Here is a 112,369-nt window from a genome sequence, read left to right as displayed (position 1 = left end):
TGCACATGTATGTAATTTTAATTTGTATTGTTAATCCTAGTAATTTTGATTATTTTTATATATTGGCATTGTGTGAATATTAACAATTCAGACTGTGACTGCCAATCATGTATTTTGCAATGAACCTGAATTGAAATAAATTCATCATGAAGGAGAAAGTCACTCCTTCAATTCTATTATGTTTATCATAAAGGAGAAAGTCACTCCTTCAATTCTATTATGTTTATCATAAAGGAGAAAGTTACTCCTTCAATTCTATTATGTTTATCATAAAGGAGAAAGTCACTCTTTCAATTCTACTATGTTTATCATAAAGGAGAAAGTTACTCCTTCAATTCTATTATGTTTATCATAAAGGAGAAAGTCACTCTTTCAATTCTACTATGTTTATCATAAAGGAGAAAGTTACTCCTTCAATTCTATTATGTTTATCATAAAGGAGAAAGTCACTCCTTTAATTCTATTATGTTTATCATAAAGGAGAAAGTCACTCCTTCAATTCTATTATGTTTATCATAAAGGAGAAAGTCACTCTTTCAATTCTACTATGTTTATCATAAAGGAGAAAGTTACTCCTTCAATTCTATTATGTTTATCATAAAGGAGAAAGTCACTCCTTTAATTCTATTATGTTTATCATAAAGGAGAAAGTCACTCCTTCAATTCTATTATGTTTATCATAAAGGAGAAAGTCACTCCTTCAATTCTACTATGTTTATCATAAAGGAGAAAGTTACTCCTTCAATTCTATTATGTTTATCATAAAGGAGAAAGTTACTCCTTCAATTCTATTATGTTTATCATAAAGGAGAAAGTCACTCCTTTAATTCTATTATGTTTATCATAAAGGAGAAAGTCACTCCTTCAATTCTATTATGTTTATCATAAAGGAGAAAGTTACTCCTTCAATTCTATTATGTTTATCATAAAGGAGAAAGTCACTCCTTCAATTCTATTATATTTATAAAGGAGAAAGTCACTCCTTCAATTCTATTATGTTTATCATAGAGGAGAAAGTCACTCCTTCAATTCTATTATGTTTATCATAAAGGAGAAAGTCACTCTTTCAATTCTACTATGTTTATCATAAAGGAGAAAGTTACTCCTTCAATTCTATTATGTTTATCATAAAGGAGAAAGTCACTCCTTTAATTCTATTATGTTTATCATAAAGGAGAAAGTCACTCCTTCAATTCTATTATGTTTATCATAAAGGAGAAAGTTACTCCTTCAATTCTATTATGTTTATCATAAAGGAGAAAGTTACTCCTTCATTATACGATGTTTATCATAAAGGAGAAAGTTACTCCTTCAATTCTATTATGTTTATCATAAAGGAGAAAGTCACTCCTTCAATTCTATTATATTTATAAAGGAGAAAGTCACTCCTTCAATTCTATTATGTTTATCATAAAGGAGAAAGTCACTCCTTCAATTCTATTATGTTTATCATAAAGGAGAAAGTTACTCCTTCAATTCTATTATGTTTATCATGAAGGAGAAAGTCACTCCTTCAATTCTATTATGTTCATCATAAAGGAGAAAGTTACTCCTTCAATTCTATTATGTTTATCATAAAGGAGAAAGTCACTCCTTCAATTCTATTATATTTATAAAGGAGAAAGTCACTCTTTCAATTCTATTATGTTTATCATAAAGGAGAAAGTCGCTCCTTCAATTCTATTATGTTCATCATAAAGAAGAAAGTCACTCCTTCAATTCTATTATGTTTATCATAAAAGAGAAAGTCACTCCTTTAATTCTTTAATGTTTAACATAAAGGAGAAAGTTACTCCTTCAATTCTATTATGTTTATCATAAAGGAGAAAGGCACTCCTTCAATTCTATTATATTTATAAAGGAGAAAGTCACTCTTTCAATTCTACTATGTTTATCATAAAGGAGAAAGTTACTCCTTCAATTCTATTATGTTTATCATAAAGGAGAAAGTCACTCCTTTAATTCTATTATGTTTATCATAAAGGAGAAAGTCACTCCTTTAATTCTATTATGTTTATCATAAAGGAGAAAGTCACTCCTTCAATTCTATTATGTTCATCATAAAGGAGAAAGTCACTCCTTCAATTCTACTATGTTTATCATAAAGGAGAAAGTTACTCCTTCAATTCTATTATGTTTATCATAAAGGAGAAAGTTACTCCTTCAATTCTATTATGTTTATCATAAAGGAGAAAGTCACTCCTTTAATTCTATTATGTTTATCATAAAGGAGAAAGTCACTCCTTCAATTCTATTATGTTTATCATAAAGGAGAAAGTTACTCCTTCAATTCTATTATGTTTATCATAAAGGAGAAAGTCACTCCTTCAATTCTATTATGTTTATCATAAAGGAGAAAGTCACTCCTTCAATTCTATTATGTTTATCATAAAGGAGAAAGTCACTCTTTCAATTCTACTATGTTTATCATAAAGGAGAAAGTTACTCCTTCAATTCTATTATGTTTATCATAAAGGAGAAAGTCACTCCTTTAATTCTATTATGTTTATCATAAAGGAGAAAGTCACTCCTTCAATTCTATTATGTTTATCATAAAGGAGAAAGTTACTCCTTCAATTCTATTATGTTTATCATAAAGGAGAAAGTTACTCCTTCATTATATGATGTTTATCATAAAGGAGAAAGTTACTCCTTCAATTCTATTATGTTTATCATAAAGGAGAAAGTCACTCCTTCAATTCTATTATATTTATAAAGGAGAAAGTCACTCCTTCAATTCTATTATGTTTATCATAAAGGAGAAAGTCACTCCTTCAATTCTATTATGTTTATCATAAAGGAGAAAGTTACTCCTTCAATTCTATTATGTTTATCATGAAGGAGAAAGTCACTCCTTCAATTCTATTATGTTTATCATAAAGGAGAAAGTCACTCCTCAATTCTATTATGTTTATCATAAAGTAGAAAGTCACTCCTTCAATTCTATTATGTTTATCCTAAAGGAGAAAGTCACTCCTTTAATTCTTTAATGTTTAACATAAAGGAGAAGGTCGCTCTTTGAAATAGAGGGAATGATTTGCTATTAGTGTTTGCTTCTAGTTTTTACAAGTCTTGCCCATTCTTTCAAAATTAAAAGTGAAGCCTTCCTTTATGTTATTTTCATGATATTGTATATGTTGTAATGATCATACATGTATATTTTCATGTTGAAACTGAATGAGGAATATTTGGGTTATGATTAATCACGGTTTTCAATTCACTTTTTTGTTTGATGATTTTAGAGACATGAAATCAATTTAATATGAACTTTGAAACCAAGTTGCAATCTTTCAGAATGAAAGGCAGTTCTTTTCACACAAATAAATGACCTACCAATATAATATTTGATTATCTTCATAATAATATGCATATTCAATGACAACATACAATAGATTACTTGTTTTCTGATGCGTACATACACTGAGTTACTCATCCATTCTCAATTCAATGTTTATATCTAACTTGTAATAATGATAAAGCAAAATAAAAAGGTACCATTTGAATAAATGACAAACATAAAAATTCTTCACTTTTTAGAAGTGATTCAAATCAAACTGCTATTTTTTTCTTCAAATTTTACAAGAACAGAGGGGCGGGGCTATTTCAAAATCATACAAAATTGACTATACAATATAGATACACTAGCTCATAATAGATTACATTGAGTATGATTACTCCTTGGATTAAAATAATCTTCATGTAATTTTTCATCTGTAGCCATGGTATCAGAATGATTTATCTTTTAAAAAGAGACCAATAATCATTTTCAAGTGTTTCATCATATTTCATCTTATTCTTTGCATTGTAAGGAAAAGCAAATTGCAATGTGGAATTATTATAAGCTACAAGTACATGTCCACAGTGTATGTGAAGTCCTCCAATTTTAATAACGTATAGAGTCATAAAGGATACATGTTTATATACAATGTAAATTAGTAGTGTAAAGTTTAGAAGACAGTATTGTCTATAATAAACCAATGGTAGCTGAATTTTGGTTATCTTCAGGAATTTTATTGAGTACATTGTTAACTGTTTATATCTAACTATTTTTCCATTCCTGTATGTCATTTGCTTTAAAAGTTAAATGCCTTTTAATGTTCATTTATTATCACATCTCCCATGAATTACTCATTCATCAGATGTATGACGTTTAATTTATTGTATCCATCCATCCTGTATAGGCCAATATGGTTTAGGCGGATTTTAATGGTAATTTGAAATGTTGTGTATCAATATGACTAGTTATTGACTTTTGTCAAATTTGTGAATCAGAAAATCCCCAATATGTTACGTCTTGAATATGAATAAAAATTTAAACTGTTTTGTCTTAGGATAATTGAGTAAAAGGGTGGCTCCTGTCAGAATATTGTGAAGTGGTACACCTGTATTTTGGACACAGTGGTATTACTAATTATGTGTTGTTAATACATGTAGTAGAATTTGTGTATCAAATTAGTAGTAGTGTCAAATTGGTGTATCAAAAATGACCAAATCCCATTTAATTGAGAAGTTGATTAATGAGTAGAAAGGATTGCTTCTGTCAGAATATTGTGAAGTGGTACGTAATGGCGCTCTATGAAGGTATTTGGGCAAGGAAACAAGCTAAAAATGTAAAAGATATTTTAAAAATCAATCTTCCTAGCTAAAGTCTGTGCGTTTTTCACGATTGAAGTCTACGTTTTATTCATATAACTATTTCCAAATCTGCGCAAATCATTTTTCACCAATTTTTCAAAAGTGAGTGGTGCTCACTCAAGCGGAACAATTGTTTGACAGTTACGGAGGCGCGATAGCTCAGTCAGTAGAGCGGGGGTTTCGGATTCCGGTGACCCGGGTTCGATTCCCAAGTGATGCGCTAGTGCCCTTTTGTAAGGCATTTATCCTCATTACCAGGTCCCTCAGAGAGGACCTTAAGCCGTCGGTCCCCTGGTTGCTTGCTCACAGGCATTCATGCTTTCTTAGCAGTCAGGTAAAAACCTCGGTATGTATGTATATCATCATTGGCTTAAAGAGATCTGTACCAATGTTAAAATGTGGAAAAATCTTCAAGATATTACAAATGTATAATTTTACAGGATTTTTTCCGAGTGTAGACTTTTTTTATATGAACTGTATACATGTATGTCATTTGCTTTAAAGCAAAGGCCTTCATGTTAATTTCTTATGACATTTCTCATGAATTACATATTCTCCCGATGTAAGATGTGTGATAATTTATTTTGCATCCACCTGTAGAGGCCATTGTGATGTCACTGGTTTTGAATTGTAATTTCTGCCTGAAATAGTTCTTGACTATTGTCAAATGTGTGTATCACACAATCCACTTCATTATGTATAAGAATTGATGGATAACTTGCTTAGATAGAAGTTGATTACTGAGTTGAAAGGCTGACTTCTGTAAAATTTATTGTGAAGTTGTACACCTGTACTTTTGACACAATGGAGTTACTTATAATGCATTCTAAATGCAAATAGAAGTTTATCGTTTTAATTGCATGAATCATTAAAACATTAAAACATGTAATATGTCATTCATATTGCTAAAGATATAAATTAATATTATACACAGTATCATGGTACAGTAAAACCTGTATATAGACATCAAACAATAGAGAGAAGCAGTCTTTGTAATAGGATAGTCTTTACGAGCATGTTTCAATGATATACAAGGATACACACTTATTATCAGGGATGGTGCCTCAAAGGGTAGCTCCACCATATTTTTTCAAGCACTAGTAAACAAAAATGGAGAAAAGGATGGAGTAAAGAGAATAAAAGAAACAAGTGTAACACCAGCAGAGGTTTCAGCTATGTAGCTCAATAATAAACCCTAAAATACAAATGATAAAAAATATGTCATTTTTCAGTTTTTATGTTCATATTGTTACCTTTTGTGTAAATTTTTTACACGTATTGATTTGATATTTATTATGGATTCAATTTGTAGAAGAAATTCTGCTCAATTTGACACATCCACAAGTATAATCCCTATTTAATGTAAATTATTTTGTATATTTATATATTTTGAAATTGTAGTAATGAAGTTTAATTTCAATCATCTTCTTCTAGAGTCAATAAGATGTAGACAGATGGTCTCTAAAGCAGCTTTGACTGTAAATACAAATGTTCCAATAATAATGACTTGTGAATACTGAATGCAATTGATGTGGAACTTTTATACACATGGGAATGAATTTTAGAATAAATATTACTCTATTTTTTCATGTATATTGTGTCTGCTCTGAGTTTGTCATGGGATAAGTTTGTGTGGGCACGTCATGGTCTAGTGGTTCTGACTCACCTTTCAAACAGAGGGTCGTGGGTTCGAATCCTAGCCATGGCATGTTTTCCTTCAGCAAGAAATTTATCCACACTGTGCTGCACTCAACCCAGATGAGGAAAATGGGTATCGGCAAGAAGTAATTCCTCAAAAAACTGTGCACACCAGAATCGGTAGACTTGCTTAGCCGGGGTAATATAGGAGTGCCATGAGTACCCAGCAAGGTGTATACGTGCGCTATACAAATCCTATATTTTTATTATAACATTATTGAATACATCTGATTTACAGTCTTGGCTACCTTGTTTTGACAAAATTACAAGATGATTCATAGTGTGGTAAGAAATAAAAAGATATGAAGATGTGGAATGAGGGAGAGGTATGAGGGTGGGGTATGTAATAAGATAGAGATGAAGATGTGGAATGGAGGAGAGGTATGAGGGTAGGGTATGTAATAAGATAGAGATGAAGATGTGGAATGGAGGGAGAGGTATGAGGGTGGGGTATGTAATAAGATAGAGATGAAGATGTGGAATGTAGGAGAGGTATGAGGGTGGGGTATGTAATAAGATAGAGATGAAGATTTGGAATGAAGGAGAGGTGTGAGGGTGGGGTATGTAATAAGATAGAGATGAAGATGTGGAATGAAGGAGAGGTATGAGGGTGGGGTATGTAATAAGATAGAGATGAAGATGTGGAATGAAGGGAGAGGTATGAGGGTGGGGTATGTAATAAGATAGAGATGAAGATGTGAAATGAAGGAGAGGTGTGAGGGTGGGGTATGTAATAAGATAGAGATGAAGATGTGGAATGGAGGAGAGGTATAAGGGTGGGGTATGTAATAAGATAGAGATGAAGATGTGGAGTGGAGGAGAGGTATGAGGGTGGGGTATGTAATAAGATAGAGATGAAGATGTGGAATGGAGGAGAGGTATGAGGGTGGGGTATGTAATAAGATAGAGATGAAGATGTGGAATGAAGGAGAGGTATGAGGGTGGGGTATGTAATAAGATAGAGATGAAGATGTGGAATGGAGGGAGAGGTGTGAGGGTGGGGTATGTAATAAGATAGAGATGAAGATGTGGAATGAAGGAGAGGTGTGAGGGTGGGGTATGTAATAAGATAGAGATGAAGATGTGGAATGGAGGAGAGGTATAAGGGTGGGGTATGTAATAAGATAGAGATGAAGATGTGGAGTGGAGGAGAGGTATGAGGGTGGGGTATGTAATAAGATAGAGATGAAGATGTGGAATGGAGGAGAGGTATGAGGGTGGGGTATGTAATAAGATAGAGATGAAGATGTGGAATGAAGGAGAGGTATGAGGGTGGGGTATGTAATAAGATAGAGATGAAGATGTGGAATGGAGGGAGAGGTGTGAGGGTGGGGTATGTAATAAGATAGAGATGAAGATGTGGAATGAAGGAGAGGTGTGAGGGTGGGGTATGTAATAAGATAGATATGAAGATGTGGAATGGAGGGAGAGGTATGAGGGTGGGGTATGTAGTAAGATAGAGATGAAGATGTGGAATGAAGGAGAGGTGTGAGGGTGGGGTATGTAATAAGATAGAGATGAAGATGTGGAATGGAGGAGAGGTGTGAGGGTGGGGTATGTAATAAGATAGAGATGAAGATGTGGAGTGGAGGAGAGGTATGAGGGTGGGGTATGTAATAAGATAGAGATGAAGATGTGGAGTGGAGGAGAGGTATGAGGGTGGGGTATGTAATAAGATAGAGATGAAGATGTGGAGTGGAGGAGAGGTATGAGGGTGGGGTATGTAATAAGATAGAGATGAAGATGTGGAATGGAGGAAAGGTGTGAGGGTGGGGTATGTAATAAGATAGAGATGAAGATGTGATATGAAGGGAGAGGTATGAGGGTGGGGTATGTAATAAGATAGAGATGAAGATGTGGAATGGAGAGGTGTGAGGGTGGGGTATGTAATAAGATAGAGATGAAGATGTGATATGAAGGGAGAGGTATGAGGGTGGGGTATGTAATAAGATAGAGATGAAGATGTGATATGAAGGGAGAGGTATGAGGGTGGGGTATGTAATAAGATAGAGATGAAGATGTGATATGAAGGGAGAGGTATGAGGGTGGGGTATGTAATAAGATAGAGATGAAGATGTGGAATGGAGAGGTGTGAGGGTGGGGTATGTAATAAGATAGAGATGAAGATGTGGAATGGAGGGAGAGGTATGAGGGTGGGGTATGTAATAAGATAGAGATGAAGATGTGAAATGAAGGGAGAGGTATGAGGGTGGGGTATGTAATAAGATAGAGATGAAGATATGGAATAGAGGGAGAGGTATGAGGGTGGGGTATGTAATAAGATAGAGATGAAGATGTGGAATGGAGAGGTGTGAGGGTGGGGTATGTAATAAGATAGAGATGAAGATGTGGAATAGAGGGAGAGGTATGAGGGTGGGGTATGTAATAAGATAGAGATGAAGATATGGAATAGAGGGAGAGGTATGAGGGTGGGGTATGTAATAAGATAGAGATGAAGATGTGGAATGGAGAGGTGTGAGGGTGGGGTATGTAATAAGATAGAGATGAAGATGTGGAATAGAGGGAGAGGTATGAGGGTGGGGTATGTAATAAGATAGAGATGAAGATGTGGAATGGAGAGGTGTGAGGGTGGGGTATGTAATAAGATAGAGATGAAGATGTGATATGAAGGGAGAGGTATGAGGGTGGGGTATGTAATAAGATAGAGATGAAGATGTGATATGAAGGGAGAGGTATGAGGGTGGGGTATGTAATAAGATAGAGATGAAGATGTGATATGAAGGGAGAGGTATGAGGGTGGGGTATGTAATAAGATAGAGATGAAGATGTGATATGAAGGGAGAGGTATGAGGGTGGGGTATGTAATAAGATAGAGATGAAGATGTGGAATGGAGAGGTATGAGGGTGGGGTATGTAATAAGATAGAGATGAAGATGTGATATGAAGGGAGAGGTATGAGGGTGGGGTATGTAATAAGATAGAGATGAAGATGTGAAATGAAGGGAGAGGTATGAGGGTGGGGTATGTAATAAGATAGAGATGAAGATATGGAATAGAGGGAGAGGTATGAGGGTGGGGTATGTAATAAGATAGAGATGAAGATGTGGAATGGAGAGGTATGAGGGTGGGGTATGTAATAAGATAGAGATGAAGATGTGGAATAGAGGGAGAGGTATGAGGGTGGGGTATGTAATAAGATAGAGATGAAGATGTGGAATGGAGAGGTATGAGGGTGGGGTATGTAATAAGATAGAGATGAAGATGTGGAATAGAGGGAGAGGTATGAGGGTGGGGTATGTAATAAGATAGAGATGAAGATGTGGAATGGAGAGGTGTGAGGGTGGGGTATGTAATAAGATAGAGATGAAGATGTGATATGAAGGGAGAGGTATGAGGGTGGGGTATGTAATAAGATAGAGATGAAGATGTGGAATAGAGGGAGAGGTATGAGGGTGGGGTATGTAATAAGATAGAGATGAAGATGTGGAATGGAGAGGTATGAGGGTGGGGTATGTAATAAGATAGAGATGAAGATGTGGAATAGAGGGAGAGGTATGAGGGTGGGGTATGTAATAAGATAGAGATGAAGATGTGGAATGGAGAGGTGTGAGGGTGGGGTATGTAATAAGATAGAGATGAAGATGTGATATGAAGGGAGAGGTATGAGGGTGGGGTATGTAATAAGATAGAGATGAAGATGTGATATGAAGGGAGAGGTATGAGGGTGGGGTATGTAATAAGATAGAGATGAAGATGTGATATGAAGGGAGAGGTATGAGGGTGGGGTATGTAATAAGATAGAGATGAAGATGTGGAATGGAGAGGTGTGAGGGTGGGGTATGTAATAAGATAGAGATGAAGATGTGGAATGGAGGGAGAGGTATGAGGGTGGGGTATGTAATAAGATAGAGATGAAGATGTGAAATGAAGGGAGAGGTATGAGGGTGGGGTATGTAATAAGATAGAGATGAAGATATGGAATAGAGGGAGAGGTATGAGGGTGGGGTATGTAATAAGATAGAGATGAAGATGTGGAATGAAGGGAGAGGTATGAGGGTGGGGTATGTAATAAGATAGAGATGAAGATGTGAAATGAAGGGAGAGGTATGAGGGTGGGGTATGTAATAAGATAGAGATGAAGATGTATAATGAAGGGAGAGGTATGAGGGTGGGGTATGTAATAAGATAGAGATGAAGATATGGAATAGAGGGAGAGGTATGAGGGTGGGGTATGTAATAAGATAGAGATGAAGATGTGGAATGAAGGGAGAGGTATGAGGGTGGGGTATGTAATAAGATAGAGATGAAGATGTGAAATGAAGGAGAGGTATGAGGGTGGGGTATGTAATAAGATAGAGATGAAGATGTGGAATAGAGGGAGAGGTATGAGGATGGGGTATGTAATAAGATAGAGATGAAGATATGGAATAGAGGGAGAGGTATGAGGGTGGGGTATGTAATAAGATAGAGATGAAGATGTGGAATGAAGGGAGAGGTATGAGGGTGGGGTATGTAATAAGATAGAGATGAAGATGTGGAATGGAGAGGTGTGAGGGTGGGGTATGTAATAAGATAGAGATGAAGATGTGGCATGGAGGGAGAGGTATGAGGGTGGGGTATGTAATAAGATAGAGATGAAGATGTGGAATAGAGGGAGAGGTATGAGGGTGGGGTATGTAATAAGATAGAGATGAAGATGTGAAATGAAGGGAGAGGTATGAGGGTGGGGTATGTAATAAGATAGAGATGAAGATGTGGAATGGAGAGGTGTGAGGGTGGGGTATGTAATAAGATAGAGATGAAGATGTGGAATGGAGGGAGAGGTATGAGGGTGGGGTATGTAATAAGATAGAGATGAAGATGTGAAATGAAGGGAGAGGTATGAGGGTGGGGTATGTAATAAGATAGAGATGAAGATGTGATATGAAGGGAGAGGTATGAGGGTGGGGTATGTAATAAGATAGAGATGAAGATGTGGAATGGAGAGGTGTGAGGGTGGGGTATGTAATAAGATAGAGATGAAGATGTGGAATGGAGGGAGAGGTATGAGGGTGGGGTATGTAATAAGATAGAGATGAAGATGTGAAATGAAGGGAGAGGTATGAGGGTGGGGTATGTAATAAGATAGAGATGAAGATATGGAATAGAGGGAGAGGTATGAGGGTGGGGTATGTAATAAGATAGAGATGAAGATGTGGAATGAAGGGAGAGGTATGAGGGTGGGGTATGTAATAAGATAGAGATGAAGATGTGAAATGAAGGGAGAGGTATGAGGGTGGGGTATGTAATAAGATAGAGATGAAGATGTGAAATGAAGGGAGAGGTATGAGGGTGGGGTATGTAATAAGATAGAGATGAAGATATGGAATAGAGGGAGAGGTATGAGGGTGGGGTATGTAATAAGATAGAGATGAAGATGTGGAATGAAGGGAGAGGTATGAGGGTGGGGTATGTAATAAGATAGAGATGAAGATGTGAAATGAAGGAGAGGTATGAGGGTGGGGTATGTAATAAGATAGAGATGAAGATGTGGAATAGAGGGAGAGGTATGAGGATGGGGTATGTAATAAGATAGAGATGAAGATGTGGCATGGAGGGAGAGGTATGAGGGTGGGGTATGTAATAAGATAGAGATGAAGATATGGAATAGAGGGAGAGGTATGAGGGTGGGGTATGTAATAAGATAGAGATGAAGATGTGGAATGAAGGGAGAGGTATGAGGGTGGGGTATGTAATAAGATAGAGATGAAGATGTGGAATGGAGAGGTGTGAGGGTGGGGTATGTAATAAGATAGAGATGAAGATGTGGCATGGAGGGAGAGGTATGAGGGTGGGGTATGTAATAAGATAGAGATGAAGATGTGGCATGGAGGGAGAGGTATGAGGGTGGGGTATGTAATAAGATAGAGATGAAGATATGGAATAGAGGGAGAGGTATGAGGGTGGGGTATGTAATAAGATAGAGATGAAGATGTGGAATAGAGGGAGAGGTATGAGGGTGGGGTATGTAATAAGATAGAGATGAAGATGTGAAATGAAGGGAGAGGTATGAGGGTGGGGTATGTAATAAGATAGAGATGAAGATGTGGAATGGAGGAGAGGTATGAGGGTGGGGTATGTAATAAGATAGAGATGAAGATGTGGAATGGAGGGAGAGGTATGAGGGTGGGGTATGTAATAAGATAGAGATGAAGATGTGGAACGGAGGGAGAGGTATGAGGGTGGGGTATGTAATAAGATAGAGATGAAGATGTGGAATGAAGGAGAGGTATGAGGGTGGGGTATGTAATAAGATAGAGATGAAGATGTGGAATGAAGGAGAGGTATGAGGGTGGGGTATGTAATAATATAGAGATGAAGATGTGGAATGGAGGGAGAGGTATGAGGGTGGGGTATGTAATAAGATAGAGATGAAGATGTGGAATGAAGGAGAGGTGTGAGGGTGGGGTATGTAATAAGATAGAGATGAAGATGTGATATGAAGGGAGAGGTATGAGGGTGGGGTATGTAATAAGATAGAGATGAAGATGTGGAATGGAGAGGTGTGAGGGTGGGGTATGTAATAAGATAGAGATGAAGATGTGGAATGGAGGGAGAGGTATGAGGGTGGGGTATGTAATAAGATAGAGATGAAGATGTGGAATGAGGGAGAGGTATGAGGGTGGGGTATGTAATAAGATAGAGATGAAGATGTGGCATGGAGGGAGAGGTATGAGGATGGGGTATGTAATAAGATAGAGATGAAGATGTGGCATGGAGGGAGAGGTATGAGGGTGGGGTATGTAATAAGATAGAGATGAAGATATGGAATAGAGGGAGAGGTATGAGGGTGGGGTATGTAATAAGATAGAGATGAAGATGTGGAATGAAGGGAGAGGTATGAGGGTGGGGTATGTAATAAGATAGAGATGAAGATGTGGAATGGAGAGGTGTGAGGGTGGGGTATGTAATAAGATAGAGATGAAGATGTGGCATGGAGGGAGAGGTATGAGGGTGGGGTATGTAATAAGATAGAGATGAAGATGTGGCATGGAGGGAGAGGTATGAGGGTGGGGTATGTAATAAGATAGAGATGAAGATATGGAATAGAGGGAGAGGTATGAGGGTGGGGTATGTAATAAGATAGAGATGAAGATGTGGAATAGAGGGAGAGGTATGAGGGTGGGGTATGTAATAAGATAGAGATGAAGATGTGAAATGAAGGGAGAGGTATGAGGGTGGGGTATGTAATAAGATAGAGATGAAGATGTGGAATGGAGGAGAGGTATGAGGGTGGGGTATGTAATAAGATAGAGATGAAGATGTGGAATGGAGGGAGAGGTATGAGGGTGGGGTATGTAATAAGATAGAGATGAAGATGTGGAACGGAGGGAGAGGTATGAGGGTGGGGTATGTAATAAGATAGAGATGAAGATGTGGAATGAAGGAGAGGTATGAGGGTGGGGTATGTAATAAGATAGAGATGAAGATGTGGAATGAAGGAGAGGTATGAGGGTGGGGTATGTAATAATATAGAGATGAAGATGTGGAATGGAGGGAGAGGTATGAGGGTGGGGTATGTAATAAGATAGAGATGAAGATGTGGAATGAAGGAGAGGTGTGAGGGTGGGGTATGTAATAAGATAGAGATGAAGATGTGGAATGGAGGAGAGGTATGAGGGTTGGGTATGTAGTAAGATAGAGATGAAGATGTGGAATGGAGGAGAGGTATGAGGGTGGGGTATGTAATAAGATAGAGATGAAGATGTGGAATGGAGGGAGAGGTATGAGGGTGGGGTATGTAATAAGATAGAGATGAAGATGTGGAATGAAGGAGAGGTGTGAGGGTGGGGTATGTAATAATATAGAGATGAAGATGTGGAATGGAGGGAGAGGTATGAGGGTGGGGTATGTAATAAGATAGAGATGAAGATGTGGAATGGAGGAGAGGTATGAGGGTGGGGTATGTAATAAGATAGAGATGAAGATGTGGAATGAAGGGAGAGGTATGAGGGTGGGGTATGTAATAAGATAGAGATGAAGATGTGGAATGGAGGGAGAGGTATGAGGGTGGGGTATGGAATAAGATAGAGATGAAGATGTGGAATGAAGGGAGAGGTAAGAGGGTTGGGTATGTAATAAGATAGAGATGAAGATGTGGAATGAAGGATCGAGAGGTGTGAGGATAAGGGCATGTAATAAGATAGAGATTTTTTTCTTCAAAAATGTGGAATGGTTTATAGGAGTAAGGTTAAGGGTAGGGTTAGGTTTAGGTTAGAGTTAGGGGGTAGGGCGGGGGGTAGGGTTTAGGGTTAGGTAAGTAGATGCTTTGAGCTAGTGGGTGATCCCCCACCCATTATGTTTGGGCTTTGTAAACTTATATAATTTATTCTTTTTGGATTTATCTTATTCTTTTGTTTCTTCCGTAGATAGTGTTTGTTTAATTTCCTTTGTGATGACCTTTTTTTACATGTTTACTTAATTTAGGTCACTCTTATCCGGGAATTAGGGGGGGCGGGGCAAATTCTCTTAGTGGCCGAAATTAATAAATGTCCATTGGGTTATGGCGAGGGTAAAGGTTAGGGAAAAGGTTAGTGTTAGGTATAGAGGCACTTCGGGCCCAGGGAAGCGGGAGTGCTGGGGGTGCTTAGGACCCCCAAGCAACCGCGTAGCCAGGATTTCATTTTGGAGGGGGCGGTAAATGCACGCGAAGCGTGCCAACACTTACAGAGCGCGTGAAGCGCGCTCCCTAGGGGGTGGGTGCAGGGAGGGAGAGTTCCCCCTCCCGCGCGAAGCGCGAAGCTTTTGGTGTTTCATAAAATAAAATGAAAAAGAACCGTCTCTCTTGTCTCTAGTACCTATATCAGCTCCAATTCAGTTGACTATATTGTGATTTTGAACCTTGTTTTCAAAAGTGATTGTGAACGCACCAAAAAGGAATACAATAGAACAAATTAAAATAATAATAACGCCGCGCGTAGCGCGGAAGCTAAAGCGTTTTATCTTTTTGCCATGAAAAGGGTCCCGAGAAAAGGGTGCCCTCAAAGATATATTGAATACTTCCCTTGGAAAGATCAGATTTGATTACAAACAATTTAGCGACAGTGCATATCTTTAACTCGCAAAACAGAGGAGAATACGTGTATATGCCGGGAGTAAGATATTCCTCCCCGCGCAGAGCAATGAAACTCTGAAATTTCAAAGGGCGAACGTTTCATCAAATGCAGATATCTCTAATACCCCACCGGCTCTGATTCAATTGATTTTCTAAGATTACTGAACTTCATTACTAGGAAAATAGTGCGCAAAATGTTGAAACTTCTGTGATTTATTGAAATTATATAAAACAGGATGCCTAATATCTTTGACTTATCCTGAAGCGCTTAATTTTGAATTATAAAGAAACTTAAGTGTCATTAAAAATTTCAAACTGAGGGCGCAAAACAGAACAGGAGATGAATGTGCAAAAAAATGACATGAAGTTTAATAGAATTTGATAAAAATGTTGTACTTTTTTATTTAATACGACACAAATTTTTATTCCTTCCTCTTTTTAAATTAGGAACATGTTTGCCCCCAAATTATGGTTGTTTAGTAATAAGCTGAAAAGTGGGAAAAGTTGACTTCATGGAGGTGACGGCAGAAATTGATATAAAGATTTTACCCGCCCGGAGCCGACCCGACCAGAAGTTGTGCAAACAATAAAAAAAAGATAACTTCATATACTTCGGCCTAACCTTACTCTAATTCCATGCCCTAATGTATACATTTGAACGCAAGAAACACATAATATAGCTGAGGTGGAAAAACAGGGTTAGAGAAAGGGTGGGGAAACAATGGAGAACTTCAATATTGTCATTTAACCGCGCGCAGCGCGGAAGCAAAATTTTTAGAGCAAGAGTGAAGGAGTTTCTCTTATGAGAAAAAAAAAAGAAAAAAAAAGAAAAAAACAACACAAAACTACCTTTCTTCCCTTTCTTCCCTTCCCTATTCCTTTTCTCCTCTCTTTTTTCCCTTCTTTTTTTTTCTTTTTGGGGACGTTTTTTTTTTTTTGGGGGGGGGGCGACCGCCCCCACCGCCCCCCCTGGCTACGCGCCTGCCCCCAAGATTTCCCTGTGGGTACTGCGTGTAATATTCATCTTAGGCAACACCCCCTTAAAAAACTTACTTACGTAAAGAATACATACTAAACAAGAATTTCCTTAATTTTGTAGCAAAAAAACTTTTTGTTCGTGCCTGTCACAAATTTCTCTTGATCAAAAGGAGCTGAAATTTTTTTTTTTTTGCATATCAAATGTAAACCAGCACCCCTGTTACAAACTGTTCTCAGCATCCTGTCAAGCACATAATTTTACTTGTTCAAGGAATCAATATCCCATTAACAATAGGATTCATGCATTTAAAAAGCACCATAACATTTGTTTCACATAATAAAAAGATTTGAATAAATTACAAGCTCACCCATTATAGTATGCACATCTCTGAATGCTAAAAGATATTAAAAATACAAAACAATTCAAATACATGAATGCTTTGTAAATGGATTATGAAAGGATAGTTTGAAAATGACGAACAAAGATAATGAAAAGCTTGAGAGGAAGTCTGCTGACTAGCAATATATCCGATCGTCAACGTTTTTTTTTCTGCCATTTGGCGCAAGCCTTTTTCTTTTACATCTGCCAAAATGTTCCGTGTGTATTCAAGCATGAATGAAACTATTTTTATGGCATTTGGAAGATAAGACTTCAGAGCATCTATTGACATCAAAATACACATATCGTAATTTGAAACAAAGTTTTGATAGACTTTTCAAAACTGTCCTTTTTTCATACGCATTGTATAGGCTTGTACACTGTATCGTGCAATTTCGTTGTTTCTTTTTTGTTTTTAGTAGATAATGTAGGCCTATGTGTTCAATATTTTTCATAGTCGTTTTTTAGGGCTAGGGTTACGAAAAGGGTACAAGGGTAAGGATTAGGGAAACGGGGTTTAGGCTCGGTGTAAAAATGGCAGAGATAAAATGGTAAAGGTAAAAATGGCAGATTTAAAAATGGCAAAGGTAAAAATGGCAGAGGTAAAAATGGCAAAAGCAAAAATGGCAGAGGTAAAGATCATGACATGCTATGTACATCGACAAGAAAAAGACAGAGCCTTTCAAGAATATTCATGGCGGTGTGCATATAAACGTTTTCACAAAATATTGATAAAATTTAAAATTCAATAATTTTGTTATCCGATTTTGGTGAAATTTTCAGCATTTTGCTTAGTGAATTTTACTGTATTTATGTTATTTAGATATAAATATTTTTAGGGAATGCTTGTCACTGAAGGGTATCGTTTATTATTTGTTTTTTTTTTTCATACTTGTTAAAAGGGTACGGTTTCACACGTCAATACTTGTTAAGGGGTGCATTTTCAGAACATGGAAAATATATGTTTAGGGTGCTTTTTTAAACCCAATGTTCACGCATGGTATCCACTGGTCAATGGAAGTGCCCCCCCCCCCCCCCGATAAAAAGTTAGCTGAATAACAACAGTAACATGCCCGGAAAAAATTGGATTTTATCTTCCACAGATTTTAAATAGCGCCATCTGTATGTCGATTAGGAAACAGTTTTTCTCGGGGATTCCCCGTGACACGTTGCAGGAAGTGTCTGTCAACATCGGCCATTTTGGTCATTGGCCGCGTACTGACTAACTCTTCTTCCTCATCTATTCCGAACTTTGACAGTTCATTGGTGGTCATTGTTTTCATCATCATGGAGACATCTACTATTAAAGTGCTGGAATGTTGATCAAGTGTTCAGAATCAGTCGTTAAACAACAAGATCTACTGCACTGGCATGACTGGATTAATCGAGTTCTGAATTGGACTTCTTTCGTCAAGTTCACGAATCACGTCAGCATGGTCAGGTTGTTGGCCTAGGACTGGGAAGAATGATCAGATAATACTATAGCTGCAGATCATGATGCAGGTGAGATGATCGACATGTTTTTTTTCAATTAATTGCTATGTAGTAATTGGGCAATTCCGTATGGGAGAGGGTAAAAACAGTAAATTTCAAAATTAATAATATGCATCTGAATGTGAGTGTCCTTTTTACACAAAACCTTATATTTTAAGGAACTGAAAACCAGTAGAGGCGCTGGTCAGAAAATTGGGATCGTCCCAGTTAACAGGGACTGTCTCAGTTTTTAAAGATTTCTTCACACAAGAAATCTAGTAAAGTTCATTCACCTGTCAAGTGCCGACACCAATCAAGTGCGCTAGTCAATGTAAACATATCAGGTTTCATAACAAGATTATTGGAAGAGGTAAGTCATGTAAAATAGACGGTGAACTGGGGGGAATTGAGGTCACTGAATCTATTTTTAGCACTCTCAATTCCCGTAATTGATGTCTTTGTCCCATAGGGGGAAGTGAAAAAAAAAGTCCCCATAAACATGGACAGTCTCAATTTATCAAGACATGATTCGTCTTGGTTTATGAAGATATCCTTGTTTTCTGGGACAATCCCAATTTTTGGACCAGCGCCTCTACTGAAAACCTTTTTCAAATATCTTTAAGGGTTTTTGCTGAACAATCTTTTGAATTTGATGATCATTTTCAATTAGAGAACATATATTTTACATTATTTTGGATAAATTTGATATCTAAAACAATGTTTTACATTTTTGGTTCAAAGTCATCTAATTTTGTGTGTGAAGGTTTAATAATTACCAGTAGCAAATGTCTTTATCATGGGTATTTTCAGATTTCTCAGAGAAAATTTTGTAATCTACTAAAAAACGGATGTAATTACGTTACCATAAAACTGAAAAAGTTTTTCCTATGAACTAAATCCTTACTTGAATTTTATATAATTCTGAATTCTCTGATTTCATGTGACTTTCTAAAGACATTTTTTAAAATATCATTTCTAATTCTGCTGTAACTGTGGTAACGGAATTACATGGTAACGGAATTACCACTATCATATTTTTGAAGGGGTGTGCCCATTTTGTTCCATTAGCATGTAGATATCTTAGAGCTGTAGTTCATAGTTGAACATTAACAACCTTCTGATTAGTAATTACACTCCAAATCAGGATGAGATTATACAATTACTTGACATGAAGCTCCCATTTAGTAAAACATTCAGAATAAAGGCAAGATAATGTACATCGGCATTAATAAAGTAAATAGATGGAGCATACAATGTAGGTGAATGCCTTACAAATGATTAATGAGCATTCAATTCTTGGGGAGGAGTAGAAGAATGATTATGCAGGATGATCTAAACAAAATTGTCATCCAGATTGATTTTGCCAAAAATGTCACTGCCAAAAACCAGTCCTAATGGGATCCAAAATACTTGACGCACAATCATGAAGTGACCATGTTCACTGCGTGTGCCTTGGAAAATAATAGCATTCATTCTTTTGTAAGTGCCTCTGATCAACTAACCCTTGACAGTCTGTAGTGAAGTTTTAAGTAAAAAAAATGAATAAAATTCTGTGATGGCTGGGAGTAGTTCTATGCTTCAAAGTGGCTATATATTTTCAGATGGTACTGCCTAATAATTTAAGCAATATCTTCTGTGTAACTTTCCTTGCATCAGAAAATTTGAAATTCTTTGCAACAAGCCATGGTGAGGGACCAGACTCTGTCATTGGCAAACAGTGTAGCGATCAGTAAAAAGTAACAAGTGGAAAAGGGTGAAGTGAGATCCATAATTTGCAGATGTTGCAAGAGTCACATGCCAAAAACATCATACTAAATCTTGATACAGATGACATTTCCAAAAGTATGGTGGATTTTGACAAAGATAATTCAAGATGTTTTTATTAGCACTAAACCAATACTGTTCTCCACCCCTATGCAATGGATGTTCAGAATCATGCAAAGTCAGCATCATCCAATAATCACTGCTTCAGGGATGGCATCAGTGAGTAACACCAATGACCCCTCAAGTTAGGATGATACACAGAATGAACACTCCTCTAAGGAGAGGATGGTGATAATGTTGAGACCAACAATGTCATCAACAACAAACATCTGAGACCAGCAACATAACAGAAGACAAACTCAATTGGAAATGGGTAGAAATGTACAACATTCTGCTGTGAAAGAAATTCAAAGAGACAGTGATAGTATTCTGAGATACATTTGTCTTAGATAAATTAAATATTTTATCTCTATTAAAATAAGTGTTATACAATAACCTAAAGTTCTTTCCTAAATGTTATTCTAATAACCATTTTATCTTCATTTTATCTTCATTTTATCTTCATTTTATCTCTGTGACACATGCCTAATTATGAAGCAATTACCAATGAGAAAGGGTGTTTTTCATAGCACTCATCTCATTCAACCAATGAAAAGCCTTTCTGCCATGAGGTTCGGCAAATGAGTGAGATTGCATCAATCAAATTCTGTGCTTACAGGAATTTAATTGAAAAAATTAACAATACTTTATTTAAATTAGAAGTCAATTTCACATCATTTCCTACCTCATTTCATTTCATAGACAATATTAGTCATTGAAATTATTTGAAATATTCTTTACTCTACAAGAATAATGTTAGAGTAGTACTCTCATGATGACATAATTTATTATTTTTCCTTTATTTTTATTTTAAAGTTTTGAGCAAATTGAAATTGGATAGAGAATAGCCTCCACCCAATTGAAGTTCATTTTTTTTCTTCAAAGGAACATTGGCGCAAGCACATCATCTATGATGCAATGGTTGGATACACTATGAATATGTCTACAACATTGGCACTGCTTTGTCACATATCTTTAGATATGGAAGATAAAAATTCATCTTGGATAAATTTTCAAATTTTATATGAAAGATAAAGAAATTTTAATACAGATAAAATAAAAAAAATCATGGCCTAAGAAAATCACCTGAGGTCACGAATATGACATATATGATCATCAAATCACTGCAGTTTCTCAGTGTCACATTTGGAAAATACATCTGTCCGGAAGATATTGACTTTATACTCAGATCTGCTATAATTGCAGTCCTCAGTGAGCCACTTATAGACAGAAAAAGAATCCTTACTTTCAAAGAGAATTAGATTAATTGGGGCACTAATTAAGAACCAATTTATTGGTTATTGCTTTCAAAATGTGAATGTCAACACTATTTTCATGTGGTTTCAGCATTGTTTCTCGTTTTCAGTACATTTATTGAACAACCAAATAGAAAGTTTTCAGTTTAACCATTTTAAGATGCCAATTGTATGTAAATATATGTTTCTTTGGAATATTCAAAGACTTTAGAATATCTTAAACTACACACAAATTTTTGACTAAATATGCAGATCTGATCATATACTGTCCTCAGTTTTTTGTAAAATTTCTGATGTGTTCACATATGGCTGTAGTTCATGTAATTCCATTACCATGAGTATTATCAATGTTTTTTGGCCTATGCATAATTCTTTTCATCAGTACAGGAGCCAAAAAGTGTCTAGTAAGTCCTAATACCCCTAAAGTTGAAAATGAACTTAAATTTAATTACCAATGATTCCTAATATTTTGTGAAATTCTGTTTATTCATGGTAGAGCCACTTATTACATACTATATGTAATATTGGGCATTTTCACCACAGATGGACACAGAGGCAAAAAAATCAAGTTGATATTCATGTCAAATGCTTTATGTTTTTTAATAATACAAGATCTGAAGTTTCTGAGACAAAATTTTTTCCGACTCTGGCAGCCATTTTTTATTTAAAAATGGCTGCCAAAGTATGGATAAAAATTAGTGTTGAAAATAGTATATTGATGCATAATTTGTTTTGACAGATTTTTAAAGAACTGGTTTGATCATGATGTTTTCGCCTGTGATTTAGCTTGCTATTATAACACTTTTTAAAATCCCACAGAAAGAAACACCAGTAATTCATTCATCTGATAAAAAAACATTGATGAAATATGTGATATGGTATGTAATGTCAGTTATCGAAAACATGAACTTTTTTTTCTCATTTCCTGGAAAAGAGGATATATTATATGAAACTTGGTAGATTTCCTCTCTAGGTAACACTCCTCCCTTCTACACCAAAATTAAAGATTACCAATTAACAATGAAGCCATAGGGTACCATTGAATATATGTAATGTCAGTTACCAAGTGGAAAATGTAATGTCAGTTACCGATATGTAATGTCAGTTACCATGATAAAACGTTAGTTACCAATATTGAAATGCAAATATGTGGTCAATTTTATGGTGAAGAAATATTGTATACTTGTTATTCAAGTCTTTCACTTTAAAAGTCACACCAGAAGGAGCTTGCTATTGTATTGCCTAAATCTGCAATATTTTTTAAGCTTAACATTGTGATGAAGGGGATTTCCAGGGTCCCTTTTTTAGTTTCTAGGATTCTTTTGAGCATTGCCTCGCTAAAAGTAAATTCCTGGTTTTTATGCCTGTTAGTAGTGTGGATGTGTGATACAATTTTTGTTTTTGGTTTACAAGTATAGATGAAAAGTGAAATTTGACAGTTCTGATCAATGTTGCATGGATCTACTAACTGTTTTTTTTTTTCTAATTTACAAATAATTCAGTTTCAGTTTAGAAGCTGGGGTTTATTTTTTGTTGACAGCTTAAAAAAGAAATTAGCAAAACAAAAAATGATTAAACAAATTATGAAGAGAATAGAAATCCGACAGATATGAACAAGCATTGCTTGCACTGACCAGAATAGAAATCAATAAAACTACATGGCTGCATGAGATTCGGGGGAGGGGTTTGTGTAGCCTAGGGGAGGAGACCCTTATTCATTTGCCTTTTTTTGAGGGGGAGGTTGGAGAAGGAAAAGGTTTAAAAAGTCAATATAAAACTGATGAATATATTATGGGTGTATAGTCATAAAAATCCATGTGTACAGTCAATGCAATATTAAATTACTAAAGGAAAACATGAAGCTGCTATGACCCCCCCCCCCCCGAGTAAGTAAAACATACATTTATCTTTTGATAATTAAAAATGTGAAGTATTATGAAACTTTTATGATTTTAAAAAGCCTCACATATAAGTACCAAGAAAATTATGCCTTTGAAAATCATATAGCACTGGCAAATGTTAATGTGTATTGTCAGTTACCGACAAGTAATGATAAAAATGTTCAAATCAAAGACAGGAATTAAGAAAAAGAAAAAGTGTTTTCATTGAAATGTTCCTAGAAACTCGGGTATACTTCCACACCAAGCTCACTTTCATGTGAAGCCCTGCACAGAAGATACAATGCAATGATTCCACACATTTGACTTCCATGTGTTATCTCTATGGCAAATTAAGTGTAATGTCAGTTACCAGCATGGTTGCAGAAAAATTATCATAGCCCCCAGAAGACAAAAACGAATTGTTTAATATTTTGACACATCTTAACCTAGTGACGGAGGTATATTTACATATTCAAATTATTACTCTATCTACTCAGGGACATGAGATATTTCTCTTTTAATGAACACCCTAAAATTGCATGTCCTTTTTCATAATGTCAGTTACCGACACATTTTTGCTTGCTGATGCATAAAAAAATGTGGTTACATAGAAAAACTTAGTATCAGAGTATACAGCAAGGTTCACTTTATTAACTCTATCAATAGCAAACTCCCATCATTTGTTGTTTTAGAGATACACACAATGAAAGGTGTGAAAACATTTTGCCGTGTAATGTCAGTTACCGTGAAAATGCCCGCTTGTATTTTATTTGATATTTAATATAGACATGAAGTACTGAGTTCGTGTCAAGTATTAGAGAAGAATACATAAACAAGCTTTATTGAGGCATTTCTTCAGTCATAAATGCCTAGAAATAACAATTTCCATCACAAATGTCAGAGGCGTAATTCCGTTACCATTATGTGTAATTCCGTTACCATTATGTGTAATTCCGTTACCATTATGTGTAATTCCGTTACCATTATGTATAATTCTGTTACCATTATGTGTAATTACGTTACCATTATGTGTAATTCTGTTACCATTATGTGTAATTCCGTTACCATTAGGTGTAATTCCGTTACCATGTACTTCACCAAAAGAAAGACCGATCATGAAAATGTGTTGATGATATTTGTGAATAAATTACTTTCAAAATAAAGTTGACATTATAATGAATTGAAGCAGACATTAACTTGGAGCTAGTGTGTTGTAGATTTCAGAGAAACTTTTACTAAACTTTGTGTTGCAAAGAGACTCATTTCTCTGGTAATTCCGTTACCATAGCACATATCCGTCATTCACATCTGAACGTGTGAGGGGTTTTCTAAAAATCTTGGTTCAGAATATAGCACAAGTGGCCATGCATAGTATTAAGTTCAGAAAATGGGAAATATTGAGATATCTGGATGCTGTGAGCAAAAATAACAGCCAAAATTCTCTGATTTGTAATTCCATTATCATGGAATTGCCCAATTGCCAACCTTTGTTTTATAGCCTTAGGGGTCTCCCACGAGCCTGAGGGTCAACAGCCACATGACCAATTTTTCTCAAATCGTATTTATCAGGAGTAACGTTACTAAGAAACAGATAGAAGCGCTGTTCCAAAAATTGGGATTGTTCCAGAAAACAAGCCATAAACCAGGACAAGTCATGTCTTGAGGAACTGAGATTGTCTGTGTTTTTGGGGACAGTTTTTTTTTTCACTTTTGAATACACCTTTTGGCCCTTACGACATAGAGCTAGATGGCAATTACGGGATTCAGAATCTTGTTATGAAACCTGATATGTTTTTTGACTAGCGCACTCAATTGATGTCGGCACTTGACAGGTGAATGAACTTTCATAGATTTCTTCATCATCATCATCATCTGGTACGGGATGAAGGCGCAAGCCTGTAACTCCCGGTCGCTTCTTGTATGTAGGATTGGTCACTGAAAACTACTACTTCATGAGCTTGCGTGAGGAGTCATGGAAGCTCAAAGTGCTTATTTTGCCAAAATATATCAATATTTCTTTTAAATTTGTCTGTTGTTATCATTTGTATTAGGTTTTCAGGAAGACTATTCCAGTCATTGATTACTCTTCTACTGAAAGACTTATTTCTCACATCCAGTTTGCTATGGGATTTCAATAATTTCATGGAGTGACCTCTTGTAGAGTTACTACCAGACTTGGAGAAAAAATGGTCCGGAAAAATGTTGGACTAATCCATGCATAATCTAGTGGTTCATTATCATATCTCCTCTCCTCCTTCTATAATAGAGTGAGTACATGTTAATTTCCCTGAGTCTCCTTTCATATGGTAAGTTTCTCAAATCCTTCACTAGTTTTGTTGCTCGCCTCTGTACTCCCTCAACCTTCTTGGCATGTTCTGTAAATCTACCATTTCAGATGACGCTCCCATATTCCAGATGTGGCCTAATTAATGTCTTGAAGAGAATTGGCAAGGTAGATTTGTTTAGTTGAGTGAAAGTTCTCTTTACAATTCCAAGCAGTTGATATGCCTTATTAACAGCTAGATAGTAGACTTGTTAAGAGGTTGAACGCTGCATTTTTTAGTACAAATGTCCCACTTGGCACAAATTTTCCTTGAGTCAAAAGAAAAAGATTCATCCAAAGAAACACGCTGTATCTATGCAAATAAGCAAGTAATTTGCATAAATTTGCATATTATGTCGATATAGTGAAAACAAGTGTAAGAGTTGAATTTTGCCTTATTTAATATAATTGTTTATTTCACACTTTGCTTTCCATACTTCTCTTCACTACCATTTCTATGCCTCTGTCACACACCTGTTTCTCTCATTCCTTAGCTTCTTCATCACATCATTCCATTGCCATTCCAACTCCATACAGCTTCACATGTTTCTATTGTTATTTTCTCATTTACATTCAGAACATTCTTCTTCATTCATATCATCTTACCTCATCCTCATTGGTTCACCTTTCACCCTTGGTTCCTCCACTTTTCTGGGTTCTCCCATTCTCTGTTTCTCTATTGGTTGAATTTATCATGTGACATTATTTTTGAATATATTTGAATGTATTATTTGTGAAGGCAATGCCTAGTGAGGTCTGCATTGCAGACCAATAAATCAGAGCACTACTAGAAAAAAAAAAAAAAAAAAAAAGAGAAAGTCAATTTAGTGATCTGAGGATTTCATTTCGCATCCGCAAAAGAAAATATTTGTATGAAAAGAATACTTTGTTATTCATTTCTAGTTATTGTACAGATTACTGTATACTGTGCTTTATAGATAACAGGCAAGAAAAAAAAGTTATATTTCTTGCTGTGTATAGAAAAGTGACTAACCAACTTTGCCATGTATATATAAATTTATGTTTAAAAAAAAAATGCATTTTTTGAAATGAAAGAAATACAGATGTAATTCATGTTCTTGTATTTCTATTGCAACTGACAGAAGAACAACATTTATTAATCTTATATTTTGTTCAAATAAACAAGTTAAACGTTTTCATTTGTAAAATAAGAACAAAATGATTAATGTTCTTTCGGGATAATTCCATTTTGGCAAATTTCAAATTATCAAAAAAAAAATTGTTTTACTGACAGTTGCAAAAGTTGCAGATAATGCTTAAAAATATATATATTTATGAATTTCCTTCATCAAAGAAAGTACTCATCCTCATTTTGTGAATCCAAAAGTTTTCGGAAAACTACTTTTGACAAATTAAAAAAAAAAAAATGTATCAATTTGAAACTTATAAAAATGAGGACATTTTTAGTGAAGAAGGAAGTTTATGTAAGAGTTGAATTTTGCCTTATTTAATATAATTGTTTATTTCACACTTTGCTTTCCATACTTCTCTTCACTACCATTTCTATGCCTCTGTCACACACCTGTTTCTCTCATTCCTTAGCTTCTTCATCACATCATTCCATTGCCATTCCAACTCCATACAGCTTCACATGTTTCTATTGTTATTTTCTCATTTACATTCAGAACATTATTCTTCATTCATATCATCTTACCTCATCCTCATTGGTTCACCTTTCACCCTTGGTTCCTCCACTTTTCTGGGTTCTCCCATTCTCTGTTTCTCTATTGGTTGAATTTATCATGTGACATTATTTTTGAATATATTTGAATGTATTATTTGTGAAGGCAATGCCTAGTGAGGTCTGCATTGCAGACCAATAAAGCAGAGCACTACTAGACTTCATTTTGGTCAACATCTTTATTTTTTTTTAATTTGTCAAAAGTAGTTTTCCGAAAACTTTTGGATTCACAAAATGAGGATGAGTACTTTCTTTGATGTAGGAAATTCATAAATATATATATTTTTAAGCATTATCTGCAACTTTTGCAACTGTCAGTAAAACAATTTTTTTTTGATAATTTGAAATTTGCCAAAATGGAATTATCCCGAAAGAACATTAATCATTTTGTTCTTATTTTACAAATGAAAACGTTTAACTTGTTTATTTGAACAAAATATAAGATTAATAAATGTTGTTCTTCTGTCAGTTGCAATAGAAATACAAGAACATGAATTACATCTGTATTTCTTTCATTTCAAAAAATGCATTTTTTTTTAAACATAAATTTATATATACATGGCAAAGTTGGTTAGTCACTTTTCTATACACAGCAAGAAATATAACTTTTTTTTCTTGCCTGTTATCTATAAAGCACAGTATACAGTAATCTGTACAATAACTAGAAATGAATAACAAAGTATTCTTTTCATACAAATACACCACATCTTCATTTTTTAGTTTAGTTCAATATAATATGAGTTTGCTTGTTTCTGACTGATTTGTGAGGTAGACATGTTAGAACACTCGGCCACACTACACAAGTATTTAAGATTATATATTTAACCAGAACTGCCGTAAAATTGGAAATAAAGACTAAGGGTATAAAGAAAGGGAAGAAAATTGTCATAAAGTGATTGGGATATCCTTGTTTATTATTACCTAATTTGCATAAATTATGCAAATTATAATTCAAAACAGAGTATTTTTTCATGAATCCTCAACTGTTTTATAAATAACAGCAATTAATCCACAATGTCAACATTCTACATGAAAGAGAATATATTAGCGAAAACATTGATATGCTTCATGACAGTATTGGTGTCATAATTTGCTTAGAAAGAGGGCAAATATGTCAAAATGTATGACGTGATATTGCGCTAAAACGAGACCAAACAACCTCTATGTCACAGTCACACTCACGAATCCGACAATAAAGCGATCAATGGTATGTCATTCGAGATAACATAATAGCTTCCATCGGCTTCTCGTACGCTTTTGTTGGTGTGTCTGCCACACCGTAATCTATGATATATACAGGAAAAATGCATTTCGGTATCGGTAAAACACCATTTCTTTTATTTGTATCTAATTTGTTTCTCTTGGAAAATTTACAGGAGACATTGCTTTGCAGGTTACTGCTTTAATGAAGCTCTGGGCCATGAATTCATGAATCATGATGAATGTACCCCACCTCAATCCATATTTTAACTTTATTAAAATATACAGGTATATCTGCATTCCCGCTACTTTACAAAACCAGTTGAAATTGTATTATCGACTTGGAAAAGACAGATGTATGACACATCAGTCAGCATGTTTCCTGAGGAAAGTTTTTTGTTTATTTAAGCCTATGCCCATGGGAGCCCTCCAAATTTACCCCATCCCCTCTCCGTATTTCGACACTAAATAAAAAAATATCGTGTTTTAAGCCATCGGCAAGGCAAACTGCGTTTTTTTTGTATTATAAAGCAACTTTTCTATTTATATCTTTAAATCTATATTCATCATTATTGATATTATTATAAACATTATTAAAGGGGAATCCAGCCTTGGCCATAAAAGGTTGTGTTGGGAAGGAAAAAAAAAATTAAACAGAATGGCGAAAGTTTGAAAGAAATCGGACAAGTAATAAGAAAGTTATAGCTGTTTTAAAATTGAGATCACTAATAGTATGTAGATTTAAAATTGGCAACTGAGTAAGTAAATTATGACAAGGGGCAAGGACAACTTTCCCATAGCATAGGCCATGTACTTTATTATCAGGGATTTGTGGTTTTCTCCTAAGTACCCATTCCCCTGGGCCAGTAATCTTAATATACAGTAATCCATGTAGTATATTGTGTTATGTCCTCATGAAAGAAAAATATAATTTGAAATAAAACTTTGGGGAAAGGTGACATTTTAGCCATAATATGTATTGGAGTACATGGAAGAGTAGTCCTTGCCTTACATCACTATGACATCCCATATGCGGCCAATTTGAAGTCTCCATGGGTATAGTGATTACCAATATTTTCAACTTATAAAAATTCATAACTTTCTTGTTGTTTGTCCAATATTGTTCAAACTTTCACCTATCAACTTGTCTGATTTTTCTTTTTCTTATAAAAACACATTTTTATTTGGGTTGGATTCCCCTTTAAAATTATTAAAGTTATTATAATTATTATCATTATCATTATTATTATCATTATTATTATTATAGTAATAAGAATAATAATCATTATTATTATTGTTCTGCAGTTTGTAATAATGCTCTAGCACAGTAAAGGCTATAACCCAACAGAAGCATGCCTAGGATACCCTTTCCCCTTTTGGTTTTATGTATTCAAAGATAGTTTATTGTCTTTAGAACTCTTAAAACATTACTTTTGTTTGTATTGATAACTTGGAATAGATTGAGGAGAAAATACTCTACGATTGACATGTAGAGGAGCTGTGGTACATTGAAGAAAAGCCACACGTAAGCTCTAAACAACTCAAAGCCCTTTATTGATTCCACTCTATGTTGAATTTAAATATTTTTAGAGCTCAATCGGAAGAAAGATGCATTTATACTACACAGTAAAGCAGCTCGGTGTAAAAATGGCAGAGGTAAAAATGGCAGAGGTAATAATGGCAGAGGTAATAATGGCAGAGGTAAAAAAAAGGCAGAGGTAAAATGGCATAGGTAATAACAGCAGAGGTAAAATGACAGCTCTAGGTAAGATATGGCCAGTCTCACCCCCATGCAATGAATTGTCAAAAAGCCCACGCATGTACATATAGATTAGATTAGAAGTGCATGTCATTTCATCATATCATTATGTCTTCATCGGCCTAACAATGCTGTTTACAAATTCGTTGGAGGTGTACCGTGAAAGCTTTTTAAAAAGAAATCAAACGACATATATTTTTTCATTCAATTTATCAGAAGCAAAATGAAACTGCACTATTCTCATTCATCATTTTATAACATTCCCTTTTTGTCTGGCTGTTGTTTTTACTTCTAAAGTTTTGCCAGGTTTACCGATGCAAAAAGGAGGAAGAGTAGACATAAAAGAGTTGGAGAGACAGAGAGGGGAAAAACATAAAGAACATAGCGGGGAAAGCTTAGACTTTGAAATTGTCACGAATGATTGTGGTTAAATATCATGTCCTTATTTGTAATGTCGTCTGTACTATTCTTTTTAAATATTTGAATGACAAAATAAGCATGCGTTCAGGCTTGGCACTGAATATGTAACTGATTAATAATAATCTTGTTTTGATTGGTACCAAGTTGGGGTCGATCGAGGGGGACCGTCTGGTTCAGATTCTTTGCACAAAAGAAGACCCTGAACGTTTACCACTGCATCCAATGTGATATAAACGCCTTGATGGTCATAACCCTTGGAAGCGGAAGTGCTGTTGGGTATTTTGTACACCATAAGCAGCACCCGGGCCTATTGGTAATCAGCTAGGAATACTAAAATGTAGAGATTTGATACAAATCTCTGTTATTGTTCAAACAGAAGAAAAAACATTGTTTATTATCTAGTTGTTATTATTTTTGTTGTACTTCTTTTTCTGACCTACATGTAAAAGAACTTTATTTAGTTGAAATAATTGTGTCATTTCCCCCCTTAACCAAATTCCCTTTCATTTTGGAGTGAAAACTTTTTTTCTCGGCTTTTTAACAAACCAGCACCCCATATCTCTTTCATATTTGCCTCTGCCATCTTTACCTTTGCCGTTTTCAACTCCGACATTTTTTACGTTGTTAGAAAATTTATACTTAAAAATAAAAAAATCCTGCAACAGAGTCTGGAGAACACCTCTAATCTTACTGCACTGTGTAATCTTACATACATTTGTGTAAAATTACCGAAAATTGGTATTTTGTGCGTGTACCCTTACAAATTTATTGTAATAAAACTGTTTCCCCTTTTTAAAAGCATATATCTGTTCTTTAAAATTGTAGAAAAATTTACCTCTTGTCATTTATGCCTCTGCTCTTATTATCTCTGCCATTATTACCTCTGCCTTTTTTACCTCTGACATTTTTACCTCTGCCATTTTTACTTCTGCCATTTTTACCTCTGCCATTTTTACCTCTGCCATTTTTACCTCTGCCATTTTTACCTCTGCCATTAATACCTCTGCCATTTTTACCTGGCACCCAGTAAAGCCGCTTTACGTTCTCCTTTTGAATAAACCCTCCCCCCCCCCAAAAAAAAAAAACATAGAAGGCATTGTTTTATATCGCATAAAATAAGTTCGTGTACATGAGGTGGCCTGTCAAAGTTGCTCAACCCTTTTTTTTGTTTTGACAATATATATTTAGAATATCGTCTACATGAAGCCCTCATCTGGAAAAGGGCAGCACCCCCTGGAATTCCGGCAGTTGTGACAAAAAAAAAAACGTTACCAAAATAACCTTCATTTTGTAGTGCAATCCTTTTTGTTTATTTGCTTGTTAAATTTCCTGGGACCAAAATTTTACATTGAACCTTTTTTTGCATTTCAAATTTACATCAAGAAATTTAAAGGGGAATCCAGCCTTGGCCATAAAGTGTTGTGTTGGGAAGGAGAAAAATAAATTAAACAGAATGGTGAAAGTTTGAAAGAAATCGCACAAGCAATAAGAACATTATAGGAGCGTTGTGGCCCAGTGGATTAGTCTCCGGACTTTGAAACAGAAGGTCGTGGGTTCGAATCCCAACCATGGCGTAATATCCTTCAGCAAGAAATTGATCCACAATGTGCTGCACTCAACCCAGGTGAGGTAAATGGGTACCTGGCAGGAATTTATTCCTTGAAACGCAGCGCGCGTAACAGCTGCACTGCTAAAGCCAGGGTAATTATGCTGCATATACTGTAGAGCGCTTAGAGACTTCTGACAAAGTAAGTATTAAGCGCTATATAAGCAAGTATAATTATTATAATTATTATTATAGCTGCTTTAAAATTGAGATCACTAATACTATGTAGATTTCAAATTGGCAACTGATTAAGTAAATTATGACAAGGGGCAAGGACAACTTTCCCATAGGCCATGTACTTTATTATGAGGGATTTGTGGTTTTCTCCTAAGTACCCATTCCCCTGGGGCAGTAATCTAAATATAATCCATGTAGTATAATTTGTTATGTCCTCATGAAAGAAAAATATAATATGAAATAAAACTTTTGGGAAAAATGACATTTTAGCCATAATATGTATTGGAGTACATGGAAGAGTAGTCCTTGCCTTACATCACTATGACATCCCATATGCGGCCAATTTGAAGTCTCCATGGGTATAGTGATTACCAATATTTTCAACTTTTAAAATTCATAACTTTCTTGTTGTTTGTCCAATATTGTTCAAACTTTCACCTATCAACTTGTCTGATTTTTCTTTTTCTTATAAAAACACATTTTTATTTGGGTTGGATTCCCCTTTAAAATTATTAAAGTTATTATAATTATTATCATTATCATTATTATTATCATTATTATTATTATTATAGTAATAAGAATAATAATCATTATTATTATTGTTCTGCAGTTTGTAATAATGCTCTAGCACAGTAAAGGCTATAACCCAACAGAAGCATGCCTAGGATACCCTTTCCCCTTTTGGTTTTATGTATTCAAAAATAGTTTATTGTCTTTAGAACTCTTAAAACATTACTTTTGTTTGTATTGATATCTTGGAATAGATTGAGGAGAAAATACTCTACAATTGACATGTAGAGGAGCTGTGGTACATTGAAGAAAAGCCACACGTAAGCTCTAAACAACTCAAAGCCCTTTATTGATTCCACTCTATGTTGAATTTAAATATTTGTAGAGCTCAATCGGAAGAAAGATGCATTTATACTACACAGTAAAGCAGCTCGGTGTAAAAATGGCAGAGGTAAAAATGGCAGAGGTAATAATGGCCAGGCGCGGATCCAGGATTTCGTAGGGAGGGGGGCCCAAATTCGACCTGATTTTGGCGCCCCTGTGTACTTTTCTGAAAAAAATGGCGGCCCCTCCCTCCCCAGGCAATCATAAGTGCCTTAAATACATGTTAAATTATCTTATTTCATAGGCACATGAAGAAGAGGCAATTTAATAATGATTTTATAATGATGTGTTCATGAATAAATGTAATATCACTTAAAAAAAAAAGAATCAATGCGAGCGCGAAGCGCGAGCGATTTCTATTTTAATCTTTTGATGCTTTCAATCTCGTTTAACTTCTCATCAGAGTAGGCCCTGCTAGAATTATGTGAGCGGGAGCCAGGCGCGGATCCAGGATTTCTTAGGGGGCCCTAATTTCAATTTAAGTAATAATCGTGCCAAAATATTGACTCCCATTACCGAATGGGTAATGTCTAGTTACTTTACACAGAAACATCTCTTGCATTGTATAGGCATACTCCGTTCTTCTGGGTACTCCCATTTTTTTCTTTTCTACTTTTTGTTTCAGGGCTTGACAAATCTTACGGGGATGACGCCCCTATATCGCCGCGTATGAACACTGGTTGTGCAATAACTAAATTGCATATTCTGCATGAAAGAAAATTAATGTTTTATTTTGGGTAATATATTCTTCAAAAGATATACATGCTTTTTATTATAGAGTTGAGGTAGACTCAGTAGTCAGCACTCAGCATTTACTAATTGGGAGTGCACTGCCTACTTAGATCTGTAAGTGTTTGGATATATTATTTAATTTTTTTTTTATTCGCTTGAAATTTATTCAAAACAGTGAGTTGTCTCGTCAATCCTATTAAACAAACATTGGCTCTTCCGCTCTTGTAACAGTCATATCAAGTATCAAAAGGTTATGTATCTTATAATCTTGCTCAAATTGTATAGGCCTATACTCCAAATAGATTTTTGAAAAGAAACAAAATGCGTGTAAACGGTGTAAATAAAACAAATATAAGATACTAAAGATAAATATGCTGTAAAAATATACTTTATTGGCAATGTCTATATAAATATGAAAACAATGCTCTTACGTTCGCATCATTTTGGACGATAAGTTCTTATCTCTCTCTTTCATACAATACAAGTGAAACATGAATTTCAAGGTCCCATGTATCTTGTATACATCAACCAGTGGCGTACCGTGGGTCACGGCATTGGGGGGGGGGCACCAGCAAAAATTTTGAGTCACTTAGGGAGCGCGCGAAGCGCGCTCAGTTGTCAGGTATACTGACCTAATAGAGATATTTTAAGGACATGCAGTGCCATTAAACGGATATGTACTTCACTGATTAGATAATGCGAAGCGCGAGCTGAACATTTTTGATATTCAGAGCTAAAATGGGACATTATAAGCAAATTTTTTGTAATCATGATACGTAACTGTCTCGCTAAACAACAATGCGAGTGCGAAGCGCGAGCTAAAATTTTTGTATATATTGACCCTAAACTGGGAAATTTTATGGACTATATTTTAGAATCCATTAAGAGTATAAATATCTCACCATAGTCATCTAATGCTAGTGCCATCCTTTGCTGATTTTGTTAGAATTACATCTAAGCACAGTCATGAAGCACCTTTTGTAGCTATTGTAATCATGATTGTCATACGCATCTCACTAATCAAATGCTGCGAGCGCGAAGCGCGAGCTGAAAATTTAGGAAATTCAGACCTGAAGAGGGGCATTCTAAGGCTTGTTTGTAGGAATTCCCTAAGACCGTACGTATTTCACTAACCAAATGATGCGGGCGCGAAACACGAATTTAATTTTTTTTTTATATTGACCCCAAACATGGATATTTTAAGGACTATGTTTTTTAGGAATCCATTAAGAGTATACATATCTCACCATAGTCATCTAATGCGAGTGCCAAGCGCTTGCTGATTTTGTTAGAATTACATCTAAACACGTGACGCAATTTTTGAAGTCATTGTAATCATGATTATCATACGCATCTCACTAATCAAATGCTGCGAGCGCGAAGCGCGAGCTGAAAATTTTTGATATTCAGATCTGAAAAATTGACATTTTAGGGACCGATTTTAGGAGTTCATGAAGAGCAGAAATCCCACCAATCCACTAATGCAAACGTTAGCACGGGCAGGAAATGTTTTATATTAAGACCTTATAATAGAGCAATCACTTTAAGTAGTCATGAAAAAGAAGTATATGTCACTACATAAAACAATAATAACTCGAATTGCGAGGAAATATATTTGTTGTATATTGATTTGAAAACGGGAGGTTTTAGTAAAACATTATTATATATCTCGTTAAACAGTCTATGCGAGCACCAGGGGAGCGTTTCATGAAAGGACTTGTCGGACGTTTTGCCCGACAAGTCCTGTTTAATCCGACAGTTACCATAGTAACACTGCCTCTCAGCCAATCAAAATCAAGGAAAGATGTCAATCTGACAACTTTTCGGACAGACATGTTGATGAAATGCTCCCCAGGAACAATGAAGACACAATGAAGCAAATAATGTTTCATAAAGTTATGAAAAAATGCTTATGTTTTTCTCATTATTTATTTCAATAATTTCTTCTTTCCCCACTACGTTTCTCTTCCTTTTTCCCTCTTTTTCTCCTTTTCCCCGTTTTTTTTTTTTTTTTTGGCCAGCCGATTGGGGAGGGGGGGGGGGCACGTGCCCCCCATGCCCCCCGTAGTTACGCCACTGACATCAACTATTTCAAGATGTAACAATAAATGTAAATGATAGCAATACAGTTTAGGCCTAAATAAATAAACGTAATAGTTTCAGTGGAATTCGTTTTAAAACAATACATGATTTCCCACTGTAGGTTGGTAACGAAAAGGTGTCGTATCATCAACTGTATGTAGCTGTCTCTTTATTACTACATGAAACAAAAATATAGGAACGATATAAACATGTAAACCATAGAGTTATTTCAGTTATTTGAGTATTTGACGATTCGTCCAAAAAAAAAAAAAAAAAACGCATCCGAAACTTTCACCATTACAATGAAAGTTTCATTTATTCCTTTATATATTGCAAGTAAACTTCAACATTTCTGTAAATAATATATATTAATATATCTATACACAATTAAGTTCACATGGTGGTATACTGCACATCCTATTTCAGAATATGATATGCGTTGTGGTATGAATGTCTACCCACCTAGAACATGCAAAACGTTTACTAGTAACTAGTGACTATACTACTAGACCGATTTTTACTCAAACGACTTTCCAATAGAGAAATAACAAGAAAACATTCACCTAAGAATAGAAATCCTCATTTGTTCTGATAAATATCAAGAGTATCAGTACAAAATGTAAACAGTGTCAGTATAAAATGTAACTTGAAATTAACAGAAATGTCAAAGAAAATCGGTTAGGCCTATTCAATCTGCTCAGATTAAAGAATAACATATAATGTTTGCAGGGCCCGCTGGTAACTGAAGTGGCTACCCTGGGTAATAAAACGTTATTATTATTATTATTATTATTATTATTAAGAATAATACTCTCACTACTGCTAAAGTCATATAATTGTTGGCCGTGTACTCCATTCACCGTCCAATTGAAACATAGGACATATATATAATATTATATTCCACTTGTTAACATTATATTTTCCAATCTGTTTGGGATTAGTGGCTTAAGTGTTGCAAGCAATATAAAAACAACAGTTAAAATCACACGCTTCTCATACATTTGTCAAAGTGTAGAGTGCTTCCCTTCATGCAAGAAGAATTCACAACTCTTATTCATATTTTGTTTCTTAGCCTTTAATAAACAAGAGCGACTTTTGTTAGGAATAGAGTTATGGAGTGCTCAGCTCGTGAAGCTCACGAATTACTCATGAAAATATTGACGAATTGTATACGTGCCCCCTACTAAAACATGTTACAAAAGTCGCTAGGACAGAACATAATTTTTGTCTCGCCTACATAGCAGAGCGAGACAATAATTGGCGCCTCTTTTTGACGATGGGGACGGCGTCAACACTGAAATCTTAACCAAATTTAAGAAATGTTATAGTCCATGAAACTTGGAAACAAGGGTAATAAAGTATAGCGGGATATCCTGACTACGTTTGTTTAAGGTAACATGACCAAGGTCAAAGGTAATTTAGGGTCAATGCAGGCCTGGCCGCCTGGGTCAATGAACTTAGAAAATGTTGGGAGAATCAACATCGAAATCTTACCAAAATTAATTTTTTGAAATGTCGACATAAATTAGGTAATGGATCTACTAGTAATTCATGAAATTTAGACATAAAAGCAATCAAATATCCGCTTGTTATACGTTACGCGTTTCACTTGTTATACATCGTTAGGATCATCAATGACACAGGAAAGCCTCATCTTTCGAGGATGGGAAGTGGCGAAATCCTTGACAACTTTGTCATTGTCGACTTCAAGGTCTCTATGTAGCAACATCATTGCCAGTCCATTCAGTCTCACCCATGCGCGGAAATCTGTCCCCAAAGGTAGGGGGGGGGGGACCACAGGGGCGGATCCAGACTTCGCCAATGGGGGGGGTGGGGCAAAAAAAAATTAATCCCCGATCGGCCGCTAGAAGATGATTTTTGTTTGTTTCATTGAAGGGGTAGTCCTCATGGTCACTTCTAAGCTTTATTCTTATAAATCAACATAAATATATAATATCATAATCCTTATTTATATAATGCGAGCGCGAAGCGCGAGCTAAAATTTTTTGGGGAAATTTTATGTATTTTTTCCTAAAATCTGAACAATCTGGGCAATGTTTGTTATCCTGAAAAAGATGTGTATGCAACTTAATAATTACTTTGAACGCGAAGTGCGAGCAAAAATGAACTGATGGAAAAGGTACCTGTTAAAGACTGCTTGCAGTTAGCCATGAAGACGTTACATATTTCAACAATCAAATAATACGAGCGCAAAGCGCGAGCTGAAATTTTTGGAAATTTTTACCTCAAGAATGGAAATTCTAAGCACTTTTTGCAACTTAAACAGAATAGGTATATAACTAAACAATTGATGGAAAATGAAAAATTTTGAGATTTAAACATAAGAACGAGGCACTCTATTCATGTTTTGTAAATCATGAAAAGGATGAGTAATATGGGGTCTTTCTACATTAATGAAGCGAGCACAAAGCGCGAGCAGAATTTTTTGATATTGTGATCTAAAACTGGATGATTTAAATAGAGAACAAGTTGAATATCTGAACAAACATGCGCGCACGTGTTTCAGATTTAGACCTAGAATCTAGGCATTCTACACATCTTTTATCATGAAAAATCAAAGCGAGCGCGAAGTGCGAGCTTAAACTATTTGATATTCCGATCTGAAAAAAAAGTCAATTTCAGCTCTATATTTCAAGCACTTTGTAGGAAAATAGTGAGGTGGATATGGATCGCACTTCATAAGGAGCTGATATTTTTCACTATTATTTGAGTTTTTACATAGGAGCGGGACATCCTTAGGACATGTCATCATATGAAAATTATGACTATCTTCATATTCTTCTTGCTAAGTGCGAGATTAAACAAAAGGGACAATTTAATCATTAAATTAATATCTTATTTATTAATGCCTAATGAGGGCGAGAAAATCTGATGATATTTTGGCCTGAAAACTGGACATTTCAAGCACTATTGTAATTATGAATAGGAAGCATCAGTTAAAATATTTTTTAACCATTAATGCGAGCGCAAATCGCGAGCCAAAATCTTGATAAGCTGAAAATCAATGTTGAGACATACATAACTCGCCAATCAAATCTGATACGTTTTGACAACAAGACTTGAAATGGGATATTTTCAAAACAAAATGGAATACACGAAAATAATAGGTACTTGATAAATCGAAATTTGCGAGCGCGTAGCGCGAGCAGAAAATGATAATATTCAGGCCATAAAGCTGTCATTTTTAGAAAGCACTCTTTAAAAATCAGTTTTTAAATCAAACAAAATAACGAAAGTTCGATTTACGAGGTGAAATGTGTAATGTGAAATGGTGAAATGTGATAATGTGTAATGCCCATCCAGGAGGGCCCCTCGGGCCCTCCTGGATCGGCCTATGGGACCAGGGGCTTGAAAATTTGACAAGTAAAAAAAAAAGAAGGTTTTCACCCATTTAAAATGTAAGGTCATTTTAATAGTTCTAAATACATGTATTATTTCGAATGTGAATGATGTATTTTTCTCCATCATAAAAGACCAAAATAGTAGGGGGGAGATTTGATATTGTGTCTCCCCTACTATTTTTGGTAGGGGGTGCACGTCCCCCCTGTCCCCCTGTGATTTCCGCCCATGGCGCCCCCTAGTTCAAACATCAATGTGGTGCCCCTAGTTCGAACATCAATTCGGCGCCCCCCCCCCCCTAGTTCGAGTATCAATTCGGCGCCCTTACATGTAGGTCCAACATCAATTTGGCGCCCCTAGTTCGAACATCAATTCGGCGCCCCCCCCCCCCAGTTCGAGTATCAATTCGGCGCCCCTACATGTAGGTCCAACATCAATCTGGCGCCCCTAGTTCGAATATCAATTCGGCGCCCCTACATGTAGGTCGATCATCGATTCGCCCCCCCCCCCTATTCGAACATCAATTCGGCCCCCAGTTCGAACATCATTTTGGCATCCCTTCGAACTCAATTTGCCTTCCCTTGTTTGAATATCATTTGGCCCCCCCCCTAGCTCGAGTATCAATTTGGCGCCCCCCCCCCCCTAGTTCGAACATCAATTCGGCGCCCCCCTAGTTTGAGTATCAATTTGGCGCCCCCTAGCTAGAACATTGATTCGCCCCCCCCCCCCCTTCAGTTCGAGTATCAATTTGGCGCCCCCAGTTCGAACATCATTTTAACATCCCTTCGAACATCATTTCGGCGCCCTCCTAGTTCGAATATCAATTCGGCGCCCATGCATGTACATGTAGGTCCAACATCAATTTGGCGCCCCTAGTTCGAATATCAATTCGGCGCCCCTACATGTAGGTCGTTCATCAATTCGGCCCCCAGTTCGAACATCATTTTGTCATCCCTTCGAACTCAATGTGCCTTCCCTAGTTCGAATATCAATTCGGCGCCCATGCATGTAGGTCCAACATCAATTTGGCGCCCCTAGTTCGAATATCAATTCGGCGCCCCTACATGTAGGTCGTTCATCAATTCGGCCCCCAGTTCGAACATCATTTTGGCATCCCTTCGAACTCAATGTGCCTTCCCTAGTTCGAACATCAATTCGGCGCCCCCTAGTTTGAGTATCGATTTGGCGCCCCCCCCCAGCTCTAACATCGATTCGGTCCCCCCCCCCCAGTTCGAGTATCAATTTGGCGCCCCCTAGTTCGAACATCAATTTGGCGCCCCTACGTCGAACATCAATCCCCCCCCCGTTCAAACATCAATTCGGCCCCCAGTTCGAACATCATTTTGACATTCCTTCGAACATCATTTCGGCGCCCTTTTGGTTCGAACATCATTTTCTTTCCTTCTCTTCCTCTTTTTTCTCCTTTTCTTTCCTCTTTTTCCTCTCTCTCTCTTTTTTTCTCCTTTCCCTCTCTTTTCCCTTCTCTTTCTTTCCCCTTTTCCTCTCCCTTTTCCTTCCCTTCCTTCCCCCTCTTCCCTTTTTCTTCTTTTCTTTCCCCTTTTCCTCTCTCTTTTTTCTCCTCTTCTTCCTTCCCCCTTTTCCTCTCTTTTCCCCTCTTCTTTTCCCCTTTCTCTCTCTTCTCTTCTTTCCTCCTTCCTCTTTTTTCCCCCTCCTTTTTCTTTCCTCCTCTCCCCTCTCTCCTTTCCTCTTTTCTCTCCCCCTTTTCCTCTCTCTTTTTTCTTCCCTTCTTCCCCCTCTTCCTTTCTTCTTTTTCTTCTTTTTCTTCTTTTCTCTCCCCTCTTCCCCTCTTTTTCCTCTTTCTTTCCTCTTTTTTTTTTGACGATGGGGGGGGGGGGGGCCAAGGCCCCCTCGGCCCCCCCCCCCATGGATCCGCGCCTGATAATGGCAGAGGTAAAAATGGCAGAGGTAAAAAAAGGCAGAGGTAAAATGGCATAGGTAATAACAGCAGAGGTAAAATGACAGCTCTAGGTAAGATATGGCCAGTCTCACCCCCATGCAATGAATTGTCAAAAAGCCCACGCATGTACATATAGATTAGATTAGAAGTGCATGTCATTTCATTATATCATTATGTCTTCATCGGCCTAACAATGCTGTTTACGAATTCGTTGGAGGTGTACCGTGAAAGCTTTTTAAAAAGAAATCAAACGACATATATTTTTTCATTCAATTTATCAGAAGCAAAATGAAACTGCACTATTCTCATTCATCATTTTATAACATTCCCTTTTTGTCTGGCTGTTGTTTCTATTTCTAAAGTTTTGCCAGGTTTACCGATGCAAAAAGGAGGAAGAGTAGACATAAAAGAGTTGGAGAGACAGAGAGGGGAAAAACATAAAGAACATAGCGGGGAAAGCTTAGACTTTGAAATTGTCACGAATGATTGTGGTTAAATATCATGTCCTTATTTGTAATGTCGTCTGTACTATTCTTTTTAAATATTTGAATGACAAAATAAGCATGCGTTCAGGCTTGGCACTGAATATGTAACTGATTAATAATAATCTTGTTTTGATTGGTACCAAGTTGGGGTCGATCGAGGGGGACCGTCTGGTTCAGATTCTTTGCACAAAAGAAGACCCTGAACGTTTACCACTGCATCCAATGTGATATAAACGCCTTGATGGTCATAACCCTTGGAAGCGGAAGTGCTGTTGGGTATTTTGTACACCATAAGCAGCACCCGGGCCTATTGGTAATCAGCTAGGAATACTAAAATGTAGAGATTTGATACAAATCTCTGTTATTGTTCAAACAGAAGAAAAAACATTGTTTATTATCTAGTTGTTATTATTTTTGTTGTACTTCTTTTTCTGACCTACATGTAAAAGAACTTTATTTAGTTGAAATAATTGTGTCATTTCCCCCCTTAACCAAATTCCCTTTCATTTTGGAGTGAAAACTTTTTTTCTCGGCTTTTTAACAAACCAGCACCCCATATCTCTTTCATATTTGCCTCTGCCATCTTTACCTTTGCCGTTTTCAACTCCGACATTTTTTACGTTGTTAGAAAATTTATACTTAAAAATAAAAAAATCCTGCAACAGAGTCTGGAGAACACCTCTAATCTTACTGCACTGTGTAATCTTACATACATTTGTGTAAAATTACTGAAAATTGGTATTTTGTGCGTGTACCCTTACAAATTTATTGTAATAAAACTGTTTCCCCTTTTTAAAAGCATATATCTGTTCTTTAAAATTGTAGACAAATTTACCTCTTGTCATTTATGCCTCTGCTCTTTTTACCTCTGCCATTATTACCTCTGCCTTTTTTACCTCTGACATTTTTACCTCTGCCATTTTTACTTCTGCCATTTTTACCTCTGCCATTTTTACCTCTGCCATTTTTACCTCTGCCATTAATACCTCTGCCATTTTTACCTGGCACCCAGTAAAGCCGCTTTACGTTCTCCTTTTGAATAAACCCTCCCCCCCCAAAAAAAAAAAAAAAAACATAGAAGGCATTGTTTTATATCGCATAAAATAAGTTCGTGTACATGAGGTGGCCTGTCAAAGTTGCTCAACCCTTTTTTTTGTTTTGACAATATATATTTAGAATATCGTCTACATGAAGCCCTCATCTGGAAAAGGGCAGCACCCCCTGGAATTCCGGCAGTTGTGACAAAACCGAAAAAAAAACGTTACCAAAATAACCTTCATTTTGTAGTGCAATCCTTTTTGTTTATTTGCTTGTTAAATTTCCTGGGACCAAAATTTTACATTGAACCTTTTTTTGCATTTCAAATTTACATCAAGAAATTTAAAGGGGAATCCAGCCTTGGCCATAAAGTGTTGTGTTGGGAAGGAGAAAAATTAATTAAACAGAATGGTGAAAGTTTGAAAGAAATCGCACAAGCAATAAGAAAATTATAGGAGCGTTGTGGCCCAGTGGATTAGTCTCCGGACTTTGAAACAGAAGGTCGTGGGTTCGAATCCCAACCATGGCGTAATTTCCTTCAGCAAGAAATTGATCCACAATGTGCTGCACTCAACCCAGGTGAGGTAAATGGGTACCTGGCAGGAATTTATTCCTTGAAACGCAGCGCGCGTAACAGCTGCACTGCTAAAGCCAGGGTAATTATGCTGCATATACTGTAGAGCGCTTAGAGACTTCTGACAAAGTAAGTATTAAGCGCTATATAAGCAAGTATAATTATTATAATTATTATTATAGCTGCTTTAAAATTGAGATCACTAATACTATGTAGATTTCAAATTGGCAACTGATTAAGTAAATTATGACAAGGGGCAAGGACAACTTTCCCATAGGCCATGTACTTTATTATGAGGGATTTGTGGTTTTCTCCTAAGTACCCATTCCCCTGGGGCAGTAATCTAAATATAATCCATGTAGTATAATTTGTTATGTCCTCATGAAAGAAAAATATAATTTGAAATAAAACTTTTGGGAAAAATGACATTTTAGCCACAATATGTATTGGAGTACATGGAATGGTAGTCCTTGCCTTACATCACTATGACATCCCATATGCGGCCAATTTGAAGTCTCCATGGGTATAGTGATTACCATTATTTACAACTTTTAAAAAGTCATAACTTTCTTGTTGTTTGTCCAATCTTGTTCAAACTTTCACCTATCAACTTGTTTGATTATTCTTTTCCAAATGAAAACAAGTTTTTATTTGGGTTGGATTCCCCTTTAACAAGGAAATAAACTAAAAGGATATTTTGGTAACGTTTCTTTTTTTTCGTTTTGTCACATCTGCCAGGGGGTGATGTATATGGAGAATAATACACGCAGCACACCCCCACCCCCCCCCCCCCGAAAATCTTCCGGGTGCTTCAGCCCCCGCTTCCCAGTGCTTGGGCCTGTAATGTAGATGCTGTCTTTAATAAGTGCCCTTTTCAAGAATGAGGGCTTCATTTAGACGATATTCTAAATATGTATTGTCAAAACAAAATAAAGGGTTGGGCAACTTCGACAGGCCACCGTCATAATGGTCATATACACAAACTTATTTTATGCGATATTAAACAATGCCTTCTATGTTTTTTTTCCAAGAGGAGAATGTAAAGCAGCTTTACTGTGCAGTATATAGAAATGCATCTTTCTTCCGATTGGGCTCTAAAAATATTTAAATTCAACATAGAGTGGAATCAATAAAGGGCTTTGAGTAGTTTAGAGCTTACGTGTGGCCTTTCTTCAATGTATCACAGCTCCTCTACATATCAATTGTAGAGTATTTTCTCCTCAATCTATTCCAAGATATCAATAAAAACAAAAGTAATCTTTTAAGAGTTCTAAAGACAATTAACTATTTTTGAATACATAAAACCAAAAGGGGAAAGGGTATCCTAGGCATGCTTCTGTTGGGTTATAGCCTTTACTGTGCTAGAGCATTATTACAAACTGCAGAACAATAATAATAATTATAATAATAATAATAGTAATAATAGTAATAATAATATTAATAATAATAATAATCATTATAATAATAATAATGATAATAATAATATTGATAAAATATAGACATAAAAAGTTGCTTTATTATACCATTAAACGCAAGTTGCGTTGCCGATGGCTTTAAAACACGATATTTTTTTATTTAGTGTCAAAATAAGGAGAAGGGATGGGGTAAATTCGGAGGGCTCCCGTGGGCGTAGGCTTAAATAAACAGCAAAACTTTCTTCAGGAAACATGTTGACTGGTGTCTCATACATCTGTCTTTTCCAAGTCGATAATGCAAGTCAAACTGGTTTTGTAAAGTAGCGGGAATGCCGGGGGAATGCAGTTTTGCCACTTCGGGGTCTCCAAAAGATATAAATTTTTATAAAGTTAAAATATGGATTGAGGTGGGGTACATTCGTCATGATTCATGTGCCAGAGCTTCATTAAAGCAGTAACATGCAAAGCAATGTCTCCTGTAAATTTTCCAAGAGAAACAAATTAGAAACAGTGACAGTGATGATAATGAGAGCTTCTATCACTAATCAAGAATGAGTTAGGGAAACTCTTCAACTCCTTAAATGCTAACCCGAGACAAAAAATATTGTCATTTCATGTTGAGATACATTACAAGTAATAAGAACACAAACTTGCCATATTGAAATTACAAAAAAGGTATTTTTGACCCATGTATAGCCCACTTCTAATATTAAATGCAGATGATGTATATTCTGTAAATGATTTATTTTGAAATGTACTTTGATAATTTGTGGAGTATATGAATAAATAAATAAAATAAAGTTATAATCTAAATCCAGAATTTGGCAGTTCAATGATCATTTTTATATTGAGCTGACCTTTCTTCAAAATGGGTATATTTGACTCTCTCATTGTAATTTTATCTATATTATGCTGTTGTGATATAGAATAAACTATTATTCCAAGAAGAAAAAAAATAACAATACAAATGATAGAAAATACACTATGAGAAAAATCAGCCGCAGTCTTGCGGACCCTCGGCCTCTTGAACCCTCGCCCCAGTGGACCCGTACAGTTTTACAGTCTATCAGTGTAGATCTTATCCACTCACACGTATTGCAATCATATTATTGGTATATTAGCAAAAATGTGTCTGTAGGTCTACTGCTCGGTCGTGTGTAATATACATAACAGCACAAGTATTTTAATACACTCTCCTCTTATTTCTTTCAGAATTTGTGTGGGTAGACCTATTGAATGAGAATGGAAATGGAAAAGAAAGATAGAAGGTAAGTATGAGTTGAGGTAAAAAGAACACAGAGAGCTGGAGCATAAGAAGAAGGCACATCACCATATTCTTACACTATAATGTAATATTATAATAATACCCATTAATTCCAAACTGCATAGATCCAGGTTTAACTTACCAGATGGACCGTGGTCAGGGACCAACCGAACTCTGGACCTACTTTCAAATCAAAACCCAAAAAGATTCAAATTGAAGAGAAAGAAAAAAAAAAACTCTTTATGAATCCCAAACCCTAAACAATTTTCACCAGAGACAACGTCATGGAACCTTATGAACATCAAGGTCTACATGTGGGACTAGCATTGTAAATGCTATATTCTGGCAAAGGAAAGTACAGTTTTATTATCATAGTCTTTAAAAGAAAATACATTATTTTTCTTAATTGGAGCATCATGGCCCAGTGGATTAATCTCCAGACTTTGAAACAGAGGGTCATGGGTTCAAATCCCAGCCATGGCGTAATGTCCTTCAGCACTCGACCCAGGTGAGGTAAATGGGTACATGCAGGAATTAATTCCTCAAAAAGCTGTGTGCACCTAAATAGGTAGCCTAGCTCAGCCGGGTAATAATAGGTAGCCTAGCTCAGCCGGGTAATAATAAGTGGCCGCTGGGAGAACAGTTTTCAGAACTGAAGTGGCTACCCTGGGTAAATATACCATTATTATTATGTTGTAGTGAACGCCAGTAATTGTTTTTATTGTTGACTATATTTACATGAATGTATTGCTCTGGTGACAAACATGGAGTGTGGATTTAATGGGCTGTTTTTTTTGTCTCATCGACTAGAGGTGAAGGTAAAACTATAAAGGGATCCGAATGGAGTCTGCATGTTGTCTGTCTGTCATTCGTCTCTTGTAACATATTTTTTTTTCAGTTCCGTCACCGAAGAAGAATTTTTGAGATTGGCCCAGCTCATCCCACCGAGGTACTATTCAGATTTAGGGATACATTTGGGAATCTCATCTGCTGAACTTGATCATATCATTGTCCAACATTCATTGGATTACAAGGATGCATTGATGACAATGTTCACACGGTGGAGAGATGAACAGCATCCAGATAAAGACATCAGAGCTCTTCTTGCAGAAGGATTAGAAAAGAGTGACTTAGGGGGATTGTCCAAAGAACTTCTAGCTGGGAATCTAATCCAGAAAACAACAGGTAAGATAATGATAATATCTAATAGACAACATGAATATACATTGGTAAATTATATTTGTTCATGTCTTTAGTTTTAAAAATGAAAACTATTAGAATTATCAGGGATCAGTATGGTAATTGGTTTGCTTGCAAAATGTGCATAAAATGCCTTCTTAAATGAAGGACATTCATAAGGATTTCCAATACTATTACAATTGGTCATTTTCAAACGTGAGTGACACGGCAATCGGAGAGGGTTAAGGGCTTATATCTTTAAACTTAAGGTTATGAATCAATCATGACTACTATATTATATACAATGTAGGACTGGCATGGGCCACTACCAGTTTACTTTGAAATTTACAATTCGTTAAGTAGATATGATTAAAAAATGGTGCGTGAGTGACATGACAAATTTTGGACATGGGTTTCTGACTATTATCACTTATGATTGGATTCGTGCCCAAGTAGCTGTCCAGGAATACTGTGAGTATCAGAACATGTACGTAAATAGTGTACCTATATAACACATTTAGCCAAAATCAATCAAACCTTTGCTATGGAAAATGGTGCCCTCCTATATACTGTGAGTGACACGACATCCAAAATGTGAGTGACATGACAAGTGCAAAAATACAACATTTATCTCAACAATGAAAGTATTTTCGCCATGATGTTCAAGAGTAAATACCATCAAGGCATCAACCAAAAAACAAGATTAATTTCATAACAACTGTCCTTTTCAAAGTTGATAATATGTCATCCTGATAGTTTATTCTTGGTTTATGGTCATATTTGCCAACCGACTCACATTCCCTATACCATAGTCACTAGCGTACCTACGGGGGGGGGGGGGGGGGGGGCGGCAGAGGGGGCACTCTGCCCCCCCTGACGAGCCACAACCCATACAAAAGACATATACCTGCCCCCCCTGACGAGCTTAAAAGACCTTTCTTGCCCCCCCCCCTGACGAACTTGAAGACCTTTAATGCCCCCCCCCCCCCCCCCCCCCGGAAGAGAGCCTGAAGACCTTTTTTTTTTTTTTTGCTTGTCAAATTATTTTCTGGTACGAAAACCTAAATTTTTTTATTTTTTTTGCTTGTCAAATTTTTTTGCGGCCGATTTTGCCCCCCCCCTGTGGAAAATCCTAGGTACGCCGCTGACCATAGTGCATCATTATCACACGCGGGCTTCCACCACTCTCCTCTTTGAAGGAGGAGGAGGCACTTGTAGGAGGTGTTATGTGATCTTGGTATTGATTGACATCAACTTCAACATTCTTTTTGTGGCTTGATGTCATTCAAAATTCTCTTCCTTTCTGTGTATGACAGTTTAAAGGTTTGTAACTCAACATCCACAATTGATAATTTATTTTTTTCTTGTAATTTCTAGCCAATGATGTCATGTATAACATGTCATAATCAAAATTTTAATGTAAATAATTATGCATTTTTTACCCAAGGTGTGCCTCTCTTCCATTTTGAAAGTGAGGACCTTTTTTCTTTTTTTTTCTTGTTTTTTGCTTGTCCAATATTCATCTGGAAAGTGTATTATAAAATCCTGGCCCAGTCCCTTTTGATATATTGCCATCTTTATGTCTTGTATTTCTTTCTTTTAAATGCTAAAGATGTCAGACAAACAACTGCAACAACTTCAAGAGCATCAACTTCAACAGGAGCAGCAGACATGTCAGTACCACCACAGTATGTAAACAAATCAATACTTAGTTTGTTTACAAATTATTGGGGATGTGACCAGATCGTTTGTATCTTTAAAGATCTCTCTGTCTTTAGTCTGCTAGAAAATAATGGATTAAGAAAATATAAACCTATATTGATCATCGGATATCATACTCTTGAATATTAAGAGAAAGAAATTAGGGTTGTATGTATTTTTGATATAAAAAAATCAGTGGTTTTCTCTGGAAAAGGTCATTTACTAAAACAATCAAAGACACACTTTATAAAGTATTATAGAATATTAGTTTTCAGATGTGCTGCTACTTTGGTTAATAGTTTATGCAGCACCGTACCAAAAATTCTCTTCCACCTGTTCTAGTCTATTAATCCTGCCATGTAGGCCCTCTTTGTTCCCCATTTGTTTTGATAAACTGTGAAGATAGTGATGAACGATGCATGTCATGCATGAAAAATGTTTTTTCTGTCCTTTGGTCAGGTGCTATATGCATACATGTATTGCCAGTAGTTAAACTAATGTTATTATTATAAACATTTTTAGAAGGGATTTTGTTAGACTTTGTGTCACTTAAGAGGGGATGAAACGTTTTCTTCCATAAAGTTGATAAATAATAATGAGAAAATTAAGGGATTGGGACTCGTCCCCCTACCCATGGTATCAACACCCAGAGGAAGAAAAAAATACATTTCAAATTGTGTTATGACTAAAGAGTCTTTGCATGATGTAATACAATACTGCCTGACAAGTTACCTCCAAGTGAAGTAAACTGGACAGTATTTGGAATACCTGTAGGTCATCATTTTCATACTTGGTGCTGAATAATGCTATACAATAATATAAGCTGTCTTGCTATTTTTCATTAATTTTACAGTACCGTCAGTGAGAGAGAACTTTTGATGTTGTCAAAAGAGATCGGACCAAGTTACTACAAGGAAGTTGGCATTAATCTGAATATCTCCAATGTAACCCTTAATAACATCAAGGAGCGTACCCGAGATAACTGCGATGCATTGATGACAGCTTTCACAAGATGGAGGGATAAACAGCTTCCAGACACAAACATCAGGGCTCATCTTGCAGAGGCTTTACAAAAGAGTGGTCTAGTGTTGCTGTCTCAGAAACTGATTACTGGAAATCTATTGCCAGAGTCGACAGGTAAGGGTAAGAAGGAAGCTAAGATGGCTGCCTTCAATAAATCAGTTAAATTAGTTATTCTAAAAACAAAATAATATGTACCTTTCAACTAGTGGCACTATTTCATTGACCTGCTTGACCGGGTTCACATTTATTCATTAATCAAATATTGACAATAGGCTATAAATGGTGATGTTTCAGTTTGCTTGAACATTTTGATACCTCATCAAAATCTTTCCTAAATTGAGTTGGTGCCGCCCAGAAAACAGATTTTTGTCCCATGGGACTGTGCCCGATTGAAAATGCATGCATTATACAAATAAACTGACATTAATTGACCATTAATTTTTTTTTAAATTTATGACTGAAATAATATCACCCACGATTTCCATAAAAAAAAAAAATAAGACCAAAGCCAATAAACAAAGAAATACATGATTTTTATGTACATGTCTATATGGACATCTGGGCCCCGTCTTAGAAAGAGTTACGATTGATCCGATCAATCGTAACTCTATGGAAATCCATCCTTACCATAATTTTTTCTACGAAAAATTTGCACAATGCCCTTTGTATGCAAAGAGAAGCGCAGTAAATTTTCAAGAAAACAATTAATGCATGAATATACATCATAGCTAGAAAATATTTTGAACAAACATGCATAATAGATGTTGATGTTGCTGGCCGTCCATAGTTGCGATTGATCGGATCAATCGTAACTCTTTGTAAAACGTGACCATGGTGATCTCACACAGCTACCCTTTACATGCTTGGGGGGATGGGCTCCTATTTGACCGGGGTGAAGCTTGAGTTGTTATGGATCACATTTGACACATTTACAACTATGCTCTACAACAATGAGTTATTAAAGTTTCGAGGTCACATAACCTGTTGGCCTAGTAAATGACATAAATTGATAGAAAATGTACAATTTTCCTCAAAAGATCAAATCTGGCATTGATTTTATTGAATTACTTGTATTCAAAGTCAATTAATTACTAAAATGCACTCAGACACGCTCTTGTATGGTCTATTTAGGGCCACAGCCATTCAAATAACATTTTCAGGAGGCACGGTCAAATCTCAATAAAAACTGGTCTGAAAATGCTATGGAGAAGACACTGCTTTAAATTTCCTGAGTTCACTTTGTGATTTTGACAAGAAACTGAATTACATGTATTGTTTACAGGCTCATGTTAATGTGTTGTTTTGCGAAATCAGCACCGAATTAAAAAAGGGTGATGATTGTCGCTGAATTTCCATGTACTTCAGTTAATGCTTTGAAGCATACTTTTCTAATGAAAAGTTAAAGAGAATGAAATTAATTTTGGACGATAGAACCTTGTGCTTACAGAAATATGTCTATAATTGTTTCATGTGACTTTAAAGTTTAAGGATGTGACATTTTTTTTTCCTAGGTGCACCTGTGACAATTCCAGTATCAGAGACCAAACCACTTACCCCTGACCTGATTAAGAGATGTAAAGATGATCTTCAATTCAAGTACAGGACTGATTTCTGTATGATAAGAGCTGATCCACTAGATCCTGATTCTATTGTGCCATTCCAAGATATGTACACAAACCTTTTCTTGGAAGAAGAAAAACGAAAGAAAAGGAGTCAACTTGAGTATAAGGATCTCTTTAATCTCAAAGTCAACGGCATCTTCCCCAAACGGATTATGGTCCAAGGAGAGGCAGGGGCTGGAAAGACCACATTCTTGGCTAAGATTGCTTGGGACTGGATAAACGATAGTCCAGATCTGTCAAAGTTTGTGTGGGTACTCATTATCCTTCTGCGTGAAGCCAAGCGATACACGATTGGTCAGATTGTTAAGTCATATCTTTCAAAGGACAACCCAGCAAAAGCCTGTCAGATCACTGAGTACATCCGTTCAAATCCAGAAAAGGTATTCATTGCCTGTGATGGATTAGATGAGCTTAGTGGCAAGGATGTACAGCATACTGAAAGCAAGCAAGGTTTAGAAGGTGCTCAGTCAGAGTCAAATGATCAAACTGACAGGAAATCAGAATCCCAAATGAGCAATAAGAGAGAGCAAAGTTTTTATGAAGGCACAAACAGAAAAAAATCAAGATTAGAGGAGAGCAAACAACCACGGGTAATGCAGCATTTTCCTTCAGGTACATCAAGATCTGCTGATCAAACCACAGTAGGATCAGAAACAAGTCCATCAAGTATATCTATACACCAAAGAACTAATCCCAAATCCAATGTAAATTCTATGGAGAGAGGTGATATCACTGTCGAAGATATTCTTTGCTCAGATGAACTTCGTACTTGCCCTGTAATGGTGACAAGCCGTCCATGGAAGGCCAATGAAATAAGAGGGAGCAGTAGTTTAAGAAATCGATACACATTCATCCATGTGGAAGGCTTTAGCAGAGAGAATGCAAAGGTTTACATTTGCCATTACTTCAAAGACACTGAGGCTACAGCAGATGAATTCATCCAATTGTTTGAAAGCAATGATATCATATCAGAGAATATGGCACCATATCCTATCTACATATCTATGCTCTGTCACATGTGGAGAGTACATGTACTTGATGACAACAAGAAAGAAGAGTGGAAGGCTTTTCAAACATTCTCTGAAATATTCCGTGAAGTGTTTGAATTCCTAAAGGTGCGTTATGTCCAGAAAGAGATCCCAGATTTAAGTAGCCCATTATTCAATACCTATCGCTCTGAAATTGAGAAACTCTTGGAACCAATTGCCAAGGTTGCTTTTACTGGACTACAATCAAACAACCTTATTTTCAATGAGGGAGATCATAAACAGTTCTCAGACTATGTGGAAACAGCATGCAAAGTAGGAGTGTTGTCACAGGAGAAAAAGCTCTCATCCATTCATGATAAGAGCAGACCGTTCCTGCAGTCAACATTCTTCTTTCCTCATAAACTATTCCAGGAGTACATGGCTGCAGTCTATCTTGCTTCTCTCTATGATTCAGATTGCACTGAATTTAAGAGGCTGATTGAGGAAGTAGTGATCCCTAGGAAGGAAGAGTTTAGGTATCTTCTGTACTTCACTGTGTCACAGGACAAAAACATTGCCAATTATATCACCCAGTGTCTGCTACAACAGTACACCCAAAGCCAAAGAAAGAAGGAGATGAATTTCTTGGTTGATGTAGCTTTTGAGAGTCAAGATAAAGATACCAACGCCATGCTTCAAAATTCAGTATCATCTCTGTCCATCCGTGTTGAAGACACACACACTATAGCTGGTTATGCATCCACTGGGATATATTCAAAGGCGGTAAGTTGGATACAAAGGAAAAGTACCCTGAGTTCATGCATGTTTCTATTTTTTCATTACAGTAGCACTCCTTCAGGAGTATAGCTGAAACTCATCAGACAGATCTTAATAGTCTTGAAACGGATTTATACATAAAGACAAAAACCTTAAACCATTCAAACATCCATCTTTCAGTTTGTTTTTCATTTACTGAGTAAAATATCAGTAGTACATACATGTATGAAGATATTGGAATCTTGAATTGGACTGAAACATTGTCCATCTTATGCATGCATATTATGATAATTATTATACCGGGTGAGTTCAATAAAAACTTAACATCTCAAATCCTCAATTTATGGAAAAATGTATCATGAACACAATTATTAAAAATGGCATGAAAGATTATGTTCTTCCAAATAATTTGATACAATATCTATGGGGTATGTGTTAATGCTTGGATGATCAGTACAGTAGGTATTCTTTGCACTGATATAATTTTTGTTTTTTGCGCCAAAATAAAGCATTACTGCAATGAATGAATCCAGATGTCAGTGATGTCATAATCCTACAAGGGTTGCATTAAAATGAATTTAAAAACATGTTTTCAATAATTTACATTATAATTGTTTAATAAACACTTTTTAGTATCAATTATCAAGTTAATTTTATTGACAAGGGATTCGCAAATATGTTTACTAACTCATGTAGGATTATGGCATCATAAAAATCTGGATTTATTCATTGCAGTCATGCCTTCCTTTTGTGCAAATCAAAATTTACATCACTGCAAAAAATTATCCAAGTGCGAAGACATACCACATAAATATGGTATCAAATTATTTGTGAGAAGATACTTTTTCCAGCTGTATTTCATGATTATGCGTTCATGCATGGCCGTATGCAGCTTTTGGATACCTAGGCATTGATAGTTTGTAAACATTATTGTGTAAGGGTGGTCCTTTTCAACCCATTCCAAGTTTGCATACATGCAGCACTGCTACCACCTCTTATATTCTGCACTGCCTAGCATATCAACCCCTTTGATCATTCAGATTCTGATCAGGGAATTTCCTGAGCTGACCAGAAAATCTCCAAGATCTAAACCAAACTCATCAAATTGTAACATCACGCATGTTTGGAAGGGCAAAAACAGTACTTAACAGTAACAATTCATTTTAAGTTTGATAAGGGGAGATGCACAATGATAGAGACAACAAGTCAGGTCTGTTTCATACTCGATTCTAACTATATTGCATTCTTGACGTCATTCCTTTTTATTAACTTAATGAGCTAAAGTTAATTCACCTGACCTTTTTTAATTAAAAAAGAAGAATATTTCCACAAGTAATGCAAAGTATGATACACTCGTGGTTTGCCCTTCACTGTTCAGCTTATTGTACTTACATGTATCCATCATTCATATTTTCTATCAAGTCGATGCACTGATCCCCTATCAAAAATGAAAAAAAAAATCATTTTTGGTTGTTTTATACCCTTCTGATCATGACCATGTTAAATAATGAGCCCAGATAGATCACATAAATGTCCCTGCTCAGATCCTGGATGGTTAAATGAGGGTTATCATGCTAATGCAGAAATACAACAGTGTTGCAAACTTGGAATGGGCTGAAATGCACCACTGTTTACAGGGTGTGTAACAAAATGCTGAAGCAAGACCAATGAAATTTTCATAAAAGTTAGATTATGAAATAAACTTTCTACTCCTCTACATTTGATTGAGAATACTACCACATTTTAAAATTAATTCAGCCCTTTGTCAGAGGGACATTTTTGGGGGATGCACTGTATAGTTATATTTTTCCTATTATTGTCCCACCTGCATAGCAGAGGGAGACTATAGGCGCCGCTTTCAGGTCACATGACCAGGGTCAACAAACTTTAGCCATGTTGGGGGTATTTGAGGAATTGTCATAACTTTTAAATTTTATGGACCTAGTTTATGAAACTTGGACATAAGGGTGATCAAGTACATGTATTACTGGACATCCTGCCTGAGTTTCAGGTCATATGACCAAGGTCGAAGGTCATTTAAGGTCAAGGAACTTAGACCATGTTGAGGGAATCAATATCGAAATCTTAACCAAGGTTAAGTTTTTGAAATGTTATTATCATAACTTTGAAAGTATGTGGACTTAGTTCATAAAACTTAAACATAAGGGTAATGTAGTGTATAACTGAAGATCCTGCCTGAGTTTACTTGTGTAAAACTTAAAATTGATATTGAAAATGATGTATGATTTTTCTCTTTGAATGAAAACAATAATTCTGACACCAATGACAATCAAGTCTTTGAAACAAGGGAGAGACATGACAGCATTTCCTGCTGAGTTTATCATCTCTAATAGTCCTACTATCAACTTGATTCTAACAATGTTTTAATTTGTCATTCATATAACAGATCATGTTTATATTTGAGTACAAGTCTTTGAAATTAATTTTTTCATTTGAGATGAACACAGGATAGACATACTGAAATAGGCTTCTTTAACGACACACAAAATTGTAGATACCACTATACTATTTACATTTATACTCTTGCAGAATACAAAATTTTAAACTATTCAATGGGGCAATCTCAATATCCAATAATGCAATCCAATAGGAAATATAATTGTGATGTATGGCTTTACAATGTACTTTCAGATCAATATGATGGTTGGTGCTATTAGATATCCTAGCTACGGACCAGGTATATCAAAAGAGGTTGCAGTGATGATATGCTCAGCACCATCACTAAGGGATGTTAAACTGTATGCAAGCTTTCACCCTACCTTCTATGAAACTCTTGCCAGAGAAGGAAGGAAAGCCGCAGTAAGTAGAAATTCATCTTAAAGAATAAGACGGTCATGTTGATGTTAGAATTTATAAGGAGGAATAAGATGATGAGTGATGATAGTAATAATGAGAATGACAGTGCTAAAACAATACTGATAGTAATTTATAATTCTAGATTATGTAACAATGTAATCGTAGTCCTTATATAATGCTGATGACTTTATATGATTGCAATTTTAGTTGCCTACATTATAATGATTTATTATGCCAGTCCTGTGCAGTGACATTCCTAGATACATGTAAGACAAATTAATGATTAAACAACCAATTTGAAAAAAAAAACATGATTTTTTTTATATAAATCACCTTTTATTGATAAAAAGGGAACCAATTACAATAAGCCCAGGTTATCTGTTTTAGACAAACAGTATACAGGGCAACATGAAATGAATATAAATGTACATACACAAACATAATGCAAGCGATAATATGTACATGGATTATAACGAGTCAATTCAATTCATAACAAATTTCATAGTGAAGTAATGAGAAGGGGGAGGAGGAGAAGCTAATACGTGGTTTAACTAATTTTTTGTTCTGATTTTTGCTACATAAATTCATAATTGTACTAAGATATTGGTATAACAAAAATATATAAATTATGCAAATACAAGTATATGAAAAAAAAAAGAATGGTTGAAATTGAGTATTCATATCTTAAAGAAGAAACTTGGGGGCAAATGGGAGCTTGAAAAGAGATCAAGATAGGGAGAATTAGGAACAATGACTGATGGTAAGAAAGGGTATTGAACGTAGTAAGATAGAAAAAAGGAAAAATGTTGAAGGGAATAAAGATAAAGAAGAGAGGGAGAGACAAAGGGAGAAAGAGAGGGGAGAGGGCAAAGAGAAGGGAAAAAGAAATCAGTCCTTTTGCCGTAGTTACCTTAACAGCGTAATAACGCCAGGAATATTAACAATCTATTATTTCTAACAGAAAGCTAAAACAAAGCAAATGTAGCATATCATCACATTGATGGTTTGTGATGGAGCTTTGCTCAGACCAGACATATCAAATGAGGTATAGTGTAGTAGTACTAATGTGATTAGCACCAATCTCTAAATACTGTTTATAAAAACTAGGGCCAATCTTTCAACCTAGCTGCTTTCATGAGGCTCTTGGTAAAAAGAGATAGAAAGATTACAACGGATAGTTGAGATGGACAAAGATATTGTACATTTAGGCAAAGTAGTGTAGCGGATCTGACCCTTTGCCTTGTAATCAGAGGGTCGTGTGTTTGAATACCACCATGGCCTAGCCGCTAGCGTCCTTTGGCAAGGCGTCAATCCACAATTTCCCACTCTCCACCCAGGCATTAAATGGGTACCCGGTAGGATGCAAAAGCCTATAAATAGTATGCCTAGCAATTGAGTCTTAGAACTCTTGTTGGAGTGCTTTTCAGGGAGTGGAGAAGGTGCATACATTGTATGCGGGCATGCAAGGATCCGTTGACCGGGGTAATAATATTTCTGTAAAGCTCTTAGTGACATTGTTCCGTTGTGTTTAGCGCTGTATAAATGCAAAATATTATTATTATCAAATATGTATTATAACATACCCTCTAGATTGTTTTAAATAACAAACAAAAGGTGAATTAATATCCTGGATATTTTTTTGTTTTACATGTACTGCACAGGTTTAGTGTCCAGCTAATTCTGTTATGAAGTTCTGGTTATAATCGCTACACAGGTTTACATAATTATGTAGGCCTGTATATTAAGTAACTGACTAATACCGATTCATGATTCTTTTCATACATCTTTGATAAATACTGATGTATGTACAAGGAAGAACATAACAAATATCATGTTTAAAGGGGAAGTTCACCCAGACAAAAAGTTGAATAAAATAACAGAAAATATAAAAAAAATATTGAAGGTTCAAGAAAAATCCATCATAATGAATAAATGAAGTTATTATTAAATATTTGATTGATGTTATACCTGTATGCTAGTAAATTCTTTTCATATCGTTTGGTGAAAATAAATCATCACAAACCGTTAAGATATTTGAAATTTATGCATTTTATATTATGTATTATTTTGGGCAGCTGCCCTTTTTATGACGTTACCAATATGGAAAAATGTAATCGTATAGGGATAAATACATTTAAGAACAAATTTTTGTACTACATGTACGTAGACAATATTATCTGAGAGTGCTTATAAATAAAGGAGACTAAATGAGATTTTTTTTTATCTGGTTCTAATGCACAGGTATGCTGTCATTTAAAATGTGTTATACTTTCAAGTGCTTTGACGCAAAAACATCTAATTGATGCAAAAACATGGAATCGTTTTTAACTTTATAAAATCCATATCTTCCTAGACATCTTTTAATTAATGATACTTCATAATCATGGAAGTTAAAAAGGGAAATATTAGCTTTAAAAGTTACATGTAGGAGAGAAAGTAAATCATTGAATTTCAGAGGTGCATGTGGTATTTGTATGAGAGTGATATTGAATGACAATGTCCATGATACTGTACATGTGTGTATTACAGTATATGTAGGTAATATACATATATACATAGAGTGAATGTGTATGAGAGTGATATTGACCATGATACATACAATGTATACAGTACAATGAGAGCTACATTGAGTGTATACATGAAACATAACAATAGGATGAAATGAACAATGACCAGGTGGTTTAGATTGAGATGTACCGTATGTAGGGTAAAAGGTTACTGAAAATAGAATACTAATATGGAGTAACAAAGATATCTGGGATTATTATTGTCTTCACATGTATGATCTTAAATTGATCATTTTTGTGATATCTCAGAAATTGTTGAAAGTGATGCTATAATGTTGAATAAGGGTACAGAGGTTACCTGTAATAATTCCTTCTTTCAAAATTCATAGGTATTGAAATGTCTTGTATAAAGAAAAATAAACATCAACAGAAAAGCTATAAAGCCTAATCAGGTATGGATGCTAAAATGTTATGTTGTGATGCAATTAGCCTTATCAACACATTTTTGAACCAGTTTAACTTGAAGCATTACAGCATGATCGTACCATCTGATATGTACATGTATGTTTAATGATCAATGTTTGTACACATGTAGGTCCATACTCTTGAGATTTGGAATAATAAGCCTCTATCATCAGCCTCTTCACATCACCTAGTAGGAGCTTTATGCTCCCTACCTAACCTGACTAACCTGATACTGATAGGAGATTGGGACCAGGAAGAGTTCTGTTCTTATCTGAATAAGAAGGCTTCAACCTTGAAGGTATGCTTGCTTCTACTTTATACGTATAACATGTTTGAAAACATGTCTATCTAATTTTATTGTGTTAAATACATTTAAGAACATATTTTTATACTATTTAGGAGTGTTCATTAATAAAGGAGACTAGATGAGTAAATGTTTTGGAAATTTTGCTCTAATGCACAGGTATGCTGTAATTGAAAAATTGTCATATCTTCAAGTGTTTGGTAACGATTGTTGCAGAAATAAGGAATTGTTTACAACTTTGTCCGTCTGTGAGTTTTACAAGACATCTCCTAATAAAATTGGTATACGTGGAAGATTAAAAGAGAAATATCAGCTTCAAAAAGGTGGGAGAGAAAGTAGATCATTGAATATCAGAGGTGCATGTGGTATGTGTATGAGAGTGATATTGACCATGATACATACAATGTATACAGTACAATGAGAGCTACATTGAGTGTATACATGGAACATAACAATAGGATGAAATGAACAATGACCAGGTGGTCTAGATTGAGATGGTATGTAGGGTAAAAGGTTACTGAAAATAGAATACAAATATGGAGTAACAAATGTATCATAGAGTATCTGAGATTATTATGGTCTTCACATGTATGATCTTTTAAATTGATCATTTTCATGAAATCTCAGAAATTGTTGAAAGTGATGCTACATGTATAATGTTGAATAAGGGTACAGATATTACCTGTACTAATTCCTTCTTTCAAGATTCATATACTATTAAAATTGTTTAGTCCTTAAACATAATACACCTCAACAGAAAGCTGTAAAGCCTAAACAGGTATGGATGCTAAAATGTTATGTTGTGAAATACATCAATGCATACATTTGCATTATCAACATATTTTTGAACCAGTTTAACTTGAAGCATTACAGCATGATCTTACCATCTGATATGTACATGTATGTTTAATGATCAATGTTTGTACACATGTAGGTCCATACTCTTAAGATTTGGAATAATAAGCCTCTATCATCAGCCTCTTCACATCACCTAGTAGAAGCTTTATGCTCCCTACCTAACCTGACTAACCTGATACTGAGAGGAGTTTGTGACAAGGGGGAGTTCTGTTCTCATCTGAATGAGAAGGCTTCAACCTTGAAGGTATATCCGCCTCTACTTTATACCCACACCATGCTTGAAAACATGGAATAATGAAAAAAAAAATTATCTAATTTTATTATGTTAAATACATTAAAGAACATATTTTCATACTATTTAGGAGTGATTATTAATAAAGGAGACTAGATGAGTAAATGTTTTGGAAATTTGGCTCTAATGCACAGGTATGCTGTAATTGAGAAATTGATATATCTTCAAGTGTTTGGTAATGGTTGATGTTGACATATGGAAACCTTTTTAACTTTATCCATATTTGATTCTTCCTAGTCATCTCTTATGATAATACACATGGAAGATATAAAGAGAAATATCAGCTTCAAAAAGGTGGGAGAGAAAGTAGATCATTGAATATCAGAGGTGCATGTGGTATGTGTATGAGAGTGATATTGACCATGATACATACAATGTATACAGTACAGTGAGAGCTACATTGAGTGTATACATGAAACATAATAATAGGATGAAATGAACAATGACTAGGTGGTTTAGATTGAGATGGTATGCAGGGTAAAAGGTTACTGAAAATAGAATACAAATATGAAGTAATAAACATATCACAGAGTATCTGAGATTATTATGGTCTTCACATGTATGATCTTAAATTAATTATTTTTGTGATATCTTAGAAATTGTTGAAAGTGATGCTGTAATGTAGAATAAGGGTACAGAGATTACCTGTAATAATTCATTCTTACAGCATGATTATACCATCTGATATGTACATGTATGTTTAATGATCAATGTTTGTACACATGTAGGTCCATACTCTTGAGATTGTGAATTATGAGCCTCTATCATCAGCCTCTTCACATCACCTAGTAGAAGCTTTATGCTCCCTACCTAACCTGACTAACCTGATACTGAGTGGAGTTTGTGAAGAGGAGGTGTTCTGTTCTTATCTGAATAAGAAGGCTTCAACCTTGAAGGTATGCTTGCTTCTACTTTATACGTATAACATGTTTGAAAACATGTCTATCTAATTTTATTGTGTTAAATACATTTAAGAACATATTTTTATACTATTTAGGAGTGTTCATTAATAAAGGAGACTAGATGAGTAAATGTTTTGGAAATTTTGCTCTAATGCACAGGTATGCTGTAATTGAAAAATTGTCATATCTTCAAGTGTTTGGTAACGATTGTTGCAGAAATAAGGAATTGTTTACAACTTTGTCCGTCTGTGAGTTTTACAAGACATCTAATAAAATTGGTATACGTGGAAGATTAAAAGAGAAATATCAGCTTTTAAAAGTTAGGAGAGAAATTAGATCATTGAATATCAGAGGTGCATGTGGTATGTGTATGAGAGTGATATTGACCATGATACATACAATGTATACAGTACAATGAGAGCTACATTGAGTGTATACATGGAACATAACAATAGGATGAAATGAACAATGACCAGGTGGTTTAGATTGAGATGGTATGCAGGGTAAAAGGTTACTGAAAATAGAATACAAATATGGAGTAATGAACATATCACAGATTATCTGAGATTATTATGGCCTTCACATGTATGATCTTAAATTGATCATTTTTGTGATATCTCAGAAATTGTTGAAAGTGATGCTGTAAGGTAGAATAAGGGTACAGAGATTACCTGTAATAATTCCTTCTTTCAAAATTCATAGGTATTGAAATGTCTTTTGTAAACAAAATACTCATAAACAGAAAAGCTGTGAAGCCTAAACTGGTATCGATGCTAAAATGTTATGTTGTGATGCAAACATTAGCCTTATCAACACATTTTTGAACCAGTTTAACTTGAAGCATTACAGCATGATCATACCATCTGATATGTACATGTATGTTTAATGATCAATGTTTGTACACATGTAGGTCCATACTCTTCAGATTTGGAATGATGAGCCTCTATCATCAGCCTCTTCACATCACCTAGTAGAAGCTTTATGCTCCCTACCTAACCTGACTAACCTGATACTGAGTGGAGTTTGTGAAGAGGAGGAGTTCTGTTCTCATCTGAATGAGAAGGCTTCAACCTTGAAGGTATGCTTGCTTCTACTTTATACGTATAACATGTTTGAAAATATGTCTATCTAATTTTATTGTGTTAAATACATTAAAGAACATATTTTATGCTACTTAGAAATATTGTTTGAGAATGTTTATAAATAAAGGAGACTAGATGAGATTTCTTTTTCAAATTTGGTTCTAATGCACAGGTATGCTGTAATTGACAAATTTGTCATATCTTCAAGTGTTTGGTTATGATTGATGTAGAAACATGGAATCCTTTTTAACTTTATCCATATGTGATTCTTCCTAGTCATCTCTTATGATAATACACATGGAAGATATAAAGAGAAATATCAGCTTCAAAAAGGTGGGAGAGAATGTAGATCATTGAATATCAGAGGTACATGTGGTATGTGTATGAGAGTGATATTGACCATGATACATACAATGTATACAGTACAGTGAGAGCTACATTGAGTGTATACATGAAACATAACAATAGGATGAAATGAACAATGACCAGGTGGTTTAGATTGAGATGGTATGCAGGGTAAAAGGTTACTGAAAATATACTTCAACAGGAAAGCTGTGAAGCCTTATCAGGTATGGATGCTAAAATGTTATGTTGTGAAATACATATCCAAACATTAGCCTTATCAACACATTTTTGAACCAGTTTTACCACATGATCATACCGTCTGATATGTACATGTATGTTTAATGATCAATGTTTGTACACATGTAGGTCCATACTCTTCAGATTTGGAATGATGAGCCTCTATCATCAGCCTCTTCACATCACCTAGTAGAAGCTTTATGCTCCCTACCTAACCTGACTAACCTGATGCAGAGAGGAGTTTGTGAAGAGGAGGAGTTCTGTTCTCATCTGAATAAGAAGGCTTCAACCTTGAAGGTATGCTTGCTTCTACTTTATACGTATAACATGTTTGAAAACATGGAATAATGAAGAAAAAAAGTCTAATTTTATTGTGTTAAATACATTATAAAAGAACATATTTTTTACTACTATTTAGGAGTGTTTATTAATAAAGGAGACTAGATGAGTAAATGTTTTAGAAATTTGGCTCTAATGCACAGGTATGCTGTAATTGAAAAATTGTCATATCATCAAGTGTTTGGTTATCGTTGATGCAGAGATAAGGAATTGTTTACAACTATGTCCGTCTGTGATTTTGACTAGACATCTCTTAATAACATTGGTATACATGGACGATATAAAGAGAAATATCAGCTTCAAAAAGGTGGGAGAGAAAGTAGATCATTGAATATCAGAGGTGCATGTGGTATGTGTATGAGAGTGATATTGACCATGATACATACAATGTATACAGTACATTGAGAGCTACATTGAGTGTATACATGGAACATAACAATAGGATGAAATGAACAATGACCAGGTGGTTTAGATTGAGATGGTATGCAGGGTAAAAGGTTACTGAAAATAGAATACAAATATGGAGTAACAAACATATCACAGAGTATCTGAGATTATTATGGTCTTCACATGTATGATCTTAAATTAATCATTTCATGATATCTCAGAAATTGTTCAAAGTGATGATATAATGTAGAATAAGGGTACAGAGATTACCTGTAAAAATTCCTTATTTCAAGATTCAGAGATATTCAAAATATGCAGTCCTTTAACAAAATACACCTCAACAGAAAAGCTATAAAGCCTAAACATGTATGGATGCTAAAATGTTATGTTGTGAAATACATCTATAAATACATTAGCCTTATCAACACATTTTTGAACCAGTTTAACTTGAAGCATTACAGCATGATCATACCATCTGATATGTACATGTATGTTTAATGATCAATGTTTGTACACATGTAGGTCCATACTCTTCAGATTGGGAATTATAAGCCTCTATCATCAGCCTCTTCACATCACCTAGTAGAAGCTTTATGCTCCCTACCTAACCTGACTAACCTGACACTGAGCAGAGTTTATGACCAGGAGTTCTATTCTCATCTGAAAGAGAAGGCTTCAACCTTGAAGGTATGCTTGCTTCTACTTTATACTTGTAACATGTTTGAAAACATGGAATAATGAAGAAAAAAAAGTCAAATTTTATTGTGTTAAATACATTATAAAAGAACATATTTTTTACTACTTTTTAGGAGTGTTTATTAATAAAGGAGACTAGATGAGTAAATGTTTTGGAAATTTGGCTCTAATGCACAGGTATGGTGTAATTGAAAAATTGTCATATCATCAAGTGTTTGGTTATCGTTGATGCAGAAATAAGGAATTGTTTACAACTATGTCCGTCTGTGATTTTGACTAGACATCTCTTAATAAAATTGGTATAAATGGATGATAAAAAGAGAAATATCAGCTTTTAAAAGTAGATCATTGAATATCAGAGGTGCATGTGATATGTGTATGAGAGTGATATTGACCATGATACATACAATGTATACAGTACAGTTAGAGCTACATTGAGTGTATACATGGAACATAACAATAGGATGAAATGAACAATGACCAGGTAGTTTAGATTGAGATGGTATGCAGGGTAAAAGGTTACTGAAAATAGAATACAAATATGGAGTAACAAACATATCACAGAGTATCTGAGATTATTATGGTCTTCACATGTATGATCTTAAATTAATCATTTCATGATATCTCAGAAATTGTTCAAAGTGATGATATAATGTAGAATAAGGGTACAGAGATTACCTGTAACAATTCCTTCTTTCAAAATTCATAGGTATTAAAATGTCTTTTGTAAACAAAATACACATCAACAGAAAAGCTATAAAGCCTAATCAGGTATGGTTGCTAAAATGTTATGTTGTGAAATACATCTATGAATACATTAGCCTTATCAACACATTTCTTTAACCAGTTTAACTTGAAGGATTACAGCATGATCATACCATCTGATATGTATATGTATGTTTAATGATCAATGTTTGTACACATGTAGGTCCATACTCTTCAGATTTGGAATAATAAGCCGCTATCATCAGCCTCTTCACATCACCTAGTAGAAGCTTTATGCTCCCTACCTAACCTGACTAACCTGATGCAGAGAGGAGTTTGTGAAGAGGAGGAGTTCTGTTCTCATCTGAAAGAGAAGGCTTCAACCTTGAAGGTATGCTTGCTTCTACTTTATACTCATAACATGTTTGAAAATATGGAATAATCAAAAAGTGTTTATTCAATTTTATAGTGTTAAATATGTTAGAGAACATAATTTTTTATACTATTTAGATGTATTGTATGGGAGTGTTTATTAATAAAGGATACTAGATGAGTAAATGTTTTGGAAATTTGACTCTAATGCACAGATATGCTGTAATTGAGAAATTGTCAATTCATTATCTTCAAGTGTTTGGTTATGATGTCGAAACATGGAAACCTTTTTAACTTTATCCATATGTGATTCTTCCTAGTCATCTCTAATATGATAATACACATGGAAGATATAAAGAGAAATATCAGCTTCAAAAAGGTGGGAGAGAAAGTAGATCATTGAATATCAGAGGTGCATGTGGTATGTGTATGAGAGTGATATTGACCATGATACATACAATGTATACAGTACAGTGAGAGCTACATTGAGTGTATACATGGAACATAACAATAGGATGAAATGAACAATGACCAGGTGGTTTAGATTGAGATGGTATGCAGGGTAAAAGGTTACTGAAAATAGAATACAAATATGAAGGAACAAACATATCATAGAGTATCTGAGATTATTATGGTCTTCACATGTATGATCTTAAATTGATCATTTTCATGATATCTCAGAAATTGTTGAAAGTGATGCTATAATGTTGAATAAGGGTACAGAGATACCGGTAACCTGTAATAATTCCTTCTTTCAAAATTCATAGGTATTAAAATGTCTTTTTATAAACAAAATACACATCAACAGAAAGCTGTGAAGCCTTAACATGTATGGATGCTAAAATGTTATGTTGTGAAATACATCTATGAATACATTAGCCTTATCAACACATTTTTGAACCAGTTTAACTTGAAGCATTACAGCATGATCATACCATCTGATATGTACATGTATGTTTAATGATCAATGTTTGTACACATGTAGGTCCATACTCTTGAGATTTGGAAATTTGAGCCTCTATCATCAGCCTCTTCACATCACCTAGTAGAAGCTTTATGCTTCCTACCTAACCTGACTAACCTGATACTGATAGGAGATTGGGACCAGGAGGAGTTCTATTCTCAATTGAATGAGAAGGCTTCAACCTTGAAGGTATGTCTGCCTCTACTTTATTCTCACACCATGTTTGGAAAACTTGGAATATTGAAAAAGTGTTTATCTAATTTTATTGTGTTGAATTCATTAAAGAACGTATTTTATGCTACTTAGAAATATTGTTTGAGAGCGTTTATAAATAAAGGAGACTAGATGAGATTTCTTTTTAAAATTTGGTTCTAATGCACAAGTATGCTGTAATTGAGAAATTGTCATATCTTCAAGTGTTTGGTTATGATTGATGTAGAAACATAAAATCCTATTTAACTTTATCCATATGTAATTCTTCCTAGTCATCTCTTATATGATAATACACATGGAAGATATAAAGAGAAATATCAGCTTCAAAAAGGTCGGAGAGAAAGTAGATCATTGAATATCAGAGGTACATGTGGTATGTGTATGAGAGTGATATTGACCATGATACATACAATGTATACAGTACAGTGAGAGCTACATTGAGTGTATACATGGAACATAACAATAGGATGAAATGAACAATGACCAGGTGGTTTAGATTGAGATGGTATGCAGGGTAAAAGCTGGAATGGAAAATGGATATGAATATGAACATACTGTTTCCTTGCTGACTCACATATATATACCTGCCTTTCAACTTGACATCAGTTTCAAATTAATGTTTATCAACCAACTTTACATATACATGTATCTTTTGGCAAGACAATAAATATGTTTTTGTCCTGCTCAACCTATGTTTAGTGAGTTGGTGTCTGATGACATATATCTGTAGAATATATATCTCAATGGCTTTATAGTACTCATAATTAATAGATTTATATTGAAAATGAATAGTTGTAATGTTGTTTTGATTTTAAATCTTATGTGTGTAATGAAAGATATATGTTTGTGTGTTGAATACATTAGACTTGTCAACAATCTCATCCAGTTACCTAGCAGAAGCACTGTGTATTATGCCCAATCTTACTGACTTAACATTGAGTTCTCTTACTACGTTACTGCATTGGTTATGGGTGTTTGTGTGTGTGTGTGTGTTTTGCTTGTTTGCTTTATTTATTTTGCTTTATAGGATATAATAATTTATGAATGGTCATTCAATGAATTCTGTTTGAAATAGAATAGTGGATATTGACAGGCTGCTAATTGGATTGAAGTGTTAGAACGGGATAGTTTTCTACCTTTGTATTTGAATATCAATTTCAAATAGTTTATTAATTCTGTTTGGTAACTACTAGGAGCAAAATTTGTAGGTCTAGCAAAGAAATGGAAATTTACCCAGTATCAAATGTTGCAATGAACAGTCTGCAAAAATTACATGTAGTGCTTGTCTCTGATGGTTATATTAAGGTTAAACATAATTAAATATTGTATTCTAGATTAATTTAGTGCCCTAAATGAATCACAGTCCTACATGTACTTCCTGGATGTTATACACCAGCGACTTCAATTAATAATGCTGAATAGAAATTAGAATGAAATCCAATATTTTTTAGAGAAAGGAACTATTTGTAGAATTTTCAAAATTGTGAACTTTGTAAAAGAAAAATATTCATTATTTTTCTACAAAAGACAATCACTATACATGATCTGTTTTAATGCATGGAGCTATTCATGTTGAACTAATAGTGCAATCCATTATGCTATACCAACCAGTAAACTCCAGAAAGTAAGTTACATTCCATTTGTCTAGATGTTTGCAATTATTGCGTACTTGACCTTCTAGTCTACCAAAGTCAGAAATAGTCGAGGGGAGCATGTACATGAATGTAATTAACATGATAACAAATGTGAATGGCTTGTACACATTTTAGGGAATCTCCCTGACACTTACATTTACATAGTGAATATAAACAATTGGGATGAAAAATAAAACTTAAGAAAGTGAGACTCTATCCTGTGGAAAATGGCATGTGAACTGGGAATTTTATACATCCCTGTTAAATGCCCGGGGGGGGGGGGGGGCACTCAGTATATAATGCATAGTGGGTATGTGCCGCGGAGGGGACCCCCATTTTTACACTCAAATTTCCGTTCCACGGCATAGCATTTTTGTCTTATTAAGAAAAAGAACAAAGAAAGCCGCTCCAAGGCATAGCATTTCCTTCTTATCGAGAAAAAAGAAGCAAGAAATCCGCTCCACAGCTTCGCATATTTTTCGTTACGCCGTTCCGGTCGCATTGATCTGCTACAATTTTGGTGAAAAGCGGCCGTAGAGCGCTTTTCGACCATCGCCTAAGCGCGAGCGCACCACGGCGGAGGCCGCGCTAGATGCGTCATGCACGATTGCCCGTTCATACGCACTCACAGAGATACAGAGATCCATTCCGAGGACCCCCGTTTTCACAAACATTTGTAGTTCCGAAGCCCGTTCCGAGGACCCTCCTTTTCACAATAAGCCCGCTCCAAGGCCCCCGTTTTTTGTCTCGCCCGCGGCACACCCCTACCACTTTTTTGGTCGAGTGCCCCCCCCCCCCCCGGGGTTAAATGTTAGGAATTACTGTGTACATTTATTAAACATTGTTTATTTTCATATTAAAGATAGATTTGATATTTTATCAAATAAACCATCAAACCTTTAGAAACCTTTAGTTTAGAGAACATTGTGAGCTCTATTTACATTGCTTCAAGATATCAGGATTTTTTATTATTAATTGCTATTGCCCTCACTGACATCTAGGTGTCTTATTCAGATATTAATAAACATAATTTAAAGGACAAGACCACCCCAACCAAAACTTGATTTGAATAAAAACAGAAAAATCCAACAAGCATAACACTGAAGATTTCATCAAAATCGGATGTAAAATAAGAAAGTTATGACATTTTAAAGTTTCGCTTAATTTCACAAAACAGTTATATGCACATCCTGGTCAGTATGCAAATGAGGTGGCTGATGATGTCATCCACTCACTATTTCTTTTCATAAGGAACATAATTTAATCAGTTAGGGCATATTCTTCTTTAAGTGCATTTAGGGTCATTACTTATGAGTCTTAGAAAGGAAAACATATCGCAGTTAACTTTAAATTTATACTTTATAAAAGTTTACTATGGAAAAAAGGATTGATGATGCAAAGTTTATCTAATAATAGTTGAATAGAATGATAGAGGTGTAAAGAAAGAGAAGAGTCATGATATAAATTGGAGAGTATTAGATATTGAGAAAAAGAAAGATGGAGGAGTAAGGATAGGAAAGAGTGGTGGAATTTTTAAATTATCATGTTTGATGAAATGATGAGAATCATAAAAAGTGATTTAATAATTTAAATTACCATTACTATATTGTTAGATATTGTAATGCACTATGAATTGAAAAGATGTGCTCAAGTTTAATCTTGAATAGTTTAGTTGAACTACAGTCACACATTTGTCAAGTGATGTACCGGTAGTTACTCCACATGAAAGGCTCTGCACATCATGCTATGTATAGGCCTGTACCCCTCTTGATGTGAGATTCGGGTGCAAGAATACGTGTTGGGTACTTGGGATGCTTTTCCTTTTTTCTTGAATTGCTGAACGGTTGCAAATTCACATGCAAAAAATGTTGGGACCCCACCCATTCGCGGAAAATGCTGAATGTGAAAGGAAGAGTTTATATATATTTATCGACTAATTATCTAGAAAAGACAATTACATTTATCAAATATTTTTATACTGTGAATGGACTCATTGATGATGAATCTTGATTTTATTATGGTGTTTTCACTCATAAATAATTGGTGCAGTTCTTTAAGGACATAATGTATGAGGATTGTGTTGAGAAGGTAGGAAACCATGTGATAGCAACATTCTAAAATTTGTCAAGAGGCATATAATGCCCTATTAGTTGAATTTGAGGCAGTGTGAGTAATGTATTATCGGAGTATTTCCCAAGTCAAGTTGTTATATCAAGGCATGAACAATCTTTTCCTCATTAGAAAGCAAGTAAGCAATGATATCATACATACATTTTGATTGGTGAGTAATGTATAACTCTATTTTAATTCTATAACAAATTACTTAAAATCCCATTTTCCTTACGTTTTATCAAAAATTTCAGCTTGCGATTTGTGCTCACATTAATTGTTAAAAATATATTAACCCAGGCATCCTATTCATAATTACAAAAGTGCTAAAATGTCCAGTTTTCAGGCCTTAATATCAACAAATTTTGCACTCTCATTAGGGTTATTAGATGAATGAATAAGATAACAACACTTTCATGAATTCTTAATAATCAAATTGTCCCTTTTTCAGAAAGGAATATCAACAAGTCTTATCTCGCGCTAAGGAAGAGGAGTAGGAAGATATGTGTTAGTCATAATTTTTGTATGATGACAAAATATCCTTAGATTGTCCCGTTTCTAGGTCAAAATGATAATTATAAAAATATTAGCTTCGCTCTTGCATCATTTAAAGTGCGGTCCATATCCACTTCAGATTTTTCCTACACAGTGCTTGAAATAGTGCTAATTGATCCTTTTTCAGATCAGAGTATGAAATATTTTCAGCTTGCATTATTGATTTCCATGATAAAAAATGTATTTAGAATGCACAGATTTTTAGGTCTAAATCTAAAACATGCGCACGCATGTTTATATCACCCTCAATATATGTCTTTCGATGAAAGCTGAAACATCTTCTCAAGGACTATTCTTAGTATGAACACAGTTGTGTATCTATATATCAGTTATAGCCTCATTCCATTTGCTCTAGTAGTTTATCCTGAATTAATTTTATGTTTTATTTTCTCATTGCTCCTTTATCTTTGTTGCGCGTGGGTTGTCATATCCTTGGAAGTCATGCCCCCCGGCCCAGGTATCTTTGGTCATCTTGATCGGATGTGAATCTATTATGTGGTGGTACCTACTCTTACATATAGGTGGTTTGAATTAAAATTAATAAAACGGCTGTTTTCGACTCGCCATACGGCCGCGATAGAGCAAATGTGACCAAGGTATTACTTGAGTGCCCCCCTCCCTTGTTGCCCCCCTTCCCGTCCCTTCCGCTCATTACTCCCTGATGCCATTGATCATTGACTTCCATTATTATTATTATTACTACTACTGTTATTATCATTACTTTTTTGCCACTCTTAGCAATAATTATTTTCATGCTCCTACAGGCTCTGATCAAATTTGTTGCTTTTACACTTATTATTTTACTCATTATTTATGTATTTGTGTATCCCCCGCTTTTGTTTACTTTTTCGTTTGCTCCTTTATTCATTCCTCTATTTTTCTTGTCGTATTGATATTTTTATGGGACTTTCACTGCATATTCTTGGAGCCTTCAACCAACAAGCTCCGCTTTTACTTTTGGCTCCCTCATATCTACATCTCCCATTTTCTTTCTTTGTCATTATTTTAGAACCTATTACAAGGATACATTTTAGTACTTTTTCTATTGTTATATTAGGTATACATTTCATATTTTATGATATTTATTTATGCTTTTCTGTGATAATTTGTATTGTATAATAATATTGTTTGTATTGAGTTGTTGATTTTGTTGAAAACCTTGAACCTTATTGAGATATGCAGTTAGTTCTTAAATTATCCAGTTTCAGATCAGAATATCAGAATGTAGGAAGATACCCAATTACCCATCCCGCTAAATCTCAATTTTTCCGTACGTGCGCTTGCAATATTTTGTTATATCCTGTTCCTGGTTACAAAAGTGCTTCGAACGTCCATTTTGTAGGTCGGTTGGTGAAATACATCTTTTCGATAAGGCCAGAACCTATAAAAAAAATTCTGCTTGCACTTGCAGTAATTATAGACCTGTAGTTACATACTCATCTTGTTCAGGATCAAAAACATCGCACTCAGAATGTTCAATTTTACATTAAATTTCAAAAATTTTAGCTCGCACTTCGCGCTCACTCTTTTTAAAATAGGGCTTATGAGATGATAGATTTATGTTGTTTTATAAGAATATAGCTAAAAAGTGACTGTTATAGGACTACCCCACCGAAGAAACTAACAAAAATCAATTTTGAGCCCGATCGGGGAAAATATTGTTGAAAATGTTCCCCCCCCCCATAGATGACAGTTGGATCCGCTCCTGTTTATCATTATAAAAGATGAAGGTAATTTGAAAATTTATGTGAATTTGCATCAGGCAAATTCTATGCATAAGCATTGGTTTGTTTTATTTATTGAGAAACAGAATTTTAATGTAATTGCTGAATGCTCGAAATTTGCAGATTAAAACTTTCATAAAAAAAAACAAATAAATGTATGTATTATCAAGTTCAAAATGATTATAACTTGCAAAAGTTGATGCATTTAATTCCATCAGACCAATGGAGTACCGGGTTTTAAAGCAAGAAAATGATTGATACAGTATTAAAACAATGTGTCAAATAACACAGAAGGTCAATTCTTTTAATGATAAAGGATTTGAAGTGTCATGGCAAGTTCAGTTATTGAAAGTAGGTCATAGATTATAGGCCTACATGTAAATTGTATTTGTTTTCTACATGTACAATGTAAGAAAAGGTTATTTGTGTTGAAAACTCAAAATAATGCAAGGAAATACTCCCGGGGGGGCCACTTACATTGACGAGTGGATACCATGCGCGACCAAAAAAACACGTAAAAAGGATGTCTTTTTCACGATAGGGCACGTTACGTACGTAATGTGATAAGGGTGTCAAAAACACAAAAATAATGAAAAAAGGGTATCTATTTCGCTAGGACAATTACGTGTTTAGGGTCGAATTTTCGGGGATGATAAAACAAAATTAAAATGTTTTATAAAGGATGTCCTTTTTGCCCCAACACTTCGTGTTTAGAGTCCAATTTGCGCGAGGTGTAGAAGATGGGGTCGTACTAAACCAAATTAGGTAAAGCCAACGACCGAAGGACCCGTAACAATAAAACATTCCTGTACTTGTTTAGGGGTTCATTTCAGGGAATATTTGCCAAGAGTATCGTTTTGTTTCCAATACTTGTTAAGGGTAGGGTTTCACACGCCAATACTTGTTAAGGGGTGCATTTTCAGAATATGGAAATTACGTGTTTAGGGTGCTTTTCGAGACCCCATGGTCGCGCATGGTATCCACTCGTGAATGGAACTGGCCCCCCCCCCCCCCGGGGAAATACTGAAGTACTTTGATATGGTTTTCCAGAGCTGCCAAGTAGTACTGATTTTCTGTATTTAGTACTGAAAATAGAGAAGAATACTGATGGTTTCATGCAAATACTGATTTCTAAAGTTTCAGTTTATGTGTTGTCCTATGGTATTCCTGTGAAAATACTAATTTCCTCACCAAAGTACTGATTTTCAGCCTTGAAAATACTGAAATGTTCTTGTTCAGGTTGGCAGCTCTGGTTTTCCATGAATTTCAGATGGTCAATTTTTAGACAGAAACAATTGAGAAATGTAAGAGGATACGTAACAGTATAAAAGTTACACAAAACACTAGATTGTCATATTAAGTAATTTTATTGTGAAAAATACTTGTATATTTATGTTGCATTGTCTGTCTCTTCTCTCTCTCTCTCTCTCTACATGTATTTCTCTTTGTCCTCAGATCTTCCTCCTGTTCTCTTTCTCATCACTATTTTCAAAATTTGCCTCATTCCAGTTTTCTTCTAGAGACGCAAGAGACGTCTTCTTCGATTTGAATTTGAGGAGATATCAAAATCTTCGCACTCCGCACGCGAGGGGGGAAACTCCCCCCCCCCCCCTAGTAAGCATGCTTCGCAAAGTGTTGGCAACCCTCGCGTGCATTTATCAGCCCCCTGTAAAAGTCCAACTCAGAATCCGCGCCTGATATGACCTATATAATTAAATAAAATAAGAAAGGTATATTCTATGCATAATACAATTTTGAGCATTATGAAAATGAGAATAAAGAAATGATATGATGAATTACTATTTCCAATGATGCTTCTATTCTTTCAGGGTTCACTCCCTCAGATCAGCAAAGGAAATTTCATGTTCAATGGAAAGCCTCAGAAGGATCTTCAATCATTCTTACAAACACTCAGTGATGAGAAAAGGTAGGTGAACTAATAATAAACTTAAGCTAAAGGTGACCTCTTCACTCAGGCTGATACAACCTAGATATGATCAATGTATAAACAGTTCTTATACTGCTCATTAATTTGATCATTACAATGGGCTAACTCATTTATAAATGTATGACAAATGAAATAATTGTACCTAAATGGTCATGAAATGGCTTTTGTAGAAATATGCTCCAGGCATACGATAATTGTACCTACACTGGTCATGTAAATGAAATAACTATTTACAGTACTAATTTATCATTATGAGGAACATAATGATTGCACTTAAACTGATCGTGTCGTGGTCTAGTGGTTCTGACTCTTGCCTTTCAAACAGGGCCGTGGGTTCAAATCCTAGCCATGGCGTGTTTTCCTTCAGCAAGAAATTTATCCACACTGTGCTGCACTCGACCCAGGTGAGGTAAATGGGTATTGGCAGGAAGAAATTCATCAAAAAGCTGTGCGCACCATAATCGGTAGACTACATGTAGCTTAGCCAGGGTAATATAGGAGTGCCTTGAGCACCTAGCAAGGTGGATACTTGCGCTATACAAATCCTATATTATTTTTATTTTATCATGAAATTGCTTCATCCGATAGTAATTAATTTATATAAGGTACATGTATACAATAAATGTACTTGAAAGGGTCTTAAACAGCTTTTTTACAATACTAAATTCATATGAGGAATGCAATAGTTTTACCTGAATCATTCATAACAGCTTCTTAAGATACTGGTTTAAATGTACAAGGAATACAATATTTGTATTTAAATTGGTCATGAAACAGCTTTTTGTGCAATTTTCATTTATATGTATGTGGAATACAGTAATTGTACCTAAATTGGTTGTAGAACTGCTTTGTACAATAATATACAAATTATACAATGATGGTCAAAGATTTGGCTTAAACTATTCACATCGAAGGAACATCAATAGTACCCTTCCCCTGATGGCCATCGGCCTAAAGACCCCCTCACACTGAATTGCCTGAAATATGCCTTGCGATGGCTGGCGAAAGGCATTTTTAAAGAAATCTCTTTCAATGGTAACTGGTAGAAATCATATTTACACTTCGTGTTTGGGTTCGTAGTTCGTAGCTGAATTAACAGCTGCAATTATTCAAATTCGCGCGGAAATTTTGAACATGTTTAAAATTTCCTGACGAATTGAGAAATCGTTGGTCATCTTTTGAATTCGCATCTCTTATTTAGTCTGTGGTAATCGTTTATTTATAATGTTTATCGTTCGTTTGTTATTGTCGCGCATAGTCCCTCATCGCGCTTTTGCCAAAGTGGACCGATCTCGAAAGAAGCCTTAACGAAGCAACACAATGACAAAAACGTACAAGATTGCCCTATCTAATCCCTTGTCTTCGTTTCTAATCGCACGCCATATCAAAACATTGCTCACAGTTCGTTCGTCTTATTGGGTTATATAAACCCTTCGCTCGTCTTCAGCTGCAATTTACTCACATAAGTGAACCGAAAAATCAATATCCTTTGCATGTCATATTTATCCTTCGCTAACCGTTCGTTGATAAAATTTGACAATAGTTACTGATCGCATGATTTGACAGAAATTTTATTTAAATTAGTTGAATTTGCGTGCATTTCGTGCATTTTTCCCATTCGTCACCTTTTGTCAGCCTACATTAGGTCAGGTGTGAGGGGGCATTAAGGGAAAATGGTACTATTGATGTTTTTTAATGTGCATAGATTTAGCCTGTTCAGAGAATGAGTCTTTGTATATATATTGTATATCCCTACCAGCTGTATCATTCCTCTTCATATGTAAAAAAAAATAAAGAAAAAAAGTAAAATTATACGTTTTCTTCTTTTGTAAACTCACAATTTAACGGTCTCATGCAAGGGATTTTTCCAAGGCTAATTTATATACCTGTACGAGGAATACAATAATTGTATTCAAACTGGCCATGAAACAGTAATATCTATTAAGCGGTTAGACATGTTGTTCCGATGAGCGCTATTTAAAAGCGGATTATTATTATTAACATTACTAATTTTAGGGAATACAATAATTACACCTATTGGTCATAAACAGATTTGTACAACAATAATTTTATGTTTGAGGAATACAATAAATTGTTCATGAATCAGCACTTACAATCGTAATGTATATGTTAAAGGGATGGTCCGCGCTGAAAATATTTATATCTAAATAAAAAAAGTAAAATTACCGAAGCAAAGTTCTGAAAATTTCATCAAAATCGGATAACAAATAATAACAAGGTTATTGAATTCTAAAGTTTATCAATTTTTTTTAAACAGTTACATGCACATCGCCATGAATATACATTAGTTTAATTGGCACACATTTGTAATTCCGAAGCTTCGTTATTCCGAAGGTTCGTTAGTCCAAAGACAAAATGTGGTTTGTATTTCCGAAGGTTCGTTAGTCCAAAAACGAAGTGAGGTTCTTAATTCCGAAGGTTGGTTAGTCCAAAAACGAAATGATTAGCGAACCTTATTTCGTTTTCGGATTAAAAAAGCTTCGGAATAACGCCACAAATGTTTGGATTAACGAACCCTTTTACGATTTCGGATTAACGAACATCGAGGTATAGGCAATTTACGTGTTTCCGAATTACGAACCCTCGGAATTACGAAGTGTAACCGTTTAATTTTGTTCATACATGTGTAAATGATATGTCTCCATTATGATATAATAAGTTGCGGCAATGAATAACTAATGCACTTAATCAGTTGTAAATTCAATATTTTTAGTTCTTGGTTGAAAAATTTTGATTTTCATATAATAAAATACAAAAGAACATGTGGGTATATGACATCAGCCCACCTTATATTCATGAAGACATGCCTAAAACTTTTTCAACCGAATAATGGGTATCTTTAAAATTCAATAACTTTGTTGAGATATAAATATCTCCAGCCTGGACCATCCCTTTGAAGTATTCAGGGCCAATAACCTATCAAATAAACATATATTTTGTCACCTTTTCTAAATATTTTATAGGGATATTGAAACTTCTTTTGAGTCTTCCTCAGACGAAATTGAAACTTCTTCTGAGTCTTCCTCAGACGAATATTTTGATGCATGATGTGACTCTGCAACAAATACAGTCAAGATCTATACAATGGCAATCCACAACCATCTAATTGATCTCCATGACGCGGTCATATCCTACAATGGTTTGTTTCAGAGCTGTGATATGTCTGAACTCATTTCATTTTTAATCCATGGAATATTATTTTGATGTGAAACCAATTGTCACCAGAGGCAAATATGAATCATAATTTTAATCCTAAAATGACTGATGAGCTCTTTTCATCCGACTTTCAAAGTGATATTTAAGCATCAGATATAGGCCTGGGACGATTGTCAATGTTACCATTTGATTATTTCCTGAAAAAAACAATTGAATCATTCAATCAATCAATGGTTACTCCCAGGCCTATTCAGAAGTATCATAACTAATGATTTCATGCAATGTGGGTTAAGAGAATTAAATATAGGCCTATAGACTATGCCATCGTCACTGGGTGATGTTAACCTGAATTTACCCTTTTTATGCAATCATAAATATCAATTTAAAGTATTTTGTCCATGGTATTCCATATTTTCACATTATTCTGAACCAAAATCAATGTTTAATCTGTCAATGCATTATCACGCCAAACTCTTCTAACAATGCTTTATACAACCTGGAATTCTTTTATTACCTTCAATTCTTTTATCTTTATCATACAGAAGAAAGTCACTCCTTCAATTCTATTTTTTGTAACCACAGTGAAAATCGTAGGAATTACAATTCATAATGATTTAAAGTGAAATGCTTGTGTAACCGAAATAATGAAGAAAAAAAAAGGAATAAAAAGTTATACATGTTAAGAAAATTGAAAGCTTACAATCTACCTGAATGTGATTTGTTAACAGTGTAATTAGGGTATGTAAGACCAGTCCTAGAGTATTGTGTACCTCTATTCGCCCCTTCTCTTACTTTGAAACAGATAAAAGTTACTGAAACTGTTCAGAAAAGATCATGCAAGATAATATTGGGAACCATTTATCTATCATATATATGACATGGTTTCAAATACCTCAAATTTGACATCACTTGAAAGTCGAAGAGTAAAACTTACCACAGATTTCGCTTTAAAGTTAGAAATGAATCAATTGTACAAAAACCTCCACTGAAAACAAACGCTTTCAATTTATGACATATGAATAAATATGAGGAGATTCTATGTAACACAGAAAGATTTCAGAAGAGTGCTCTTCCAAGTCTGACAAGATTATCAAATAAGTACCACATGTGGTAAATAAGTCTGAAATTTGTGTAATGAATGTGCAATATTGTATTATCTATAATTTTTGTCTCGCCCACCAGAGGTGAAGGCGAGACTTAGGGATCCAAATGTTGTCCGTCGTCTGTTGTCCGTCCGTAACAAACCTAATGACATATAATTCCACAACTGTAAGTCGCTTTTCAACCAAACTTGGATGGTAGATGGACTTGGGGGACCTGCATGTTATGCTGCAGTTGGAGGTCACATAGTAAGGTCAAAGGTCATTTTCAGGTCAACATTGAAGTTTACATGCAAGACTCTCTTATGACACCTAACTCCGCAACCGTAAGTCGCTTTTCAACCAAACTTGGATTGTCAATGGACTTGGGGGACCTGCATGTTATGCTGCAGTCGGAGGTCACATAGTAAGGTCAAAGGTAATTTTTAGGTCAACGTTAAAGTTTACATGCAAGACTCTCTTATGACACATAATTCCACAACCGTAAGTTGCTTTTCAACCAAACTTGGATGGTAGATGGACTTGGGGGACCTGCATTTTATGCTGCAGCCGGAGGTTACATAGTAAGGTCAAAGGTCATTTTCAGGTCAACATTAAAGTTTACATGCAAGACTCTCTTATGACACCTAACTCCGCAACCGTAAGTCGTTTTTCAACCAAACTTGGATGGTAGATGGACTTGGGGGACCTGTATGTTATGCTGCAGTTGGAGGTCACATAGTAAGGTCAAAGGTCATTGTCAGGTCAACGTTAAAGTTTACATGCAAGACTCTCTTATGACACCTAACTCCGCAACTGTAAGTCGCTTTTCAACCTAACTTGGATGGTAGATGGACTTGGGGGACCTGCATGTTATGCTGCAGTCGGAGGTCACATAGTAAGGTCAAAGGTCATTTCAGGTCAACGTTAAAGTTTACATGCAAGACTCTTATGACACCTACATGTAACTCCGCAACCGTAAGTCGCTTTTCAACCAAACTTGGATGGTAGATGGACTTGGGGGACCTGCTTGTTATGCTGCGGTTGGAGGTCACATAGTAAGGTCAAAGGTCATTTTCAGGTCAACATTAAAGTTTACATGCAAGACTCTCTCATGACACCTAACTCTGCAAACGTAAGTCGCTTTCGACCAAACTTGGATGGTAGATGGACTTTGGGGACCTGCATGTTATGCTGCAGCTGGAGGTCACATGGTGAGGTCAAAGGTCATTTTCAGGTCAACGTTAGAGTTTACATGCAAGATTCTCTTATGACACCTAACTCCACAACCGTAAGTCGCTTTTCAACCAAACTTGGATGGTAGATGTACTTAGGCAACCTGTATGTTATGCTGCAGTCCGAGGTCACGTGGTACGGTCAAAGGTCATTTTCAGGTCAACATTACAGTTTACGTGCAAGGCTCTTATGACAAGTGTTATTTCATCCCAGTCATTTCACAGTGAAGTTTTGATACAATTATGTCGCATGCCCTCGCAAATCACGATATTTCTGGTTATTTTCATAAGTGGGCGAGACACAAAATCGCTTTTGCCTTGTATTTTTATCCATTTTTAACTGTACATATATGTAATTTTAATTTGTATATTCATTGTTAATCTTAGTAATTTTGATTATTTTTTTATATATTGGCATTGTGTAAATATTTACAATTCAGACTGTGACTGCCAATCATGTATTTTGCAATGAACCTGAATTGAAATAAATTCATCATAAAGGAGAAAGTCACTCCTTCAATTCTATTATGTTCATCATAAAGGAGAAAGTCACTCCTTCAATTCTATTATGTTTATCATAAAGGAGAAAGTCACTCCTTCAATTCTATTATACTTATCATAAAGGAGAAAGTTACTCCTTCAATTCTATTATGTTTATCATAAAGGAGGAGAAAGTCACTCATTCAATTCTATTATGTTTATCATAAAGGAGAAAGTCACTCCTTCAATTCTATTATGTTTATCATAAAGGAGAAAGTCACTCCTTCAATTCTAGTATGTTTATCATAAATGAGAAAGTCACTCCTTCAATTCTATTATGTTTATCATAAAGGAGAAAGTCACTCCTTCAATTCTATGTTTATCATAAAGAAGAAAGTCACTCCTTTAATTCTATTATGTTTATCATAAAGGAGAAAGTCACTCCTTCAATTCTATTATGTTTATCATAAAGGAGAAAGTCACTCCTTCAATTCTATTATGTTTACCATAAAGGAGAAAGTCACTCCTTCAAATTTGTTATGTTTATCATAAAGTAGAATGTTACTCTTTGAAATTGAGGGAATGATTTTTAGTCTTCTTATCTAGTTTTAACAAATCTTGCCCATTCTTTCAAAATTAAAAGTGTAGCCTTCCTTTATGTTATTTTCATGATATTGTCTATGTTGTGATGATCATACATGTACATTTTCGTGTTGAAACTGAATGAGCAATATTTGGGTTATGATTAATCACGGTTTTCAAACCACTTTTTTTTTGTTTCATGTTATCAGTTTTAGAGACATGAAATCAATTTAATATGAACTTTGAAACCAAGTTGCATTCTTTCAGAATGAAAGGAAAGTCTTTTCACACAAACATGTGACCTACCAATATATTATTTGATTCTCTTCATAATAATATGCATATTCAATGACAACATACAATAGATTACTTGTTTTCTGATGCGTACATACACTGAGTTACTCATCCATTCTCAATTCAATGTTTATATCTAACTTGTAATAATTATAAAGCAAAATGAAAAGGAACCATTTGATTATGATAAAGATAAAAATTCTTCACTATTTAGAAGTGATCCAAATCAAACTACTATTTTTTTTCTTCACATTTTACAAGAACAGAGGGGCGGAGCAATTTCAAAATCATACAAAATTGATTATACAATATAGATACACAAGCTCACAATAGATTACATTGAGTATGATTACTCCTTGGATGAAATTAATCTTCGTTATTTTTAATCTGTAGCCATGGTATCAGAATGATTTATCTTTTAAAAAGAGACCAATAATCAGCTTCAAGTATTTTGTCACATTTCATCTTATTCTTTGCATTGTAAGAAAAAGCATTGTGGAATTATTATAAGCTACAAGTACATGTCCACAGTGTATGTGAAGTCCTCCAATTTTAATAATGTGTACAGTCATAAATGATACATGTTTATATACAATGTAAATTAGTAGTGTAAAGTTTAGAAGACAGTATTGTCTATAATAAACCAATGGCAGCTGAATTTTGGTTAACTTCAGGAATTTTCTTGGGTGCATTGTTAACTGTTTATATCTAACTATTTTCTATTCCTACATGACATTTGCTTTAAAAGTTAAATGCCTTTTAATGTTCATTTATTATCACATCTCCCATGAATTACTCATCCTTCAGATGTAAGATGTTTGATAATTTATTGTATCCATCCATCCTGTATCGGCCAATTTGGTTTAGGAGGATTTTAATGGTAATTTGAAATGTTGTGTATCAAAATGACTAGGTATTGACTTTTGTCAAATTTGTGAATCAGAAAATCCCCAATATGTTACGTCTTGAATATGAATCAAAATTTAAACTGTTTTGTCTTAGGATAATTGAGTAAAAGGATTGCTCCTGTCAGAATATTGTGAAGTGGTACACCTGTATTTTGGACACAGTGGTATTACTAATTATGTGTTGTTAATACATGTAGTAGAATTTGTGTATCACATTAGTAGTAGTGTCAAATTGGTGTATCAAAAATGCCCAAATCCCATTTAATTGAGAAGTTGATTAATGAGTAGAAAGGATTACTTCTGTCAGATTATTGTGAAGTGGTACGTAATGGCGCTCTATGAAGGTATTTGGGCAAGGAAACAAGCTAAAAATGTAAAAGATATCTCCAAATCAATCTTCCTAGCTAAAGTCTGTGCGTTTTTCACGATTGAAGTCTATGTTTTATTCATATAACTATTTCCAAATCTGCACAAATCATTTTTACCAATTTTTCAAAAGTGAGTGGTGCTCACTCAAGCGGAACAATTATTTGACAGTTATATCGTCATTGGCTTAAAGAGATCTGTACCAATGTTAAAATGTGGAGAAATCTTCAAGATATTACAAATGCATAATTTTACAGGATTTTTTCTGAGTAAACTTTTTTTTGATACGCACTGTTTACATGGATGTCGTTTGCTTTAAAGCCTAGGCCTTCATGTTAATTTCTTATGACATTTCTCATGAATTACATATTCTCCCGATGTAAGATGTGTGATGATTTATTTTGCATCCACCTGTAGAGGCCATTGTGATGTCACTGGTTTTGAATGGTAATTTCTGCCTGAAATAGTTCTTGACTTTTGTAAAATGTGTGTATCACACAATCCACTTCATTATGTATAAGAATTGATGGATAACTTGCTTAGATAGAAGTTGATTACTGAGTAGAAAGGCTGACTTCTGTCAAATTATTGTGAAGTAGTACACCTGTACTTTTGACACAATGGAGTTACTTATAATGCATTCTAAATGCAAATAGAAGAGTTTATCATTTTAATTGCATGAATCATTAAAACGTTAAAACATGTATGTCATTCATATTGCTAATGATATCATAAATTAATATTATACGCAGTATCATGGTACAGTAAAACCTGTATATAGATATCAAACAATAGAGAGAAGCAGTCTTTGTAATAGGATAGTCTTTACGATCATGGTCTGGTAATACATGTTTCAATGATATACAAGGATACACACTTATTATCAGGAACGGTGCCTCAAACGGTAGCTCCACCATATTTTTTTCAAGCACTAGTTAAACCAAGATAGAGAAAAGGATGGAGTAAAGAGAATAAAAGAAATAAGTGTATCACCAGCAGAGGTTTCAGCTATGTAGCTCAATAATAAACCCTAAAATACAAATGATAAAAATATGCCATCTTTCAGTTTTTATGTTCATATTGTTACCTTTTGTGTAAATTTTTTACACGTATTGATTTGATATTTATTATGGATTCAGTTTATAGAAGCAATTGTGCTTAATTTGACCCCTCCACAAGTATAAACCCTATTTAATGTAAATTATTTTGTATATTTATATATTTTTAAATTGTAGTAATGAAGTTGAATTTGAATTTCAATCATCTTCTTCTAGAGTCAATAAGATGTTGTAGACAGATGGTCTCTAAAGCAGCTTTGACTGTAAATACAAATGTTCCAATAATAATGACTTGTGAATACTGAATGCAATTGTTGTGGAACTTTTATACACATGGGAATGAATTTTAGAATAAATATTACTCTATTTTTTCATGTATATTGTGTCTGCTCTGAGTTTGTCATGGGATAAGTTTGTGTGGGCACGTCATGGTCTAGTGGTTCCGACTCGCCTTTCAAACAGAGGGTCGTGGGTTCGAATCCTATAGCCATGGCATGTTTTCCTTCAGCAAGAAATTTATCCACACTGCGCTGTGCACACCAGAATCGGTAGACTTGCTTAGCTGGGGTAATATAGGAGTGCCTTGAGCACCTAGCAAGGTGTATACGTGCACTATACAAATCCTATATTATTATTATAACATTGAATACATCTGATTTACATTCTTGACTACCTTGTTTTGACAAAATTGCAAGATGAATCATAGTGTGGTAAAAAATAAAAAGATATGAAGATGTGGAATGAAGGAGAGGTATGAGGGTGGGGTATGTAATAAGATAGAGATGAAGATGTGGAATGAAGGGAGAGGTATGAGGGTGGGGTATGTAATAAGATAGAGATGAAGATGTGGAATGAAGGAGAGGTATGAGGGTGGGGTATGTAATAAGATAGAGATGAAGATGTGGAATGGAGGAGAGGTATGAGGATGGGGTATGTAATAAGATAGAGATGAAGATGTGGAATGGAGGAGAGGTGTGAGGGTGGGGTATGTAATAAGATGGAGATGAAGATGTGAAATGAAGGAGAGGTGTGAGGGTGGGGTATGTAATAAGATAGAGATGAAGATGTGGAATGAAGGAGAGGTATGAGGGTGGGGTATGTAATAAGATAGAGATGAAGATGTGGAATGAAGGAGAGGTATGAGGGTGGGGTATGTAATAAGATAGAGATGAAGATGTGGAATGAAGGACAGGTATGAGGGTGGGGTATGTAATAAGATAGAGATGAAGATGTGGAATGAAGGAGAGGTATGAGGGTGGGGTATGTAATAAGATAGAGATGAAGATGTGGAATGGAGGAGAGGTATGAGGATGGGGTATGTAATAAGATAGAGATGAAGATGTGGAATGGAGGAGAGGTGTGAGGGTGGGGTATGTAATAAGATAGAGATGAAGATGTGGAATGGAGGAGAGGTATGAGGATGGGGTATGTAATAAGATAGAGATGAAGATGTGGAATGGAGGAGAGGTGTGAGGGTGGGGTATGTAATAAGATGGAGATGAAGATGTGAAATGAAGGAGAGGTGTGAGGGTGGGGTATGTAATAAGATAGAGATGAAGATGTGGAATGAAGGAGAGGTATGAGGGTGGGGTATGTAATAAGATAGAGATGAAGATGTGGAATGAAGGAGAGGTATGAGGGTGGGGTATGTAATAAGATAGAGATGAAGATGTGGAATGGAGGGAGAGGTATGAGGGTGGGGTATGTAATAAGATAGAGATGAAGATGTGGAATGGAGGGAGAGGTATGAGGGTGGGGTATGTAATAAGATAGAGATGAAGATGTGGAATGGAGGGAGAGGTATGAGGGTGGGGTATGTAATAAGATAGAGATGAAGATGTGGAATGAAGGAGAGGTATGAGGGTGGGGTATGTAATAAGATAGAGATGAAGATGTGGAATGAAGGAGAGGTGTGAGGGTGGGGTATGTAATAAGATAGAGATGAAGATGTGGAATAAAGGGAGAGGTATGAGGGTGGGGTATGTAATAAGATAGAGATGAAGATGTGGAATGGAGGGAGAGGTATGAGGGTGTGGTATGTAATAAGATAGAGATGAAGATGTGGAATGGAAGGAGAGGTATGAGGGTGGGGTATGTAATAAGATAGAGTAACTTTTGTTACAAGTAAAATTTTGTAGCAAAAAACTTTTTTTGTGCCCGTCAAATTTCTCTTGATCAAAAGAAGCTGAAATTTTCGTGAAAACATTTTTTTTTGCATATCAAATTTAAACCAGCACCCACTAGCGTACCTACGGGGGGGGGGGCAGGGGGGCACTCTGCCCCCCTGACGAGCAACAACCCATACAAAAGACATATACCTGCCCCCCTGACAAGCTTAAAAGACCTTTTTTGTCCCCCCTGACGAGCTTTTTGCTTGTCAATTTATTTTCTGGTATGAAAACCTATATATTTTTAATTGAAGACCTTTTTTTTTTTTGCTTGTAAAATTTTTTGGTCGCCGATTTTGCCCCCCCTGTGAAAAATCCTAGGTACGCCACTGCCAGCACCCCTGTTACAAATTGTTCCCAGCATCCTGTCAAGCACATAATTTTACTTGTTCAAGGAATCAATGTCCCATTAACAATAGGATTCATGCATTTCAAAATCATCATAACATTTGTTTTACATAATAAAAAGATTTGAATAAATTACAAGCTCATCCATTAATATGCACATCTCTTTACCTAGGTTGACAACAATCTTTTTTTTCTTTACTCATGAAGGAATGCTAAAAGATATTGAAAATACAAAACAATTCAAATAAATTAATGCTTTGTAAATGGATTATGAAAGGATAGTTCGAAAATTATGAACAAAGATAATGAAAAGCTTGAGAGGAAGTCTGCTGACTAGCAAGATGTCCGATCGTCAACGTTTTTTTCTGCCATTTGGCGCAAGCCTTTTTCTTTTACATCTGCCAAAATGTTCCGTGTGTATTCAAGCATGAATGAAACTATTTTTATGGCATTTGGAAGATAAGACTTCAGTGCATCTATTGACATCAAAATACACATTATCGTAATTTGAAACAAAGTTTTGATAGATTTTACAAAACTGTCCTTTTTTCATACGCATTGTGGCTTGTACACTAATGTATCGTACAATTTCGTTGTTTCTTTTTTTTAATAGATAATGTAGGCCTTTGTGTTCAATATGTTTCATGGTCGTTTTTTTAGGGTTAGGGTTGCGAAAAGGTAAGGATTAGGGAAAGTGTTTAGGCTCGGTGTAAAATGGCAGAGGTAAAAATGGCAAAGGTAGTAAAGATCATGACATGCTACGTATAAACAAGAAAAAGACGGAGCCTTTCCAGAATATTCATGGCGGTGTGCATATACATGTTTTCACAAAATATTGATAAAATTTAAAATTCAATAATTTTTTTATCCGATTTTGGTGAAATTTTCAGCATTTTGCTTTGTGAATTTGACTGTATTTATGTTATTTAGATATAAATATTTTTTAGGGAATGCTTGTCACTGAAGGGTATCGTTTATTATTTTTTTTTTATCATACTTGTTAAAAGGGTACGGTTTCACACGTCAATACTTGTTAAGGGGTGCATTTTCAGAACATGGAAAATATTTGTTTAGGGTGCTTTTTCAAACCCAATGTTCACGCATGGTATCCACTGGTCAATGGAAGTGCCCCCCCCCCCCCCCCGGATAAAAAGTTAGCTGAATAACAACAGTAACACGCCCGGAAAAAAAATTGGATTTTATCTTCCACAGATTTTAAATAGCGCCATCTGTATGTCGATTAGGAAAAAGTTTTTCTCGGGGATTCCCCGTGACGCGTTGCAGGAAGTGTCTGTCAACATCGGCCATTTTGGTAATTGGCCGCGTACTCTACAAACTCTTCTTCCTCATCTATTCCGAACTTTGACAGTTCATTGGTGGTCATTGTTTTCATCATCATGGAGACATCCACTATTAAAATGCTGGGATGTTGATCAAGTGTTCAGAATCAGTCGTTAAACAACAAGATCTACTAGTACTGGCAAAATTGACTGGAATCTATCGAGTTCACAAATCACATTTGTTGGCCTACGGTCATGACGGTATATACAGTTGCATTGACCATGCTGGCTAGAAGAACCTCGTTCGTAGGATGAGTGCTGACTGGGAAGAATGATCAGATAATATTCTGCAGGTCATACAGGTGAGATGATCGAGAAGTTCTTTTTCTATTAATTGCTATGTAGTAAGAATATATCTTCTTATAAACATGTAGAGAATGATAATGATCATGATGATGCCGAGTTATTACAGTTTCCTGGTCTGACACACTCATTTCTATTCTGCCTGTGGGGAATCTATAGGTATGTTGTAAAAATGTAAGTTGTGGGTTACAGATGATGTGATGGCACGAGATACGATACGTTACGATGGCGAGTGGTTATTAATTACAAGTACTACACTGACAAGGATTATGACTCACGAATATCACGAATGGGTTACCGACGGTACAAGACAGTGACAACAACTAATACTCACCTGACAGACTTGTACAGGCGATGCCACACGGTAGATACAGATAACAGGTTTCTTATAAGACTTCTAATAACAGACCACGGCGCCGGGTGGGGAACAGCTGGGATGCGTGTCCACACTCGTTGGCGTCTCGGGGTCTTCTCCCTCTGGTGTCTAGTCTGGATCTAAACTCGCTTGACACTGACCAGGCACCAAGTTGTGTACGTGCTGTGCAACGCACACACGTAGCAGGCGTAGGAGCATATAAAGGCTCCTCCAATCAGGAGCGCTCCTCGCATGCACACAGCACACACACAGACTTAATATACATGAACATAGATCAATACATAGACTAATACACAGACTAATACATCTAGGGTACTACAGGTACATGGCAAATTTACTACATTCCTCCCGGTTCCATCAGATTGCGACATATATTGACAAATCCATGAATTGGCTATATTGTGCAATCTCAATAGATATAAACAGATATGAAGAACTCTGACAGAAGAATGTAATATATGCCTATATGATTAAAACTGATTAAATACATGACATCAATAAAATACCTCAAATACACAAAAAGTGTGATCTGAGGATATGAACTATTCTTAACTTGTTCATTAAAAGGATTGCTGGTCCAGCAAAATTAAACATCTCATCACTTGAGACCAGCAAATATACACTTGGAGAAACAAGAACAAGTTAATGGTAAGTATTAATCTGGCCAGGCTAGCCCAGTCTTGTCTATGTATTGATACAAAGGTTATCTTCTTATTTAGTGCAAGTCTGAATGACTTAAAGAAGGTATGTTCATCCTTCAAAGTGCACTACTTGACGTAGATTCTTAAAGTTGATTCTTAGTCTGTTCTTTATATTAAGTTGTATATTATACTATTAGAATAATGACAATGCAATAAAGCCTATTTGGCTGGAGCTCTGTTACCAATATATAGGCCTGTACAATGTGACCTTTACAAATATGATCATTGGTGTTTAAGCTCTTAAAAGCATGTAAAGTAATGATACTTCAACCAGATATGGTGCAAATAAATATAACAACCTGGACTTGACATACATACATAGTATTTTCTCTTGAGAAAAACTACTACTATTTCAACATCCTGTATGACAATATTTCCAGGGTTGTTTATAAAGACTTCGCATACAAGGTAAATGATCTATGGTTGAAATATCTATATCTTTATGTAGCATAAAATATATACAAATATGATAAAAGAATTATCTATTGCATAACCAGTGTTTGCACATATTACTTCATATGTCACCTGAAGAGGTAAAAACTATTGAAAAATAAGAGGTGTGCCTTCACCTTCAGTGACTATTAAAGGAAATACAATGTAAAACAGAAATTTCAATTGCAGGACTTTCAGCAACTGATCAAGGAGATACTACTCCATTCTTGGGGTGGTGGCCAGGGAGGAAGGAGCCAAGGACAAGATATAAGAAATGGGTCATTACTTAAACTACAAACATATCTCTGGTTCCACCAGATAAGAGAACTGAGGAATTCAAGGATGGACAGCTTAGGAGGGGTACTTCCCCAAAGCATTTGCACAAGATAACTCTGCCCATGCTTGATATCCTCAGTAGAGGCTCGACTGTCCTCTGACACAGTTACAAGAGTTACATTATCTATACCTATGGTATTTACTGTAACATCACTTACACATGTAGTATCTACAGTTACATCATCTACACATGTGGTATTTACAGTTACTTCATCTACACTTAGGATATCTACATGTTTTCCTGCTAAACATTCTGGACAGTTCCTCTTAAAGTGTCCAGATTTGTTGCATACAAAACAAACATCACGACAAGACAACTTGGATTCAGTGTCTTCTGTCGAAGGAGAATGTGTATGCCTATTAAGCTCTGGGACAGCAGTTACCGATCCCTGGACTGAGGACTGGAAGGACTTCATCTGTGCCCCTGGAGCAGATTGAATATCAACCTTCTTCTCCAGATTGGGCACTCGGTCCTCCAGACTGTCCTGACGGGAGGACTGCTGAGCATTAGAGGCATGCCCGGAAACGCCCATACGGTTAACTCTGGGATCCTCCTCGACAGTATCGTAAGACCTTTGTCTTGCATACTTTGGCCGATGCTGAAACCACCGAACTAAGTAAATGGCATCATCGAGATTCCGAGGACGTGATTTGATAGCGTATTTTCCCGCTTCATGGTCTAATGAACCCTGACAAAACTTTTGCACTATTTGCCTCTCAAAAATCTCCTTAGGCAATCCGTCAAAGACGCGTGAAGCGTAGGATAGGACACGGTCGGCCCATTCCCCCTTTGTTTCGGTTGTTGCCTGCTGCGCAAAATCAAATTGCAATTGTGCGACAGGAAATTCTTTGGAAGCAAATCTTTGCTCAAGCTTCTTGATAACATCTGTATAGGGAATGTTTAGCTTGGAAGAAACAATAATTGATGCAAAATATTTGATTGCGCTTCCCTCAAGACAAAAGCAAAGTTCATTGAGCTGTTGGGCTTGACCCCAACCGCGATCTTCCGAATATAGCTGGAAATTACGTATAAAAGTGTGCCAACATCCTCTACCATCGAAGGTCACGTACTTGGGCAACGAGGACACTCGCGGACCAGTACACCAACGAGAATAAGATCTCAGGGCATCGCAACCTCGATCTAAGGACGGAAGCCTTGAATCTAGAGTAGATGAATGCCGAGATGATTTCAGTTCTTCTGACAATGATTTCATTTGAACAGCCATACAGTGCATCATCATTGCTATATAAGCATCATCTTTGGAATGATCATTAGAAGTATGACAGGAAGATTGTGGATAAGAATCATGTTTATTTGTACTCTGAACCCTGCTGTTTGATCTGGGTTCACATTGAGTATAAGATGATTGTTTGGAATCCTCACTAGTATAGGGAGTACCAGGAGCATATCTAGAGTGATCAGTATATTGTGAATGATATCTATCCTGATCAACCTTGGAAGAACCATATGAAATATGACCAAAATTCCTTGAACAATCTTCATGATGATCAGTCCTAGAATGATAAGATGCATCAGTACTCAAATTATCAGCCTGAGGCTTTCTACCAGTATTGGGTTCAGCATATTTATATTGGCATTTATCAGCACATTTATATACAAGATCTGTTAAATCGAGATCAGATAAATAATGTATCCTTGAACAATCAAACCTCTCATAAACAAATTCATCTACAAAATTTCTTGGATAACCAAGCTTGTACAGATTATTTGCCAGTGAATACTCATATAAGTATCCCCTACTAGTATTACGACTGTCTATAATGTCTTCAACTAATCCTTGTCTTGCTCTGGCGATTTCACTTTGCATCATTATGAATTCCAGATAAATTCAGGAAAGTATTATTGATGATCACCTTGGTGATTCAAAGGCATATTCTTAAACATATTTTAAATGATACTTTCATTTATTCAATGATCTACAGTGTATTAAACTTAGCAGAATAAAGCTTGCAGATCAGTGAAAGAACTTAACTAGGTTTGTTTATACTTGTGTCACTGAACACACTTACTGCCAAGGAAAGAGTGAGGTACTGCAATACTTGTACTGCTAAGAACAAGCGTCTGATTCTGAATATTAATAATAAATGTACACACTCCTGTAGCAATGGATGTATTCAGTGAAAGTATATTTACATAGTACAGTGCAGCTTCAAGTTTCAGAAACTACACTTGTAGAATAGAATATCAAACTTCTACTACTCTTAGTAATCGCAGAAGTGTCAATAAGTTTTACTTACTCTACGACTATTAAAAGAACCTAACAAGGATTCAACTTATCGAAGCCTCAACGATTTACAGGAGTAGCATTCAATAATAATTGTTTATTTCTGATGAATGCAATATATAAATAAATGTGTCAAACACACATTTATCCCACATCCGATTTTTTATTATTATTATTTTTTTTTAGAATGGGGATAAGTTACCAACTTAAAATGAAAGTGAATGGCAATGAGCCTAAAAATGACTACTATTTAGAAATCAACTTGCGCAAAATGACAGCAGTGAATTTTGTATTTCACTGAAGGATTGAATTCCAGAGCCTGAATAGAAATTTGCAAATTTTCAGCGCAAGAATGATGCTCCAAATATACAAGAGCAACTATATGAAAAAATAATTTCAAAGAATGTTGATATCAATTATTCTGATATCAAAGATCAATAGTATCTGTACTTTTCACTTAAAATCAGAATCAAGAGTTGATTGAATTAAAATAAGTATTTTCAAGAACCTTATTAAAATTTAATTCAGAACTTTTTTACCTAATTCCCTTGAGAACAATCTTTCTTTTAAAAATATAGAAATTAAATCTCTCATATAGGATTTAAATTTAAAAGCAAGAATTATTCCAAAGAAAAATTCCTGATCTAACAATGCTTGTTAAAAATTATCAACTAAGAAAACCTGATTTTCAAACAGACAGAAAGACAATCCAGGATAACCTCCAAGAAAAATTTCCTACAAAGAACTAAGGGCCTGAAATTAAATTCCAAGTCCTCGTTCAAACCCGTTGTACACCGAGTCAAAAGGCAAAGCAAACAATTGCACTTGTTGGCTCCAGGTATACACGGTCAGGAAATTACAAACACCTGAGAGATTAACAAGATTATCTGCAAGGGAAAAATGCCCAACTATAATGAAGATATTTGAAATCAAATTCTCACTATGGGATTATTCTGATCCAATATTTTTATGGCTAAATTCGTCGTCGAGCTAGTTTTACAAAAATCGGAATTATCACAAACTGACAAAGATCTGATATATATTTTAGGTAAAAAACCAATTCACAGCTCTAACTCAGCTGATAAGCTCAAATTCAAGAGGTTAAAGGAATTCAAATAAATTATTTTAATTCCCAGTAAGAGCCGAATTGAGCTCAAACAATGCAAAGACAAAGTAGTGATAGTGCTGCCTACAGTACAACACCCACACGTCAGATAGGCAGACGCTATAGTATACGCTATTGCCGTTGGCTGACACCAGACAAAGCTTGGCGTGAAGTTAAGTTAAGGTTAGATCTACGAACAAGTAATATGACAATATGGAAACAAGGAATTTAGCTATGTTCGCGAAAATATTGAATCAAGAGACAATTGGCAGGTAAATCCAGCAAATTGCCGGTAAAAACTGACGAAAATAAAACTCGTTCAGAATTTGCCTTCACGGAGACGATAGCCGGCTCGTGAACGTTACCCCCTGCCTGGAGCTACGGGCCAGACGGAGAGGTGCGCTGCGCTGGTGTTGGTTGGAAACCGCGCGACGTTAGATCTAAAATTAACTAATAAAGAACGATCAAATTACAAAATCAACTTCTACGAGTTCCTACTTAGAACTAATCGTTAGAATAAATCAACGGTCAATCACGATAATCGTATAAAATCAGAATTTTTCAAATTCTAACTCTGATCGACTGTTGTGTTTACAACGAGAATCTCTCGATCAAGTGAAAAAATATAGGAGTCACGTGATCGACAGTGATGACTCAATATTATTCGCCGAGCGGGGCGATCGAGGGTAGATTGTCAAATTTTGGTCAAAAGCAATAATCTCTTAAGTCTTGACTTGCAAATCTTGATCTCCAACGCAATGGAAATCACAATCAGCACATGGATGTTATGCAAACAGTGATGATTCAATTTATTTCGAATCAAATCGACATATAAACATGTAACATGAAGAACATAGAGAATAATTTATCTAAGTTATCAAGAAATAAATAGCCTACCGGTTTCTCTGCAAAACTACACAATTTCAAAAAATTATGGAGCCTACACCCAACCAGCCCAAACTACAAATTATTTGATAGGGAAGATAAAATTATTCAGACTTCTCTTTCCCAGTCCCAACGGGTCTGACACTGGTATTGACAGAAGTCTATTCACAGAAATATTTCAGACGTCTATATTTTTTCCAGCCCCAACGGGTCTGACACTGGAATTATTATACAGAAGTCTATTTACACAAATAATTCAGACGTCTATTTTTTCCAGTCCCAACGGGTCTGACACTGGAATTATTTATAGATGTCTATATATTCACACACAATTCTACCGAGTGGGTGAACAATTAGCAACAATGAGTAACAATAACTTTTAGATTGAATTTAAGACAATGACAATCACAGTTATTAAAGAGAAACAATCACAATATCAGATGTGATGAATGAAATGCTTTAAAGAAAATTCACAAGATGTGTATTGATTAAGAACAAAATTCAAGAGTATATTTTCAAGTTACAGGTAAGATCTGAAGCTCAGAAAACCCACCTATTTTCTAGTAACAGGTAAGATCTGAAATTCAGAAAAACCCACCTCTAACGTACCACCGACACAAGTGTAATTTCGAGCTGGGTAAAAATTTGAAGTAAATTCGGACTATTACTCAACTCGGCAACTAGGAGTATTAGAACTTCTAACACTCTTTCTGCCACTCAATGTGTACAGAACTGGCTGTAAAAAACACTTGCCAAATGTCGATAGAAAATATATACTGGAAATTTTATAGAAATGTATGAACAACTCTACGCCCTCAAAATATTGGTGCACTGCCCGATATGCAAGAATATGAAATTCTAGGAAACTTATACCATCTGGAATAATTACTGAGGATCGAGAGAGAACTCAAATTTCAAGTTCAAATTAACTTTTTCAATCCAATAAATCCACCAAATACTCACACCCGACTTTTTTTTTGAAATTGGTGTGGTGTGAATGTTCCGAATTCGAAAGAAAGCTTTAAGACAATGGCGGACTAAAAATATCCTCGCCTAGAAGCAGATTTCAAAGAATTCACAAACAAAAGCAACGAGATGGTAAGCTACGCAAAAATATGCAAGGAACGAAATTCTTGATCGCGAGCCAAACAATAGAAGAGACTTGCGAAGAATGCGATAAGAAATGCACGTGCAACCAAACAATGTAGGGCGTGTGCACCGTGTGCACAGAGAATACCACGTGCGTTGCAATGAAAATGCAACGTAGTGGACATGAAATAATTCCCGTGATATGGCAAATATATATCAAAATCCACTTGTATCAAACAAGAAATGATATCATGTACGGAAAAATGATAAAACTTAAACAAGATGTGTGCGAGATGCATGCGAATCCACGCAATCACGGCACGCAAATTTACAATTAATGGTAGAGAGCGGAAAACTTCCCACTCACTCTCCGTTCGTTATATACACTTCAAAATCACTCACAAATGACTTTCATGAGCAAATATGAAGTATGAACGGACATGAAATGATGAAAATGAAAATGACAGGCACACAGGACGATCCGAAAACTCGCAACGCCAATGTTGTAAAAATGGAAGGTTGATGTGATGGCGCGAGACGCATACGTTACGATGGCGAGTGGTTATTAATTACAAGTACTACACTGACAAGGATTATGACTCACGAATATCACGAATGGGTTACCGACGGTACAAGACAGTGACAACAACTAATACTCACCTGACAGACTTGTACAGGCGATGCCACACGGTAGATACAGATAACAGGTTTCTTATAAGACTTCTAATAACAGACCACGGCGCCGGGTGGGGAACAGCTGGGATGCGTGTCCACACTCGTTGGCGTCTCGGGGTCTTCTCCCTCTGGTGTCTAGTCTGGATCTAAACTCGCTTGACACTGACCAGGCACCAAGTTGTGTACGTGCTGTGCAACGCACACACGTAGCAGGCGTAGGAGCATATAAAGGCTCCTCCAATCAGGAGCGCTCCTCGCATGCACACAGCACACACACAGACTTAATATACATGAACATAGATCAATACATAGACTAATACACAGACTAATACATCTAGGGTACTACAGGTACATGGCAAATTTACTACAGGTAGGACTATGGTGTGCCAATGCTGTACACAACACAAACTTTAAAAAATCATTAAAATATCACTTTTGTGACCAAAAATACTCGTTTCCATACAGTTGCAATTATAATTTATCATTAGTAACTTGGGGGTAATTTTTTTATTCACCAGAGCGCTCGAAAAGTTGAATTTTGGGCATATTTTTGTATACGCCCTCTATTGGTGGAAAGTAATATGGCACTACAATTTTGATTTTTCAATCTCTGTTTTTAATTAAGAAAAAATAATTTAAAGATTAAAATGTAATTAATAGCCAAGTTATATGATGAATAGCTGTACTGGAACCTGACAGTGTAAAAAAATCAAGCATTTGTCTCAAAGGAAAAGAGAAAATGAGCCAAACATTGCCAACCTTATTTCACCACACAGGGAGGAGTAACAGAGAACAAGGTTATATCATAACCTTGTTCATAGAATGAGTGGGTCTGACACACTCACACAAGCATGCGAGGTTAGTTGTACTAACCTCGCACAACGCATGTCATTTCATAATGAATTATGATGTTTTCATTCATCACATGAATGTGAGAGAATGACACACGCCAAAATCTTGACATTATACTAAATTAATTTATCGAAATCTTATCATTTTTATTAATTTTTAAAATATGCTCCAAAATATACATAAATAGGGATTTTAAACGCTTACCTTCAAATCTCAGCCAAGATACTCCGTCCGATCCTTAATACTGCGGTAGAAATTACGCAAACAACAATCGAAATGCGAATTTTTCCTATTGAACAGTCTAGATTCAAGTCGCCGGCGCATAATAGGAAATTGTACCAAAAAATCAACACAGGTTGCATCTCATGTATAATCGCTGATGGCGCTACATCATAAAATAACGCTGAACAGCGAAAAAAATGCGGAGCGCCTAGAACGCAACCAGCAGTACAGCTGATCTGACGTAAACGACGTAAACAAGCAAGTTTATTAAATAATATCGCGCGTTCTCTCTCTGTGCGTATATAGAGAAAACCATCGAATCGGCACCATGACTGCTTCGACATCAAGAAAAATCATCAATATAAGGTACCAGAAAGACAGAGAGGAATTGAAATTGGCTTCATATCGTTTTGTAAGTTTCATATCCAAAGCTTATCTTATATAAAATCTTTAGCTATCGCTAGTTTAAAACAAACGGCCCTAAAAGGCAATGCAAGTGCCGTGCCAGTGGTTATCCTGTGCACGGCGGCGGTAATGTACCCGTGGGTGAGTTTTGACCAGCACTTTCAGTCAAAGATAAATAAAGCCAATAGGCAATAGGCTAATGAATCTAATTAGAAGAACATTTGTTTATCTTCACATGTCACAAGGAGAACTTCTTACTCCTATACAGCATTGATTAGACCTCATTTGGAGTATGCTCATGCAGTATGGAGTCCATACTTAAAGAAACATTCAAGCAATAGAAAATGTACAAAGAAGGGCCACTAAGTTGGTACCTGAAGTAAAGAACCTTCCATATGAACAAAGATTGATTCAACTAAAACTTCCTACATTAGCATATATCGCAGTGTGCGAGGAGATATGATCGAAACATTTAGGTATGACCAAGAGGTAGTGCCAGGTTTGGGTCAGGTGCATGGGCCTACCAGAGGTCATGATAAAAAAATTGTACATTCCAAGGTCAGTCACTGAGAAATTATTGAATTTTAAATTTTATCAATATTTTGTGAAAACATTTATATGCACACCGCCATGAATATTCTGGAACGGCTCTGTCTTTTTCTTGTTGATGTAAGTAGCATGTCATGATCTTTACCTCTGGCATTTTTACCTTTGCCATTTTTACCTCTAAGTCCGCTTGTAAAACTAAGCATCTTTGTCATCCGACGACACTCCTTTGCGGTATTCCGCTGGTTATATCAGCCCAGTCAGAGAACACACCATTCACACAAACACGGTGCTGTCGACCAACAAGAAATGATTTGACCTACTCAAATATGAGCTTAGATATGCCAAATCCCTCAATTTTGGCTAAAATGTTGATTTTGAGGTGCTGCTAGGTTTGTGCTCCTCCTGGCCATGTGCATTTGCTATGAGACCTTTAAAAATGCTTAAATGTCAAGTCCACCCCAGGAAATTGCTGACTTGAATAAATATATAGAAAAAAATCAAACTAGCATAGTGCTGAAAATTTCATCAAAATCGAATGTACAATAAGAAAGTTATGACATTTTAAAGTTTTGCTTAATTTCACAATTGGGGTTTACAGAAATTTGCGAAAAATATATCTGATCAAATAAAAGAAAATGTCATTTATCCATAGGTGCTATACGGTATACAATGCACTGTACATACTCCATGAATTGACCAGCATGACATATGACAAGTCCTGTGTATACCGGTAATGTCATAGAAATGAGGATCTGAGCTTTAGAATTAGATTGTGAATTGTGAATTTGATTGCTTGTCAGCTATACATGTAAATATACATGATGAAACCAGATGCAATGTAAATTGCTCATGAATATCACTTGCATATGTATGTACATCACATTTTTAGCTATATCTTCTTCATTAACCGACCCACTGTATGTTTTAAATGGGGTCAGGTAACTACCATGGTAATGCTGATCAACGGCCAATTTTAGAATAAAGGATTCCATGCAAGTTACCATTGGATGGCAAAGTTAACGTAATGGTAAATTTTTATGCAACGGGCCGAAATAGCTACAGTGTACATGTAAATGCCATAATGCGGGGTTGACTATAATCTATTGTTTATTATATTTTCCTCTCTCTGCCCCCTGAATTAGCATATTTGACAAAACATGTCTTCAATTTCTGAGGCAAAACATATCTTCAATTTCTGAGGCATTTAGAGCTCATTTCTATGATACTTTAGTTTATATACAGGCCTTGTTATATGTCATGGTGGTCAATGCATGGACATATGTATGCAATGTAGTATGTGTAGTACTTTGTATACTGTATAACCCCAATGGATAATTGACATTTTTTTTGTTTAATAAGATATTTTGCAAATATCTGAAACCCAAAGTATAGGAATAAAAACAATATAGCTACATGTACATGAAGCTGCTTGCTATTGTTGAATTTGTATCATCATTATATCCAAGAACTCCAGGACAATGAAACCTACTTAATTTTGCCTGAAAAAAGGCTTTAAAAATTGTCAAATTTAGGTAAAATTATCTTTTAGATCTACAATGGTTTAAAAGTACTAAGTATAGGAAAAACGAATTGTCTGCCCCCCCCCCCAAAAAAAAAAAACCCAACATATTAAAGGTAAATTGTGACATTGGTTTATTTCAAAACCTTCTTTTAGATTTCACTCTTCGCTTTTCAAAATACTCATAAACAAGTTCTGAGTCCATAAAATGTTTTGCATTGGCCAAAAGAACTGTTTTTATTCTCAAAAAAATATATAAAGAAGATAAATTTTGCCAAGTGAGCTTTCTTTTGATGCAGATTTTGAAATTGATATAAAAAATGAAGAGCGCCACCTTGAGACCAAATGACATCAATACCTGCTCATGAATATTCATATCCATCGCCTCTGCGCTTGTCTCACGTGCCGATCTGTATACCGGCTATACAGTACAGTATCGGATTGAACGGCGGAGTCTGTTTGCGACTTTTTCATTCATATCCTGTAGGAGCGTGTGCATTCGCGCAGTCCCTCGATAAATTAAATAACTTGGAAACAACCAAGGAACTTTTTTAAATGACCATCATAATAATTGTGATGTTATGCACGTTGTTTTTCAAATCGCGGAGAATAGGTCCTACGTACATCTTGATATCTGGGCAGAGTACCAGGTACCGAGAGACGGCTTCCTTCCCTTTCCTTGCTTTTCATCTTTGCTTCGTTTCTCTAGCTGTATTTTTTTTTCTTTACTTGTCCAGGGTATGAAGGGAGGGAGAATTATGGTTGCTTGTGAAAGGGCTATTCTTATTTTTTTCCCCGTTTTTTATTTCTATTTTATAATTATATTTACATACGCATTTTTGTTTCGATTCCGATTCACTGAATTGTTATCAATTTCTTCAGGTTCTGTATTTTGATTTGTTCATTATTATAACGTGTTGTAACATTTTTTTTAAAGGAAAAGGAAATCATTTTGTATTGAACTAGCTTTGCCGCCATTCTTCATTATTTTGCTTTGTGCGTTATATAGGCCTATAAGATGCTCTTTCTCTTCCAGTGATTATTTGTCAATATACTGCCTCAATGTATTTATCACTAAAAAATGACAAATACCGCGTGGCCTATGCCTTTTTTTTTAAACAATATATTCTGGGGCGGATCCAGCTTTCACTAATAACGGGGCCGGGGTGAACAATATTTTCATCCACATTTTTCCCGATCGATCGGCAGCTCAAAGCTAGTTTTTGTTGGAATCTATAGTCGTAACAGTACTAAACCCTATAAAAAATGCGAGCGTGAGGTATTATTTTCGGACTGTGTATTGTGTCCTGAAAATTGATCTGAGCAATATGATCATTAAACAAGATGCACACTGACGGATAAGGTGCTCAAAAATTTGAATAAGTAAAGGCCTATTTAGTTCCCTTGTTCGTTTTACTATAAGCCCTTCAACAATGTTTCCGTGTTTTGTATTACATTGATCAGTTAATATTTCTTTATGTCTCATACTATTTCGATATGAATTATACCTTGTCATTGTACTTGTTACTATGATTTTATATACTCATAACTCTGAACTTGTGAACCTGTTTAACCATGACTGAATGAATAAATCAATAAATGAATTGGTATAGATGAATAGATGTTCCATCGAACAGGCAATGCGAACACAAAGCGCGGGCTAAATTGTTTTTATACATGTGTAGTGACATGATTGGCTCCCACCCCTCCCCAAGTCTGAATTCCCCTCACCTTTTTTTATTCATTCTTCCTCTTATATTTTGCCCCCCCCCTCTGCTTTCGTTCATATTACTTTGCGCCGCCAATATCGGGGGGGGGGGGGGGGGGCGTAACGTCGGCCTCCTGGATCCGCCTATGATACCGGTGCGTAGGTCTGTATGTTATAACCATGTAACATCGATCCCCCTCCAAGTTTCTCTTTGCATTTTTCTTTTCAACTTGTTATGGTAGTATACTGAACAAGAACAAGTATGACGTCTCCTAGGTGCCTCTCCCTCCACCCACTCCTCCTCGGTCCGCTGCATGTGCTCGGATAATAAAATTACGTACTTATCATGGTGATATATATATAATAAAATTGCAAATTTTATTGCAAAAACTGCATTACTCGTGAATTTGTGTTTCGCATTTCTGATGTCTTATTAAATATATATATATATATATATATTCGAGGACATACAGCTAGGCGGAACTATTTGGGGGAAGGGGTCTTCCATCTCTGTGTGATTCCGAAGTTCCGATGATGGTTCAGAGAATGTACTTCATGCAAAATCACGTTTTGGCATGACCTCTCAGCGCTGGGCATATCGACGGACAAAAAAATGCAAAAATGTGATGGATCGAAATGGTAAAAAATATATATTTTAAAGAAAACCATCGTTATAAAATGCAGTCATACCAACATATTTTTGTTAATACCAGTTTGAACTTAGATAAAAATTATAACCCGAGGCTATATTAGCAGCAGGGGCGGCGGAACCGGGGGGCGGCAGGGGCACTTAACCCCCTACATAAAAAAATCCCAGTAGGAAAAAATGCCTTTTTTAAATGGAGAGTGCACTTATTTCAAAATGATGTACATGAATGTCCCTTTTCAAAATAAAATACCCTTTTTGAAGTCAAACGATACATTTTAGGTTGGAAATCACAAAATTTTTGGCTCGCGCTTCGCGCCCACATCATTTATTTTTTAGGAAGGCACTCACTTTGTTTTGGTTACAACTTGTGCTTATAATGTTCAATTTTCAGGTTTAAATGTCACAAATCTTCAGCTCGCGCTTTCCGCTCGCATCAAAGGTACACATTATGTTCTTGGTTTCAAACTGCTTAGAATATCCAGTTTTCAGGTTGAAATATTACAAATTTTCGGCTCGCCGCGCTTCGCATCAATTATTATTTATTAAGACACACAATTAAGTTCTTGGGTTAAAAAAGTGCTTAGAATGTCCAGTTTTCTGGTTGGAATATCGCGCTCGCGTCCATTCTTCAATTAGATGCACATCTTTTTCATAACAAAATTGCTCGGAATGTTTGATTTTCATGTCTTATTAGTCATGTTAGTACAAGCAATGTCTAGAATTTATAGCTCGCGATTTGCGCTCTTAACACCTCGCAAGAATGCTCTTTTAACAATAATTTGCGCGATTTGACCAAAAAGCGGCGAGTTTCACAACTTCAGATTTGAAAATGTTCAAACTGCTTGCTTGCTACGCTCGCTCCCGGAAAAATAAAGCCTAAATAGATATTTTATCAATCAGAAAAGACTTTAAAAAGGTTTTGCTCAATTTAATTACTACAAAACGCACAACTACTTAACACAGATGATAATCTCATGGTGAAAATATAAGTTTGCATAAAAAATGCAATTTTTTGCATATAAGTGCCTTTTTTCGCTTTGTCCCCCCCCCCCCCAAAAAAAAAAAAAAAAAAAAAAAAATTGAAAATACGTTCCGTCGCCTATGATTCCGTCACATATGGCACTCGCTGGTATTTGAATATATCATCATTTACACCCTCTCAAAGAAAGCAGACTTACTTTTGCCCTTTATTTTGCCCACAATGGAACTTACAGGAAAGCATATCAAACAGGATGCAAATGGAGGTCTATTCAGCCGGACGTTATTATACGCTTTGGAGTTTGGATTCTTGTTTGCCTAGAAAACGTAAAGTATTTCAAGAGTTTTTATATTTTCATTACATCTTTGTCCTTATTTCTCTATATCCGTAGCTCTACCATGCGCGTATTCGGGGGCGCCAAAATAGGGAGAAAAGGGAAGGAAAGAAAAGGGGTTGACGAATTGCTGTTTGACATGGGAGGGGGGGGGGGTGGATGCGCCGAATTGATGTTCAACCTAGAGTATGTATATAGCGGGTGCCGAATTTATGTTTTGCTTAGGGGCGCCGAATTGATGTTCGACCTAGGATGTGCCAAATTGATCTTCATCCTAGGGGGGGGGGGGGCGAATTAATGTTTTACCTCGGGGCGCCGTATAGATGTTCAACATAGGGGCACCGAAGGGCACCGAAGGGCACCGAAATGATGTTTAACCTTGGGGATGGGGCGCCGAATAATTTTTTTCTATATACGGTTGTCGAGTTGCTGTTTGACATATAGGGGCGCCGAATTGATGTTCAACCTAGGGGGTGCCGAATGGATATTCACCACACGCCAATTTGATATTTGTCTCGGTGCATCAAATTCAGGTTCAATTTACCTAGGGAGGGGAGGGGGTGCCAAACTCATGTTTGCTCCCATCAATTACCAATCATGTTCATGATTACCAAAAGTGCCTAGAAAGTCCTAATTTTAGATCAGAATATAAAAACAAATTCATCCTACTCTTCGCATTAATTGTTTAGTAAGGTGGCGATCCTGTTCATGGTAAGATAAGTGCTTAGAATGTCTGACTTTGTATCAAAATATATAGATTTTTATTCAGCTCGCGCTTCGCGCTCGCATAAACTGTTTTGTTACTGATCATCCTTTTCATGATAACCGAAAATGCTTACTCAAATGTCCAAATTTTAGGTAAGAATATGAAAAAAATTTCATCTCGCTCTTTGCGGACGCATCAATGTTTAGTTAGATGACAATCCTGTTCATGATTACCAAAAGTGCTTAGAATGTCCACATTTTAGGTCAAAATATCAATCACTTTTTAAGCTCGCGCTTCGCATTCGCACAAATTTACGAGGTCAGAATATCAAAAAATTTGAACTCGCGCTTAGCGCTCGCATTAATTATTTAGCTATATACTCATCCTGTTCATGGTTATAAAAAGTGCTTATGATGTCCAGTGTTGGATTGGGAATTCAAAAATTGTCAGTTCGCACTTCGTGATCGCAGAAAATGTTGATAGATACTCATCCTGTTCTTGATTGCCAAAAGTGCTCATAGATTTTTTTCCCCTCAAATTTTAGGTCAGAATATAAAAAAAATTCAGCTCACGTTTCGCGCTCGTATCAATAATAATTGTTTAAATAATTCATATACATATCATGTTCACGGTTGCAAAAAGCGTAGAATGTTTGATCGGAAAACAGATGAAAATATCCCCCTCCCCTATTGGCGAAAGCTGGATCTAGCCCCGGTTAAGAAATTACAGCTCCCGCACATAATTTTAGTATGGTCTACCACTCTGATGAAAAGTTGAACTAAATTGAAACCCCAAAACGCTTAAAAATTCTATGCTTTCTGGTCGCATTTATTCTTTTCAAGAAGTGGATACAACTTTGATCTTTTTTTACATGGACACACTATGGACACATTTAAAAAAATGGTCTTCGATTGCCTTTTTCACGTGGTTGTGGAATAAGACAATTCAAAATGCATTTAGGCACTTTGATTGCCTGAGTGGTCGGGTTGGGGTGCAATTTTCCGAAAAGTTCACAGGGGCGCAAAAATAGTGACCCCCTCGTGGTGCAAAATCCTGGATATGCGCATGTCCGTCGGGCATCGTTTCCACTTTTGTACCTCTTTATCTATACCGGTGTGATACTATATCAGTCCATGGATCAGTTTACTTCCATTTCGTCTGATGCCAAATCGTCAAATTGCCAACTCGCCTACTATCATTAAAGTCTACCATAATTATGTTCATCCACTATCGTCTAGTAACCAGTTGGTCCAATAGCCATTCAGTCCATATACCATTTGGTCTAATTGGACAACGTGCTATTGTGCAAAATGAATGAAAATGAATTGGATACTGGACCAAATAGTTGTTCGACGAAATATTGATGGACGGAATGGATATGGACTAAATTAAATCAGACCATGTGGTGAGTGCAAGTTGCACTGGCGTAAATCCGTGTTGATGGGTGGGGGGGATGACTGAAATATTTTGGAATTTTTTTGCAATCATGTGTTTAGATATGCAAGGAATTGTCATTGATATGTCCACAGTGGCGTACCATGGGTCACGGCATGGGGGGGGGGCACCAGCAAAATGTTTGAATGACTGAGTGAGTGACCTAATAGAGACATTTTAAGGACAATGTCATTAAACGGATATGTATCTCACTCATCAAATAATGCGAGCGCGAAGCGCGAGCTGAATTTTTTTTATATTCACACCTAAAAAGGGACATTATAATCAAATTTGTGTAATCATGATAGGTACCTGTCTCGCTTAACAATGCGAGCGCGAAGCGCGAGCTGAAAACTTAAATAATTCAGACCTGAAGTGGGGCATTCTAAGTTTTCTTTGTAGGAATTAACCAGGACCATATTTCATTAACCAAATGATGCGAGCGCGAAGCGCGAGCTGAAAATTTTTGATATTCAGATCAGAAAAAGGGACATTTTAAGGACTGATTTTAGGAATTCATGAAGAGTAGACATATCTCACCAATCCATGAAAAATGCGAACGTAATCACGGACAGGAAATGTTTCATATATACGAAGACCTTAACATGGGGCAATCACTTTTGAGTCATGAAAAAAAAGCATATGTCACTACATAAAACAATGATAACTCAAGTGCTAGGAAATATATTTGGTTTATATTGACTTGAAAATGGGATGTTTTGGTACAACAGGATTATATATCTCGTTAAACAGACAATGCGAGCACCAGGAACAATTGAGACGTAGGCCCTGGGCAAATTATGTTTAATAAAGTTATGATAAAAGTGTTTCTTATGTAATGTAACTTAACATAATTATAATATAATATAACATTATAATGAATAAGATTTTCTTCTTTCCCACTACGTTTCTCTTCCTTTCTCCCTCTTTTCTCCTTTTCCCCCTTTCCCCGTTTTTCTTTTGGTCAGCCGATGGGGGGGGGGGGGATGTGCCCCCCATGTCCCCCGTAGTTACGCCACTGTATGTCCATATGGCAAATACCCCTCCAATATTATTATCTTTTTTTACCCCATGATGGTTTAATGGTTTATTAGAGATTACATTCAAAATTTTTTGACATTCCATCTTAATCCCTTCCCAAAGACCCCAACATTGATGAATTGGAAGTATTTCGTTTGGAAATGGTGAACTGGCTCTTTATTTGCATTTTATGATTCAATAATATTATTTTATTTGTTAAGCGGTATTTTTGGAAGAATTTTCACCAATAAAACAATTATCTCTTGTGATTTTTTTTCCATTTCTTTCGTAAAAAGTGGGGGGGATGTTTGTACAGGCCATCCCCCCTCCTCGAAAAGTGGGGGGATATATCCCCCCCATCCCCCCCGGGATTTACGCCAGTGGCAAGTTCGCACTTGGCAGTCGACGACTTGGCAATTTACCAATGGACCTACTAGGCCACTAAATTGAACTTGTCCGAGTGTGCCATAACACCTAAACTGCAGGCTTTCTCATATCCGATACCCCCCCCCCCATCCCCGCCGCCCCAAGAAAGGGAAGGGGGGCATGGAGGAGAGAGAAGAAATAAAGAAAGAAGTAGATTGTTGAAAGGGAATCAAAATAATATGAATCAAAGGGAATGTAAACGCAATATCATACTCTGTTTGAATCGCTTCTCTTTCATGGAATTTATATTTTGAATAGATCGTTTCATTTCAGTCTTTCTCATTATTTTACTTTCAACCCTGTATTTCATCAGCTTTACTATCAAAAGCCTGCGTAGCGAATTACAAAACGTCCCATCCTTGTTTCACCACCCATGACATTACGTAATTATCATTTTATTATTATCATGTAATGAAATTCATACTGTGTTTACACGCTGCATCTGCTGTCAGTTTGACTACCTTGTAAATATTTATTTACAAGGTAAAGCTTATTTCCAAGGTAATATTTATTTACAAGGTAAAGCCTATTTCCCCACTGGAAAATAGCTTTAGAGCTTTCGTGGGTCATCCTGTGTAAGCCTGTTGTTTTTAATGCTACTGTATATATATTATGGTGACTTGCGAAATAAAATCAATCAATCAATATTTTTTGACGATATCCAGTTGAAATCAGTGGCGTTCAAAATAATGGGGAAGGATTGGGGCTATATGGATTCCCAAATTTGTCACGGCCAATACAAAAAGAAAGCGAGAAGGGGAACTAATATCTGAATATTATGTCAAAATCTATCACCGATAAAAAATGATTTGTGCCCGACACATATATCTGGCCCCTTAATTCATATATTTTACGTTTATTATTTACGCCAATAGTTCAAGCAAGGTTCCTAACATCTTTCTGTATTTTTCGATGTTTACACAATTCCTAGCCTTGGGTTGGGGGTTGTGTGTATTCCTTATGTTCGCATTTTTTAATGTTATTTTTCTATTTATTTCAATATTATCCTCTCCAACTTTATTATGGTATGACTATTCAAGGAATTATAATTACTCGTTTGCTTGCATGCTCCATGACCGCTTTGCCTTCACTCCGCGGGGGGGGGGGGCACTTACATTGACGAGTGGATACCATGCGCGACCCCAAAACACGTAAAAAGGATGTCTTTTTGTCAAAAACACAAAAATATTTTAAAAAGGGTATCTATGTTGCTAGGAAAGCTACGTGTTTAGGGTAATATTTTCGGGGATGATGAAACAAAATTAAAATGTTTTATAAAGGATGTCCTTTTTGCCCCAACACTACGTGTTTAGAGTCCGACTTGCGCGAGTTGTGGAAGGTGCATGGGGCCGTACTAAACCAAAATAATGATGTGTAAAGGTAAAACCAACGACCGACGGACCCGACATAACAATAAAATATCGCTGTACTTGTTTAGGGGTTCATTTCGGGAATACTTGCCAAGAGTATCGTTTTGTTTCCAATACTTGTTAAGGGTCGGTTTGAGACGCCAATACTTGTTAAGGGGTGCAGTTTGAGAATATGGAAAATACGTGTTTGGGTGCTTTTCGAGACCCCATGGTCGCGCATGGTATCCACTCGTCAATGGAAGTGCCCCCCCCCCCGGCCTTCACTTCTCTCAGTGCGTATTCAGAACTATTACTGTATTCTCATTAATCCCCCTGGAGTTGTAAAAAACCCATAAAGGCAAAATATTATATTTTCATCGGCAGCACATGTGCATTAATTACATCATCATAAATTAAGTACATCAGGGTCCATGATCAGAAAAAGCGTATACCCATTAAACCTCGCGAGATGGGGCTTGTCCCAAAATAACAATTTTATTTTTGTCTCGTTTCGAAATTTCATTTTTATTTTGGCTGCTATATGCTTCAAGCACATATTTGCTTACTGTATATAGTTTGCCTATGCATTTTACTCATTATATATATATTTTTTTTTTTTTGTATTTCTCCAGTCACTACATATACGATTGTCACTTGTATTATGATCATGTCTCAAGCATTGTAAATTTGTTTTGTATATTATTCCAATAAATGCAAAAAAATCCTGCAAAAAAAGCCACATCACCACATAGTTGAACCATTCCAACTATTTATACGATCAATACGATCGCCTCGACTGATCTGATACGATTAATTATTCCGCGATTATAATTAAGGCCCTTGGAACCAGGGGTGCAAAGCACCCCCAAGATTTTGCAATGGGGTGCGGCGTGCATTATTTTCCATGTAGGCAGCTCCCCCTGGAATTCTGGTATAGGTGTCGAATTGGATAAATGTAGGAAAATTACCAACATTTTGTATTGGAACCTTTTTTAATGTTTTTCTTTTGCTTTGTCAAATTTTCCTCAGCACCGCCACCAAAAAAAAAATCGTGACAGTGTGAACTTGGCACTTTTTTTTCAATCATAAAAAAATGATTATATTATTTTCCCGCATGAGTTTTGAAATATTGACACGTACGCCAGAATCTCTTTGGTCCTAATATGAAGCATAAATTTCCACGTCTATAAAACAACAGTTATCATTCGTTTTTCCTATAGTTATAGCAGGGAAATGGGAGTTACAATTCCATTGATAAATAAGTCTAAAATGTTATGCCAATCAAGATGCAAGTCCCGGATGCAAGTAATGTCTTTGTCCTGCTCATGTCGCAGTCATTCACATTTTTTCAACGGTTGAACTGCTCGTGCACACTCTGTATGCGTATAGGCCTTTCCCGGAGGCCTTTCTTCCTCTCATTTGTTGCTATAAAATTTCATCTTTTTATCAATTCTTTCTACTTGTTTACTGTCTATGAAGGGGTAGCAAGTTGATCTCCCATGGGGTGCCCCTATCTATTGCTGCATCATTTGTATCCATTTCTCTTTGACCATCCATTTCTTGGGAAAATACATCAATTGGATGATCCATTTATATATGCCTATCCATCCATTCTTTCAGTCATCCATCCACCGGTCGTGCTGATGGTTTGATTATAGCATGGACGTAATAGGTCCATGATTGTATAAAGTATAAAGCGCCCTACTATATCATTATAGGCTACCCCCACCCCCTCCCCATACTACATAAAAACTCGGCGACCCATGTACACATTTCAAAGCAGACGTAATGTACATGCACAATTCCCTTGTACATGTTGCACCTTGCTGCTTCTCCAGGTTTGCTTAGTCTTCTTTCACATACGTTGTTGCACTTTGCCCCACGGCGTGCCTTGTAAAGTTCTGTTGTAAGACTCTACATGCTGGTCGGCCCTGGAAATCACAACTCTGAAGCACGTGCACCGCGCAATACTCAACTTCTCATTTTTCCATATCTCGATGCAAGCTTTCTTGTGTGGATGCAAAAATAAGAGTTTTCCCAGAAATCTTGTCCCTGACGTCATGTCTGCCCCCCCTCATTTTTTGACTCATGACGCCTTTACTCTGCTTGTTCGACCTTGAGCCGTTGGTCCCCTGGTTGCTTGCTCACAGGCATTCGTGCTTTCTTAGCAGTCAGGTAAAAACCTCGGCAACAGAAATAACAGAAATTAGCAACTTGATGCGTACGTTTGTCACATTCATGCTATCACGGTCTACACAATGTAGACTACACGTACGTACTTCGCATCAACAGGTTTCTCAGCTCACCTTTTGACCTCGCGAGTTCAATCTAAACAAACGAAGAGTAGTCAAGTGTTGCATTGGGATTGTATCTTCGTTATGTTTTACTATAGGCCTATATTTAACCCCGCATTGGGGTTGCATATTCGTTATGTTTTACTATAGGCCTATATGATTGCATCTTCGTTATGTTTTACTATAGGCCTATATTTAACCCCGTATTAAACAAACCCTGTTTTATATCGTAGAACCTGCTCTGAAAGTAATCGTTTTTCTCTTCGCCCTTTCCCTTCATGCTTGGCTGTAGACAGAATGGTGGTGGCCGTCTGTTTAGAGTTTTAAATATTTTTGGTCTAACTTTTTTTTCCAATTTCTCCTCTGTACTTTGCGAGTGGATCTAAATAATCTGAAACTGACTGAAACATTCAGGAAAGATAAAAAAACACCAAAATATCAAATTAGGGTATGTTGTATCCATATCCCTTTATGATGGCTCTCCTGATTCTCTTTCACCAATCCACTTCTTTCTTTCTTCTCTCTCCTCCCTCCCCCTTTCCTTTGGGGAGGGCCAAGGAGTCAGTATACAGAGTATAGAGTATACATACAGTGAGCTGCGCTATAGCGCCTCGCTGTAGTTCCCGTATATGTATCACGCCAAGCTATACATGAAGGGAAAGGTGCATAAAAGAGCTACAATCCACATGAATAAAGATCAAACTCGGAACTCGGCCCTTGCCCATCTCTGGGATTCTCGTATCTCTTTTAGTCTTGGAGTACTTTCAGATTCATGACATAAGAGTCCGAAAGTAAGCCGTATTGGGCAATCCTTTGCTTCGTCATTCACGTCAGATAATCAACGTGTCTGAATCCTTTTTCACGCGTACGATACATTCATGGATATAGCTCAATATAGTATTCTTATCCTGTGTGTGCTATCGCAAATAGTGGATTATATCTGAAACTAATGCAGAGCGCAAGCATGTCGCTAGCCGCCTAGCATCGGCTCATTGAGCTTGCACGCACCGTTCGATGTTTGCTTTCTACTCAGCTACACACACAGAGTACTGCACTTTGTTGATACGGGGATTTCTTGATACTGCGCATGCGCCATGACGTATTTCATCAATATGCATGAGTCGTAATGAATATGCATGATTCGAACGGTGTTCTAATATCAATTTATTTTTTAACCCGAGAGGGCGTCAATAAGAAAGTTCAAACTTATATCGATTAACCGATATTTGTTATAATATATGTTTCACCCCTCAATATCATGAAAATATAAAAGTTATGCAAGTTTCTTTTCCGTGATAAAATAGAGCAATAATATAGGTATTTAATGAATGTAATAATTTCAAAATTGATTCATTGCCCTTGTCTGAGATCAACCAATCATACACTATACCTTTAATAGACACCAAAACCATAGAAAAAAGACCACCAAATAAAGAAGTTGTGGCCAAAACAGTGATTTTGGGGGGTTTTCGCTGCAATTTTGGCCCGGCACACTTTTTTCTCGGACCCGAGACAAAAAATATTGTCATTTTTATGTTGAGATACATGACAAGGAATTAAAAAAAAACTGTTGCCATATTGAAATGACAAAAAAATAGTTTTGACCCATGTATAGCCCGCTCCTATTGGTATTATATTATTACCCCGGCTGAAGCTAAGCCGCCTATTTTAAACTAAACTTGACATACCAGAGGACCTTTATTTATCAAAATTTACTGTTGTCTTTCAAAGTTCTTTCTATTAAGCGTACATTCATACAAAATTATCTTCCAACTCCTTTTTAGAAAATACAAATTTTTCATTGTTAATGTCACAATCTTCATCTTATACAGATTTACTAGATGTACTA

At 35.9% G+C, this 112,369-nt stretch overlaps 1 protein-coding gene across 2 annotated transcripts; it reads left to right on the top strand.

The window, feature by feature from the left end:
* The first annotated feature begins 17,906 nt into the window (after positions 1-17,906).
* LOC129283096 (uncharacterized) lies at positions 17,907-78,715 on the top strand. 2 transcript variants are annotated; one of them, XM_064115261.1, is made up of 18 exons: positions 17,907-18,248; positions 25,269-25,484; positions 46,115-46,170; positions 47,065-47,351; positions 48,958-49,033; positions 49,900-50,183; positions 51,581-53,442; positions 56,089-56,256; positions 59,356-59,523; positions 60,464-60,631; positions 61,408-61,575; positions 62,492-62,659; positions 63,375-63,542; positions 64,494-64,658; positions 65,596-65,763; positions 66,730-66,897; positions 74,773-74,870; positions 77,876-78,715. In XM_064115261.1, the coding sequence occupies exons 3-18, from the start codon at positions 46,139-46,141 to the stop codon at positions 77,958-77,960; spliced, it is 4,233 nt and encodes a 1,410-aa protein (XP_063971331.1). In that variant the 5' UTR covers positions 17,907-18,248; positions 25,269-25,484; positions 46,115-46,138; the 3' UTR covers positions 77,961-78,715. The 2 variants fall into 2 exon arrangements, with proteins under 2 accessions (XP_063971331.1, XP_063971332.1); XM_064115262.1 differs by lacking the exons at positions 17,907-18,248; positions 25,269-25,484; positions 59,356-59,523 and having other exon boundaries at positions 46,086-46,170; positions 77,876-78,707.
* Positions 78,716-112,369: the final 33,654 nt, after the last annotated feature.

Source organism: Lytechinus pictus, unplaced genomic scaffold, assembly GCF_037042905.1.
Source record: "Lytechinus pictus isolate F3 Inbred unplaced genomic scaffold, Lp3.0 scaffold_26, whole genome shotgun sequence".
Lineage (NCBI taxonomy): Eukaryota > Metazoa > Echinodermata > Echinoidea > Temnopleuroida > Toxopneustidae > Lytechinus > Lytechinus pictus.
Note: the sequence above shows the minus strand (reverse complement) of the source record. Positions and strands in the feature narration are given on the sequence as shown.

Coding starts and splice junctions, on each gene's coding strand:
- LOC129283096 (XM_064115261.1), top strand. CDS start 46,139: ATGAGAATGGAAATGGAAAAGAAAGATAGAAG. Junction 61,576..62,491: donor AGAAGGCTTCAACCTTGAAG/GTATGCTTGCTT, acceptor GTACACATGTAG/GTCCATACTCTTCAGATTTG. Junction 66,898..74,772: donor AGAAGGCTTCAACCTTGAAG/GTATGTCTGCCT, acceptor CTATTCTTTCAG/GGTTCACTCCCTCAGATCAG.